The 140,587-nt window shown below is 31.3% G+C and overlaps 18 protein-coding genes across 27 annotated transcripts; 8 read left to right on the top strand and 10 right to left on the bottom strand.

The window, feature by feature from the left end:
• Positions 1–4,096: 4,096 nt before the first annotated feature.
• On the top strand, positions 4,097–7,879 carry LOC114192586. Of its 3 annotated transcripts, none has more exons than XM_028082350.1 (5): positions 4,097–4,434; positions 4,737–4,922; positions 5,887–6,033; positions 6,631–6,842; positions 6,981–7,879. In XM_028082350.1, the coding sequence occupies exons 1-5, from the start codon at positions 4,416–4,418 to the stop codon at positions 7,740–7,742; spliced, it is 1,326 nt and encodes a 441-aa protein (XP_027938151.1). In that variant the 5' UTR covers positions 4,097–4,415; the 3' UTR covers positions 7,743–7,879. The 3 variants fall into 3 exon arrangements, with proteins under 3 accessions (XP_027938151.1, XP_027938152.1, XP_027938154.1); XM_028082351.1 differs by having other exon boundaries at positions 4,099–4,278; XM_028082353.1 differs by lacking the exon at positions 4,097–4,434 and adding an exon at positions 4,446–4,568.
• Positions 7,880–9,721: 1,842 nt separating this feature from the next.
• Positions 9,722–12,468, top strand: LOC114192367 (pre-mRNA-splicing factor syf2). 3 transcript variants are annotated; one of them, XM_028082068.1, is made up of 6 exons: positions 9,722–9,929; positions 10,146–10,295; positions 10,548–10,762; positions 10,845–11,085; positions 11,646–11,782; positions 11,876–12,468. In XM_028082068.1, exons 2-6 carry the CDS (start codon positions 10,172–10,174, stop codon positions 12,101–12,103), a joined length of 945 nt encoding a protein of 314 aa, XP_027937869.1. In that variant the 5' UTR covers positions 9,722–9,929; positions 10,146–10,171; the 3' UTR covers positions 12,104–12,468. The 3 variants fall into 3 exon arrangements, with proteins under 3 accessions (XP_027937869.1, XP_027937871.1, XP_027937870.1); XM_028082070.1 differs by having other exon boundaries at positions 9,749–9,929; positions 10,101–10,295; XM_028082069.1 differs by lacking the exon at positions 9,722–9,929 and adding an exon at positions 9,934–10,021.
• A 1,079-nt stretch (positions 12,469–13,547) lies between these two features.
• On the bottom strand, positions 13,548–16,819 carry LOC114190526 (glycerate dehydrogenase). The gene is made up of 13 exons (XM_028079450.1): positions 16,602–16,819; positions 16,389–16,472; positions 16,102–16,242; positions 15,659–15,780; positions 15,413–15,494; positions 15,085–15,157; positions 14,915–15,006; positions 14,746–14,820; positions 14,540–14,647; positions 14,373–14,450; positions 14,221–14,265; positions 14,010–14,124; positions 13,548–13,832 (listed from the first exon to the last, which is right to left on the bottom strand). Exons 1-13 carry the CDS (start codon positions 16,722–16,724, stop codon positions 13,810–13,812), a joined length of 1,161 nt encoding a protein of 386 aa, XP_027935251.1. The 5' UTR covers positions 16,725–16,819; the 3' UTR covers positions 13,548–13,809.
• Positions 16,820–17,231: 412 nt separating this feature from the next.
• LOC114192742 (B3 domain-containing transcription factor VRN1-like) lies at positions 17,232–19,204 on the bottom strand. Its single transcript, XM_028082540.1, has 6 exons — positions 19,091–19,204; positions 18,465–18,972; positions 18,202–18,365; positions 17,815–18,085; positions 17,631–17,713; positions 17,232–17,549 (listed from the first exon to the last, which is right to left on the bottom strand). Exons 1-6 carry the CDS (start codon positions 19,163–19,165, stop codon positions 17,316–17,318), a joined length of 1,335 nt encoding a protein of 444 aa, XP_027938341.1. The 5' UTR covers positions 19,166–19,204; the 3' UTR covers positions 17,232–17,315.
• An 801-nt stretch (positions 19,205–20,005) lies between these two features.
• LOC114191442 (B3 domain-containing transcription factor VRN1-like) lies at positions 20,006–22,144 on the bottom strand. Its single transcript, XM_028080613.1, has 6 exons — positions 22,070–22,144; positions 21,346–21,853; positions 21,076–21,239; positions 20,718–20,985; positions 20,520–20,611; positions 20,006–20,430 (listed from the first exon to the last, which is right to left on the bottom strand). The coding sequence occupies exons 1-6, from the start codon at positions 22,142–22,144 to the stop codon at positions 20,176–20,178; spliced, it is 1,362 nt and encodes a 453-aa protein (XP_027936414.1). The 3' UTR covers positions 20,006–20,175.
• A 1,518-nt stretch (positions 22,145–23,662) lies between these two features.
• Positions 23,663–24,926, bottom strand: LOC114191441 (B3 domain-containing transcription factor VRN1-like). The gene is made up of 3 exons (XM_028080612.1): positions 24,512–24,926; positions 24,139–24,278; positions 23,663–24,044 (listed from the first exon to the last, which is right to left on the bottom strand). Exons 1-3 carry the CDS (start codon positions 24,924–24,926, stop codon positions 23,787–23,789), a joined length of 813 nt encoding a protein of 270 aa, XP_027936413.1. The 3' UTR covers positions 23,663–23,786.
• A 2,036-nt stretch (positions 24,927–26,962) lies between these two features.
• Positions 26,963–29,269, bottom strand: LOC114191440 (B3 domain-containing transcription factor VRN1-like). Its single transcript, XM_028080611.1, has 7 exons — positions 29,195–29,269; positions 28,614–29,055; positions 28,331–28,503; positions 27,654–27,930; positions 27,459–27,557; positions 27,293–27,366; positions 26,963–27,211 (listed from the first exon to the last, which is right to left on the bottom strand). The coding sequence occupies exons 1-7, from the start codon at positions 29,267–29,269 to the stop codon at positions 26,963–26,965; spliced, it is 1,389 nt and encodes a 462-aa protein (XP_027936412.1).
• A 4,653-nt stretch (positions 29,270–33,922) lies between these two features.
• LOC114190673 (lysine-specific demethylase JMJ25-like) lies at positions 33,923–40,512 on the top strand. 2 transcript variants are annotated; one of them, XM_028079650.1, is made up of 13 exons: positions 33,923–34,136; positions 34,248–34,360; positions 34,811–34,910; positions 34,996–35,134; positions 35,363–35,426; positions 35,514–36,240; positions 37,150–37,479; positions 37,918–38,391; positions 38,717–38,789; positions 38,866–38,951; positions 39,267–39,374; positions 40,096–40,155; positions 40,309–40,512. In XM_028079650.1, the coding sequence occupies exons 1-13, from the start codon at positions 33,936–33,938 to the stop codon at positions 40,312–40,314; spliced, it is 2,481 nt and encodes an 826-aa protein (XP_027935451.1). In that variant the 5' UTR covers positions 33,923–33,935; the 3' UTR covers positions 40,315–40,512. The 2 variants fall into 2 exon arrangements, with proteins under 2 accessions (XP_027935451.1, XP_027935449.1); XM_028079648.1 differs by having other exon boundaries at positions 39,255–39,374.
• A 1,541-nt stretch (positions 40,513–42,053) lies between these two features.
• LOC114192686 (B3 domain-containing transcription factor VRN1-like) lies at positions 42,054–43,368 on the bottom strand. The gene is made up of 4 exons (XM_028082468.1): positions 43,239–43,368; positions 42,756–43,095; positions 42,524–42,666; positions 42,054–42,440 (listed from the first exon to the last, which is right to left on the bottom strand). The coding sequence occupies exons 1-4, from the start codon at positions 43,311–43,313 to the stop codon at positions 42,201–42,203; spliced, it is 798 nt and encodes a 265-aa protein (XP_027938269.1). The 5' UTR covers positions 43,314–43,368; the 3' UTR covers positions 42,054–42,200.
• A 2,961-nt stretch (positions 43,369–46,329) lies between these two features.
• LOC114189826 (NADH dehydrogenase [ubiquinone] 1 beta subcomplex subunit 7) lies at positions 46,330–48,979 on the top strand. The gene is made up of 2 exons (XM_028078525.1): positions 46,330–46,730; positions 48,776–48,979. Exon 1 carries the CDS (start codon positions 46,411–46,413, stop codon positions 46,705–46,707), a length of 297 nt encoding a protein of 98 aa, XP_027934326.1. The 5' UTR covers positions 46,330–46,410; the 3' UTR covers positions 46,708–46,730; positions 48,776–48,979.
• A 14,032-nt stretch (positions 48,980–63,011) lies between these two features.
• LOC114190254 lies at positions 63,012–66,750 on the top strand. The gene is made up of 6 exons (XM_028079065.1): positions 63,012–63,745; positions 63,825–63,901; positions 64,030–64,066; positions 64,593–64,749; positions 64,977–65,223; positions 66,393–66,750. Exons 1-6 carry the CDS (start codon positions 63,619–63,621, stop codon positions 66,687–66,689), a joined length of 942 nt encoding a protein of 313 aa, XP_027934866.1. The 5' UTR covers positions 63,012–63,618; the 3' UTR covers positions 66,690–66,750.
• Positions 66,751–70,129: 3,379 nt separating this feature from the next.
• Positions 70,130–74,757, bottom strand: LOC114192553. The gene is made up of 7 exons (XM_028082306.1): positions 74,431–74,757; positions 74,301–74,347; positions 74,028–74,172; positions 73,742–73,925; positions 71,715–71,844; positions 70,903–71,073; positions 70,130–70,789 (listed from the first exon to the last, which is right to left on the bottom strand). The coding sequence occupies exons 1-7, from the start codon at positions 74,582–74,584 to the stop codon at positions 70,631–70,633; spliced, it is 990 nt and encodes a 329-aa protein (XP_027938107.1). The 5' UTR covers positions 74,585–74,757; the 3' UTR covers positions 70,130–70,630.
• Positions 74,758–76,073: 1,316 nt separating this feature from the next.
• On the bottom strand, positions 76,074–78,882 carry LOC114190055 (mitochondrial pyruvate carrier 1-like). Of its 3 annotated transcripts, none has more exons than XM_028078811.1 (5): positions 78,736–78,882; positions 77,395–77,505; positions 77,222–77,276; positions 76,991–77,126; positions 76,074–76,441 (listed from the first exon to the last, which is right to left on the bottom strand). In XM_028078811.1, exons 2-5 carry the CDS (start codon positions 77,485–77,487, stop codon positions 76,402–76,404), a joined length of 324 nt encoding a protein of 107 aa, XP_027934612.1. In that variant the 5' UTR covers positions 77,488–77,505; positions 78,736–78,882; the 3' UTR covers positions 76,074–76,401. The 3 variants fall into 3 exon arrangements, with proteins under 3 accessions (XP_027934612.1, XP_027934614.1, XP_027934613.1); XM_028078813.1 differs by having other exon boundaries at positions 77,395–77,706; positions 78,736–78,853; XM_028078812.1 differs by having other exon boundaries at positions 77,395–77,502; positions 78,736–78,853.
• A 5,209-nt stretch (positions 78,883–84,091) lies between these two features.
• Positions 84,092–86,417, top strand: LOC114191050. Its single transcript, XM_028080204.1, has 6 exons — positions 84,092–84,600; positions 84,716–84,764; positions 84,897–84,948; positions 85,277–85,443; positions 85,583–85,696; positions 86,104–86,417. Exons 1-6 carry the CDS (start codon positions 84,245–84,247, stop codon positions 86,260–86,262), a joined length of 897 nt encoding a protein of 298 aa, XP_027936005.1. The 5' UTR covers positions 84,092–84,244; the 3' UTR covers positions 86,263–86,417.
• A 2,163-nt stretch (positions 86,418–88,580) lies between these two features.
• Positions 88,581–106,961, bottom strand: LOC114190271 (protein transport protein Sec24-like At4g32640). 2 transcript variants are annotated; one of them, XM_028079084.1, is made up of 25 exons: positions 106,757–106,961; positions 105,680–106,592; positions 104,822–105,055; positions 104,556–104,630; positions 103,931–104,029; positions 102,140–102,251; positions 100,893–101,020; positions 99,843–99,962; positions 98,915–98,995; positions 98,360–98,437; positions 98,170–98,262; positions 97,032–97,086; positions 96,338–96,414; positions 95,958–96,029; positions 95,749–95,832; positions 94,900–95,019; positions 94,749–94,817; positions 92,169–92,246; positions 91,902–92,040; positions 91,532–91,696; positions 90,916–91,061; positions 90,410–90,592; positions 90,077–90,165; positions 89,930–89,961; positions 88,581–89,026 (listed from the first exon to the last, which is right to left on the bottom strand). In XM_028079084.1, the coding sequence occupies exons 2-25, from the start codon at positions 106,490–106,492 to the stop codon at positions 88,917–88,919; spliced, it is 3,252 nt and encodes a 1,083-aa protein (XP_027934885.1). In that variant the 5' UTR covers positions 106,493–106,592; positions 106,757–106,961; the 3' UTR covers positions 88,581–88,916. The 2 variants fall into 2 exon arrangements, with proteins under 2 accessions (XP_027934885.1, XP_027934886.1); XM_028079085.1 differs by having other exon boundaries at positions 90,410–90,589.
• Positions 106,962–114,696: 7,735 nt separating this feature from the next.
• LOC114190044 (uncharacterized protein At4g15970-like) lies at positions 114,697–117,837 on the top strand. The gene is made up of 4 exons (XM_028078798.1): positions 114,697–115,171; positions 115,829–116,194; positions 116,900–117,381; positions 117,492–117,837. Exons 1-4 carry the CDS (start codon positions 114,977–114,979, stop codon positions 117,541–117,543), a joined length of 1,095 nt encoding a protein of 364 aa, XP_027934599.1. The 5' UTR covers positions 114,697–114,976; the 3' UTR covers positions 117,544–117,837.
• A 1,699-nt stretch (positions 117,838–119,536) lies between these two features.
• Positions 119,537–129,229, bottom strand: LOC114191608 (protein ACCUMULATION AND REPLICATION OF CHLOROPLASTS 3). Of its 2 annotated transcripts, none has more exons than XM_028080892.1 (16): positions 128,775–129,229; positions 127,740–127,798; positions 127,367–127,431; positions 126,856–126,990; positions 126,505–126,553; positions 125,802–125,914; positions 125,650–125,721; positions 125,385–125,495; positions 124,939–125,120; positions 123,547–123,822; positions 123,374–123,450; positions 122,886–123,280; positions 121,558–121,662; positions 121,287–121,424; positions 120,686–120,852; positions 119,537–119,857 (listed from the first exon to the last, which is right to left on the bottom strand). In XM_028080892.1, exons 1-16 carry the CDS (start codon positions 129,095–129,097, stop codon positions 119,800–119,802), a joined length of 2,325 nt encoding a protein of 774 aa, XP_027936693.1. In that variant the 5' UTR covers positions 129,098–129,229; the 3' UTR covers positions 119,537–119,799. The 2 variants fall into 2 exon arrangements, with proteins under 2 accessions (XP_027936693.1, XP_027936694.1); XM_028080893.1 differs by having other exon boundaries at positions 122,886–123,271.
• A 4,634-nt stretch (positions 129,230–133,863) lies between these two features.
• On the top strand, positions 133,864–135,518 carry LOC114190438 (soyasapogenol B glucuronide galactosyltransferase-like). The gene has a single exon (XM_028079323.1). It carries the CDS (start codon positions 133,912–133,914, stop codon positions 135,421–135,423), a length of 1,512 nt encoding a protein of 503 aa, XP_027935124.1. The 5' UTR covers positions 133,864–133,911; the 3' UTR covers positions 135,424–135,518.
• The last annotated feature ends 5,069 nt before the right edge of the window (positions 135,519–140,587 follow it).

Genomic DNA, 140,587 nt, shown 5'->3' with positions numbered 1-140,587 from the left:
CCAGTGAAACCCCTCCTTATAAAACCTAACACTTTGTTATATATGTATAAAAGCATTGATTGATTATTTCATTTTAACGATAACACACATCTTACCCTTAATAAACAACTTTTGAAGAACAAACTAATAAATTAACCTAAGAAAAAAAAAATGATTCTTGTGCATACATTTGTAATTAGGGGCAGCTCATGCAGGCCAATGAACAAGGATGAAACGCACTGTGATTGGTTACAAAAGAGAATATGTCACTTCACTGCCTTACAAATTGCTGCAATAAATAAATTTATAATAATTGAGTGGTTTGGGTTAGGAATATTTTTATATATATAAAAATAAGTGAATGGGGTCTCAGACATGGGGAAAACCCACAAATAAGTATTTTAATAAACCATTATATATCTCCATGCAATTTTAAAACATGTTCTAAAATGTGACATTTTAAACAACGCTGATGAAGATGGGAAACACAAAAAGTGGTATCTTAAGTAGGTCGAAAACGATGAAACTACTTGTTCATGCAAATTAATGTTTTTTTTTTTTTGTTACAAATTTCTTTAAAATAAGTTTTCATCATTATTATTAGAAATATAGGATCAAGGTTATCCATTGTAATGGGTAGGTGGCATATTAATGTTGAATGACTTTTGATATCAAAGGACACAAAATAGAGAGATGAAAGTGATGGTTTAACTATGTTGATGGTTTTTCTAGAGATTGTGCATCAACAACAAGACTCAAATGAGTGGTTAATGTACAATTTTGCAACTTTTTTTTTTCTTTTTTCTAAATTGAATGGTTATAGATGATGCTCCTAATTGGAGTTGCGTTTGGTATTCATCATAGCAAATAACTCTTTTAATTCGAACTATGTATTGTCAAAGACAATCTCCCTAATTTATCAAAATTAGTTTTTTAAGGAATATGAAGAATCTCAAAAATCTAACTTGTATCATCCTAACAAAAGAATTTGTCCTTATACACATTAGAATTTGAACCTTCAACTACTTAATTTAAAAAACTTGAGTTTTTTCCTTTTTTTTTCACGATTATGAAAACCAAAAACATATAGTAAATTGCAATAATATAATATTTTATTATAATGAAAAAAATAATATTTAGAGAATATATTTCTGAACTCGATTACTAAATTAATAAGAACAATGAAGAAATGTAACAAAGTTTAAAATTTAGACTATCAAAAGTCACAAATTCGGTCCGCATTAATGGGAGAAGGAAAGGAAAATTTGAGTAACTTGATGTTGTTAACAACCTCGATTTGGAAATTTTTTTCCACTCATATTTTCTCAATATTTTAAAAGTATATAGTCCTTTTATTTTAACTATAATTTAGCATGGGTAATTTTATTTCATTATTAATAAATTTAAAACATATAAATATAGATTAAAATCAAAAGATATTTTTATTTTTTAAATGTTGGGGTTGAATAAAGAAATTTCATGTACCTAGACACACGTACGACAGAATTTGTGATGTTAGGTGTGTTTGGTTAAACAGAATAGAGGAGAGAGATGTAAAAGAAAAATATTTTGCGTGATTGGTTGGATAATAAAATTTTATACTATTTTTTGCTCGTTTTTCTTGAGTCTATTTGTTTTATTAAATAAACTAAATTACATAAATTTAAATTTTTTGTTTTAAATTTAACATTGAAAATTATTTATTTTATCTATTTTTCTCATCTCAACTTATTCTAAGTCTAGTTAGTTTCTTTATCTATTATTTTCTCAAAACCAAAACACAGCCTCAGTGAGATCACTCTGTTAATAACTTTTGGGTTAAATATGTTTTTGGTCCCTCAAGTTTCAGCGAAATTTGAAATTAGTCCCTCATCAAAAATTTTGACCAATTTAGTCCTTCATCTTTAAAAATGTGTGAATTTAGTTCTTTTAACCGAATTTTGTTAAGTTTATTTAACGTTTCAAACGCATTTCATGATAGTATTTGACTTATTTACACTGTTTGACACATTTTTACTTAAATGTTAACTCAAATATTATCATAAAATGCGTTTAAAATGTCAAATAAACTTAATAAAATTTGGTAAGAAGAACTAAATCCACGTATTTTTAAAGATGAAATGACTAAATTGGTATAAAATTTTGAAGAGGGACTAATTCCAAAATTCACTGAAACTTGAGGGACCAAAATCATATTTAACCCATAACTTTTTTACATTATATCCACAAGAGAAACACTCCTCTAAATAGCTTAATAATATATAAATGTCAATAATTGCATATGTATATACATAGATATATTTAAAAGTAGTGAAATAATGAAATGAATTAAAAATTAAAAAAATATTATACAATTAACCAAAAGTGTAAGAAGGAGCATGTGAATGGGTTCGGGGGTTGGTGGTAGCATCACTCACACACAACAACAAAAGCCGGTGAAGGTGAGGTCAGAGATAATTAACTTTTTCTTCAGTATTTTTATATTTTTATAGAGAATTTTATTGAAAGCGATAAATTCTATTTTAAAAAAATATTTTACAATATCTTTTTATGTATTATAGTGCTTGTAGATAGAAACATTTTAAGACATTCATGGTAAATATTTTTATTATATTAAAAATTAATAAAAAAATCAGTGTAAGATTACTTCTGTAATAATGTCTCGGGTTTTTATGTAATTATGGAATAAGTGCCAGCTTTCTCAAAAAACATCACATGCTAAATTAAACTTATTTTAAAATTGTCAAATAGCTTCTGATTTGATTTTAATATTACCGAACGAGAATAGTTTTAATTTTAAAATTTTGAAAACATAATATATTTTATAAAAGATAATTCTTTTGATGTCAAAAATGTATGCGCCATCATTGAATAAATTAAAAAGTTAAAAAGGTATTACATAATATAAATGAATATTTAAGTATAAATAATATATAATTATTTTAATTTAATTGATAATCTCAAATTGGATTACTGAAAATATAATTAGGTTAAAATGTTGAAGTTCTGTGGTCACTGATGGCAGGCAGCAAAACCTGACCTGAGGAAGTTATCTTCTGCAGGGACCCACACAGTTCCTCGAGAACAACAATCAAAGTAATGAATACGTAACCGAAAAATTTATTCCTTGATATTTATTTTTTATCGAGAACATTAACTAGAGTGATGAATGCCTAATTTTTATTAGCAAAATGCCAACTTTACTAATTAGATATAATCAATTTTGTAACAGTTATTTATTAATTGTAATATTAAATAAATTATAAATTTAATAATTATTTATTTTATTTTATTTTATTTAAAAGATAAAAGATTCATAAATATTACACATTTGATAATTTATTTAATAAAAAAATTTAAATAATAAAATAATTATATTTTAATATTATTAAAATTTAAAATGTAATTAAACATAAATATGCTAATTATTTTTATTTTTATCTTTTATTAAAAAATTATATTTTATTTTCTGTTAATTTAATTTTTTATGTTTATTTATATTTTATGTTTTTAATAATATTAAAATAGAATTATTTAATTATTTTTTAATTTCTTTTACGTAAAATAAATAAATAAATAATTATAATGATATAATATTTATTTATGAATAATTTTATCCTTAAATAAAATGTATTAATATTTATTAAAGTTAGAATTTATTTAATATTAATTAATTATAAATTTTATAAAATTCAAAATTTATTAATTACACCTTTTTATTTAAGAACACTTTTTATTTAACTGGTAATATAAAAGTTGGAAAAATTGGGGATAATAAGAAATAATAATAATAATTTAAAATTTTCATTTAAAGACGGGAGGAGAAAAATGATTAAATAAAGAAAAGAATTACAAGAAATTGCAAAGCAGCATACACTTGCAATAAATTAATAATTAATTAAAAAGAAGATCTGTGATTAAAGAGGTGCAATTGGTCGATGACAACTCAAAGAGAAGTAAACGTTTTCACACGTACGAAGCGGCACAACACGTGAGTTTCTAGATGTTTGACAAATTTTCAAAGGCTTGTTTTCTTCTCTGTCATGCCACCTTTCAAATCGAAAGTGGTTTCGCATTTGCATGCTTTCGTCCTCATCTATTCTCTCTGCTTTTTTTTTTTTATTATTTTTATGCTGCTATGGTCAAAGACTTTCAAAAGGTTCTGTAATTCTAATGTCACCCCTGCATAGTCAAAAAACCAACGCTTCCCCCATAGACATTTCTCTCTCATTCCTCGCTTCCTCGATGAAACTACACACAAAAAAGTGATAACCAGACACTTCTACATTTGGAATTCGGGTAAGGTTCCACCTACCCCTTCAACTTTCCAACAACGCTGTCTCTGTCTTTCGTTGCTACTTTTCTGCCTTGTCAATCTCTTATCTATCCCTCGGTTTTTCTCCTTATTCGCCTCTCTGTTTTTTTGTTTCTCTTTCATGGGTGTCTCCTTCTGCTGTACGTGGTGCTTCCCTCCCGTTCCTTCTCTTGCACTCTTTAATTTCCATAGATAAACTTCTTCACCTGCAAATGCTTTGAGTTAAAAAAGGGCTGCATGCATTAAAGAAAAAAGACAACCTTTAAAAACATATGTGGGTCGGGTCTAGTTCTGTTTTCCTTTTTTGTTTCGTCTATGATGAGATCTTTTAGATATATTGTTTGTGTTTTGCAAAGATTTGCACTATTTACTAGGATTTTAATGGGACATGTTTTTGCATCAGTTGTGGTTAATTGAGTTTTTTGTTGACTGGATGGAACAGTCACAGTAGGATCGGTTGATACGAAAGGTGAGGCAGGGGAGACTCAGAAAGAGATGGCTCACAACGGAAGAGTTATACAAAATTGTGTTTATGCTCCTAATCCCTACCATGAATGCACCGAGGCTTGCTTGCAAAGGATCAAGGAAACCAAGCCTGGCAAGTTAATTAAGAACAAAAAGAGTTCTGGTCAGTTCTTTTTCTGTTTCCTCAACTTTTATCATTAACTGCTATCACTAATATATCAGTGTATTTCGGCATCAGTTTTTAGTTATAAATTACACGAAGTTGTGGATTTTGGCTTGTGGCATTCTTTGCTAAAAATCACTTCTTTTGTCCTATAGAGTGAACTGTTTAATTGGGATGATGTCCCTTTTTACTCACCTATAAAAGAAGAATCCTGATTCTGGCCAAGGTTTTAAATTTGTAGTCCCCATCATGTTTTTTCACCTCATGTCGCGTCTTTGGCGATGTAGGGTGAAGAAAATGAGAAGAAAGAGTGAGATTTTTCTTGTTTTTGGCTTAGTATCCTTTATCATTTGGTAGAACACACATCCTTGATCGTAGGATGATTATGCCTGTAGACTAAGGACTCTCAACCACTATTTGGTGTCTGATCTGAGATGTGGTTCATCCAAGACATTGTGTGGATTGTGGCCTTTAACACTGGAAATTGGAGGCAGATGTGCCTGCAATTGCGATAGTGATGTAGTCTTAGTGAGTTAAGTTTGCGCCAATAATTGCGATCAATGACCAGTTTTTCAAACCTTGTTCCCTGCATTTAGTTTCCTGTTCATTCATACATTCAGCAACTCAAAACTGTCTGATTCTCATGTTTTTTTTTCAACAAAACAGACTTAGAACAAGCTTTCATAAGTTCAATTGTCCCATCTTCATCCAACTGTTAATAATGCAATGAATGCCTGAAAATTTGACTGCTTTGAATCCTACTAACTGCTTTCTGCTATATGTTCCTGTTCTGTATGTCTGTTTTCTTGCGCCCTTTATGGACATTTCTCATTTTTTTCTGAAGCTGTTTTGACTTGTTTATATATATACATAAACTTTCTTTGAAACTTTATACTGAGCCCGCAAAAATTAAAAAAAGAAAATTTAACACTTGTAAGATCTGTCTTTTTTCTTTTTTCCACAGATTATCGCAGAAGTGTTACAGATGGTGAACTTGGCAAAAAGATGAATGAAGGAAAACGCAGGCCCTCCTCAGGTTGCCCTAAAGCATCTAATCCATACCATGTCTGTGATGACAACTGCCAGAAAAGAATGTCTGGGGCTGATCCAGGTTTCCCTCCATTTCTCATCCGCCATTTAAAGATTTCTGTGATATAAATTCGGTGAAAATTTTCTAATTTTAATCCATTTAATAGCTTGTAAGTTGTGTCTTGTGTTGAATTTCTGCACTCAGAGAATTGTAATGCAAGATTTCTCCATTCATTCATCTGATTTAATCTTCTTTCAGAAAAGAACTGTCACATGCACACACACACCCCTTATGAAAAGACTAGTGTCATTACAGATTTCACTGTCATTACTGATGTCTACAATTTAAACATTACACAGTCCATTATTGTATAAACCTGCACCATATGTGTAATTGGTTTTGTATAGTTCAGAAATACATAGTTAATGGCATTCATACTATAGGATAATATAGACATTGATTATATATTATAATATGAATGGACCACACGCTTCAGGCCACCATGATATTATTTATCTATGATTCAACTTTGAATGGTGGTTAAGAAAACCAGTAGCAGATTTGTTTGACCAGTCAAATATGTTACTTGGAGGTGATAAACAGATCATTGGTATACCTAAGATCTTCCACTGTCAATATGTTTCTTATTGCTATTCTGAGTATTGTTTTAAATTGCAGGTACCATGTCATTGAACTTTGACAGGAAAAAGAAGGTTGGTTCCAAGCCAGAACTCCCCGTTCTTGACAGCATTCCACCCTCAAAGATTGGTGCTATTTATCTCTCTGATGCTTCATCGCCATTATCAAGTTATTCTGAGCAGACAAAGGGGGAGTCAAAAAGAAACGAGCTAATACCTGTTTCTGGAGAAATACATGTCCTTGATGTCATGGTAGAGGCTTTTTTTTCTCCTTTTTTGGTCAAACCTCACATTTTCTTCAGTCAAAAGTTCTGTTTATATTATGGTCTAATGCAAGCAAACCAAACAAGCATTTAGTTGACTTTTCTCTTGTCCTTGTTTCTTTGAAAGCCTACCAACAACAAGGTCCAACCAAAGCAGAATGGGGACAAAAATGCTTCACCAAAAGTTGTTCCAATCACCTCTGTCTATGACATGGGAGGTCTCACCAAACCAGATGGTGGGTCCATGAAGTTTTGCTTCTCTGGTGCTCTCCATGACAATGACGACAGCGATGACGGCGAGGAGACCGAGTCAGTGGTTTCCGAGGCGCGTGTCCCCGTCGGAAAATACCATGTGAAAGAAAGCTTTGCTCCAATTCTGAAATCCATCTTTGAAAAGTATGGTGATATAGGAGCAAGTTGCCACTTGGAATCAGTTGTGATGCGATCATATTATGTGGAGTGTGTGTGCTTTGTGGTCCAAGAGCTACAATCTACAGCAGTAATGGACTTGACAAAGTCTAAAATCAAGGAATTGTTGGCCATTATTAAGGATGTAGAATCTGCACAGCTTCGTGTGGCTTGGTTGCGCAGCATAGTTGATGAAATTGCTGACAGCATTGAACTGATCGATGAGCACCAGGTAGCAGAAATGGCAAAGGCTAACTCTGATCGTGAAGTGGAAACACTGAACAAAGAGCTAGAATCAAGCCTTGAAAGTTTGGCTCAGAAAGAAGAAGAGGTAAGGGATATGAAAACAAGGATTGAAGAGATCAGAAAGCGATTAAGCGAGCTTGAACTCAGGTCTTCTGATTTGGACAAGAACATCATGTTACTGAGGTCCAAGGTTGATAATTTAGATAGCAAATCGTTGCTAGATGAACTAGTGTAATGAAATTTCTCTTTCAAATTTCGTCCTCAGAGTTATGATATTGCTTAAATTGTAGAATATGGAACTGAATAAACGCATGACGTACGTATATTTTTAAGCCAGGGAAGGTTTGATATGATTACGTATTGCACCCACACATGCACATTTTTAAACTGTACTTTCATTTATTTTTACTTATATTTAAATATCCCAACAACATTGGGTTGAAAATGTAGTCATAACCGACTAATTCGAGACTTTTTATGTTATTTCCTTGGAAAATGTATACTTTTTTTTTTCTATTATTCACATGATAAAATGTTGTCGGTGTTTCACACTATACTTTTATGTTTGGTTGGTGAGACTGAATGCCTGAAAGTCTTTTGAAATTGGAAAAATCTACGTGTTTATTTTGAAGTGAATAACGGAGAAAAAAAGTTATGTTTATTTATATGTTCGCAGTTGAAAACAAAAATATGAATGGCTCTTAAAAAGGACAGAGAATAACTTTGGTCGATACGCAAACAAAGTATGATAATGGTTCGGCTAGGTTGTTGCATTCAGGAAAAAACAAAACCAAGTCGCTGATGAGTTTTTCTATTTTCACTGTTCTTTTTTGTAGCACTTTACTTTGTTTTTTGTTTTTGTGTTTTTGTTTATGTAATATAAACTTTTCAATAAAATACAAAAGATTCTTTTGAGAAATTTTGGACTAGATATCCCGACACTTTTCAATCAACTTCTGAGAAGTGTTTTAGGAATGTGTAAATGTGTCTGAAATTTATTTTTGTTGAATGCATAAGAAATTAAATTTACTTCGGTGACAGATTTAATGAATGTCAAGTGAGGAATGTAAACTCAACGGTAAACGAAAATATATGACAAAATTGAATAAAAATATGACATATCTCTAAATTTTGTTAAAATTAGTTATATTTTTTGTATCTGATAGGTTAGTTTGCTGAATTTATTTTATATCTACATTTCTTCTTTGTTTTATATGTTCTCTCTGATTTAATTCTTTTTTATTATTACTTAGTTAATTCTCTGAATTTTTTTAATATTTTCTTGAATAAATAATTCCAGATAGAAGATTATCAAATATAAATTATTTGCTACTTAACAATATTTGATTTAAAGTAAGTTTTCTTTTATTTTAAAATATCTCTATCTTTAATATCTCGTTCTATTTGTGAGTATTCCAACATTATACTTGTTTTGTCCATTGAGATTTTGGTAACTATTTTCATTAACTTTGTGGTGTTTCTTAAAGTCTAAAGTTTTTTTTTTAAACGTTTGGTATGCTTCTAATCCTATTTTCCTATTGTTTGAGAAACAAATAAGTATAAGGTAAAAGAAATCATTTTGAATTATACTTTTTATGTAACTTTCTGGTGTAATTATATCTAATATACAAAAAAAAATTATATATATATATATATATATATATATATATATATATATATAACTAAATTTCCTTATAATGGGATAGAAATTAAAAATAAGTTTAAATCAATTTTTATATACGTTTAGTTTTTTTTTTTTGGTTTTCAAAATTAATCTATTATTGTGATCCACTCCCAAAAATAAATTTTAATCTCTAATTATAAATATTATCGCTGATATGTTATTTTCACAAAATATTAAGAACAATGTTTAATTAAAAGAGTTTTAAACATTGTTAAGGTAAAACGAATTGGTAGCACCCTTTTAAATGATATATTATATTGAACTAACGTTATTTAATTATGAAAATTTTGAAAAATTAAATATTAAAATTTAATAAGAACTAAAATTGTATATTTATGAAATTATAAAAATAAAATGGTTTTAAACTTAAAAAAGAATATAAGTAAAGAAAAAAATGAATAGTTTTGATAGTATAATATTTTTATTTGTTATTAAAAAATAAATTAAAAAGAGAGAGGCAATTTTTAAGGAGTCAGATCAAGAATAATAGCTAGGAATCTAAATAAAATCACGAATAATAGCTAAGAATCTAAATAAAATCAGGAATAATAGCAAAATCCCATGGAGCACTGCATTAGAGAATAACACAAACCCTAATCCCAAAAAGTTTAGAAGAAAAGGAAAAATAGATAACATACCATCACTTGGGTGCGGGATTGAATTGCCACCAATAAATCTTCAAATCCGAATCCCATTCCCAACTCTTTTTCTTCTTATTGTTCTTCTTCTGTCGTTAAGGTTCGTATTCTCTTCTCTTTCGTTTAATGTTTTACTGCGAAGTGCGTACCCAACATTAAGCAACAACAGATTCCTCTATTTCGATTTCACCTGTAATTTATGTTCTTTCAATTCCAATTTCTGTTTTCGCTACTTGTTGCTTTCAATTTTTGAAATAAGAGGTTTCATTAGGGTTTTGACGCCAACGTGTTTGCTTGCTATGCGGTAACGCAACAGATCAGAGGATAAATACTCTGCGCGACATGTCCGGGGAACGAGCAGTGCATCCCGATTGCCGGAATGCCGGTAACCCTTTTCATGAATGCAGTGATTACTGTTTTAGAGTAATAGCTGAAGCCAAAATTAGGTCGCAACCAAGACAATCTGGTTAGTTTCTCTCTACTAGTTGTATAGTTATCTATTGATTTCATTATGTTTACATCTAAATTCCATCTTAGACGTTTGTTATTCCGTAAGTGGTCACTGTCTAAGTAAGTTGATAACTAAGATTACAGAACTTCTGTTAAATTATCTTGGTTTTTTCTTTCGTAACTAAAAAATTGCTGTATTTTTTGGTTATATGATGCTAGTGCTAAGTTTAACTATCCATATTTACATATCGTTTTCTATGTCTATCAGAAGTTGGACAAGCTAGTGGGGGAAGTGACTCTAAGCAAGACATCCCAGATGAGTCACACGCGGATGAGGAAATACATGATGACAGACCCAATTTTGAAGAAAACTCTGACAGTGATCCTGACCAGCCGGCTGAACAGGAAGCAGAACAAATAGAGATTGACTACACAAAACTTTCGGGGAGACAGAAAAAGTGGATGGAATTGAGAGCCAAAATGGTAAACTGGTGAAAAATCCCTTGTTTATAAGAATTTATTTATTTCAAGAAAACCTTAGATTGTTGTTCTGTTTTCCTTGAAGCAAGAAGCAAAAAAACGTAATCAAATTGAAATAGCTGCTGAAAAAAAGAGGATGGAAGCGCCAACCGAGTCTAGGGGTGTTTCAAAACAGAAATGGCTTGAGGATAGGAAGAAAAAGATTGGAAAACTTCTTGATGCAAATGGACTGGATATGACAAACGCATATATGCTTGACACACAGGAAGCAGCAGAAGTAAAATACAAGAAATGGGAGAAGGATCCTGCTCCATTCGGATGGGATGGTATGTTCTGTACAATCAGTATGTTATTTTTGTGGCTGGCATGTGTATAAATGCAGATTGTTGTACTATTCTATTAGTGTGTAAGCTCCAATGCAGTTCCAAAAAAATTCAGATTTTCAAACCTGAGTTTTAAAGCTCATTTCTTGGTTGTCAACTTAAGAGTATGATGTCTTTTCCTTAAAAAATAATCCTAGATTGAGTAAAGATTTTTGCATGTTTAGATTTACAATTTTTAAGAAATGAGCTATTTCTAAAATCCCAGTGAGGAAGGGCTCGATTGTTTTTGTTATTCTATTGTTAAAAAGTTCTAAGAGTACTTTTTAGACAGAAAAGCTCAGAGCAAAAATTTTCTAGATATTTTTTTAACCATACAATGGTGTCATTGATTGAAATGGTGATTGAATATTTACATTCTCGTTATTTGAGATCTAAGGAGAGTTTTATCTTACGAGAAATAGATGCCTTATTATCTCTGTGTGTAATTGATTGAAAAATTATCCCAGGGAACTTTCATATTGTAGAGAGTAGTGATTGAATCTAATAATATTCTATTTTATCAGTATTCAATCAGAAGTCATTATACAATGCATACAAAAAGCGGACAAAGAATGTTGAAGTCGATGTAGAAGAATATAATAGAATGAAAGAGGCTGATCCGGAGTTCTACCGAGATGCTTCTAGTCTCCAGTACGGAAAGGTATACTACCAAAACATTGATATATTTTTTCAATCTATGCATTCCATTACCATTAATTTTTGTTGTGACTAGCGGTCTTTCCTTTCATTTTAGGCACCAAAAATCTCAGAGGATAAGGTTGACAGGATGGTACAGGAGCTCAAGGATAGGGAAGAGAAGCGCAAGTCATTTAGCAGGAGAAGACGGTTTCACGAAGAGAAGGATATCGACTCAATCAATGACCGTAATGAGCATTTCAACAAGAAGATTGAGCGAGCCTTTGGTAAATACACGCTGGAGATTAAAAATAATCTTGAGCGAGGAACTGCATTGCCTGACTAAGGTTATGTGGTGAAATCAAAAGGTTCTGATACTGAAATGCACTTTTTTAGAGTGCCTTTTGATCATGTAATATTATAGTCTAATACTATGCAACGCAACTTCAAGTAGTGCATGCTTGCTTGGGACACCTGGGTTCCTCGCAGTGACACCCTTCCCAACATTACATAAATATGCTGTTTCTAAGGAGAGTTTATACCTCCCCACGTATATTTCAGCCTCAGTGTTTGTTTGGGGTTAGGTATCTTCATCATTTCCTTTGGGATCGTGATATGCATTTTGATGTTTGGATTGAAGGAAAGATTTGAATGAGATGGATTGGAAATCATCACATAATGAAATTTTATCTGTATGGCTTACTTAGCTTATGATGGAATTTTGTGAACTTAAAAGAAATACTGATCTACTTTCTAATAAAAACAAGTATTTATCTACCCTCCAACGTTGGATTTATAAGATGGAATTGGATTTCTTTTTTCATTGAATTCATGTTACTCATTTATCTTTCTTTAACTTGTAGCCTCACGGTGGAAGCTAAATATAGACTCTGTTCTTTACACCTAAATTACTATAGCCACCAAATCCATTTCAGTGAAACTCCCAGACTGAACATGATGACGCATCATTCTAAAACTGAATCATACTATATAACTTTTAGGATTTTGATGTTGTTTTTGAAATGAAGTGATTTATATTTTTGTAATCAGCTTATCCAGTTATGCAAAAAATTAGTCCCTTGAGATTTAGTTTATCTGTAAATTAGTCGCTTACACCCATTATGGATGCTATAAACCAGTCGTTTGTTCTTTCAAAAGAAATTGTTACCATTTTACCATTTAGTTTCAGAGGCAAATTAAGTGATAGATTCAATTTTCATCATTCTGGTGATTTCCCTTGAGTATTGCAATGTCTTAAAGAATCTGCTGCACAGAATAAAATTACTCGAATAAAACTCTTCCGAAACATTTCACCGGATACCCTGACACCGACGAAAGAACTTTAATTTCACTGGGGCTACTTTAACTATTTTAATTCAAATGTGATATTTTGACAACTAAATTTTAATAATTTTATTTTAATTTAACAGTAATATTTTGACAACTAAATTTTAATAATTTCTTTTATAATTAAAGATAATATCTCTTAAATAATTTTAGAATATAAAAAAATGAAAAAAATAGAAACATATCAAGTTAATGACACCTCAAGTTGTAAAATAAAATTTTAGTTGTTAAAAATCATTTTTCATTTCAATTTAGTAAAAACGTTTGAAAAGAAAAATCCCATTTTTTATAATTTGTAAGATAACCCTTTGATCAATCAGCCACTGAAATTTTAACAAAAATCATAAATAGACCAGATGCGAGTTATGTTTCACTTTTGAGAATTATGTCGAAACTTCGAGAAAGAGAAGATTCAGGCAAGTTGGTGTTAAGATAAAAACATATTCAAACATGCCAGAACTCTCTCCTGTCTTCTTCTAAAGAAAACAAGCTGAATCCTCAGGTATAAGTTCATTTTATGTTTAATTAATGTTTCAAATGCTACAAACCCATGATGCTGTTATTAAGGTGACAGTCTTTGTATTCACACTGCCATCAGCACTCTACATACACAAAAAGTAAAGACTAACGACAGAGCCCAACTCAACACACAGAAATTGGTCATTTTTGCAATTGTAGGCCCTTGTAGGATTGAACCATGACTGTTTATAGCTTTGAACTTGGCAAACCTGCAGATAGAAGGACCACATGCAAGTTCAATTAGAAGGACCTACCACCTATTTGAATAAAGTTTTCAGTCAATATTTATGAACAGAGTTTATTTGTTATCTTTTCTAAAATCTAACAATAACTTTGCATAAAACTAGTTTTCACTTGAACTAACAAAGTGAACAAGATTTTATTACCCAGAGCTTTTGCATTCACAATGCTTGGGATTGCAGCTGGTGGCTGGGCATTCTCATTGAGGAATGGTTCCACCCTATTGGGATCAAACCATACTGGGTACCCTTTAATCTTACCCTGCACATTTTATAATTAAGGAATAGAATCAGTTTTACAAGACACTTAGAATTTTCATTTACCATAGAAATAAGACCAACATGAAGAAACATGTACCAGCACGTTTAGAGCTGCTAGTGTAGCCATTCCCTCACGGGTCCACTGCAAGAAAACATATACATGAAATAATTGAAAGTGAGTCAACCACAAAAGACTTATTTAACCCGAAAATTCTTTAGCATTAAGTGTTAGCATTTATAACTTATTACCTTGGAGGCAGATGCAATGTGGGGTACCACAATGGCATTCTTCAACTCTGCAAGCCCAGGTTTCATGTAGGGCTCGTCCTAATAAAAGTTTCAATTTCAGAGACTTAAAGATGGTTTTATTGCAATATGGAATCCAATTATTCAGAGATCAAAGAAGGGTCAATTACCTCAAACACATCAAGTCCTACTCGAAACAGTGGATTCTCTTTTAAATGCTCCACTAGTGCAGCTTCATCAATGACAGGCCCTCTACTGCAATTTATAAGAATTGCTTCCTGTAACAAGTGCATCATCATTAGAAAAATGCAATTTGCATCACTTTATTTCTGTAAATAAATGAGAGCAAAAATATGTTACTTAAATATTTAATCACCTTCTTCATCTTAGCAAGTCTTTCCTTGTTGACCAGATGATAAGTGGTTTTATCCAACACAGGATGAAGACTAATCTGTAGAAGCACACATGATAAAACATATCAGTTGGAATAATCAAATGTAACAAGTTACTGCAAATACATTAAACTTCCTAAATCAAATTCGTACTATATCCGCCTCCTGGAGGACCTCATCCATGGATGATGCCCTTTTCCATGTCACTGGGGTTTCACCATTTGCTTTCAAGAATGCACCATAAGCTGCAATAGGTAAAAAATAACTATTGGTTCACAATTCATAGTGATTTGGTTTACAGATAGGACTTGGTAGAAACATGCCTGTGACAAACTTTTCTAGTCGTGTGGACTGGTAGAGATCAAAGTAGATTAGGTTCATCTTGAATCCTTCAACCTGGTGCAGATGAAAGGAACTTTGTTGTCATCACCAAAGCATAGACACTATATGGATAACATAACATTATTTATCATGAAATTAACTCAGAGTCACTAACATCAGCAAACTATATAATGCACTTTCTTGCAGATCACCTCTAAACAGATTAATACGTTACAGCCAAAATGATCTTTCAAAATTTTGACATAAGAGAAGATTCAAGTAAAGAAACCAATATGTCAGTCATTATATTGAAACATATTGAAAATTTACCATCATTCTTGCATAAGCGGATCCAATACGACCAGCTCCAATTACACCAACAGTTTGTCCCTTGAGCAAGTTTCCAACAAATCTGTCACAGAAACAAGGCAAGAGCAGTTTATTGCAGCTTTCTGAAGAGTGTGTTTCTTGCAATTCAGTGCATGAAAACTGACAAAGAACTGTGGTAATAATTTTCAAGGTATTCAACATAATCTTGACACAGAAAAGAAATGTGTAAAAAAATATTTTTCATACAAATGAGGAAGCCATCCATCATATAGTCCTGCCCTCATGAATTCATCTGCCTCAACTATCCTTCTAGCAGCTGCCAAAGACAGCGATGCTGCCAACTCTGCTGTTGTCTCAGTGAGCACACCCTACAAATAAAATCAAGTTGTTTTGAAAAATTTAAGTGCACAAGTTATTTTAGTTACAACTTACAAGAAAAGCTCAATTAATTCTACATTCTATTTTCCTTTTTCAACAAGTCCTCATAATTCCAAACTATGCCTAAAATCACTTCAGCATCACACATGAACTCGCATGTTAGTAATCTTGCAGAACCCTTCATATTCCAATAAAACCAAAAAATCCTCAATCCAGAAATACTAACTCCAAATTTCACCAAAATTAAAATACACATTCAATATATAATGTAACAGTAATATCAAAAAGAGGGAAGAAAAGAGATAGCTCACAGGAGTGTTTCCAACAGCAACACCATACTTGTTTGCAGCATCAACATTCACATTGTTATAACCAACAGCCATGTTACTGAAAGCTTTTCCTCCAGCTCTGCTCAAAGCAGAGAACAACTCTTCTCCCCAGTCTTCAGTCAACTGCAAAGAAACTCCATCACACACCCACCAAGCCAAAACCAAGAAAAATTCACACCAGAACTAAAATCATATTTTCCTTTTATAAAACAAACCAATACAACATCAATTAGCAGTGTGATGCTCCAATATATATTCATCACTATTACCTGTCCTATAACTCCATCGCACTTATCACCTATCAAAGCAATGATGTCTTCAACTGACAGTATCGTTTTCTTCTCAGTACATATCTGGATAGCACGTTCAAGACAAACAATGAATCAAAATTTTAACCATACACTAAACTGTGACATGCTTAGAAGGTGTATGAACAAAAGCAAGGAGCATAGTATAAAAAGAAACATAGGAAGTTTGATTACTTCAAGGCGACAATCATTCTGAATGAGAAGATTAATCCAACGTGTTCCAGGCATTGATTTTGTGCTGATAACTCTGTATTTTCCATTTGGATTCCATACCTCAATGGACACTGGCTTGGCCATGAAGGCAAGAGTGTGAAGTGGCTATGGATAGTGGAAGTTGAGGTTGTAATAATTTCATTTGGTGTTTGCTTATAATGCTAGACACCGGTGATCCAGTGTGCAACAGTGCAGCATAGTAATTTATCTTTGACCAATAAAATTGGTTCATGGACAAGACTTTGACATGCAAGTCCTTAACAACTTTGAGATAACGTGAACATGAAAGAGAATAGGATGAGGCTATGGTTCCAGTGTCTTTGGGCCTCTCGTTAGGATAATGTCCCCTCTATTTTCTTAAAGACAAAAATAACCTTATGTTTGTGGCTCATATCATGGTTACTAAAGTTCTTGTTCTCTATCCTTTGTTCTTCAAAAATTTTCCATATATATTAATAAATTTCATTTTATTACCAAATAATGACAAAGAATCTTATTTTTCCTGTAAATCAGATGTAAATTGCAAATAAAAAATTACGGAAAAGCATACAACAAATAACAAAAAATACACCAGTTAAATAAGTTGTCCATAATGTCAAATTCATTAAAAAACATACATTAAACTGGATAGGTTTCAAAAGTAACATAGAGAGAAACAAACATCATTGACAAACATCACTCGATGCATGTTACAATGGTAACTTGAAACACAATCTTCTTCTTATCGATCAACTTGAAGCGACAAATATCTCCAGGCTTCAATTCACATCCTCTGATAAAAACACACCAACCACATGAAAATCTACAGCGAGAATCTATCTTCACCTTCCATGTTCTCTCCCCAACTTGCAGGGTCACTTCATTTGAATGAAGAATATCATGATCTTCGAAGAAAATCCTTGGAAGATTCTGCATAATGCACAGTGAATCTAATCAGTCGCATGACAGAAAAAGTTTGCATTTCTAAGATTCGATTCTAATTAATCCTACCACAGTATGTAAATCCGTAGGTTTGATGCAGACACTGAAGGAATTCTCTAACTCCCTCTCTTTGCATTCAGGAATTGAATGATCTAAAACAGCAACAAAAAACAGATCACAAGGGGAAGTAAATGAAGAAACACAGCATGTTACAGTTGTAACTAGTAAGCACTATTTCAGAAATGTCAATAACCTGAAAACTTAGGAGAACTTGATTCTTCTGTGTCTCTAAAAATTATAACTTTGAATGAAAGTCCCGGTTTCTTGATTTTCTCAAAAACACATACATCCCTTAGTTTCAAGTTATTATCTTTTACAAAACTCTTCCACCCAGTAGTAAGATTTATTTGGTTACTGCTATTATTCCGAGAAAAATAAACACACCAAGGTCCGCTTTCAGAAGTCCAAAGAGTAACAAGGTGCTCATTTTCTTCATCTACTGTTATGAAACTACGCGGCATCGCCTGTGTCAAATTAAAAATAAATAACACATTATATAAACGAATATTACAGCACAACACATCAGAATTAGAAATGTATTACTATACATATGATTTGATTGTTTATGAGAGAAGGGTACCATAATATTTCTTTCAACATATGATCGCTGCATTTCACGAATGAAAACGGGATTCACAGAGTGGAAAGATTGAGCTCTCTCCATAGCAGAGCCACTTCTAGTTGAAAAAGCCCTTTTCTTTGAGTTTGAAGACTTCATGCAGACAGAGGCTTTTCTTTTTCTACCTGTTGAAAAGTTAGAGTGAAACGAAAAGAACAAAGGGTGACAGTATCTTCAAGATTTTCAAAAAGAACAGAAAAGAAAACAAAGATCCAACATTTCACCTCTTTTATGGAATTTTGTACCAAGAAAACCATTTGCATGTTGCTCATTTAACTCATCCTTGATCCTTCGAGATAGAGCACTTCCATTTGCAACATCTTCAGAGATATTACGTTGGTTTCTACGGTTGGTTTTCACCTTCTTGGAGAAATGAGAACGTGGTAAAAAAGATTTCGTCTTCTTGAAGTGGCGTGAAGAATTACCATTACCATTACCATTAAGATTCTCTGCATGATCTAAAGTTGCTTCCTTTAAAGGGTACATAATTTCCAAGCCAGTTGGGTGAAGTATCACCACCTCAAACTGAGAATTACCCACATATTTGAACATCAAGAGATTATCTTCATCCAAAGAATAAAATTCTGCAAATTTCTTCCATTTTTCAATTAACCAAACGTCAGCACCAACTTTCTTCCACTTCACTTCCCATTCACCACCTTTGGGAAGAAGAAGATGCAGTGGATTTGATATATCTTCCCAATATTTACTCACAAAACTCCGAGGTATTCTCTGTCATCAAATATTCAAGAGTCAACAACGTTAAAAAGAACAATAAGTCACTCCTTCAAAATCTTGACTAAGGTACGTGAAAATTGAAAGACTTTAAAAAGAATGAATAAACAGTTACCAGATCCCCGTTTCGAAGTGTGTCTGCATCAATTTTCTTGAAGAAGTGAATGGCACGGTCATCACCAGAAGACATTGTTCAAGAATGAACTAGGATTTGGACCAAAGTATCACCTTTCATATGTTACAAAGTTCAGGGTGTCTTATAAATTATATTTATAGAGCAATAAATGCATGTAACTGTTTCCTCTTTGCAAATTCCTTGGTAAGGCAAATGCCAGTGAGTACTCACCTATTCTTAATTTCTTACTCTTAATTAATTCACCATTGACTATATTTACACCCTTGGATCAAACTACTTTTGTGTAAATGTTCATAATAAACAATTATAAAGTAAAAACGTTAATATTATATATATTTATAAGTTATGAACCAGTTTGTTGCATTCATTGAGAAATTTAAATTTTTTTCTGAACTATTTTTTTTTTGTTTTTTAATTATGTACTATTTCTTATTGTACATATTTTTAAAAGATTAGATAGCAAATATAACGTATTTACCGGATTTTAAATTGCTATATCTACATTTGATAGGTGCAATAAATTTATCGTAATCAAACCATTTATTATGACTACTAAATTTTGATAAATTTTTTTATAATATAAAGTGTCATTTTTTAAATATTTTTAAAATATAAAAAATGAAAAAATAAAAAATTATTTAAAAAATATAATAGTAAAAAAATGATTTTCCTATTTTGAAACAAAAGAGTTTTAAATTTTTTACTATTGATGAATTTTGATCACGTCATCAAAACATGTGAAACTTAAAACATGGGGACTGATACTATCTTAAGTTTACAGAGGAACAGTAACATCTGAACTTTCCAACACACGAAATTATAACATCTGAATTGAAATGCAAAATATTATATATTAACCATAACATAACTGTGATAAGAACTCATATGTGACGAATACATTAATCTAAAAAGACACATACCTTAACCTAGACACCTAGATAGGTTTCAAAAGTAATCCTAAATTCTGAATCCAAATTCCACACAAAACACATACATTCACCTAAGTAAGATAGGTTTCAAAAGTAACATGGAGAGAGAGAAACAAACATCATCAATCACAAACATCAGTCGATGCATGTTTCAATGGTAACTTTAAACACAATATTCTTCTCATCAATCAACTCAAATCGACAAAGATCTCCAACCTCCAATTTGCATCCTCTAATAAAATCACACCAACCCTTCGTCAATCTCCAATGAGAATCTAGCTTCACTTTCCATGATATCTTCCCAACTTCCAGGGTCACTGTCACTTCTTTTTCTTCTTCCGCTGAATAATTACTAATACCATGATTTTCGAAGAAACTCCTTCCAACACTCTGCATAATCCACACTCAACCTAATCAGTCACATCACACAAAACATCTTTGCATTTCTCAAAAAACACTCTTCTAAATAATAACCCTACCAAATACTTCCAATCCTTAGGTTCCATGCACACACTGAACTGATTCAACAACACCCTCTCGTTCCTCTCGTTGCGTTTAGGAATTGTATCATCTAAAACAATAAACACAAATCAGAAGGTGAAGAAACATAGCATGTTATTACATAGCATGTTATTACAGTTATAACTAGTAAGCACTGTTTAAGAAATACCAATAACCTGAAAACTTTGGAGGACTTGATTCTTCTCTGTCTCTAAAAATTGAAACTTGGAATGAAATTCCCGGTTTCTTAATTTTCTCAAAAACACATACATCCCCTAGTCCCAAGTTATTATCCTTTACAAAATCCAGCCATCCAGAAGTAAGATTTATTTGGTTGTTGCATTTATTCCGATAAAAATCAACACCCCAGCCTTTGTTTCCGGTCCAAAGAGTGACACAGTCATGCACATCTTCATCTTCTGTTATGAAACCATTCGGTATCAACTGTTTTAAAATGAAAATAAATGAATATTATAGCAGAATAATAAATTCATTATTATACATATGATTTGATTGCTTATGAGAGAAGGGTACCATAATATTTCTTTTAATATATGATCGCTGCATTTCACGAATGAAGAAGGGATTCACAGAGTGGAAACATTCAGCTCTCTCCATAGCAGAGCCACTTCTAGTTGAAAAACCCCTTTTCTTAGAGTTTGAAGACTTCGTGCAGAAAGAGGTTTTTCTTTTTGTACCTGTTCAAGAATTAGAGTGAAAAAACGAAAAGAACAAAGGTGACTGACAGTATCTTCAAGATTATGAAACAGAACAGAAAAAATAAATAAAGATCCAACATTTCACCTCTTTTTTGGAATTTTGTACTATGAAAACCATTTCCATGTTGTTCATCTAACTCCTCTTTGATGCTTCGAGATCGAGCACTTCTATTTGCAACATGTTCAGAGATATTAGGTTGGTTCCTAAGGTTGGGTTTCACCTTCTTGGAAAAACAAGAACGTGGTAAAGAAGATTTTGCCGTCTTGAAGTGGCGTGAAGAATTACCATTACCATTACCATTACGATTCTCTGCATGATCTAAAGTTGCTTCCTTTAAAGGGTACATAATTTCCAAGCCAGTTGGGTGAAATATCACCACCTCAAACCGAGACATACCCACATATTTGAACATCAAGAGATTATCTTCATCCAAAGAGTAAAATTCTGCAAATTTCTTCCAGTTATCAATTAACCAAATGTCAGCACCAACTTTTCTCCACTTCACTTCCCATTCACCACTTTTGGGAAGAAGAAGATGCAGTGGATTTGATATATCTTCCCAATATTTACTCACAAAGCTACGAGGTATTCTCTGTGATGAAATATTCAACAGAGTCAACAATATTAGCATAATAGTAAATGGAAAATAAGAGACACCCCTTCAAAATCTTGATTAAGTTACTTGATAAATGGAAGATTTTGATAATGTACGAATAAAGACATGAACACACGTGAAATAACTGTATCAGTAAGACTATTTTACTGCAACTAAACATGTTCAAAAAGGTGTATAAGTACAGTTAGTTACCAGATCACCGTTTCGAAGTGTGTCTTCGTCAATTTTCTTGAAGAAGTGAATGACACTGTCATCACCAGAAGACATTGTTCAAGAATGAACTACGATTTGGACCATTCAAAGTATCAACTTTCGTATGTTACAAAGTTCAGGTTGTCTTGTAAATTATGATTTATAGAACAATAAATGCATATGACTGTTCATTTTTGCAAGTTCCTTAACAATGATTCCTTGGAAAGGCAAAAGACAGTGCGTGCTCTTACGTATTCTTGTTCTCAATTCACCATTGACTATATTTACACCCTTGGATCAAACTACTTTTGTGTATCTGTTCATGATAAGAACTATTAAGTAATCTTTCTGAAAAATTATTCTTGTATACTGTCATTATCAACTTTCTAATATGTATGATTACATGCACCTCACTCTTAATTACTTAATTCGGATACCGATGCAAACAAATCCACGCTCTCTTTTGGATAGGCAATGTTCTAGTTTAATTGTTTATTTAATTTAAAAATATTTTTTTTCCATTTAACTTTTTGTACAATGCATTGATTTTTTTATCTATAAATATTAAAAAGGAAATTTAGTGTTACTACCCACCACTTGATAATCTGTTATTAGAGAATGTTGATTATGAAAAAAATTATTTTTGTGTTTATGAAAAGGGGAAAAGATTAAAGAGTAAAATAAAAGATTTAAAGTGTGTGTAAAAATGTAGTAATATCAAACTAAAAGTATCCAAATATTAGTTTTCGTGGGCGGAGATGTTTAATAGTTATATACATCTTAAAATGGAAATTAAAGATAATTTAAGTACATTTTTTTAATAGTTTGTAAAACCTTGTAAAATTAAATTATGAAAAAAAATTGAATTCTTTAATCTACAAGATTTTAAATGTCTAACTAATCCTATCAATATTGTCTGAGATTAAAACAATATTTTTCATATTGTATCAATTTAGTGTCTCAGCAAGCTATAGAATGAAAAAGGGTGATGCCAACTTCACTCCACTTTTGCAATGAAATCAGTATAAAAATATATACAATCAAACTTTTTTCATTAGTAAAATGTTATGATTAAATGTTAAATATACATCACATTACAAAAATAAGTTAATTCTAAAACAAATATTTCTTCAATAACCTATATGTATATAGAACTTAAGCAGATCAATTTTAATTTATATATTTAATTGTTTACGGTTTTTAACTTAAAGAAAATATCACTTATAAACTCAATGGCCGATTCAGATTATTTCAAATTTTCCAATCAGTTTGAAATTTTCTATTTAAATTTAAATGAAGATAACTTTATTTTAATGCTAATATAATATTATTTACTTTTCGTAATAAAAGTAATGAAAATTTTATAAAAGTATGAAATTATGTTAAAATTTCAATTATTATTTAAAATCATAATTTTACGAATATCATTAACAAATAAATTTAAATTATTTCCAAATTTATAAACTGGTTTCAATATATATAATTGTATTTGAAAATATTTTAAATGCAATTAAAAAAATTTAAATAACAGCAACCATATAAATCACCTAGCTATATTTCAATAAAAGAAGCAAATTTAAGTCTCATATCAGTTTGTCATGGTTAACATAATAACAGTAACCCTGTTTAAGTGACTAATAGTTGGTAACACCCCATTACAAAATTACCTTGCTTCTTTACTGCATTTTCCTTCACATTCCTCACCAAGACCACGCCTTCATCCAGAAAAAAATTGGTGGTCCCTTTTGAAAATATGAACTTTGAAAACACAATTATTGCTAATCAATTCAAATATGCAAACATCTCCCGATTGCAATCCAGACTCAGTCATAAACAAGTGAAAGCCAGCACCAAAACTATGATGATTAAAACATTTGTTAGTAACTAACAAATTTACTGTCCAACTTTTTTCCCCAAGCAGCAGCACCGCACACTTCACCTTCTTCTCAATCAGGCCTTTCAAATCTGGTATGCACTGCATAATATATATTTTTATTGCAAGAGTTTCAATGTAAACCAGAAGCAGAACTAAATCAACATATATGTGTTTCATGTTTAACTTTACTTACCAGCCGATAGTCTACCGCGTGAGAAGGTTTTATGAGAACAGTGAAAAAGGGATTGTATGAGACGAAATTGCGTGCTACTTCTTGTGCTCTACCTTGCATAGGACGGTTCAAAGATGAAGTTCTTTGAAGATACTTCTCACCTGTGTATTGGAAATCGTTCAAGTATGAATCAAAATTCTATATTAATACAATAGATAAGTTAAAGATCATATAAAATGAAAGACACTGGTCCTATTGTCTTAAGCTTTTTGGATAAAAGTGATATCAAATGGGTCAGATGTGTAATATAAACCTAACAATGTGGAATGCAATTCAAAGCCTGAACCAGTCAAAAAATGTAAAGATAAGAATCAAACAAACAATGAATCCTTACCCCATATTTGTTCAGCCTTCTGATGTGGCCCTTCATCCAAAGTCAGGTTGTGCTGCTCCTTAGTTTGAACATGGTTGTCATTTTCATGACCAGTGACACAGGGGTACTCTATTTCTACTCCACTTTGGTCCATTATTCTTACATGAACCTTAGAAGTACCATCATATCTGAAGCAAACAAAACATCCTTGGTCTAGGGAGAAGTGTTCCGCAAATTCTTTCCAACCTTTTTCCAGCCAAATCTCACCGTTGTCTTTTGCCCTATTCACTTCCCATTCAGATCCATCTGGAAGCTTCATAAACAAGGGATTTGGCAAGCCACCTCCGTACTTGGTAGTGAATTTGTTGGGTATTTTCTGCAAAATAGAAATGCTGGTTAGTGTGTAATAATTGTCATCAATCCCTATTACTTGCATGTATCTGTATCAATTCCCAAATTAATTATACTTGACATATCATACACATATATGGATAAGCCAGAAGAATACTTACAAGCCTTTGAAGATTGGTTTTAAGAATAACTTTGAAGAAGTAGATTGGCAAGGTAGCATCCATCTCGGTGCACTGAGAAGCCATGCATATATAAGCTAATAAAACGAAAATTATAGTGAGCCAGACTATACTTTATTCACTTAAATTTCTAACTTTCAACAGAGTCAACAAGATTAGCATAACATTGAGCGAGAAAAGAAAATAAGAGTCACCCCTTCAAAATCAACTATGGACTAGAATTTGGTCCGTGCAAAGTACCAACTTTCAAACGTTAAAAGGTTTAATAAGATGACTTATGAATCATGATTTATAGAACACTAAAAATATCAAGACGTAATCTCACCATTTCATCGCGCTTTAGAGGATGTTTAACATCGACCCACGAATCAGGAACCAAAACCAAGAATGCTTATTACAATAGCTTTTAAAAGCAAAGATGGAGAAATCTTACCTTGTGGATAAACTTGCAACCCTCGAAGAAAATCACCCTTCTTCTTCCTCCTGGGCGCTGTTTGTGTCTCTATTTTTTTTTCTTCTCACGCTCCTCTCTTCTCTTTCACACTCTTTATTTTTTTCTTGTTTCTCACACCATCTTCTCCTTTGTCCTCTGCCAACGCTGCTTCATTCTCTGAATCACTGCAACCGGTGCTGCACGGTGCGCTGTACAAACCCATAGCAGCCGGTGCAGATGAGTCACCCTTTCTTGCATGGAAAAGGAAAATTGAAAAACTGACACATAAAAGTTGCACTACTTATTTTCACTTATTTTCCTTTTTGTCTTTTTCTTTATCTTTATATTTTTAAGACCATTCAAAGCGTAGATAATCTGAAACTTTGTTTGGTAATTATTTTTTTCATTTTATCAAATTAAACAAAAAGAAATGTTTTATTGTATCAAATTAATGCATGTGTTTTTTTATATATATATTTATTATTTTATTGTATCAAGTTTATTTTATTTTATTATTATTTTAAAATTATTATCTAAAAGAAATTGAAGATGGACTGATGACCTCCCATTACACTAAAATGATTTTTTCAAAATATTTAATTCTACACCTACCCGTGGCTCTTCCATTATTTTAAAGTAACGTACTATTTACTAAATTTGTTACCAGCATGGTTTTTCATTATTTTTTATCATTTTTAGTTTCAGATTTCTTTATGATGTACTATTTCTGTTCTTCGTTATTTCAAAATATTTTAATAAATTTATTAATAATTATTGTAAATAAATATTTCAAGTCTTTAGACTTCAAATCATTATATAATTTTAAAAAAAAAGTATGATGAACGCTTTTTCTTCCATCAATAAAGTCAATAACTCTTTTGTGTATTATAATGCAATAAAAAACATGAATTACTTTAGAATGATAAATGATATATGAGTAGATAAATGATTATTATTATTACTTTTATGTAAAATAAATAATTATTGAATTACTTTAGAATGTATAATTATTGAAAATTCAAAGTAATACAAAATTATTAAACTAAATTAAAATGTTGTAAAACTAAATTTTACATATATTCGTAATAATTAACCTGTATAATTATTCAAAAAAATTTCACTATACTAAAATTGAATGAACTAAACCGAAGTATTTCGAATCACTTTCTAATCCAACAAGGTTAGCATTCATCTTACAAGAAGGTTATTTATGAATTTATTTACCTAAAAAGTAGCATGTGTTGGTAATTGCAACTAATAAGCATTATTCGGGAAAATATCAACTAATTTTCTAGAAATATTCCTCGTCAGAAGCATTTTTTTTCTTTCTAATTGCAAATAATAATAAAAAATACAAGTAAACAAAACAAAAAGAACAAATTTACTTACGACCAACATTCACAACAAATGTTTGCATGAGGTTGAACATCAGATTTGAACACAAAAAGTATATAGAAATGGTTGAACATGAAATTTGAAGACACTTGTCCCCCTAATAATTACGACAATTCAATCTACGCATGTTGCAACTCTAACTTGGAAAATAAACCTGTCCTCATCAACCAGCTCAAAATTACAGACATCACCTTCATTCAACTTGCATTGACCCATAAAGTAAGACCAACCAAAACATAATTTATGGTATTTTTGTCTTGGATCATGTTCTAGCCTCACAGCAAATGTTCTCTTCCCAACTTTCAGCATCACCTTAGCTGCATCACCCATGTTATGATTTCTGATGAATTGCTCTGGTATGCACTGTTCCACAGAAAAATAAAGTGAATTTAGTTAGTCATACATTACATATGCAACAACACATCATAGTTTAATTAATCCTACCACATCATTCGGTTTCACAAAGAGGGAAAAATGATTCCCTGATATTTCATTGTCGCATCTACGGAATTTAGAATCTAACAAAAACAAAGGCAAATATCATCAGAGAAACATGTCTAGAACCAAAAAAAAGAAACAAACAAAAATGTAAAAATAGTAACATTCATACCATAAAAGACATTGTTATTACTTGGGTGCTTCTTTGGAGTTCCATCACTGCCTCCATCAGCAGAAGTGTTTTGAAGTCGTGTTTGTTTGCTACCATTTGCTGCATCATCATTATGCAAAGGTTATTCATAAAAAAGGAATTGAAAAAGCATTTTGAATATTCAAACGTGTGTAGTAGGATTTGTGATTGAATTACCCGGAAAGTTGGAAGGACCAGATTCTTGTGTATCACGGAAAATAATAACCCTAAATGAGATGATTTCTGGCTTCTTAATTCTCTCAAAAACACACACATTCCCTGTTTTCAAGTTATTGTCCTTTACAAAATTGGCCCAACCAGAAACAAGCTTCACTCGTCTAAGGTCCTTACTCAGACAGAAGTTCATATCCCAACTTTGTTCTTCAGAAATCGAAAGACTAACTCTGTTATTTCCCTTTCGAGGCTCCTCTGTTATGAAATTGACCGGCATATTCTGTCATAATAAGGGAATGTTCAGTTCCTATTTCATCATGTGTTACCCGAATATAGACATGGGTACGGACACGACACAGACACGAAAATACGGTCAAATTGAAAAAATATAGGATACGGAACACTGCATTTATATACATGTTAAGTTTGAAACTGTCAATTAACACAAAAATAAATATAATTTATCTATCTAATATCCAATATGTAAAAAGTAGTGATAATATAAGATTTGATCCTTATTTTAATTGTCAAAATCATGTTAAAAATAAAAAATATATCTTTCAAATTAGACATAATATCGTGTTATGTTGGTGTCCGATACGTATCGGGAGACACCATCTATGAGGCGTGTCGAAACATCTTATATATAAATAAATTGATTGTCTAATGAGATGATGTACCAAGAAATTACTACAAATGTATGATCTATGCATTTCACGAATGAAGTAGGGATTCTCAGAATGGAAAGAGTTAGCTCTCTCCAAAGCAGTGCCACTTTCAGTATCTTCTGACAACTCCTTTTTTCTAATAGTATTAGCCTTAGATCTTGAACATCTCATTTTACTTCTTCTACCTGTCAACAAATCAATGTCACTCAAAACAAAAAGGTTAGAATACATTCAGAGACTTTCAAATTGAATAACAAAAGAGAAAGAAAAAAAAAAAAAAACAACAACACCCCACCTGTTTTATCAACATTGTCACCTGAAAATTTCTTTAACCCAACATCTTGTGTTGGATAACTATGAGGTTCCTTTCTCGGGTTGGTTTTCACCTTCTTAGAAGGAGAAGATGGTGAATGAAATTTTGCTCTCTTACGCCGAGCAAAACGATTACCATTATCTGCACCCTCCAAAGGTCCTTCCATCGAAGGATACACTATCTCCAACCCACCTTGATCAAGTATTACAACCTTAAACTCTGATTTTCCCACATATCTGAACACCAGAACATGCTCCTCGTCCAAACAAAACGACTCCGCAAATTTCTTCCATTTATCGATTAACCAAACGTCAGCATCAATCTTTTTCCAATTCACTTCCCATTTGGTGCGGTTCGGAAGCAAAAGGAACATTGGATTTGATATTTCTTCCCAATATTTATTCACAAAGCTCCGAGGTATCCTCTGTCGTAAACTTATCGTCAATAAAGTGAATTATGATCACAGATTAATAGGAAAACTGAAACCACTGTTTCAGATACTTCATTCCAAGAAAAAAAAAAATGGTATGAACACGATTCAAAAGATGACTAAAAATGATTACCAGTTCCCCATTTCTAAGGGTGTATTCTTGGATTCTCTTGAAGAAGTGGACGTGACTGTCATGGTCACAAGTCATTGTTTAAGGAATAAACCAGAGTTGGGTTCCTAAATTGCTTCAGCTCCTGTGCTGATCTTTCAAGTTCAGAACCAAGAAACAATTTTTCCTATAAATACTCATTTATCATGGCACAATTAATGTTTACTATGCAACTTTTCAACTTCTCTGGTTGAATCTCACAGCTTGATCATGCAAGATTGTATGATATGATGGTAAATTTAACAAGAGTTTTGTAAAATAAGAATCTTCACATCTATTATGTATCTTATATAAGATCTTTCGTCTTCTAAGTAATTTTGATAAGTAATTTCTTTTTGACTGTTTTATAAAGAGTACTTTTATATAAAACGAATTAAAATAATTATTATATTTATACGATGAATTATTTTATTCTAATTAATAATTAAAACTTAAATTATAACTGTTAATAATTTAAATTATAATTATATTACATAATCTTGAAGTAATATAATATCCAGAGAGACTCTTCTTTGTTTTATCCTACTGTTTTTTCTTGTATAGTCTCTTGAACTAATTTTTGAAAGCATATAATTAATATATTAATAGCTGTTCTAAGTAAATGTTTGGTTAAATTATACTTTTAATTCTCATTTTCGTAGTAAAATTTGAATTTAGTTCCTCAATTGTTTTTTATCTCAATCTGGTCCCTATTTTGAAAAATTTGATCTAATTAAGTCATTTCCGTTAGTGGTGTAATAACGGTGTTAAATGGGCTGCCACGTGTCAGCTTCTGGATTTTTTGAATTTTTTGAATTTTTTTTTAATTTTTTAATTTTTAATTTTTATTAATTTTTTAAAAAAATTTAAAAATATTAAAATTTTGCCACATGTCAAGCTAACATCGTGCCACGTGGCAGTGACAATGTCACGTGTGACTATTTGGGAGGTGTCATCTTCTCATTCTCAATTTGGTCCCTGTATTTTAATTTGTCTCAATTTAGTCCCAATTTTTGTAAAAATTGTACAATTTTGTCCCTCTCCAAATTGAAACCAAATTTAATTTCTATATAAATATGCACAAATATTTCTATCAAAATTAATATTTCAAGTAAATATTTTTAACAAGATTAAGTTTATTTTAATTAAAATTTTACATTAAACTTTATTTAAAATTGTTTTAAAGTTGTTAATAAAAAATAATCCTAATAAAAAATTCATAAATTATATTGATATTTTATTACATTATACTTTAATATTGTTTTTTATTTGATTTATATTTTAAATAATTGCATATTTTTAAAAAGTGTAAAATTCATTAATTTTTATACAAATGTTTTAGTTAGAATAAAAATAACAATTATATAATTTAAGAAAAATTAATTAGTTTATGTAACAATAAAAAAAAATTAAAATCTGAAAACAATTTTAAATAAAATTTAAATAAACTTATTAAAAATATATAATAAAAATATCAATTTGAATAAAAAAATCAAATTTAATAAAAATATTTGTATAACATTTTATAATTTTTGTTTCAATTTGGAGGAGACGAAATTTCATAATTTTTACAAAAATTGGGACTAAATTGAAACAAAAAATAAAATACAGGGACCAAATTGAGTATGAGAAGATGACATCTCCCAAATAGTGACACGTGGCACTGTCACTGCCACGTGGCAAGATGTCAGCTTGACATGTGACAAAATTTTAATTTTTTTAATTTTTTTTAAAAAATTAATAAAAAATATGAAAAAATATAAAAAAATAAAAATCTAGAAGTTGACACGTGGCGTCCCATTTAACACCGTTACTCTATTACTAACGGAAAGAATTTGGTTGTGTCAAATTTTCCAAAATAAAAATCAAATTGAGATAAAAAACAATTGATGGGCCAAATTCAAATTTTACTAAAAAATGGAAACTAAAAATATAATTTATTGATCATATATTTTCTTTTTTGATAAATCATGATTTAAAGCAAATGTAATTACTTGTTGTGAGGTAAGTATACTGGAATACACAGAGTCAGAACTGTTGTTGAATCTTTATGACTGTCATCATAACTGATTCTTGATATTGCTTATTTATTGTTTCCCAATGCACTCAGAAAGTGATGATGAAACGGAGAAACTAATGTTGACATGCATCATCATAAGATATTTTCCGCTCAAAATTTCTTGGAGAAGCAAAATAGTATACAAGTCTCCAAAAATAAAAAGTGGATAAGGTTTCACGTATGATATACAGTAACATACGACATATATGGATGTAAAATACTTTAAAATATTTTATCAATATTTATATTTTTTAAGAATTTATCATGCATCTTTTAATATTATCATATCACATATAATTCGTATAATATTTTGAAAATAAATATATCTGACATATTATATTTATATACCTATATCATAGATTTTCACCCCTTATAAATCTTGCGTTATCCTATTTTCCGGCAATAAAATCTTTATTTATTAAATGTGAAAACATTTTAATTCATGAATGAAGGTAATGAAAAAACACATCTATTATCAAATTCCGTTTACTTTTCGGATTAATGGTGAACTATAGATGATAATACGGATAAGTTCGGCCTACATTTAGTCCACACGATATAGGTCAGTCTATTTTATTTTGTATTTTTAACTGCGGACTACAAAATTTGGTTCGTCTTGTATAAATATGAACTCACATTATTCTTTTTTTAATTCTTATAATAAAAGTTTTAATGTTTAAAAATTTGGTAAACTTTAAAAAATTCACAAAAATTATAAGTAAAGATTTTGGAAAGTTAGATGATAAATTGATAATTCAACAATTTTATCATATTAATATTTGTACTTTGACATATAAGATATATTCTTCGAATCTTAGCATATTAAAAATACATAATACTTGTATTTTTCAATCATACAAAAAATTAAAACATTAATGCAAGAGTTAACAAAAAAAGTGACTGATATACACAAATGTAATTTTTTTTTATGTAGGTCAATCCGCACAGATCTTAAACCAGCCCGTACATGATATAGACTCGAACCACTGCAAACCTGCGGGTTCATTGTCCTGACTCGTCCCAAATTACTTTTACGGGCCAGGCCATCCTGAGGGGTCAGACATCACCCCTACTCAATTTCTCTTCCACCAGAATACAAAATTTTAAATAAAAATATCCAACTCTTATATTTTGTATCTAGACATGTTCAATGTTAAACAAATGTTTTAAATATTTTTATACTTTATAAAGTGTATGTCATGCAGTTATATCCAACCCACTTTTTAAAATACATTAAATTAAGTTAAACGTTTCAGTTCTATGTTATTTTTTATTTTGTAAAATTTAATTTTGAATTAACATTTTAAATTTTTTTTATGTTCAATTCAATAAAATATCATAAAATGTGCACTATAAAAGCATTTTAATATGTTAATTTAAATTTTCTTAATTTTTAATTTAACTCTACATTTTATAATATGTTAATTTAAATTTTCTTAATTTTTAATTTAACTCTACATTTTAAATTGAGGATCCTTTTTGTTTTTTAGACTTTTTTTTTCATTAATTGTATTAATTTAATATTTTTTTTTCTCGTGACAATCACTTGATACAAAATATATTAGAAATACGATTATTTCACTTGTTAGGATTTTCTTTTGCAACATTTAATTGAAAATATAAGAAGAATGTTTCCGAGTTCTAATAACTTTGGGCTAGATATTAAACATTAGAAATGATTATGTAGTATTGAATCAATTACTTTTTTTCATTTTAACTTTTATACCCCCATCTCTTATTATTTGGCACTCTACTCTTTTATACATATATAACTTTTATCGAAAATAATAACAAAATGTAAAAAAATCAATTTTTTTTATGTGATGGTACAATTGTTCACATAGTCTAACACCCTTTTTGATAGAATGGAGGCTGAAATTTGACGGAGTTGCAAGAAGAAACACCCACACTACAAATAAAATAAATGAAACTAATGTTATGATCTTTTGGAAAAATTTAATGAAAGAAATTTCATAATTCCAAGTGCACAAATTATTTTAGTTACAAGAAAAGCTCAATTAATTCTGCATTCTAATACATAATACATAGAACTATTTCTCGTGAAGAAGTTATACAACATTATCAAGTTTGAATTAAACATTTTATTTTCTTGTATTCTTTCTTCTTTTACATTAAATCCGATATTATTCAAATAACATTCTTACAGGTCAAATGTTCAAAACAAAATTAAACATAAACATTTTTCGGTTTGAGATCCGTGTCCAGCCAAACAGGGACGATCCTAAAGCACTTACAAATACAGAATTAATGCACCCAGAGACTCTAACTTAAAAAGGAATTCTTTTTATCAATCACCTCAAAGTGACAGACACGGTCACGACTTAAATAGTAAACAAACACAGTGTAGTCGCTCAGACCGAATATTGTTCAGTTGCAGTTGCAGGATTTGTTCCTTCTCCATCACGGAAAATATGAAAATGTAAATCCACTGAAATTAATTTTCCCATTAATCAGTTGATTAATCTGGGTACTGTCCTTTCGTGCATGTGTGTATGAACCGAAATAGAATGCAGACGGTCACGGCCAGATAGATAGGGTTCACAACTCGCTTTGGTTCAACCTTTGTCACTGTCATCATCAGTGATTCTTGATACTGGTTCTTCATTGTTTGCCAATACACTAAAAAAATTTGACACCTTTTACTTCATGGGGCGCAAAAGGAACAGGCCACAAGCGAATACAGTCACCACTCAGCAAAATACTCAATCTTTGGGTTTTAATGCTAAGAAGGAAAACATGGGCAGGAAGATGTCAGAGGGAAGTTTGTTAAAGAAGGGTTGTCAAGATGTTAGCCACATTGTAAGGGATGAGTTAGGTGGTTCTTCTTCTGTCAAGAAGAATAGGAAGGTGAGATTATTTATTATTCAATATCAAAAAGTATAGTATGGATGCTTATTTGAGTTTGACTTTCCATATAAACATGATTCCGCTTATGTGGTTGTGTTTCTGTTTCTCAAGTACATTGAAATATCCTGCATGTGCCATCAATGTCAAAGAAATGATAAAGGCAGAGTTGTGAGGTGCACAAAATGTAGGAGGAAAAGATATTGCTTACCCTGTATACGAAATTGGTATAACTTCGTCTCTCTTTCAAAAATTTTTGTTCTTTCTGTTTCAATTGTAATGTCGTGACATTTTATAACATGCATTGTTTGGTTGGATAAGATCTATACAAGGTTTATTTCTGCGCATTGACAGCTACCAAATCGGTGTTACTGACATATTCTTTGTGCTGTAAGAGTATTGGAAAGATCTGAAGTGGCAAGTCCATGTATATGAATGACATGTCTGGTTGATTACCCATATGCTTAATACTTTCTATGGGGAATTTCTAGAAGTTGTTTACCCATATGTTTAATATGCTACTATTTATTTCTTATGCGAGGAGGGGAAGTCTTAATTGATAGAAACATTTCCCAGACCAATTCCTGGAAAAAGTTATTACAATATTTCGTAGTTTTGGCTTTCAATGATGATAACTTGACAACTGTTAATCCTTGAATTGTTTTCTGTGTCTTCAGGTATCCTCATTTGAAAGAGGAGGACATTGCTGAAGCATGTCCCATGTGCCGTGGTAATTGCAACTGCAAAGCATGCTTGAGGTCCGATGTACTTATCAAAGTTAGGTCTTTACCCTTTCAGGATAGGGTTTTCTTCTGATTTTCAGAATTCAGCATTTAAAATGTAATCATTTCATTTGCTGTAGGAAATGAAGATAAAAACAAAAACCAACGAAGATGAGAAGGTCGAATTCTCTATGTATTTGCTGCATGTACTTCTTCCGTATTTAAGATTGATGGATGAAGAACAAATGATTGAGAATGAGACAGAAGCTAAGATACAGGGTATTTTTCCATTAGAAGTGTTGATTTAGGTTACTAATGTGTGAACCAAAGTTTCTAGGCAAACAAATCCATGCTGAAGAAAAGATTTGATCGATGCATGTTTGTTTCAACACATTATGCTACACACAACTAAACCATCGTTTTGAATGCCATGAAGCCACATATCTCTTTGCAATAAAGTTCCATTTATTTGCAGTATATAATTTGCTATTCGGATGTGCACTACAGGGATCTCAGTCTCTGAGCTTAGAGTAGTACAGACAATTTATTTTATGGATGAGCGTCAATATTGGTTGGAATCTTTCATACATCTTACTGTCTTTTTTCCCAATTATCTTTGTATCTTTATTTGTTAACTTAACTTAACACAATCTTGCAGTGACAACTGTAAAACGTCAATATTTGATTACCACAGAAGCTGCACAAAATGCTCTTTTGAACTATGTCTCATCTGTTGCCGTGAGCTTCGTAGTGGGCAGCTTGTAGGTGGTGCAGATCCAATTATGTTGGAGTTTTCTAGTAAAGGTCGTGGTTACTTGCATGGTGAAAAGGTAGATGGAAGCGTAAACCAAACCGAATCAAATGATGTTGCTAAGCCTGTGGTTCGCAAATGGTCAAGATCTGGATGGCATGCAGAAAGTAATGGTAGAATTCCTTGTCCAAAAGTCGGTGATGAATGTAACCATGGATTTCTTGAACTGAGAAGCGTATTAGGTCAACATTTTATTACTGATTTATTGTGTAAAGCAAATGCACTAGCACAAACATTCGAGCTTGGGACCCCTGACAACTTCTGTATGTGTTCAAGGCTTGATAGAAACACAGATGTTAGATATCATGATACGAGGAAGGCTGCTTCTCGTTCAGATTCCGGTGACAACTATTTGTACTGTCCTAGGGCTGCACAACCACAGGACGAGGATTTATGGCATTTTCAGTGGCATTGGGAAAAGGGGGAGCCTGTCATTGTTAGCCATGTGGTTGATTGTGCATCTGGCTTAAGCTGGGAACCACTTGTCATGTGGCGGGCATTCCGTCAGTTGTCTAATACCAGGCGTGAACAACATTTGAATGTGAAGGCAATTGATTGCTTAGATTTGTGTGAGGTTTGTTTACTTTCTCAATCTTAAACTTTGTTCACCAGAGTGTTTTTTTCTCAAAGTTCGATATTCATTCCCATGAAGCCTATGTTTAAATTATTTAATATTGGAACTTATTTTACCTGGAACCACTACGCTTCAAATGTCCAATAAAGAATACTTCAGTTGTAGCAAATTTATGTTAAATTTCCTGAATTTGGTAACTCCACCCTTTCCTGGATGTTGTGTTGTTTCAGTTTGTCAATTGTTGACTTCCATGAACTTGTTTGAGCTAAGTGTCCAAGAAATATTTTGGTGGATAGTTCCAGTAAAAACACAAATTGTTGATGTTCTGCTGGCTGGGTCATAAAGAGATACCGGTTAAAGGTTGAATGTTGGTCATTAGAACACACATTAGGGTGGTAATTGGAAATCGTTTTGGTTAGTGTAGTTAATATATCAGTCACATTCTTTTAATACTTGTTCTTGCTGTATGCTGTCTCTCCCAACATTTTCTAGAAATGTGGGTGTTGTGTGGGCTTCTATCATCATATTATCCTTCTTCTTTGTCCGAGCTTTAACTACCTATCATATGCCTTAGAAATTTAAATCAATTTCTTGTCTGTTGGTCCATGCCCCCATTTTTTGTTTTCTTTGCCTAAGAAACCCTTTCCTGTTGTCTGTGCACCATGTTTTTCTATTATGATTGTGAGCTTCTTAACCCTTGCCACAACATGTAGCCGATGCTGTGTAAAATGTATTTTAATTCTCTTGCACTTTTCAAATTGTATTGATTTTGTTCTGTAATCAGACTAGAGTAAGCCACATCTGCTTTATCTTCCTGATTCTGTAGTTCTTTACTGCTTTTACTTGACATGTCTGCTAATCTCTTGCTGCTGACTTTTGCATCTTTTTGAGTTGTTGGTTAAAATTCAGGTTGAAATTAACATCCACCAATTCTTTACTGGGTATACAAAAGCTCGTGGGGATTGGCTTGATTGGCCTAAGATATTGAAGTTAAAAGACTGGCCATCTTCTTGTTTATTTGAGGAACGATTACCTCGACATTGTGCTGAGTTCATATGCTCCTTGCCATTCAAAGAATATACCAATCCTCTTGGTGGTTTTCTTAACCTAGCTGTAAAATTACCTCTAAAGTGTCTGAGGCCAGACTTGGGGCCAAAGACATACATTGCTTATGGATTTCCTCAGGAGCTTGGACGAGGTGACTCTGTGACTAAGCTCCACTATGATATATGCGATGCAGTATGCTCTATTTCCTTTTCTCCTTCCTCATCTGTTCTTTTAAAGGATTTATTCTAAATTATTTGAAGATTTTATGGTGTTAGTTTCCAACAGAGTTTCCTGTTTGAAGGTGCATAGTTTGTAGGAAGTGTTTGGTTTCTTGAAGAACAGAATCAGCAGATTGCTGTTTCAATTAACATCATGACTTTTCTGTTCTGTGCATTGTCTTCACTCATAGTTAATCAGTACATTTTTATATTTGGAAGAACATGAGATAAAACAGTGCATTCGAATCAGACATAAAGCTGTAATTTATGTACACTTCTTTTTGCAGAGCTTTTCCTGATCAAATATTTGTCAGTGTTTTGTATTTATTGCTGTGTGTTCTGGATTGCATACACATCAATGATAAAATTAAGAGTATTGTCTTTTTCCTTTTAATAATTTTGGTTGTTCTAGGTATATGTGTTGGCTCATATAGCTGAAGTTCAATGGGAACCGAAGCATCTTACTGCCATTGAGAAGCTGAAACAAAAGCACTTTGAGCAAGACAAAAGGGAGCTACTGAGTGATGATCAGGATGGAGAAACTAATGTTGACACGCATTATAATATATCTTCTGCCCTAAATTCCTTGGAGAAGCAAAATAGTGTCCAAGTCTTGGAAAACAAAAGTGGATGTTGTGATGAGAAAGAAGCTGATCAGTTTCATCAACCCTCTGCTGGTAGTGAGGATGGTCTTTCGTGCGGATCAGAGCTCAACGAGGTTGACAGAGCAAATATGAAGGGAGAAAGTGATCTGTCTTTTGCAGGGGATGGTTCAGAAGGTGCACTGTGGGATATTTTTCGGAGGCAGGACGTGCCTAAATTGGAGGAATATCTCAGAAAGCATTTCAGAGAGTTTAGGCATATCAATTGCCGTCCTTTAAAGCAGGTAAATTAGCTGTGGAAATTACTTTTCAGCCTAAGTCATTAGTAAAGCTTGGTTCCTACCAAAAAGATTTAGTGGTTACATTACATTGGTAATATTTGGAGGTTTTCACCCTAATAACTTTGGCATTCTCTCATTTTCCTGCAATAAAATTTTCATTTTCATCAAATACATATCATTACAGATTGATTGAAGGGTGGATGTGAATTTTGAAGTGTTTGGCAGACAATACTTGTTGTATATGGATAATGCATCAGCTGAGAGTACCTTACTAACTCATTAGACTTTACTTTTTTTCTTAAACGGGTCATATCCTTCGGTAATGAAGGTTATTCACCCCATCCATGACCAGACCTTCTATTTGACTGTGGAGCATAAGAGGAAGCTTAAGGAGGAGTATGGTTAGTAACACATTTTGATTGGGGGTAGAGTTTGAGTTGTGCCTCTCCAAATTCACAGTAATGTATTTTCTTGTAGGAATTGAGCCCTGGACATTCATTCAGAAGCTAGGAGATGCTGTTTTCATTCCAGCTGGTTGTCCTTACCAACTCAGAAATCTGAAGGTAAAATGAACATACAGGGTAAATTTGTTTAATCTTCATTGTAGGTATCAAGGTTGTTAAATTCAAGAGTTTACCCTAAGTCTTGGACGATGTGTGAATAAAAATTTCAATTTCAGCAAATAAAAAATGTGAACGTTGTCAAGTGAAACTGTTGATACATCAAAGTTTGGTTGCTTTATTTTATGGTTTCTCTTAAACTAGTCTCCTCCCGATCTGCCAGATTACTTTTTGCGGTTTCTAAGCTTTCTTTAAAGTAATACTTAACTGTTCTGTGTAAATCTATGATATTTCTTCCTTTTGCAGTCATGTATTCAGGTTGCTCTGGATTTTGTTTCTCCTGAAAATGTTGGTGAGTGCTTTCGTTTGTCGGATGAAATTCGTACACTTCCCGTAAACCATGTGTCTGCTGAGGACAAATTGGAGGTATGCCACCTATTTGTATTGATTTGTTTCGTCTATTTATTTTCTTCATGTTTTGAGATATAACATCTCTTTTTTTTGTTAGTCTTTGATAGGTTAAGTGGGAAATAGAAAGTTATGTTCTCTCTCTATATGGTTTGTTAGCTACAGTACATATGCAATAATTTTTTATAGACTTGAAGGAGGATGTTGTTAGTTCACAACATTAGCAAAGTTATCAAACTCGAGACTATGTAAACTCTGGAATTCTCTTGACTAAAAGTGTTTACTTATATAAAAAAAGAAGTTAAAAGCTATAAATAACAGAACAATCATTCAGCAATTCTGAAATGTCATATTTTGATGCTCATTCATCTATCTTAAAGACGGGTTCTAATGTCTTAGAATTTAAGTATCCCAAAGCCTATTTCTAGGCAAAACAACACAAAATAGTGTTGTTTTCGGGTTAAAAAAACCATATGAACTCACCAACTAATTGGGTTCACAACAATCCCACCGACTCTACTCCAAAAATGAGATTGCGTGTGATTTAGTTTGGGTACGAGGTATGGGATTGTAAACTTAGGATATGATTTCATTTCATACAATCTTGAAATGTAGGTATAGGTCTGATCTAATCTTAAAATAAGTTTCTAAGAGAAGATTTGAATCCCATTTATATACTTCATTTTAGTCATGTTAAAATTTGTGTAAGTTTTCTCCTTGATTACTGCTTTTGAAACAGGTGAAAAAGATGACACTATATGCCATGCAAGATGTCATAACAACATTGGAGAAGGCAAAGGTTAGTAACTGCAAACTTCAGGCCCTTTGAAATGGATTGTATCAGAGTACATTGTTAGATTATTTCTTGTATACTGTGTTCATTCTGATTGTGTTTTTTAGCCCTTGATTCAATAATCATTCATGAAATCGATTATTACTATTCAATTTACAGGTCTGAAGCAAATATTCATTGAGGTGTTTTTAGGTTGGGTTTCTATGCATGTTCATGACTGTAAGAAAGGTTCCATATTGTGTTTTTTCAACCACACATGAAAAGGGTTTTTTTGGTGAACATTATACGACTTGTAAACCCAGTCTACCTTTTGAAATTCTGAATGCTCAAGCAATGGAATTTTTAGGGTTACAACTTCATGCATCAAGAGAAATCTATATTATCTTTCACTCTGGCATGAATCTTTTTCAGATGTTCTGTTCCGATTACCAAATTAACCAAATGCTGCTATAGTAAATCAGATGCCACAATAGAATTATTAATGATACATACTTTTCCTAATTCAAAATGGGGTCGATACTCAACTAATAAAAAATTTTATCAGCCGTAATTTAAGTGTAAGATAGAGAGATCAGAAGGAAAAAAAAGAAAGATGAATGAAGGGCTAACCTTGGATCTTTGCAGCGGATTCCGATCTACCATTTTTTTTCTTTGTGCTATGATCGTTTTTTTTTTTACAGGTGACATATTTTTTTAAATATTTGTATTATATTTGACTATTTATATTTATAAGTTAATAATATATGTGAATTAATTAAGTAATATTTGAACTATACAGTTAATAAAATGTCTAAATTAATTAACTTAAGAGAAAATAATAAGAGCAATATGAGAAAATTTTATATAAAATTAATTAATAATTATATTTTTTTCAAAATTAGTTTATAATTATATTGTAAAAGATAAAATAAAAATAAAAATTATAATATATATATATATATATATATATATATATATGTATAAGTATAGATTATACCTGATTTCATTTTTAATCTGTGGTATTATTTTTTATACAATTGTATTTTCAATGGAAAAAAATATCAAACTACAAGTGTGAATACATTTTAATCCGTGAATAAAGATAATTAGAAAAGAAATTTTATCAATTATGAAATTCTTTTCACTTCTGGAACCGGAACTAGTGTGTGTACAAGATTTTATATTTAGACATGGTTAATTTTAAAGCAACGTGTTAGACATTTTTATACTTCATATACTATACGTTTTTAAATTAGATTAAATTAAATTTAGACATTGCACTTTTACTGTATATTTTTAATTTTCTAAAAATTTAACTTATAATTAAAACTTTAAATTTTATTAAATTTAAAATATTTACTATGCACGGATATATTACATTTTGGAGATGATTATTAAAACTGTCTTCTAATGATTTTATATATAAGGTTGTTATATCTATTTGTTTAAATTGGCACTTATTTTATATCTATTTTATATATACATTTAAATTTAAAATTTTTGATAAATAACTTTATGACTTTATTTAAAAAATAATCACATAAAATCATATAATAATTATTTTTAATTCATTCACTTGTCAATTAATAAATATATCTTTATCTTGATTTATTTAATACAATAATAGACAAAAAAAATCTTTTACACTCACCAATATAAATAACATCAAATAACAAATTTTTCAATAACATATCTTATATCTCTGTACTTTTACCATTACTACGAATCGTAATATTTAATATTATAATTATATCTAATGTTATATATCGTAATATCACTCATAAAATTTTATAAATATACATTTCCTCCATCAAGCTCTCAATATTAAGTGTTTAGTGTATATATGCTTCCAATGTTACATACTTTATTTACTTCAGTTTAAAATATTGCATTAATCAAAGCCGGTGTGAATAATAACAGGCAATTTTATAAAATTATACCCAGTTTCATAACATCCAACAAAAAGTAGAACAAACATGCTAAATTTTCCAAAATGCTGAGTGTCCCATTCTAATGGAAAGTGACCTTTTTCCTAAATTGCCAAAAGCACAAAAGCAGAAAAATAAGGAGGATTAACTCTGCCTTTTGAAGATGTGAACTTTGAAAACATGATCATTTCTGGAGATGAGTTCAAAGATACAAACATCTCCACCTTCCAAACCATTCTCCCCTGCAAACGTTCTCCAACCTAATCCCATGCGTATACGGTCAGAAGAATAACGCACCAACTTCAAACTCCATGATTTTCCTCCAACTTCCACCGTAACATACTTCTTCCCCTTATCAATGTAACCCTTCAAATTTGGAAGATTCTGCACAACACAATAGTACAAACAATAAATACAGTAAATAACAAACACCTTCAAAAGTATGATTGAATTCATTTCAACCCTACCAGCCTGTGCTCTGTGAGATTATAATGCCTTATCAAAACAGTGAAAAATGGATTGCAGGAGATGAACTTCTTTGCCAATTCCCTTGCTCTAGCGTCCCTTGGCCAATTCAATGATAAATTTCCTTCACTAACCTCATCATCATCTTCATGTCAACAGTACAAAAACAAAGATAGCATCAGAGAGAGACTTAACCATGTATCGATAAACTATCAAAGTAAAAAAGGTTAATACATTTAACGATCTGGTTCTGGTCAGAATCAGGCTCTTCTTCTTCTTCATCGTCACTATGGTCAGGGCTTTCACGTTGCTCAGAAGTGTGAGGAGAAGGATCGTGGAAACTCTGATGAAGTATGAGTACATCAATCTTAGAAGTTCCATCAAACGTAAAGAAAACAAAGTGACCGTGATCCAGGGAATAGTTTTCAACAAACTCCTTCCAACCCTTCTCGAACCAGATCTCACCGTTCTGTTCGGTCCAGTGCACTTTCCATTCAGTGTCATCTGGTGGCCGGAGAAACACCGGATTCCACAACATCCCTCCGTATATGTTTGTAAACTTGTCGGGAATTTTCTGACAAAAAACTTTGGTTAATTAATAAGTGATTTTACCTATCAAACATCAAATATAATGCATCTATATCTACATGTAAGTTCAATGCAATGAATGAGACGTGCAAATATGAAAAGGTAAAGATTGAAAGTGGGAATGTTTACAATCCTTTGAAGATTTGATTTGAGAATGGCCTTGAAGAAACGTATGGGCAGAACCATGGGAGGATGAGTTGCCATTGATGTTTTGATTAAGCTGCAGTTGTTGCTCCCACTTTTCGCTGCACTTTCTGGTGTACAGGTGCTAGAAAATGCTTTTTGTAAATGATGAGTGTATTTTAGATATATCTATAATATTAATATTAAAATAAAATGTATCTAGTTATCCAAAGGGTAAAAGATGTTTTTTTTTTTTCATAATTTTTCTTTTGTAGTAAATTTTAAAATTAATTTATTTTAAAACTTTAAGGGTTAAATATGTTTTCGTCCCTTAACTTTCAGTAAATTTTGGAATTAGTCCACTTTGAAACTTTGAACTAATTTAGTCTTTCATCTTTTGAAATACGTGGATTTAGTCCTTTTAATCAAATTTTGTTAAGTTTAATTGACATTTCAAGCGCGTTTCACAATAGTATTTGACTTAACATTAAAGCAAAAATGTGTCAAACAGTATAAACAACTCAAATACAATCCTAAAATGCATACGAAATATCAAATAAACCTAACAAAATTTGATTAAAAGAACTAAATCCACGTATTCTAAAAGATGAAGGACTAAATTGGTCCAAAATTTCAAAATGGACTAATTCCAAAATTCATTAAAAGTTAAGGGACCAAAAACATATTTAACCCAAACTTTAAATATAATTAGCTTTTTATTTTTAAAAATATATAAATTTAATTATTTTAATTTGTAAAATTTATTTAATATATTAATTTTAAAATTATATTTGAGTTATTTATATTATTTGACATATTTTAATTTTAAATTAAATAATATTTGAAATATTAAATAAAATTAATTTACATATTTTAAAAAGATAAAATATTAAATTAATATAAAATTTTAAAATAAACTAATTTTAAATATGTTTTGTAATTCAAATGTTTATTATTAAAAAACTTGTTTATCGGGCAGAGCATGCATCATATATGTCCCTCTTTCCCAGATTTTTACAACAAGTGAATGGATATGACTGAGGACGCGTGCTGTCACAAACAAACAACAGTAAATGCAGGTACGGGTTCTCAGGTTCTTTTAACGTTGTAATTATCAACTTTTGTGGTTTTTTTGTTCTGACTAATTAGGATTTTAACTTTTTCACAAAATTATTAAAATAGATAAAGTTTAAAAATTTCACATTTTTATGTAAGTTGTACAATCATAATATTGGTTTTAAAGTAAAAGATATATTAATCTGACATGACTTTTTATGTGAAAGAAAAAGTTTTCAGCAGAAGACTTTGGTAATAATTAGTTATTATATTTTTAATTTAAATTGAAATTGTGTTATTATAATACAATTTAAACTCAAATTAGATTAAGTTATGTTATCTTGATAAAACTTTAATTTAAATTTAAATTAAATAATTAAAATAGTCAAATTTATATTTAATTTACATAATTTATTTTACACAAAAAATGACTTAAAATCAACATTTTGATAAATCTAAAATTATGTCATATATATACACAATTTTTATAATAAAATAATGCTATATAAACATAAGTTATATATTAAGTATAAATTTTTTAAACTTTACCTGTATTAATAATTTTACCAACTAACTACAATAAAATAGTAAAAAATAAACTAAACATGAATATCATCTGCACCTTTTTTGCCAAAATCTCTCTTCATTCTACGTTGTCATTATCAACAGTTAGATTAGAATATATAGATTTTGTATTCTGAATAATCATGTCATCTGCATCTTTTCTGTGAAAATCTGAAGCATTGTTTAGTCACAATCAATGACTAAATTGGGACCAAAGCATGCTCCACTGGTATCATGTGTAGATGCAGTTGTCAGAACTAGGTTAAAACAGTGCAATGTGAGGTATTTTCATGGTTTTTGCAATGTTCCATCTTTTAAGTAGATTGTTTGTTACTTCCTCTTTTTGCAAATAATATAATATAATTGAAAAATGTATTTAATTTAATGAGAAGAATTTAATTATAAATATACATGATATTATATTAGTAAACGATAATATTATAATATTTTTAAATTAATATATAAAATAAAATTATATTTATTAAAAATGAAATGAAATATAAAAAAGATGAAAGAATAATTGTTATAGATAAAAAAGGTAAGGGTCGAGCATTTCAGATTTCGGATTGGACATTTCACTTTGCGCACCCCATTATTACCCTCCTCCACCTGTTTTTCGTTTTTTACTTTTTTCATATTTGTTGCTGGGCCATTTCACTTCCAGCGGTCTCATCTTTACTCTCTCTACTTTAGGTTTTTGTTTTAAGATTGGGCCGTTTTTAGTTTTCCCTCACTGTCATGGGATCCTTCTTCCTGCACTCCCATAGTTTATTCATGAAATTCCATAGGTCACTTCCATTTATATTACGATTCTACAATTGGAATATAATTAATATTGTAGATTAATTATTCAAATTTGCATTTTGAGATATACAATTCAAAACATAATTTTATATTACATATTACACAATTCAAGATGTAATTTGCATTATGCATTGTTTTTCACATTTTTATTTACAATCCTTCATTTTTGTCTCGTTCTTTTTCATCTTCTTTGCATCCTTTCATTTTCACACTTGCATCACTTTTTTTATATTATGGGCTTAACTGTTTTGTTTTTTTCTTTGCGCTCCCTAATTTTACTAGCATTCCAAATATTTTTTTAAAAAAAAGTATTAAAAATAAAATATAAATAATAACAATAAAAAGTATAAAAACATAGAAATTACAAAAATTATCTTTCTGCATTTCTTTTTAACTGTTTATATGATTTTTTGTTCCTATAATCATTAATAAACGAATAATTGTGTGGTGAATCCTTGTTTATTTTTATGGTTCATGCATCTACTCAATAAATATATATATATAACATTATTAGTGTATTAAAAATGTTAAATTTAGTTCAATTAAACAAGGCAAACAATTAAAAATATCATGAGACGCATGTAATACTTTGATTAGCATCATACTGTAATGATGAAATTTTTTTGTTAATAATTTTCCATTATAAAATAAAAAAGAAATTTAGATTTGAACAAAGGGTATATAGAAGCATGTAATGTAACCCTGGAGAGGGAGGAAATTGAGACAGAGAGAAGAGTGTGTGGAAGAAAGAACGATGGAAGTTGAAGGATCGTCGAAGAAGATGATAGCGACGCAGGAGGAGATGGTGGAGGCTAGGGTTCCCTTGGCATATCGGGATCAGTGCGCCCATTTGCTCATCCCTCTCAACAAGTGCAGGCAAGCGGAGTTTTATCTCCCATGGAAGTGCGAGAACGAGCGTCACTCCTACGAAAAGTGCGAGTACGAGCTCGTCATGGAGAGAATGCTTCAGATGCAGAAGATCCGCGAAGAACAACAAAAGGCCAACGCCAAACAACCGTTAATCCTCGTCCCCAAACCCGCCAATGCCTGATTCCTTTTCCTTTACCTCTCGCTGTAAGTTTTTCAATTCTTTTCCTCTGCGCTTTTCTCTTATCGTCAATTCTCTCGCCACATCGCTGATCGCTCTCTAGGATTAATGGATTCGCGGTTCTTGATTCTTCGCCGGTGCCCGATTCACGTTCTTGTACTTTACTAATTAGAATTGTTAGGGCTGGTATTCAATTTGCCCCTATGTTAAGGGATTAATCCCTTTCCACGGTCTATGATAGAGTTCTTATGATTATACAACTATGTTATTAATTTCTGTACTGATTATGTTGTGGCTGAAAAAATAACTCTTGATACTGCACCATGTTGCAAATGTGGTTACCCTTTTAAGAACGGTACAGAATACTGATAGTGTGGCGGTACTATGCAGTTTATAGTTGAACCTAATACTGGCTGATGGGGACTAGGTTTAGGACTGAGGATTGCCACCTTAGGCTTTGTATTGATAGTACTAGTATGGTTAATTTGGCTGGCATTGTGTGTTGTAATCAAAATATTATTCTGTTTTTGTTTCGACAGTAAATATAAGTATTCGAGAGTTTGTAAGATACACAAGATATACTTGTTGAAATTAATATAAATAAATCTGCGAAAGAGTATACTTAAACATTAAGTGTAATAGGAACCTATTATGTTATTAACTCTGGCTTCCTGGTAACTCTTTTCCAGTTTTTCTGTATATTGGACAAAATTAGTTTGAATTTTTTAAACTACTTTAAATTTAGTTTTGATTTTAAATCGGAATTTGAATTCCTTGTCAAGCTCACAGTGAGTAGTGGATGATGTGCCGATGACATTTTGGTTGTGGCCATGTAGAGGATGACGAGCTAACGCCACCCTGGCCAATGCTAACTAAACAATGTCTTGAGCGAATGATGATGTATTAAGATGGTCATTGATTTTGGATTTTTTTTAAATCCAACGTAATATCCCAATTAGTTGAATTTGATTTAAAGTCCATCCATTAAAATGGATTCAAAATGGTTTGTTTTGGTGTGGTTATGGATTGATTTGGATTCTTTGCACCCTTTTTCTTGTGGGTTTTGATTCTGTGAACACGGACTTTCTCGTGTTTCTTTAGACACGACATGGAAGCGGTGTTCGCCACAAGGACATGACCACTCAATTTCATAATGTGCCCTCTGCAAATTACTCTGCTTTATCATCCCTTCTCTTTTTCCTTCCCAGTTTCGTTGTGTGAACCATGAGTGTCTAAGTATAGTTGTGGAAGTTGGAGATGCTGATGAAAATGCAGGGTGCTGGCGCGAGGCCAAACGGAAGGAGTGGGATCCGGTCATAGTATTACAGACCGGCATGCTGACAAGGATTGAATGCAACTTTTAACTTTTCTTTTCAAACGGAGAAAAACTCTTTTTAAAACTTTGTCTTTTCACCCTTAGTATTTTTTGAATGTCTTTCAGATACAAAAATTCTATATTAACATTATTTTCACACATTTAGGAAGAAAAGAAAGAGAAATGTGAAATAAGGACCGAAGGAAAAAAAATTGTATGCAAAATTAAAAAAGAAAAAAGTATGGTGAACAAATTAAGCTTAATTTTTGTCATGTATACACAAACACACACTGTTTACCATGTTTTATGTTTTTTTAGTTTGTTATGTCGTGCCCGAATCCGTGTAACAGCTTCGTGAAAAGAAATAAAACGAACAATAAATAAATGATTTGCCGCTAGATTTATGATTAGGTGAGTTTTGCATACAGCTGAATCTGTAATTCTGTTGGATGTGTGGTGATATTTACATTATGCTCTTCTGGTTAGACTCTGGTTTGCCGAGTGGTAATGATCAATGATATAAAACTGTTGTACATTATTATACGTAAATAACGGGTATTTTTTTCCTTGCAGAGGAGCACTATCTATATGCTTATAAGTCTATCTTTGTAGAATTCCACTCTCATATCCTTTACATAATCTGTTGATCTTCTTAACCTCTCCCTGCACCCTACACACGCGAACACACAAAAATCTCTATTTACTTTATGCAGTTTCTAACTATCTTTTGGTTCATGTGTTTTTAACTTTTGACAGGAACCATTGCTTGGGACAGATGTTATTTCATGTTTTGCTATTGTATGGATCAAAGTTACCTTGGAATGTTTGTCCAAAGACTACTTCAGAGTTTTTATACTTTTTTAGCTATTTCTTCTGTCACGGACCCATGTTTCTGCTTGGAAGGAATAAAATTTATTGTTAACATTTCATAGACATATCAACTGACTGGTTTCCTACGCATACATCTTGTCCATGCCCTTGATCATTTTCAATAGCTTACTATTTTTACATATTTGGTTGCGAGATTCAGATGTGATTCTAAACACCTGCCCAGTGATCTAATCTAACGATGTAATTAGACATTTGAATGAGGTTTGAAGTAACACTGTCAACATGAATTTTGAGGCGGTACCAGATCCAAGGATGTAATATAGAATTCTGAAAAGACCATGATTTACTATATTAAGGAATAGAAGGAGTTTTAAGTTGCAAATTCAGAAATCCTGGGGAATTAACAGTACAATTTGATGACAGAAGTCTACAGAAATGTCTGACTGTATCGTAAGTTAGAGGAGTATTATGGTTTTTGAGTTTTTCATCCTGATATAAGGCTTGACTTTATAGCCTTATATACGAAGCTTCAGTAGAGCTGTTTCTGGATGGCTAATAGGAATGATACTTTTCTAACCTGATCAGTTGAATTCGTCCTGATTGGGAAAAAAGGAGTATAATATTTGTCAAAAAGAATTCTAAACTATGTTTATCTTCACTTCTGTAACCATGGTTTATCAGAAACATTATTTTCAATTGAATTAATATGTTTACCCCGTAACAATATCTTGGCCATGTTACCTTGATAGAAACTTTACAAACGTACTTGTACTTTTTAAAACCCCTATAGCAAAAGAAATTATAATTCACCTATAAAACATGAGTTTCTTTTAAAATTTATAAGAAAACAGTAGCAAATGAATTGTGTTCCAGGACTTTGAGTTTAAGTGGGGTCAAACGACCTTTGTTAAGCCAAGTGTGGTGTTGCGCCCAGCAGCTTTAGTTAAAGGAATGGCAGCACTGCTGTTCCATATGTCAATTATTTGTATTGGCTCACAAATTGTGTACAATTTTAGTAACTTTTATGCAACCTTTTAGGCACAACAGGTGCCGACTTAAAGGAACCATGGGCCTTTACACAGTTGGCTACCATCTTGGGCTTGGACCATCTTTTGGCAGTCTTTTCCAAATACACTTTTGTGTGGAAAAAAATATGAAAATTTGACATTTTTGCAAAGGTGGAATTAACTTAGGCAAGTTAACATGTAGAAACTTTATTATATAATTTTTCTAAAGTTTTTCTTTTTAATTTGTGCGTAAATTAATTCAATGTTATCAAGAAGTCAAATTTGTTTCCCATTTTTCTTTTTTCTAGAGACTTTTTTAAAAGAATCATGCTAACAGACCCTTAGTTACAACATATCTAGAACAGAAAGTAAATAAAAAGGTATTAACTATTTGATGAATTAAAATACATGACTAAAATATATTTTTATCTCTTTAAAATACTTAGAGCTCGGTCTTGGTTCTTTTAAAAAGTTGTCTATTTTTCAATCTTTCAAAATTTGAAATTTTCATACTCTAAGCGGTCGAATAATATACATAATTTTTAAATTTTCATACTCTAAATAGTATACAGAGAAACGGAGAGAGAGAGAGAGAGAGAGAAAATGATAAAATAGTGCTTAGAAAAATACCTTTCAAAATTAGAGGAACTATAAGAAAAAAAAAAAAAGAGGTAAACTGGAATTTAGATATTTTCGTAAAAGTGCTTTTGTAAAAAAAAATATTGTTAAATTTTTGTTCACTTGTGTCTTAAAGCTAGCCAGATCAAGTGGAATGTATGCCGTGATGGACCAACCTACTTGGAGCGAGTGTGGGCAATTACACATCCTATATTCCAAAATTGTACGAAAATAAGCCAAAAAAGTTTATCAGTGTATCCTAAATTCATACATTATCTTATTATCGAGTGAGAGAGTCGTATATCAATATAAAACGTGTAGATTCTAATATTATATTGCAATGTTATTTAGGGTAAAAAATATGCTTCCATATAAAATTTCCAAAATATTAAATATTACTTTAAAAAAACTAGTATTATTTTAATCTCTATTAACTTTATATATATCTTTTAGGGTTCTCTAAACTTTAAATATTTTATGTAGACTTCTCTAAATTTCTTTAAATATTTTATGTAGAGTTCTCTAAATTTAAACTTGTTTTTATTCTTTATTATAAACGAAAAAACATATGAATAATGGTTTTAAGTGTTAGTTAGATAACGAACAGAGTTATTTTTAATTATAAATTTATATTAGGAGTGTTTGCGAATTGGATTCAGTTGTATAGAATTTTGACAAATTTATTATCCAAGTGCATGTTTAGTTTCATGTTGAAGACACTTAGAATTGATTTTGATAATCAAAATCATGTTTATAATTTGTTTGGATGGATTTTAAAATCAATTTTAAGATGATAAATTCATATTCATACTAAAGCAACTATTTCTAACTTCTCTATCAATTCAAATTAACTTGAATTTTTTTTTCAACCAACGCTAAAAAATATTGGGTGAAATTGGGTTTCCGTATTTTTTTTATGTTAGATTCAATTCAATTTAATCCACTTTAGAGAAAACTAGATTGAGTGGTTAAGATTTTAAAAAGTTTTCTCTTTGTATTAAAAATTATAAATCTCAAGTAACATACTAATTACAAAATAGTACAATATTTATAAAAGTATAATTCAAAATATTTAATATGTAAAATCATAATAAATTTGTTCAAATTAATTTAATACATAAAATAAACATAATACAATTTGTCTATAACACAGATATTAATAAGAATGGATCTTGGATCATTTATACTAAACTCATCGCTTAATTCATATAAGAGTACGTTAGTTTGAATTAGAACCAATTCTAAATAAAACTCAGTTAGGTAATTGGTTGTTCAATTTAATCAGCACCTTCAATTTTTATCAATTTTTTTATCTTTATCATTGAAAAAACTTACAAGACATGTTTTTGAATTGTTTCAAGGGAAGATTACTTGGAAAAATCAATATAACAAAACTTGATTCCAATCCACACACAAGAACTTGACACCCTCTTTAAACTAAAATCTTAAGACGATGTATTTATGAGTTTTATTTTTATATAGTATTTAATTTTTTATCATTTTTACTCAATGTAAAATTTAAACTCACTTATTTTTAACAAAATTGTAAAAGGATAAAAAGTAATTTGAATTTTCATTGACATCTAGTACATTTGAAATTTTCTCAAGCACAAAATGCACTATTCCTTATTATTTATCATTTATTAAATAAATTTTCTCATGGCCTCGTGTGTTGGGTACGCTACTGAATATATGGAACGTAAAGGTGAATAAAGTGAATAGAAAATTAGGAGTTTTAAAATTGATGCTCTCGTGTCAAGGGAATGAATAATGATTGAACAAAAGGTACCTACCACTTTGACTTTACATTCTCAAGGCATTGAATTTGGATTAGGTTAAAAACAAAACTTTGAATTTAATCAATTCATTGTCGTGTGCCTTTTAAGCAAAAACACCTTCTCCCATCCATACTTTGACATCTTGTGCACACCCTCATTAATCCAAAAAGTCAGAATTTTTATTTTATTTTATTTTTATACATGTTTAATGTCTTTCCCTTTTTGGTAGCTACTTAGTAATAAAATTGAGAATTTTTCAAAAAAAAAAACCGAAATGAAATTAAAGAAGCAAAATGGTGAAGCTTATAAGATGCGATGCATGCATGCATGAGTGTGACATACATATGCAACACTTGATTCAATTATGGGTACGTTGGATGGTATTTTTTTATTTTGTATTTTTTACTTTGGTGTTTGGTAGAATTAATAATGCAGTGAGCATTTAAAAAAAAAAAGGTGATATAGTAGATATAGTAAGTGTGATTTGACGTAAAAGGAGTGTGTATATATATAATGTGATTTTAAGATTATTCCTTACAATGTGAAGGCACATACCAAAGTGACAGGTGACAATTGCATGCAATAATTGTAATTAGCAAGTCAAAAATATTAGCTATAGCATGCAGTTTAGGACCAATATAATCTATATTCTTCATTAATTATTATTATTATTAATAAGACGATAATGAAGAGAATGAGACAGAGAGAAATAAGTCAATGGAAACACTTTATTGGGTAAAATAAAGTAATAGAAAATACACATTCTTGCTCTATCCAGGGAATATATGATGACTAATGGAGATTTTTGTTTTTGTTTAATCCTTCAAGATACAGAATTAGGTTTTCTTTTGTTTTCAAAGTTTATAATATGCACGTAATTCACTGTACAAACTTGTAATATATATAATTCATTATAACCTAATCATATGCGCTTCGTGTCATGCATTTATTTTGGTAAGTGTCTTCTAATCTTTATATTTTATTCATTTACTTTTCGTATTAAAAATGAAAAACTGTTCATTTATTTAGTCTGCATCAAATCACCATCATGCTACACTATACCTTTTCCTGTGTTCTTAAGTCATGCTGACGCTTATTGTGTGTCTAAATGACCAACAATTTTCGATATTGCTGCCTCTGTGTTAATGTTAACCTTTTTTAATAATGTTTGTTTCTTTTAATTCTCGAACTATGATAAGTTTTAATTTTTTTTTCATTTTGTATAAATATATTTCTTCGAAGAGAATATTATTTAAGACACAGAGAAACGGTGGGTATGAATATAGCTATCTTAATATACATGCAGACCTTAGTTAATTATCAGACTAAAATTTGCAGCAAGCTCCTATTTTGATTCTATGTAGCAGCACTATAGAGGAAATAAGTTCAGTCACTTTCCTCTTGGATCCTCATCCAGTATTAATTATTTGAATTGTGGGTCCCTTCCATAATACAAAATTTTAATAACTAATGAATGATTTTGTTTACAATACAATATCAGTCATTTATAATGTATAGGACTCGAGCTTCTTCCTGTTTTAAATGTAAAATTGAATTTTCTAAACCGTAACAACAAAAAATAAAACATTCAGAATAATATCTGTTGATCGAGTCGAAAAAAAAAAACTTACAGGAAAAGACCACCTTAAAATTGTATAAGATATATATTCATTACAACAAAAATTACTTTAGACAATGATATAAAACTGTGATCAAAATTATAAAAATTGTGGTCTAAATATTAGATTACAGTTTTTTATATGTGGTGTAGGTGAGTGTAGCTATAGATAATAGGGAGTGATTTTTAGTATAACAATACTTTTAAAATCGTTGCTTAAAACTCTCATAATAGACAACAATTTTTTCATGTTGATTTTAGATCTCACTAGAGCACATTTTTACTAATTTTATCCACATAATTTAAAGCAACAATTATATAATCATGGACTTTCATGATATTTATATAACATTTATGAAAATGTTGTTTATTATATATTCAGACAACATTTATTTAGCCGTTGTCTAATTTAGTATGATCTAAACTAGAAAATGTTATAGTGATGTTAGTACATAACGATATTAACAATATGTAACACATAATTTTTATCATGAAAATTATACTATAATTTTTATTTTTTGACTTCCGTCATTCACTTTGTGACGTGACTTAGTATGAATCATTGATTTTTTTTTTTAATATAATACATTAATCAACGGTAAACCACATCAATAAATAAAGATGAAAGTGAAAAAAATAAAAGTCATGTACTAATTTTTGGCATGAAAATATATTTACAGCATGTAATGTTTTTGGGAAGTAATGTTTGACTAGGTAGGGGAAGTATTGCAGAAAAGTGTGGACAGTATAGTGAAATGAGAGAAACGTCTAATTTACTCTTCAATAATGGAGTTCAAAATAGAAGTGTTTTGTCGCATGTAATTGTGTGTAATGGTCCCTTATATATTTCTTTATGAAACACTTTGTCAAAACAAGTGGGCAAAGAAAAGCATGGGGTAAAAACAATTTGTGTTTTGGCAGAAAGGGTCTAGAACCACAATTAATTGTCAAACAATGTTTTATATAGTACCGTGGTGCCTTGATTTAAGTGTTGGTTTGAGACGAAAAAAGAGTGTTAAGGTTTGTTAGGTTTCCTTGAATGAAGGAAGGAATTGTGTTTGTTGTGTGTTATGTGTTATGTTATGGATGGATTCACGATCCTTTATTGACAATTTGGTTTTCATGGCAAAGAATGTCAAACCGAATTTGGGGTGTAGCAGGTTGTGCATTGTGGAACAACAACACGTGCGTCACTTCGCTTTTTCTGTGCTAAAAAAAACTTCATTGACTTGTGCCGTTTCAGTGGCAGCAATTGGGTTGATGAGTGGGTTAAAAGAAAGTGATTAGGTGCAAAATTCTAGACACCACACACTTTGAAAATTTCTACCATCCAAATCCAAATCCAAACAAACTTTATAATTGCTCCTTCAGTGACTCTTCGCCACTCTTCTACACTTTATAATTACTTTCTACGTACAATTACTTTAATGATTTACGTGCGCGTATAAAATTATTTTTTTGTGCGTGTGGGTTTACCAAACCAAATAAAATAAGATAGCCAATGAATAAAGATTTATGATATCAAAATTATGGAACTTAACGTGAGAAAAGATAATTAAAAATTTAATGAAGGTAGAGAGTCGTTGAATAAAAATAAATGTATAAGTAGGAAGATTTATAAATTTACTGTTTTAAGTAGTAATATCTTTGAAATGATATGTAATTGGTGATGGCAAAATATTCAGTTTGACTTGTTTTGCCTCGATCCATTACTGATTCATTGAAGACCCACTAAACTGAGTTAGTCTGTCTAAGTTGGTTTTTAACCATTAATTTAAATATCAGATAAAATATCAATAAGACATAAGTTCAACTCACATATCAAAAATTGACACTACATCTAACCTAAAATCTTAAGTCAATGAGTTTATGGATCTTCATCCTTATATAGTGTTATATTCTCTCATTCCTATCCAATGTGAGACTTAAACTCACACTCAAATTCTTAACAAAAACACAATATTTAAACAATTCTAAAGTTGTTAAATTTTATATAACTTCATAAGCCTATAACAAATTTAGAATATTATACCTTAACACAAGAAAAAAAAAAATACATTAGCGATTATAGTTTAATCAATTTACAAGTACCTATAAATTATTTTATAAGTTAATTTTAAACATTTAAGTCATAAAACATCTCTAATTATTTTTTAAATTGCAAAAAACAAGACATTGTCATCAAACTAACAAGAAAAATTGAAATACCAACTGAGTTACTTAAAAACAAAGACTATAGTAAGGTATCAACCGGACTATTAGACTCTTTGTATATTTAGTGTAATTAAAACCTTGACCGTTTAGATTCTGATCTTTGTGACAATTATCATGAATAACAATATATAAGTTGAAATTATTATTTAAAAAGCAGGTCAAACCAATTTCGAATGATGGATTTTCTTCTATTTTTTTCTTTAAATTCTAAAATTATGGACACATATGATCCATTTAATAGTTATTCTTGTCTAATTTATAAATTTCCAATTTACAGATAACTAACAAATTTAAACCTCAACCAAAGTTCACATATTATGAGTGACTCATGCCATGACCATGAGAGGAGTTTCAACGTCAAATAAATTAACCACTTGTATATATTGGGTGTAAATGATAACATTAATTATCTCACAACTTTACTCGACATTAATCAATAATAATTTAAATTGAAATTTAGAACAATATTAAATTCTTTTACTTAGTTTTCTTGAATTACAAAGAAACTTCAATCTGAAAAGGAAGATGAGTGGGAACATCAAAGAAAATTGTAAATCACTTCAGTGGTGTAAATCCTAATTATAGAACCATAAAAAAAATAGAACTTAAAACTCAAAACTTCCCCCACACAGAACAATAATAATTGAAAATCCTAATTATACAGCACTAAAAAAATATAACTTAAACCTTAATATTTCTCCCACATAAAAAAAAAAAAAACTTCGAACCTTTTTTTACTAGCTTACAAGTCAATTTCCACAGAGAAACAAAAAGAAATGGTGACAGGGTCTTGAAGAATTTAGAAAAATAATAGAGATTGTGTTTATATTTGAGTCACCATTTTTATCTTACTAGTGATACCTTTTTTCTTACTTTCTGACGAGAAAAGTAAAAAAACTTAAACCTATTAACTATCCATTTCACCTCATTTTGTTAAGCTCACATTCTTCCACGAGTATCAATAATTACAGTCACAATGGTGTGTACATATATAGTTTTGAATGATAATAATTATTCTAATCGTATAATTTTAAATATTTTTCTTTTTACATATTAAATTTTTAGTGCTAACAAAAAGGTCTCATTTACACTTTATTATAATTATTAGGAAGGAATCACCACATGATGTTTTAAATAGCTAATGTGGATTTTATTCTGTTACATTGCTTCTCTTCTTTCTTTTTCTTTTTCTTTTCTTTTTTATATTTTTGGTTCAATCCAAATGTCTTAAAAATATTTTCAAATCAGTATTTTATTTGATTGTTGTTAAGAATATATATTTTTCAGAAAATAGTAATTTTTTATTCTTATAATAACTCAGATGTTATTTTATGTTATGTTAGTATATTTTATTGAAGAAGTTTTACAAGGCCTATATCTTTATCTCATCAATACGATTTTATTTGAAAAATGTTACAATTTATTAAAATAAAATCTATCTAATTCTGTTACACTTTCATTACATCAATATTCATAATTTAAAAAATAGTAGATATTGTAATAAATGATATAACTAGTGACGGAGGAGAATTATGAGTTTGTGTTGTTTTAGATTAATAAGAACGTAATTATTTCATACAGACATGTAAGATAAAAGTGATAATGTAAGAAAAAATCATTTATTTTACCTTGTAATCCGTAAAGAATAAACACTAATATCATCGCATTAAAATTATACTCGGTTTAAATATATTACTTATAGTTCCAAATTTTTTTTATCAATTTTCCCATTAGACACATGTAAATTGTAATCTGAATAGAATACTTTTTCATTAATTTGAAATTGCAATGATATACTATAACTATAAACTAAGATTTCTGTAACTATGTTATAGTTTTCTAATCTTCTATCAAGAGGAGAATAAATAAGAGAGAAGGTGATTTTTTTATAAGTTTGAAGTAAAAAATAAAATAATAATAGAAAGTAACGAGATGAGGAGAAAGATAAACAACACTAGGCCTCACACTTGTTTGAATGAAAATTACATGTCTAAGAATTAATATTTTTTTTTTATATTTTCATTTGTGCTATTATCGATAGTGATGATTAATGAAAATAATATTTAATTTTGGTTGTACGTGTGGTTGTAATATAGTATTTATTAAAATTTGGATTATATGAAGAAAGAAAGGGAATAGAGTTGGCACATGTGCCGAGGCACATTACCGTTTGCCTGCTCACGCCAAAGGTTACCGGCGGCCTCGAGGCCACCCCCTTGAGGCCCTGTTGTTTTCCACTCCACACTCCACATATTTTCAAATGAATCCTCGTAATTAATGAAATTTATTTGCGATCGATCCCTGTAATTTGATAAATTAAATTTGTTTGGTTGGTGAAATGGAAGCAAAATAGAGAAGAAAAGAAGAGTGTTATCTTATCTTGGACAGTGAGAGGGAAAGAGAGAGAGAGAGAGTAAGAAGAAATTAAATGGTGTTTGGAGTGTTCCATAACCCATCATTCCATTTTCGCAGGAATTTGCAGCATTCTCTTCCTTTAGCTTCTGCCATTTCCATCATTATAAGAGTTCTGACAGAGTCAGAGAGAGTTTCTTAATTCTCTCTCTCTCTCTCAATCTGCACTTTCTGCCATCTTTTAGAACAATTCCTTCTGATTAGCTGAGAATGCCATTTTGTTTCTTTCCTTTCCTCTCTTATTATGCTCACCTGCTCCCTCTCTGCCCCAATTAAATATCACATTCAAATCCTTTACTTCTTCAAATTCTCCCTCCAACTTTTTCTTTTTTAAAAAAATTCTAAATCTTACAATCAATTCATTCATTCTAAATTATCTTATTTTTAAATAATATAATTTTTTTAACACATTTTCTCATAAATTTAAATACTTTTTTAGTTTTCATTTTCGTAGTGTTTATTGCAGATGATCTTCATTTTGACAAAATGTTTAAGATAATCCTCATTTTTATCGAATGTTTAAAATGGTCATCATTTTCGCAATTTGTGTTTTATTTGGTCATTTTCTGTAACGTCGTTTAAATCATTAACGGAGCATTGTACATGTAACACGGTTTGTAGTAGGGTGTCTTACGTATATTGTGTAGGTGTGGTAATTAAAGTTAATTTTTCAATTAAGAGGAAATTTTGCAATTAAGAAAATTTCTTCATATTCGTCTTTCTTAAGTTCGTCGGATTTGCAGAGGAAACAACTAATACTTGTCATTTCATCATTGGATCGCAGTTGCGCTCTTTATTCAATTTTCCATATTGGACTTTAAAATATTACACACAATAACACGTGAATCCTAATACTAATTATTGCAGCCTTTTCTCAGCAACCTTCAGTGACTCCTCCAAATCATTAATTTGCCTAATTTGTGTCATGATGATAACATCCATTTCATCAACCTCTCTAATTAGTTAAACATTAATTTAAAATCTAATAATATTAAATAGTTAAAATTTGTATAATTAATATTAAAAATCAATTTAAATTTTTAACTTACAAATCAATCATAATATTTTTATTAATATTACAGATTATGTATGATAGTACTCATTTTTATTTATAGTTTATAAAATGATATATAATATAATTAATGCAGTGATTATTTATTTTTGTTCTCTAAATTAATCATTATTTAATAATTTTCTTTTAGTAAGATATCAAGTAAGTTATTGATTTTGAGCTGATAGGTTATTTTACTTTCTAAATATATTATGGTTTGAAAGTTACCAAATTTGCATTAAAATCTTGATTTTAGGAGTTTGAAATAAATTAGAACAAATGTTTTGATATGTTTAAATAGAGGTGTCATGTGTATATGTTTTTTAATGTGTATGTATAATCTATCTACTTAAAATATTTATTATCAAAAGATTATTGAAATATATTATAAGACATATTATCGGCCCATAACAAAATAATAAAAAATATGACATTTATTATTTAGTTACTTTTATTTATTATTAACTGGCAAACATTCCCATGACATTCTTAGTTTTTGAACTTGAACTATTTATTTCAATGAAACATGTTATAATAGTTAACAAATTTATGAATATATAACTAACAAACACTCACTAAAATACAAAAACATGTATAAAATGGAATTTTGTTTTTTCAGACCAACTAATAGGACCTACCATACAATGACCTCACGAGACCTAAGGAGGGGTCAAGTTATATTAATCCAACTCAATATTTAACTAAATTTCAGTACGATCCAAATATTATTACTTATTTTGACCTTGATTCTGAAGATTAATTGAATTTTACTTAAAATTATAATTATTTGTATGCTTTATTATATTTTTTATTCAAAGGTGAGGTGTGAAAAAAGAAAACGTAAAAGGAGTCCAAACTTATTGAGTTTAATACATTTTTTTTATAGTTCACGTTTATATGTTTGTAAAATAGTTATATATATATATATATATATATATATATATATATATATATATTCTAAATATCTAAAAATCATTCATATATATTTTTTATTTTTCATAATTATAAAATTTTAAAACTATGAGTCTTATCCGATGATATAAAACATAACTATTTCACGAGCTTTTAATTCGAATTATATATAGTTCAAATATTCAAACATTTATTTATTTAGTCAGTGATGTTTTAATTTTATATATTTAGACAACTTTAACACAATAATCATGGAATTGAATTTATTAAGCTTAATTTGTTATTTTTCATAAGAATGGTTGGTTAAGGTTTGTTTCACACATCTTAATAAATATCATTTTAAAATAATTTGTTGAAATAATTTTAATAAAAATAATTAAAGATGGCAATTTTTTTTTATTAATTTAGTAAAAGATTAATCAATTTATTATCTTATTTCTTGTGCCTATATATTATCTTAATTTAGTGTTTACCAAATTAAACATGAATTTTAAGTTTTTGATATTAATTTTTAATTCAATTAGGTAATAGAATATGTTTTAAAAATATAAGATATATAGTCATTATTTTAGTAAAACTTTTATAAAATAAATATTTGTTTATAATGAGAGGAGTTATAAATATAATTTAATATACTCTTATTTTTATCAATGTTATTATATATAATTTATTTTTTTATGAACAATAACAAAAGATAATAGAATTTCCCAAACCATATAAAAAAAAGAAAAAGAAAGAAAAACGAAAAAAAAATCCAAAAAAACATCTCGTAGATGTCTTCCCGGTAAAAACCGTAAAAGAAAAAATTACTTTATTAATGCGTTGATAAAATGTATTAAAATTTATAATAATATATTAATAAAATTTGAATAATGATATTGATTGACCAGTAATAAGGATGATTGACTATTTTTTAACATATATAATTAAACGAGTCTGGTGTTTAAAAAATGAACCAATTTGTAATAAAAAGTTAATTAGTTCTCTAAAATGTATAATTTTTATTCTAAATAAAATAAATTCAGTATAACATTGTAATATTATTTTCAGTGGTGAAATTTAGAAGGTTTATCGAGAGATCTTGACCTCAATTTTTGTTTATATATCTAGTATATAAATATATTTTTTAATTTTAATATATATTTGACACTACTAAAATAAGTATGCATCTACTTTGACATTCCAAAATATTTTATAAACATCCATCATGTTCAATAACTAGTTGAACAAAAAAAAAATGATTATTTCACTCAGGTTTCTTTCCAGAGAGTTCTCTTTCTTGAAAAATAGAGTAAACATGAAATAAATTGTTTGAATATTGTAAAATTTAATAAGTTTTATAAGTTTTGATAATAAGAGTTGTAAATGAATTATTATAATATTATTGCAAATGATAGAATATAAATATTGAGAATATATAGTAAAGAGAGTTGATTGATTGATTTTGATGGCACATCCCAGCTGTGTAGATTGACAATAGTTCAGAGTTGAAATTCCACATACGGAATTCATCACGTTGACGTAAAGATCCTTCCAACGATCCCAGCCGTTGATTTACGATGGGGTGATTTCGAGGTGCCACCATCTGATTTATTTTGGTGTCTACTTGGGATGCCAAATTTCGTACGCATCTCATCACTGTGCTGCTTTGCCTTTTTTTGTAATTATTTGTTTTATGTTATCTTTCTCATTTGTTCCACTCACCTTAATCACTTCATATAAATCTTAATGTGTCTTTCTTTGACTTCGTTTTTTTCTCTCTTATTTTTTCTTGACATGAAAGATATTCCCTAGGACCTTAACCGAAATGTCTAGTCAATAATTCATAAGTCCTTCTTCAAATTTAGGTGTTCAGATATTCTTCATATAATTTTCTATATTTTTAACTAATTAAAAACACATTTTCAATTTTTATTTTTATTTTTATTTCCTCTGACTCTTCTTCCTCCCAACCACGTGGAGCCTTAAAAAAACATGCTTTGATGTGGAAAAACAGACACATTTTATTTTTCATGTCAAAACAACAGTTAACAAAACCATAACATGCTTATATTCACCTCAGAAAAATATGTAAAAAGTTCTCATGCAGTTGTTTAGAGTTTGAAATAAAATGGATAAATGGTGAAGTTGACAATTTCATGGCAGAAGAGGGTGAAAAAGTAGAATAAATATGAAAAAAAGTGTTATAATAATAATAATATTGGTGTACTATTTCCCATGCACGTCCAAATGGCATTACAGACAGTTTATTGCTTGGCACAGAGGTAACCTAAGTTTAGATTAGGGCTAGAAAGAGAGTGGAGCCTACAAAAAGGGTAAAATGGTCTTTGAAGGAATAGAACAAGGGCAGATCTGTGAAGTTGTGTTGTGCAATAATGATCTTGCATTCACACAATGTTGATTCACAGAAAGGATAGTATAATAGGTATAATAGTAATAATAATAACTAAAAAGAAGAAAAGTATTTTCATGGGGTCTTACACAGTGATGATGACGACGTTGGCGTATGTAGCAGTGGTCATATTCTAATGAGTAAGTCTTTGTAGAGAGAGAAAAAAGTGGTGTGAGAGAGAGAAAGAGAGAAGCAAAGGTCAAAGAGAAGCAGTTGAGTAATTGTAACACCGTGGATAGTACCCATTATATTGGCAATTGCATAGGTGTAATCATTTCGTGGAAGGTCAGTGCAAACAAGATCAGAAGCCTCCTCGTGATTTTTTATCTGAGAAAAAGTGTGTTGAGTTTTCTGCTTTTTGGGGATTTCAGTTTTGAGTTCGTAGTAGTTTCTGTTTCCTTTATTTATTTTTTAGTTTATTTGATTGCTCCTTGGCAACTTAAAGGTACAGCAACCACCGTATATATCAGGTATTATCAGTGTATGTGTGTGTGACTCCTAAGGAATTTGCAGAGCTCTTACACATGTCTTCTTCGTCTTTTCATTTTCTCTCGTGATATTCCTCCTCTCTCTCTCTCTTTTGCCCCCTCTGCTTTCTGTTTGCGTGGGGAGCAAAAAGCTCATTCTTTTCTCTCTCTCTCTCTGATATATAACACTGAGAGAGAGGTCCAAAGAAACTACACTTCTTGTTGTGGGCAAGGAAGAAACACAAGAAAGTGAACCTCTTTTTTACTCGACCAAGGTTTTACATAAGATCAAACTCAACATGGGTAGTTGTGGAAGAGAAGGAGCTGTGAGACAATATATAAGGTCAAAGGTTCCTCGTTTAAGGTGGACTCCCGAGCTGCACCGTTGCTTTGTTCACGCCATTGATAGCCTTGGAGGCCATCAAAGTAAGTGGAGTTCTTTTTTATTTTTTACTTCTCATGTTTTTGTATTTTCAAATTACTAATTTTTTGATTATCTTTTCAGAGGCTACTCCTAAGCTCGTTCTTCAGCTCATGGATGTTAAAGGGCTCACAATTTCACACGTCAAGAGTCATCTCCAGGTTAGGAACGTTGGAACAGCATGGTTTTCTGACCAGTCAAAATAATTTTGGCGATGCATGGTTATGTTTCATTTTCGGTGTTGTTTATTGATTTATTGATGTTGGGTTTCTCTCTTTGCACAAACCAGATGTACAGAAGCATGAGGGGCGACTTGGGGAGACAAGGTACTGAACATTCTTTATTTCAAAGCACATGAACAAGGATAGAGTCTTAATCTTTGTATGTAGTAGTTGTTGTTCCTTATGACGATCATGGTTCCTCAACAATATATTTCTGTCGCGTATCCATGCCATAATACGTGGGGAACTATAGACCATGCTTTGTGCATTGAATGCTGATTGTTGTTTCTTCTCTTGGTACATATTTGAAGTTAAGAAACATAACCTATGAACTCGCACTTATACACAAGTTGGGAAATTTGAAACTGAGTTGCACATTTATTAATCTCTTCTTTACCATAACAGTGTAGGGAGAAGAAGGAGTCAATGTCCTTTTAAATCTTCCTCTAATGGCATTTTGATGAAATCCATGACTTTATATATATATTTTTTCTGCATTCTTCATACATACACAACAAAGGTGGTTCGTTGCTGGCATGTGTTGAAAGCACAAGGCATTAATTGCTAACATGAAAGAAATGTTATGATTTTTTTGATAATGTGTTGGTAACTTGGTACGTGTATTTGTCAGGTAGGACACACTCCCAACATAGGAACCAATCTTTTGAGGAGCACGATGATGGGTGTGTTGATGAAGTGAATGATGTTTGCGTTGAGTACTCATGTTCGAAACCCATGGGAATAGAATCTGATTCCTTCTTCGGCCACGGCAATCTCCCTCCAAAAAGGTCAGCATATGTAGCTTTATTCATCTCTTTTCTCAGCTGAAATAATTTCAGACTTTTCAAACGTCAAAAAAAAGTGTTTGTGTGTGTGTGTGGGAGAGAAGCAAAAGAAGCAAAAAGAAGCAAAAGAGAGAGTGGTGTTACGCTTGCCTTGATCTTTTGCTTTTCTGAGGCAACTTTTACTTTTTTGCTTCTTTTAAAATTCCTTTTCGTTTGGATTCTATACTCAGAGCAAGAATCGAGACGAGGAGTTCCATCTCAGAGAGTCTGCAATGCAGCCAAAGATTATGTGATGCAGTTCCAAATCCGTACTGTTTTTATGATTATCTGCAGAAGCCCATGGCTGAGCACAAGGGAATAAAGGAGTTCTGTAAGGCTTCAACATGGCAGACACAAACCCATTCCTCTCTGTTACCACATTTTCCCAACCTCACTTCATTCCAATGTCCTATCCAACAACAATCAGATTTTCTCCAGGTTTATTTCTCTTATCTCTTCTTTTTCTGTGTTATTATGTTATATGCTTTTAATTTATATTATTTTAGGGTTGCACTGTCATATATATATATATATATATATATATATATATAATACATGGTTAATTGGAGTTTTACTTCCATAATTATAGTCTGCATTAAATGCTGATAAACTTTAACAGATAGCTGTGAAACCTAAAGGAATGCAAGAAAGTTTTGTTCTTGAATTTTATTCCTTGTTGGGATGCCGAGATGACCAATCCAAAGGGTGGAAGCACTCCACTTTTGTGCAGTGTGATCTTACGTTTGGTCTGTCAAATATGCACAGCTTTTGGGATCACGTTGTGTGTTAAATGGGAAACCGTTGGTTAATTTCTCAGCTGCCTGTGCCTTTTCTTTCTCTGTCTTTTATAGAAAAATATATTATTAAACTAATACCTTTGTTCTGAGCTTCAAACCAGACGCTTTTTTTTGCAGAAACTGGTGTGATTATTAAATATTTTGCGACGTTAAAAGCTGTATTTTAGTTTTGATTTTGTTGTTTATTATTATTAGTGTTGGAAATGAAGTGTGGGTAAAAATAAGAAAACGTGAAGTGTTGTTGAACACAGAGGTACACACATTACTTTATGTAACATTTAATCGGGTTGTGGAGTGGTTAGATTGTTTTTGGTCCCCTTTTGTACGAAATTGAGATTGTGGTGGGAATAGAGGAGAGGGTGCTTGTGATTGTCCAAAATTTATCATAGGCTGCAATGTGGCCGAAAGGGTCATCATGGCTTCTAATTTATATTCTGAGTTTTTTCACATTCAGTGGTCCTCCCAAATTATTGAAATTCTGACTTTGCAAATGGAAATTTTATCTATGCCCTTTATTGCATCCATACGGATACTTCTTTTGAAGGTAGAGACCCCACTAGTAGGACTTAACCTCAACTTCTTTCCTCTCCATAAAATCCAAAACTTATAATTGCTCTCTCTCTGGATCAGAACAAAGATAAAGACATCAATGTATCTACTTTTGTTTGATTATACAAACCATAAAAAAATGTTTTTTAGGGTTTCAGTCGATTCAAATTTAAAACTTTTTCAATGAATGAAATGAAAGTAAGTTTCTTCTTCTGTTGTAGGAAGTGAGATTTCTGAGACAGTGTGTTGTGGTGTTTATAGGTGACAACATTAAATGAAGGAAAGAGGAGTGGAAAAGGAATTAATGTAGATGTGAAGACTGAGACAGGTGAGGCAGAAGTTGAGGATGTAGGAGCGTATGAATTGTCATTGTCGCTTACATTGCAAAATCCTTCACCTCAGAGAAGTAATGGTTCATGTTCAGGCAGTGAGATCAGTGAGACAATCTCATCATACCCTGCTGCAGGGTTTAGCAACTACAAGGACTGCACTACTTCTTCATCCAATCTGAAAGAAACAATTAATTTGGACCTTTCTTTAGCCCTATGTGGCAATTGATTTCTTCCACTATTGTAAAATCAATCTATTATAGGCATAATCTACTCTACTTTTTTTTTTTTCTTTTTCATTCTCTTCACTAACAATTTTGTTCTTTTTCTACCATCCTCACTCAGTACCTTTCCAATCTGCATGCTAATTTATTTCAATCCATTTCTTGAGTTTTCTATATTAATCCACACATGCTGTCACCTCACAAACATACTATATTCTAATATTAATATGCTTTCTTTTTCCTTTATAATTTTGATATCAGAAAATTTGTAGAAAGATCAATTCTCATGAGTTTTTTTTTTTATTTTTTGAGAATAGAGTATAAAACATAAAAAAATGTGAAGAGTTTTGATCATGACAATTGTTTAAATTTTTATTAATATATATATATATATATATATATATATAATGTAACTCATGATTCACAAAATTTCACCACTTGGTGGGGTTTTAGTTGAATAACCAGTGCATAACATGAGTATCTGTATAAGAAAAATTGGGACTAAAGTATTGCAACTATTGGCTACTAAAATTTAACATTGCAAAGGTTGGATTCTAATGAGTTATACAATTGTCTTTATATGTTGTAATGTATACTTAAAATAACTGTAAAGATTAATACCAACAGAAACAAGCTTTTTTCTTATTTGTATTTTTCTATGTATACAAATGAGTTTTAACAGTAAAATATTAAATTTTTTTGGGAAATTATGTATTATTTTTCTAGTTAGAGGAATTCTATGATTATATATTTGATATTTGAATTTAGATTTGATATAGTATAAATGATATATATCAAATAAATAAATAAAAACTTATTTACAGGTGTTATTCCATTTCATAACATTTAATTTTTGAAATTAGAAATAATAAGATAAAATATGTCATAACAGTATTGAACGATTTTGAAATTTGATTAAATTAATTGCATAGCCGTTCTAAGTAAAATCTATCCCATCAATTCCTTCTTAATATCTATAAGTTAATAATACAGTCATTATGTAAATTAGATGAATATTAAAATATATGAAAGAGATAAAATAATTTTAAAAAACATTTAAAGCAAGATAAAAACAATGAATTTGAAGACTCAAAATATAAAGTAAAATTCTGGATTTATGTAATTTTCACATGGAAACAAAAATCTTGAAGTCATCCATAATAATTTAGTTAATAGTGTGAAAGAATAATTAAAAACAAAATTCCATACAAATATTTTATAAGACAAAACACGTATTATTTTAGCTTAATAGTATTTTTAGTTCCGATATTTACACTTACTTTTTTCTTTATTTATTTTTTACTCAATGTTGACTCTATATATTTTTTTAAAATTTAATATGACACATTCCCTCAGATAAACATTAATGATGAACCAATATATACTAATATAATCACATACTCTTTTTATGCCATAATTCTTTAATCCTAAGAGAAAAATATGGAAAGGACAACTTTTATCTAAAGAAAAAATTACACTTAACTCCTTTTAAGAATTACGTTAAGTAAAAAATAAATAAAGAAAAAGCATTAAATCATTAGACCAAACATGCTATTAAGCCTATTATTCTTTATGATATTTTTCTTTTACAAGGTAAATATAATATTTGGAAGCCATATTTAAAGTATGAATAATATATTATAAGAAGAAAATCGAAAATCTTATGAAGCAATCACACTGGTCCATTTATGTTGAAATAAAAGTATATATTAATTGTTAGACAGATACTTTATCTAAACTTTGAAGAGTTGTTTAACGTAAGAGAATTGTCCTAGGTCCACATAGCCATGGTCTTTTATTCACATGTTTACTATGATTTGGTTTTGTGGGAAATCATTCTTGATGAATAGTGTTGTGCCCTTTCCGCCAGTGAAAATATTTAATTCTCTGAGATAAAGGTAGAGAGCTACATGGCAACATAGTTAAATTCTTTTGCTCTATCTCCATAATTCTACTGTTATTTTGATAATTAACTGCATCTCTGTCTGAAACTGACATTTTGATGTCAGGTCAAAAGTCTGAAACAAAATGGGTAAAAATGTTAATTACTAGCTGTAGCTAATAAAAATGTGTAGTTGGGAGTTTCTCACACCAGCTACATGTAGGGTTAGAAATCAACTGAGTGCTCAGTTCCATTTGTAAGGTATAGTTCAGTTTAATATGATTTTGGTTTTTACTTTTTTTTTATTTGTTTTATCTGTATATTTATCTCATGTAAAAATAAAGTTAACTATATGTATTTAATATATCCAACAGAAGCATGTGTAATTCAAATTCACTTCTTTCATTCAAGGAGTTAAATTTTCAACCATCTCATTCATAAATAAAAACGAAAAAAATAAATCATGAATCATCAAATGAAGCTTCAAATAATCTGGAATTACTTGAATTCATTAAGTTGTAGGTACTAGGTACCGGTATCGCACAGATTTGAAGTAATGAACATCGTAGAAAAATGTGGTTTGGTTGTGAAATAGCATAATTTGGTTGGATAAGGGTGGCTGGGATTTTGACTAAAAGTACCATTTTTGGTTGTTTGTTCCATAATGGTATGGTTTGGGAGAAATTGAAAGGGTGAGAAACTTCATAAATGAAAAGAAGAAGCTATTTTGTTTAGGAATCTGACAAGAAGCTGCTAGAGAGGATCTAACTTATAGACTTGTCATGTTTCATTGCACATCCCTTTATGTTAATGATAAATAATGAGATTATACGCACTGGTTGGTAGTTAGCTTTCATTTAATGACAGCTTAAAATGTAATTATTCTTTTTTTCATGAAAACACGCAAAAGAAAAATACGCACTAGTGGGTGTACTGAAATCGAATTCTTATCATGAAATGTGTAATAACTTTGTTAGCTTTTAACATGATGCCCTTTAAACACTTTTTAGTTAGTTAACCATATAAAATAATTCTGATGATCATAACCATTGAATCCACAAATGAGAGATTGGATATTTTGAATTGAGGTGTAAGTTATGTATGATAAATAAGTTATGATAACAAAATAGGATCTGACATTAAAAGTTCAAATTTTCTAAATTCCACTTTAGCTTATATAAAAAGTTTAGGTGTTATAAACATGTATATAGATTGATTACACTTAAGTAACAGTAATGAGAAAAGTAATTCTATATAAAGAATTGATAAAAACAAAACAAAACGTAGAATATATTGATAGAAATTATCACCCTCCTTTCCATAATTCAGTTTAATGTAATGAAAAGACTACTAACATATATACAGTCATGGATGTTCAAATTAAAATATTTTGTCCTAAAAATTCATATAAACCTCTTCACTTGTTGAATAAGCCAATTCTACAACTTAATTTACCACTATCTACTGAACGATTCGCTCTTGGATTCACGTAGAATAAGGTTAGAGCTAGAATACATCATTTACATTCTTGACAAGACATTTTTAATGAGTACGAAAACGATCTGCACGAAACGGAAATAGCAATACTCTTCATAAAAGCAACCATTAAAATGAAAACATCCATCATACAAATGGTACAGTTCCAACTAATCCACAGTCTTTTGTCATAAAAAAACATCTCAATTTAATGCAGTACTTTCCATACAAAGAATGCAAGGGTTCTATATAAAACATCAGAAACCAGAGAGTATACGAAGAAATGTAGCGGATAAAGCTGGGCATGTACGAAGGTCGCATTCAACTTGATTTCACAGATCACATTTAATATTGAGATACTAAGATATATTAAGCTCAACAAAAAAGGAACGAGTGGAGAAAAAGTGGGTGACTACAGGTTTTACTTGTGGAGAGTCAGAAAGGTAGGCTAGTTCTTATTTGTAGCTGGTTTTTTTCCATTTCCATTTGCAGGGTCATACGAAATCCAATAGATATAGCTTCTAGGATGTGTAACCTGACAAAGCAACATTGTCCACGGAGGCTAAAGTAAACGATTAACAAGAGTGTTCATGGAGCTACAGAGCCTTCCTTAGTATTGGAAGTCAAGGGTTTGATGCATAGTCGAGGCTTTGTACTAACAAGGTTGCTGGGGAGGACAGAGACAGCGACTATTCTGGATCCATTGGGTATTCCAGAAAGGGGTAGCAACTCAACAAGCACAGAGAGCTGCAATGCCAGTGCTAATCAATGCTGAGAGTATGCATAAATGTAGATACCAACTGCATAAAGGAAAATACCAACAGCTATAAATAGTTCAAGGCAAATAGTACGTCTTTTACCTCTGGAGACCTGAGATCCACTACTGAATCTTCCACAACATGATTGACTGCAGACGCCACCACACCAAAACATTTATTACGGTCCAGCAAACTAAATGCTTTAGAATCCTTTGAATTTTCCTTCGCAGATGTAGTTTCTTCAATTCCTCTTCGGTTGAACCCAACAGCAAACTGCAATGGCAGTTTATAATTGTTTTCATGTGAGATTAATGGCAGTTTGTAATTGTTTTCATGTGAGATTGATAAGTAACGTAACGTACATCAGATCCAAGGAATGAAATTTACCAAAATATAATTTAACTGAAAATCTCAACATGAATATCTACTACTCCACTAATTCATAAAGAAATTCTTGTCCAAAACTTATTTAGACTAATATTTGTTTCAAGAAATCAATTCATTTACAAATCATACCGTGTTCATATTTCATCATTTGTAAAATCCAAACATGCTTTTGATTATATTTATGTATAATGTAATAAATATGTTTTTTCTATAGAAAGTTGAGAAAGCTGCAGAATGTGCAAGTCTTGGTTGACAATCAAATCAAAATCTTGGCTCTGGCTTCAGTTGTCAATGACACATCACCGGTAAGGATGTTTAGAAGCTACATGCACAAAAATATTCGTCCACCATCTGAGATCAGGTTTATTGATATTCAAATTTTAATTAAAATCTGGATTCTTCTTTCGTGGACAATGACAACAATGCAGGGAGGGGATCATGTATATCTCAATTGATGAAAATGGCAAGCAATGTAGCTTATGAATAGCATGGCTGATTTTCAGTTAAAAGACAATATTGGATTGGACCTTCAGAGGTCGTTGTAGTTTGTCCTGTTTAGCAGCTACAAAATTTTTAACAAGCATTGATACTACTTCTTGTAGTTCTTTTTCGTTTAAACTGCAGGTAGCCTGGATAGGGAAAATGCGATGGCACCAACTGCAGAAGAAAATATGTTCACTGTCAGATAAAAAAGGAAGGTACAGAAGTCAGAGAGAAGGGCTTTTATAGTATACATCCACAAGCCTACATATGTCCACTCAATAAGTATGAAATAAAAAGAGAGAATACAGGTAGAATTTGCATGTCCATATCTGCAATCAATCAACATATCAGCCATTCTAAAGCTAAATCTACGGTTGTTAGAACTTGAAAGTTCAATAAACAGAAACAAACAGAAAATTAGGAGATGGCAGCCAAACAGCTGAGAAAACAAAAATGGATGAATTTAGAATAATTTACAAATAACAAAGAATTGTACTATTCTTAAAGTTGAAGTTATAGTTCAAATCTAACAAATTTATAGGCTACTAGTTTGCTTTTGCAAAACCTAAACCCGCGTATAGCAAATAGGAGGGACAGTTTTCCGGAGAGAGGAATATTATTCAGATCTGTCTAGAAAAAGTTTTATAGGGAAAGGGGATTATATTGTTTTCTTTCGGATACGAACCTTGGTAGAACCACAACATAAAAACTAGTCATTGTAATTGAGCAGTTTGGGGCCTTGTAAACCCCAAATAACAATCCCATATTTCCAATATGAAACTCAAGTCTAATACCTTACAATTAGATTCCACCATCAGATCAAGTTTCAAAGGCCTTTGCATCCGCATGAGCCATCTGTGCACGATCCCTTTGATCAGTCACGAGTCAGAAAGTTCTATTACAAACTGATAAGAACAAAATTTTAGGAGTGGCTTAAGGATTCCAGCCCCAACCTTCACCTCATCCAACTATGCACGTGGGATTCCAGCCAGCACGGTTTCCCTCCACAGCAACCATGCTACCCTCACCAAAGCAAAACTCCTCAGCCAAGTTCACCTCCTCAACAACTTCCCTTTCCCCCACTCCACTATATATACCCACATCCCATTAACCCACATGTTGTCACCTACTGTTCCATATCGCCCTCCACCACTATGCACCACAGACACATACTTGCTAATATCCATTCCCCCAACCCCTTCAACCAAATATCTCCACAGATTAAAAATTCCTCATATCCCAGTTTTTGTTCCCTTCCTCGTCAGTCTGGCTCTCCATTCATTCAAACGGAGAATCTCAGTCAACACCTTACATATGCTATTTTTTCTTCATTTCACTCATAGCTTTGAAACTGGAAATGGAACAAGCAAGTGAGGCAACACAATATTACAGCACTTAAGCAAGGGGCCTGTCTAAGGATTACAGGTCAAATGCATCTATCAAGCCGCATTAAGTCTCTACCAAACACAGCCTCACCTAGTGCCTAAGCCAGCAGAAAAAGCTTCAAGATTCCTTTACACGTATGTAAAATATCAATTTATTTCCTTTTCCTTAATCAAAATAGCAAACATGAAAAAGAATGAATAAAGGATGCACAACTAAAGAATAGCCTATATTGAAACTCATGCCAGGAAATTCTTAAAAAGCAAGAAAGTTGCATAGGATGGTTGAGTTGAAGCTGGAGATGTTTTTCCCCCTTATATTCCTATGTAATGTATAAACCAAACTAAACAGATCACCAGCAGGAATTCTTATTTGGAAGAACTCCAAGAAAGCCAACCCATAAGAGTAGGAGCTAGAGGAACAGGGGAGCAAAAACCGGTAGGTCAGATTCACAAATGGTCGATTGGTTACCAAGTTCTGCAACTTCATTACCACTTTCCTATCAATCAGGTCCCTCTTGGACCAACATCCCTGGCTTGAAATTTCAAAGTTCCCCCATCTTTCCCTTTGATAGCAAGGCAATGGGGGACAGAACAAGTTTACACTAAGCTAGCATCATTGCCATGCTAAAACACTAAACAAACAAAAACATTTAACTAGTAACACAAAAATAAGCCAATTTACTTACGCCAACAAACTTCCATTCCCAGATTCCAAAGCTTGGATGATATTTGAGACAATATTAACAGTGTCAGGTTGTGTGTGACTGGGAAAGGTAAGGAGAAGCAACCCATTCCTTGTGAGCTTAACCAAAGAAAGATCAGTTACACCATCTCTGTCTGGTCCTGCTTTAACAGCACTTGAAAGTTTACCTGCCACCAGAAACAATGACCGTGGCTGGCTGTTTAAGAAAACCCTATCAAACAACATTCATCTCCCAAAACTGCAAAAAAGGAAGTAAATAAACTGAATACCATCTCCAGAGTCAGCAGTAGCAGACTCAGTTTCCTTGGTATCCAAACATTCCTCACCAGCATCATCAGTGCACAGCTTCCGTCTCTTGGAAATACAACTCTCATTAGGGTTGTTTGAAGAGTCAAAATGACCCGGCTCGACGAACTGTAAGAAACAATTATATATGGGTAATGAGAGAGACCGTAAAGAAGCCATTTTCACTAATTTTCACAAAATAAAGGAATGGTTATGTTATGAGGTTGTTTTCAGGAAGAAAGAGAAGTAAAAGTGACCTTACGAAGGATGGCGATTGCTTCTTTTGTTGCGCTCTTCTCTCGCTCTGCAAAGAGAAATAGAAAATGACTCAAATGAAAAGGAAAAGGGAATGGATGAGAAAAGAAGAGAGAGGAAAAGTAACTGAACTGAGAGTGCAAGTGATGAGAAATCCAGAGTGGGAGTTACGAAGAAGAGAAGAGGGAGCGTTGTAGTCGAAACGAGGGAGGTTGATAACCGCCGCATGCTGCTCCCATGGACTCATCGTCTCTTTCTCCACTCCTTCGCTCTTCTCTTCCGCCATTCCCTCTCTCTCTTTCTCTCTTTCTCTCTTCCAAAACCCCCCTTTTTTTTTTATTGATAAGGAAAAGTGTTCATGCCTTCTCTGATCAATCACAAACCCTTCTGCGCAAATTCTATTTTTCTTCTCAAATTCGAATACTTTCTTGGCTGGAAAGAGATCACAAAAACAAAAATTCTCAGAATTGAATGTATGTACTCCAAAGGTAACAAACTTTTTTTTTTTTTTAATTTTTCATTTGATTTTACCAAACATTTTTCCTGAAGTCCCTATTTCTATAAATATTAGGAGAAATTCATATATCAATTTTTAAAAATATTAGGAGAAAAATAATTTTAAAAATAAAAATATTCAATATACCAAAATTTAATTTGTATTAATAAAATTTAAGAATGCATATTTGCATCTATCCTATTTTTATTTTATCAAACATAGCTAAAAAATATTTAACCGTACGTGTAAAAGTAAAAAAAAAAATGTGTGCAAGATATCTATTTAATATACAACCAATTAAAAATATGAATTTTAGCCTTTTTCAAAGTATTTTAAAAAAAAATTAATGCATCTATAATTTAAAGAATTTTCAAAACTTTCTTTCGACAAAAAGATGGCGTATATAATAAAGTTATTAACTTTTATAGAAATAAGAATTATCTAAAAATTATAATATAAATTAAAATGCTTAAAAACTGACACGCGTTAATACTAAAATTTAATTAAAATATACTAATACTAATAATTTAAATTTAAATTGTTATTTACCTTTAAATTGTCATGCAACTAAAATTTAGTTTATAATTTGACAACGACAATGGGCTTTTAGAGTGAACACAAAAACAAGAAAATAAGCAAGACGAGGATGTTGGAGCCATGACAGTGTCCTTTTTTTGAGGTGAAGTTTTAGATGCCATTTCAAAAGAAACAATCACCATCCCTTACTACAACTGCAACAAAGTATCACTATAAAATTGCCTACTTTTCCTTTCTTCTCTCAATTCTCTCACTTCTTTGACACCCGATTTTCTAACTCCAACAACTAAACCAAAATTTTCATATTTATCAGATGAAGCGACAATATTTTCTTGCTAAACCTGAATACGAATTTAAACCGATTCAAAATATCATTATCCAATATTTTAATATATTTCTTTTCTTTATGGTTTAATTTTTCCAATCAACATTTTATGGTTATAATGACTGAAGGTCGCAAAAACATCTTAATAATATAAAAATTGAAGGTCCCACTTAAGATGCAGAATCTAAATTTCATGTCTAACCGTGTCTTATAAAACCTAAATCGTAACTTATGACACTTTCTTTAAGTATGCTAAGGAAAAAACATGTAACTATTGTATAGGTTTAATTTTTTTTCTAATACAAGAAAACATAAGAAAAAAATCAAACAAATTTCTTTATAAATTAAAATTAATTAATAAAAATTCTTATATTGATTTATTCAATGTTAATTTATAAATTAAACTTAATTTTTATGTATGAAATTATTATTTTTATCTCAATAACATCAACAAAAGAACTAGTCACAATACAATCCTCAACGCTCAACTTCAAGTTTGTAATTGAAATGAATTTCAGAAATAGACAAATCTTTGTTATGCTTTAAAATTAAACATTCATGGGTCAGTTAATATGTTAGACATATAAAACCCACCCATACGCCCTCAAATACGCTCAACTCGGCCAGAATCCTTAGCAGTTTCCACAAGGCCCTCGTTACCACCACCGATCACTTATTCATACGTCGACAAGTTCAAATGCAAAATCTTTTAAATCACTACACCGAGGAAAGTGTCATCATCATGTTACTGAGCTGAAGTTTCCTCCTTCTCAGCAGACAAATTCCTTAAAAAGAAAATGCAAACTTTATCAGCAAACCGTATATCCAGCACTCCATTGAGTTAAGATAAATATATGATAATGCATAAAAGACCTGTTCAAATATTACAGAGAAAGAGATTTTCTTAATCACACTCTTTTCACATTAGCATTAGATGAAATTTATGTGAATCCCACTAAAATACTTGAGCTCTATTTAATATGGAATACTGGAAAGTATTTCTAGGTGCTCACATTATTCAAGTAGAAATTGAAGTCGTGATAAATCATAATATATCAAGAGCATCGTCATTTTCAAATAAGTATGGCAATTAATTAGGCCTAATTTCTTAGTAGGGCTTGTTAATTGAAGAAGCTTTTTCAAACACCAAACCCAAAGAGCCTGGTGACGATCTATAAAGATAAAGGTAGTTTTAGGTAAAACTAATTTATATAAAAAAGAGGAATGCATAACAAATACAAGTTAAAATAGCATTTGTAATTGCAGAGGGCAGCAAATAATAGAATGGAATATAAGCATAGTAATTTAGTTTCGCTAATATCCAAGCTGCTTACCCCTCTGCCCTTGCCCATCGAGAGAATTGATAAAGTTGAACAGTCTCATTTGAGGCATGGCAAGCAAAAAGTAGATAGTTGCGTGGCTGTACCATCCATGCAAATCTCATGAACAATGCTGAATAGATACACATTGCTGCAGCATTAACAACAAACAATAAATGCAATAAGCAACCGAGTGGGAAAGGGAAAAGGTTTCAACATTTTGTGGGACAGAGATGATAGATAAACCTCCTGTCATGTTGCCAGAGATCATTTCTGGAGGTTTCTTCATGTCAGCCAATCCCTTTAAACAAAGATTAGTTTACAATTCAAAGATTAAGACCAATGTGTTACAAATAACTAGTCGAGTGAATAAATTAACTTCAACAATATAAACATATGATCATATGAGTGAAACTCACAGCTGCCACAAATCCCCAGTTGGCAACAGGTCCCCAAAAGTGAGTAGTTTTGGGACCCATTGGACTGTTCCAAAATGCTCTGAAGGAAGCCATTAAATACTGGTGCTACTTCTGATTTACCATTAGAAATTGTAAGATTGCTTCAACACAATAGAAATATAATAACGATGTATGTAAAGTGCAAATATTTATTTAATATTAAAACCCGCCAAGGTAAGATGTGAAAGTAAGGTGGTTTCTCAGAAAAAGACTCATGACCATGAGCCCTCCTTCTTCTTATTCAATAACATCCCATGGCATGATACAGTTATTCTACTCACAGGAAAGAAGAAACAAAGGTCAGCAATCACCACTACATCAGGGACTACAGTGTAACATAGTTCTATGAGACCTCTAAGTCTGTTATTGATGAGTTGTTTATATACTGGTTGGACAAACTTTTTCATAACCTCCTGTCATCTTATAAAAAATAACATAAGATGAAAAAAATGAATTGAATTTCATCCAGTAGAGATAGTTTATGTATAACTTAAACTTAGTTTTTGATCATGCTTTCTTCTCCTGAAAGGGGAATCCAAACATGACAATAATTTAGTAATAACCCCCAAAAAATTATGTACTACACTTTCAATCATTTGATCAGTTTTAGATTTTAACGGTTCCTCTAACCAAACAAAGTCATAAACCCTGATCACAACAAATTCACTAAACGATAACCACTGAGAGGGTATGCAGAAACTCCCTCTACATGATTCTTCTCTGTAAAGAGCAAAGTAAAGGTATGGCTATGAAGATCTTATCAAACATTCGTCAATCCAAAAGCATGATTTCTTCTCTTCTCTTCTCCTCTCCTTTAATTTATTTACTTCCCGTTTTAGTGTGCAATGACTACTGTACAAACGGGCAACACACCACTCACATGATACTGTTGCAATCGCCTCCATTAAAAAATTAAATAAATAAAAAAATATAGGAGCAGTTGTCTACATTCAGGCAATCAATAAAATGATGAAAACCGATAATGTTGTATAATAATAATAAAAAGGGATTCAATTAGGTCAAATTAGTAAGTGTAGTTTATAGAATGAATTCGAACAAATATGCTAAAGAATGAATGAGACGGAGAGAATTAGGAAGCTGAGATATATCAAGAACTGGAATTAAAGATAGAAGGAGAGAGAATCGCTGCCGCTGTTGATTGTGGTAGAGAATGTTGTATGTTGTATTATCATAAAAAGGATTAAATTAGGTCAAATTAGTATGAGTAGTTTTATAGAATGAATTTGAAAAACTATGCGCCAGAATGAATGAAATGGAGAGAATCAGGAAGATGAGATATACCAAGAACTGAAGAAATGAGAATCGCCGGTTGAATGCAGAAGAGAAGGACAGCGCCGGAGAGTCAAATCTGAAGGAAGGGTTGGTAACGACCTTTTATTGCTTTTGATTTAACAAACGTCAACGTCATCACTATATTGCGTTTCACCATTTACGGAAGTGGAAATGATACATGTATATTACATTTTTTTTACACAGAATAAAATAGAAAAAGTAAATATATTAAATTTTTTAAGTGTTAAATAAGTGTAGAAAAATTAATATATATAGCATTTTTTTTCTTTTGTAAAAAACTAAATGTATTCTTTTGAATGTATACAAATGAAATTAACTGAAAATATATATTAATGAGACATGTTATATTTAGATTTAGATATGATTTTAGTAAGGTTAATCAGTTTTTGTTTTATTCTTTGTAATTTTATTTTTAAAGTAATCTTAAATTTATGATATGATCTAAAGGACGAGAGTGATTTTGGAGTTTTCTATAATTTTTAATATGTGTTTGTAAGACCATGAAATATTGTATTTGGAATAATATGAAGGATAAAAAAATTGACTTAAATTCATAAAAATATAGTATATAATGTTATTTTTTATATATTGATAAAGATGACCCAAAAAATTTTACATATTTTTTAAAAGATAAAATTATGTCGAAGATTGGATTTTCTCAAAATAATAATATTTCATATAATTTTACATTTTTTTAAGGATAAGATTGTACTGAATTTTTAGAAATAAAACAATAATAAAGCCTGAAATCCTCAAATGAACGATATCTACACCTAATAAAATGGTTTAGTGTAATAATTTCATTCTTGAATATCTCAAAGTTTTATATTTTCTGAATTTACTTAATCATTCTAACTATTTTATTTTAATTTTTTCCACGTACATTAGATCAATATTTATTTGTCATGACTAGTATATTTTATTAAAATGATGATTAATTTTAATAAATGAAATATTTATTATGTTAGGTTGTGATTAAAAAATCTGTTTTAATTTGTTCGATGTTAACTTGTATATAGGTCATTCTTTACATTCAGTTGTACATTGTTCACCATTAGTGTGATTAGACATTTTCACTTTGTCTAAATAAAAATCTTCTCAGAGCAACTTTCTTTTAGTGGTGCCTCTCTGTTCCAACAACTGGTATCCAGAGCAAAGGTTCGAGGATGGGACCTAGTGCGTTTTCAATAAATCTCCCTGTTCTTGATGGAAAGAATTGGAGCAGATGGTGTGTGCAAATGAAGGCCATTTTTGGATCTCAAGATGTGGCAGAGATAGTCGAAGATGGATTTCCAGCCCTAAGTAAATCTCCAACAAATGAACAGAAGGTTGCCTAAAAAGAAAACAAGAAGAAAGATTGTAGAGCAACCGTCTTGATTCATCAGTGTGTTGATGAACCACACTTCGAGAAGATTGTAGGGGCTGCAACTTCAAAAGAAGCTTGGGAGATTTTGGAGCAATGATATGAAGGGGCCGAGAAATTGAAGAAGGTTAGGTTACAAACTTTGCGTCGTCAATACGAATTGATGCAAATGGAGAGCAACGAGAAAATAGCAGAGTACTTTAATCGGGTTATCACTCGTACGAATGCAATGAAGGGTTGCGGAAAGAAAATGAAGGATCGGTCTATTGTTGAGAAAATCTTGAGGACTCTCAATCCAAGATTCGATCACATTGTGGTCACGATTGAAGAGACAAAGAAAATTGAAGAGATGAAAGTCAAAGAACTTCAACGCTACTTAGAGGCACATGAACAAAGATTATTGGAGAGAGAGTCAGAGAAGCCCAATGACAATCAAGTTTTGTTGGCTCAAACATCAAAGAAAACCGGAAACAATTCTAGAGATGGTTTCCGAGGTCGAGGTCGCGGGAGAAACTCCAGAGGTGGATATGGAAGAGGTGGTCAGAATCAAGATCAAGAAAAAGGTAACGATGATCATTCTAATAACAGGCAGCAAAGTTCCAATGGTTGGCGAGGAGGAAAGAGAAAGACCGATAGAAAGAGAATAAAGTGTTTCGATTGTAATTGAATTGGTCACTTTTCAACGGAATGTAAAGCAGCACCGAACAATTCCGATTATGAGGATAATCAGTCAAAGACAGACTATCAAGCGCATATGGCGAAGGAGGAGAGTAGTGAGGCATCAGAAGAACCTGTGATCTTGATGATGGTCACCCAACCAGAGAGGTCGAGTGATGAAATCTGGTATATTGATTCGGGTTGTTCGAATCACATGACTGGCCATCGTGAGTGGCTAGTCGATCTTGATGAAAGGAAGAAAAGTATTGTGAGGTTTGCAAACAACAGGGTCATACAAGCCGAAGGTGCAGGAAATGTAGTTGTGACGAAGCAAGATGGTAAACAAGCCATCATTTCTGATGTCTTATACGTGCCTGGGATGAAAAGCAATTTGATCAGCATGGGTCAATTGTTAGAGAAAGGATATTCTGTGAGAACAGTTGACAATCTTCTTGAGGTTTGTGACGCAGCAAAGAAGACTGTGATTAAAGTGCCATTAGCCAGGAACAAAACATTTAAGGTTAGCCTGAACAACCTTGATACCCAATGCTTTTCCGCTGCGGTATATACTGATGAATTCTGGTTGTGGCACCTAAGAATGGGGCATTTAAATTTCAGAGACTTAAGTCGAATGCGTTTTGAAAAATTGGTGAGTGGTCTTCCATTGATCAAGACTCCTGTAAAGGTTTGTGAAAATTTTTGGATTAGTAAGCAGTCCAGAACCTCATTTAGTAATTTCACTACATCAAGAAGCAGTGAAATACTACAGGTTGTGTATAGTGATGTATGTGGACCATTTGAAGTCCCTCATTGGGAGGAAATAAGTATTTTCTGCTATTGGTTGATGACTTCAGCAGAAAAATGTGGATATACCTGTTGAAAGCTAAGAGTAAGGTGTATAAAATCTTTAAAGAATTTAACGTGTTAGTTGAGAAGCAGTCTGGTAAGGTTGTGAAGGTGTTACGGACTGATGGTGGTGGGGAGTTTGTTTCAGGCGAAATGGAAAGCTTCTGTAAAGAACAGGGAATTATACATGAAGTAGTGGCCCCATACACCCCACAACATAATGGAGTGGCAGAAAGAAGGAACCGCACTATTCTAAACATGGTAAGAAGCATGATTAAGTAGAAGAATTTACCACACATCTTTTGGGGAGAGGCTGCCATGACTGCAGTGTACATGTTGAATCGCTGCCCCACCAAAAGGCTTAATTCAATGGTTCCAGAAGAGGCTTGGACTGGTGTCAAACCATCTGTCAAAAATCTAAAGGTCTTTGGCTCATTGTGTTACAAACACAAACCAGTTTAGAGGAGAAGAAAACTAAATGATAAAGGAGAACCAAAGATATTCGTAGGATATAATTCTATTGGTTCTTATAAGTTGTACAATCCCAAAGAAAGAAAAGTATGTTTTAGCCGAGATGTTCATTTTGAAGAGTCCAGATCTTGGTATGAAGTGGTTTCCACGACGTCTGCAGAAGTGGAATTTAACTGGGAAGAAGATAGTCCTACTAAGACTAACACCCAGTGCATAGAAGGAAAATCAAGTGACAGTCCAACAAGACAAAGAAGTTTCCCTCAAGCCTTCAAGATTATCAGATGTATCCTGACAATTCGATTACTAACGATGGCAATCTGGTCCAACACCTGGCACTGATGGCCAATTCTGAACCAGTAAGTCTTGATGAAGCTATATCAAGTGAAGTGTGGAGAATTGCCATGGAGGATGAAATAAAGAGCATTGAAAAAAAATCAGACCTGGGAGATGGTAAATCTGCCAAGAGACAAGGTACCCATTGAGGTAAAGTGGGTGTTCAAAACTAAACTCAAGCCAGATGGATCAGTTGCAAAGTACAAAGCAAGATTAGTGGCAAAGGGCTTTATGCAAAGAAAGGGAATTGATTTTTCAGAAGTGTTTGCTCCAGTAGCCAGACTGGAGACCATTCGAATGATTGTGGCTCTAGCTAGTTGGAAGAATTGGAGTCTGTGGCAGTTGGATGTCAAGTTCGCTTTCCTAAATGGAACGATGAAGAAGTGTTCATTACTCAACCTCCTGGATTTGTGAGTAAGGGCAATGAACATAAGGTGTTAAGATTAAGAAAGGCTTTGTATGGCCTAAGACAGGCACCGAGAGCGTGGAACAAAAGGATTGACAATTTCCTTCATAGAGTTGGTTTCCTGAAGTGCACCACGAAGTATGGAGTGTATGTCAAGTCTTTAAATGTTACAGAGACAGTGCTAATATGTTTGTATGTGGATGATCTATTAGTTATTGGAAGTAGTTCATTATGCATAGATCAATTGAAAGAAGATCTGAAAAGAGAATTTGAAATGACTGATTTGGGTGCCTTATCATATTTTCTAGGACTGGAGTTTGCTTATGATAGGAGAGGAATTATCATGCATCAGAGAAAGTATATCTTGTAAGTGTTAAAGAAGTTCAACATGATAGATTGTAATCCAGCAGCAACACCTGCGGAGCTTAGCTTGAAACTTATACAAGATGAAACTAAAGTCTCGGTGGATGAAACTCTATATAGGCAGATGATTGGAAGCCTACGATACATATGCCATAGCAGACCCGAGATCACCTACAGCGTTGGAATTGTAAGTAGATTTCTAAGCAACCCTAAACAATCATACCTGGTTGCAGCTAAACGCATTCTGAGATATCTTAAAGGCACCCTAGGATATGGTCTTATTTTTCTTCATCAAAGCAAAGAAGGTGATCACCTACAACTGCTAGCTTATTCGGACTCTGACTGGAGTGGTGATGCAACTGACAGAAAAAGCACCTCAGGACAAGTTTTCCTGCTGTCTGGATCTCCAATATCTTGGAGTTCAAAGAAGCAAACGGTGGTCGCCCTCTCCACTTGTGAAGCAGAATACATTGCTGCATGTTCTGCAGCTTGCCAGGCACTATGGCTCACGACTTTACTCAAAGAATTGAAGATGTTTAATGATGACACTGTAGAATTACTGGTGGATAGCAAATCAACTATTGATCTAGCCAAAAACCCAGTGTCTCACGGAAGAAGCAAGCATATCGACACTAAATACCATTTTTTGCGAGATCAAGTTAACAGGGGAAGCATCAAATTGAAGCATTGCAGAACTGAACTTCAATTAGATGATGTCATGACTAAAGCTTTGAAGTACGAGAGGTTCAATGAAATGAGAACATCCCTGAATGTTCTTGATTTCCATTTGTAAAAATTTTTTAATCAGAAAAGGGTGTTAGGTTGTGATTAAAATATCTGTTTTAGTTTGGTCGGTACTAACTTGTATATAAGTCATTATTTACGTTCAATTGTACATTGCTCACCATCGGGATTAGACATTTTCACTCTGTCTATTTAAAAATCTTCTTAGACATTTTCTTTTGGTGGTGCTTCTCTGTTCCAACACATTCATAGGCCTGAAAAACCACTTCCATTGAAGCACAGCTTCATCAAGTGTTACCATTTTCACAAGACACATGACCCACCAAGTGGTAAGGCCCCTAAGACAGTGGCCATGGCTCCACCACCACCGCACTTGTGTCACCCTTCCCCTCCTCCTCCATCACCACCACCACCACCACCTTCTTTCTCCTCCACTACCTCACACCACCACATCTAAAACACCGCCAATCTCTCACCGCTTCTCCTTTGCCATGCTCGCTTCGTCTCGTCCTAAACTTCGAACACTCAACTCTCCACTACCAACCACCTCTGACGCGGATCTCGAGGCCAAGAAGAGCCGGAACGAGCTGAAGCGAGAAGCCAAGCGCGCTGTCAAGTGGGGGATGGACTTGGCTTCCTTCTCCGCTCCACAAATCAAACGCATCCTTAGGTTTTCGGTCACTTTTTTCATTTTCCATTATTCCCTCTTCCTTTTCCTCAATGCCCGCTTCGCAAAGTTCCCACCTTTGCTGAAAAACCGTGTGCTTTATGTTGGGTTGTTGCAGGGTCGCTTCCTTGGACCAAGTTGTGTTCGAAGCTGTTATGCTCGTTAAGGTGCCTTTTTCTTTTCTTTTGTACCATATTCATGACAATGGGAATATCTTATGTATTTACTTGACAGGTCGTATAATAGTTATTGTAGATTAGTCTATTGTTGAAGAGAAGGTGTTTGTTGTTTTGCCACAGAGACTGGGACCTGATGTCCGTGAAGGAAGGCGGAGGCAGTTCAATTATATTGGTAATTAATTGCTTCCAGAGCATTTCAATTCTATTTGGTTCAATGCATTATGCATTTACGATGATGATAACAAACATTAAAACCATGATTGAGCATCATATCATATATTTTTTTTGGATAACATATGTGTTGTTTCTGCCCTTTCCATTTTGTTTTGCATCAGTATGAATCGATTTTTTCATGTTGGTTACTTTGTTAACGTACCATTTGCCGCCAATTGGGGTAGATTAGATTACTGTTGCTAATTGATATATATGTGGTAAGTTGATTTGACATTATGTATATCCTGCAGTGCAGATTCATGTTCTTCATACATAAATTGTCTCAGGGAAATTGCTACGGGATGTGGATCCTGAGTTAATGGATCGATTAGTTAAAGCGACAAAAGATTCAGATTACAAAGAGTTGCAAGCTTTAACTGGCTTAGGGTCTGATGACCCAGAAGATGATGATGAAGATGGCTTGGTTGAATCTGAATCAGAGGAGAACCAGGAGGTATGCATTCAACATTCATACTTGAACTCACTCTCTCACATTAGCGTGTTGTTTGCTAAATCTGTGTGTTGTATTTACTTATGATGTAATAATTATTATTTCCTTGAGGTGTATTCTTATTCTTGGAGCATTTTTTCAGGAATCCAATTGGCACGATGAACAGGTGACAAGGTGGTTTGATGGTCTGATCAGTAAGGACATTGAAATCACCAATGAAATTTATTCAGTCCAAGGAGTTGAATTTGATCGTCAGGTAAGACTCTTTGCTAAATCGAAAAGTGTAAATCTGTGTACTTGTTGTGCTTTCAAATTCTGATCAATTGTGACTCATACATTATCTTAACATGATATGGGAATTATTTTCTAGAGCTTATTTCAAATGAATCCAAATTCTCTACTGAGTTTTTGGTGTTGTCTTTTGCTATTATCCTAAAAATACAATATGTTGTTACTTTAAATATTTTTTAATATATTTTACATTTTCAAAATCAGTGACTATTAAGGTATTTTGAAAACACATTAGAAGAACAACACAAAAAATAACAACAGTGAGTCCAAATTATATTATATATTATGTACAAAAATTGTCATAGAGACCCCTTCCAAAAACAATCTTTCTGCTGTGATATTTATTGGCTATAAGTATAATATGTTAAACAGGAGTTGCGAAAGCTTGTGCGAAGAGTGCACATTACTCAAGAAATGAAGGCTGAAAATGAAGAAGAGGAGAAAAAAATAGAAACAGCAACAGTTGGTGCTAAGAAGGCTCTTACTCGTTTCCTTCGTGGCCTTACAAAGAGAATCCCTTATGAATACTAATACGTCAATTAATCAGTGTTATTTGAAGTTGCCATGTCTTAGCTTTAAGAATTTACCAAGAATTACATTGCATGTCTTAGCTTTAAGAATTTACCAAGAATTACATTGCGTTGGTGTGATTACATGCTGTGGAAAATCTTATATTCTTTTTTTAAGCTGACTAGCACTTAATATTTTGAACTCTTTTCCGTAAATTATTACTTTTATTGTCCAACTGAAGTTTTTAAGGCTCAAAGATTTTGGAACTCGGGGAGTCATTAAGCATTAGAAAATATTTGTATTAACTATTCGAAAATTAACAAAAAAAAATAGTTTTATTTGTAATATAACAACTTCTCCAAAAGAAAAGAACAATAATTTTACATAGTTAGATTTCACGCTTTTATGAGAATAATCGTGGAGAAGTTTGTTAAATAATCTTTGTTATGGCTTTCGAGTTCCAGACCAAATAACAAAATCTAATTTAAGTAAAAGAATATAAGTCCTTAAGTTTTACAGTTGTCCTTTTATATAAAATCTCCAAAGTTCTCCATCATTTCTAAGCCAAAAAATATAACAACTACAAAAAAAAATAATAACTATAAGATACAATATTGTGTAAAAGGTTAATAAAATAAAGATTTAATTATATTTTGAGGATCTTATAAATTTGAAAATTTTTATTTGATTCTATAATAGTTTTTTGCGCTTCATTGAATTTTTGATATTTTTACAAAATTTAATTGAATCTGTAAAGTTAAATGTTTTGGTTAAGTTTGTAATGGGACCATCATCTTAGCTTATCACTCTCCTTATATGCTGTCGGATACTATTTTATTAAAAGAGACTGTGATGAGAAAATTCTTTCTAAATATTTATTAAATTCAACGAAAATCATTTTTAAACTTAATTAAAATTATAGATTTTAAAATAAAAAATATAAATTATTAAATTATTAAATATATAATTATAAAATTATGAAATTACAAAAAATCAAAATTATAAAATTTATAATTTTATAGTTTTATAATCATATAATTTTATAATTTTATATTTTATAATTTTGTAATTATGAAATTATATATATTTTTATAATTTTGTAATTTGTAATTTTGTATTTCATAATTTTATAGTTACATTTTATATTTTTGTAATTTTCTATTTTATTTTATTTTCTTATTTTTAGTTTTATAATTGACTGTGTTTTTACTTGTTATTATATATGCATGACTGACTAAATTTTTTTGTGTATCTCTACTCTAATACATATTTGCTCAAATTTGTCTTTTAGTATAGTATTATTTGTGAAGTTCCTCCTTTCTGTTTTACCTCCTAATCATAATGTTAATAGAGTGTTCAAAATGAATTTATAAAGAGCAAAAGAAGAAGAAAGACCAAAGATTTTGGTCCTATATTTTATTCATTTTGACTTGAGATGATCTTATGGTAAAACAATGAAATCAATTGATACTCTTCTTTTAGAAGAAGCTAATAATAATGAGATGAACTCTCTTAAAGCAAATAAAACTTGGATTTTAACTTATCTTCCTCTTGTTTGTAGAAGTATTAAATGTAAATGGTTTTTAAGGAAAAATTAACTATGAATCTAAAGATAATTTTAAGATAAGACTTGTTATTATTGATTGTTCATTGATACATATTCACTTCAAAAGTTGCTGCTGTTTGAGTTTTAATTGCACTTGTGTTTTTAATTTAAAAATCCATCATAGGGAGGTTAAAACAATTTTTTTAATCATAGATTTAATTGATGAAACATATATATGAATGGACTTTATATATGATTTAAAACAAACACCAAACCCTGAATAATTTGATCAATTGCTCAAATTGACATTATAATTACAAATTTAGAAGAACTTATATGTAAAATTATATGATTTAAAACAAACACCAAAATCCTAACAAATTTTATCAATTACTCAAATTAACATTTTAAAAACAAGTTCGATATTCTGTCTTTTCCTTATTTCCCTCTTAGACATATGTTATTCTCATAACTTTTAAGGTTAATAAAGAAACGAACATTTCAAAATGTTGAAAAAACCATGTGTCTACTACTATCTACCAGCATTCTATTCAGCGCAGTCTGTGGAATTCAAATGTTAATAAAACAATTACATCTTATAGAATTTAAACAAGATCTATTGTCATTCTCCAACCAATAAATCTATGCTATGCGTTTCAATTTATTATAAAACAACTTTTGTTCTTGCTCAATTTTTCATTTTAATTTCATACTTTTCAAGTATAGATTTAACTGTCTAGCACTGAATCTAAAATGAATGTCAATCGATATTTTCATACAAGCTGCGAAGGAATTATTGTCCTTAGTCTACTACTCCTGTCCTCTCAATTTATTAAAAATGATGACACAATCAATATTTGACATTAAAACACAATTGGCCATAAAATTTGATATGTCGGGTAACAGTAGAACCCAAAAAAATAAAAAACTTCTCAGATAATCCAACTATCACCATCATTATCTTATACAATGTACATCAACAAAACTTGACAAAATGTGTCGCATGGTTTTCCTCTGACAAACTCAAGACATTTGAATGCGCAGAAATACGCAGAATCTCACCTATACTCGGGGCTTGCTCTATCTTTTAGGTCTAAAAGCTTGCAAAAATGAAGCTGCCATATACTCTTTATGATGTCATTTTATTTTGAATTTGCCTATGAACATGGATAAGAAACTCTACATAGGAGAAGCCACCTGCGCTCTTGTCTTCTATCATATATGAGAAGAATAACATTCCTGACGAATAGTACATAACATACATTAAGTTAAAAAATCAAGAACAATGTAGACCACCACAACAATTGTCTACAGATTTCTTTCTTCTATTTGAATACTTCCCTAGTCTAAGCCTAGCAAACCAACAACAAAACTTAGCAAGCAATGCAGCATCTTTTAGGATTTCCTGACAAAAATATTCTTTTATGAATTTAGCAGACAAGTTGTAAATTTACTCAACATTATTGATACACAAACTTTATATCTTTTGAACTTGAAGATAATATTCTTAGCTAAATGGTGTTTTATAAAAAATATCGGCTTTGCTCGTCTGACTTAAGCAATCCCAATAACATGCAATAATACTAGAAAAGAGAGATCATGAATTCAATCAACATATTCTACCGCCAAAATTACAAATACCACTCCATGACAAACCAATCCAGAAAAGTTTCACGTAGTAGAGCATCATCCTTGGAATTTGCCAAGAGAAATCAACCATTGAGCATGTATAAAAATAAGAAAGAATGTTTGGGGACAAAGTTTATAAAAGATGGTGAAGTAAAATGCTCAGTTGAAATGAGAAAAGAAAAGCTGAGTATTTCTTTTAAAGAAACAAGTTTGCTCAAGTGGACACCCGTGAATTTTGAACATTGGGTACTGGAAGCAATGCTTTCCAAGAAAATATAGAGCACGGGCTCAAGAAGCAAATATTGCCAAAAAGAATAGGCAACATGGTTGAAGACAATGTAATCGAAAACTTTGAAGACATTAAAAAAAAAATGAAGCACTGCAAACAGAATTGGCAAATAAATCTACGTGGTCTTATGTGCAAAATTAACTTCCATATGTTATGCTAATAGCTAAAATCCAGTATGCATTGAGCAATCAGGTTTACACAATCATTCTATCTAATGCACTGACCTGATGGATCCCCTTTCCTGCAGAGCTTTAGCCTGTACAGATATAGAAAGTATTAAAAACATACATTTTTATTTAGTCATCAAATCACACGGAAATTTATTTGAATAGGTCGGAAATAAGCAATAATTCCCAAAACAAATAGCTTACCGGAGGTAGGAACATCTTTGCCGCCGTATCTCATTTACCACTTCATTTAACCTCTTCGATAATGGATTGTCATATTGCTGCAATACAAACTGATAAAACATAATTGTTAACTTAGAATAGCAGGGTCTGAAATAAAAAGCTCATTAAAGCAACATGATTAAACCAACTTTCTTTCAGCATACTAGAAGGTGTCATTATAGACTATTATCCATCAGGTATGATTTAAGGATGATATGAAGTTTCCTTGAAAACACCCACTGCTAGGGATAGAATTTGACAATATGCTTGTTAGACAGACACCAGGAGGGAAAGACAAGAAAGCAAGCAAATTACCAGAGTAGTGACTTCGTCAATTGTAGCAACGCCAAACAGTTTCCTCACAATGTCATGATTCACAGAGTCTCCAACATATATCAAACAATCATGACCATTCTCAAGAAGATATATTCCATCATCACTAATGTGTTCACTAGAAAGAGGAAGAAAGGCAGGAATAACAGAATCTTCATCTTCCTGCTATTTATAAAAAATCTATCAGTGCCTCAACAAGTAATATAAATATAAGGTCTAGGTTAACAGGCATTGGTACAAAACATATAACGAATTCGTCAAAAACATGTCACCCTCTTCAACACTTACAATACTATGGTAACAAATTTTCATACAAGTTAAATGGCTTGCACCACATTCCTATTTTCAAAAATAAAAACTTAATAACATTTTCAAAATTCATTACATTATTATGTTCTGATTAAATAATTGCTAATATGTAATATTGCACCATATTGCTAATATCATGATTTTTTTATATATTCTTTTGACATGATTTATCAATATACCTTTGATTCAAGATCATGGATAGCCACCATCCTAGGATACACAAGTGGTATTGCCAATGGAACAGAGATAGAGGACACATAATTTATCCAAAATGACCGTTCATCTATTTTCCCCTCCGTTCTCAACCCTGTACTCTTAGTTAATGCTGAAAAAGAAATGAACAATGGAATTAGCACCCACTTATAGGGGCCTTCTTAGAAGACCATATGTCAAAGTTTCAAGTTCATTCATTAATCTGGCCATTGACAAATCAAGCGAGAGTATATCAGCTTTGACAGTAATCATCAATTCACTAAAACAAGATACTACCTTCAAAACAGAAGGACCATCATAAAGAAAATATTGCTCAAGTCAATGACCAGAGTATTATTATACAATAAAATATTCTAGAAATGCAGTATTATCCCAATTTTGGTCACACTTGTTAGTGACATATAAATGCAGGAGTGGAAACGTAAAAACATACAAATATAAATAAAAAGAAAATTGGTTAAAGATTATCTGTTAAGTAAAAGGTAGAATGCAGCATATGAATAAACTGTTACAAATAATATCTTCAGTTCCACAGCGCTGCTCATCAGAAAAATTCTGCAATGCATGAAAATTCATACATACCAAGTGTGTACAGGGGCAAAAGCTTCAGTGCCTCAGGGAGAATAAGTTGTCCAGATGAGGACACCGTTGCACAAAATTTACGGTATGAAAATAGTGCATTGATGCAAAGGTTTGTCACTTGTTCCCGAACAAGTGGGAGTGGCTTTGAAGGAATCTCATTAGCAGCTGCATGAAAAAAATAGTTAAAACTCCACCCAAAAATTATACCTGTAAACACTATCTACAATAAAACAGGATGATACACCATGGAATCATTTACAATATATAAAGCCAACAAAATTCAGCAGAGCTGTTAACAACAGTCTGGCAAAAAGAATAGTCATGAACAGAATAATCGTAAGGTAAATGCATAATCACGAAAGATGTATACCCTGTTTTAAGAAACAGCAAAATTGAGTGTCCAAATCAGCTGCACGGAACAGATTACTGAGCATACTAGTGACAGGAAGAGATAAGGTCACCACACGTATTCTTCTTTGGCCGTATAGAGTTGTGTAAAGAAGGGCACACTGAAGAATTGAAGAGAATATATAATCAGAACAACAGTAGAATATTTTCACAGTGACACAATTTTCCAAGTAGGGTGACTGCACATAAACCCCTTGGAATAAAGTTGAGCAGTAAACTTTCCTAGTACCTGAAAAGCACATTCTGATCCATCCTGTAACTTATCGTCATGTTTCAAAGTTACCATGAAATTTTTGTCACAGTCAATCTGCACAAAAGAACAATTAGGACACAGGTTAAGCATTTCAAAGTATTTTAATTAATTCTACTTTTGGTCAACAAAGAAAAACTGGCATGGTAAGTCATAAACATGACAGACAGCATACCAAATGGGCAAGTCTTGTTTACAGTTTAGAAAGCATTTACTCTGGTATTAAATAATTTAAATGCTATTTTGTAGAGATTAAAAGTTAATTAATATTTTTAGTATCAGAAAAATAACTTTTTAAAAAAATAAGTTCTTGGCAAGTGAGTTTATGCCTAATTCAATCTCGCAAAACAGGTGAGGATTGCATCCTACTTGTATGTTATAATTCAGCCTTATTCTTACTTGATATGGGATCTCTAACATACTTCCTCACACCGACAAATGAATATCTAGAGCATGGGATTAGATATTTGTGGGTAGTCTAATAGAAGCCTGATAACGATGGCCCAAAAGCCCCAAGGAACTTGACTAGGATAGACTCTAAATAGCTATGATACCATCTAATGAAGTGGGTTTATGCCTAACTCAATCTTATAAAATTAATTTATAAGATTAAAATTGCACCCCCACTTACAAATTATAGTCTTGCCCTATTTCCAGTCCCCAGTCAATGTGGTATCTTCAATATAAGTAATTGATTTTATGAGAAACAGTTATATATAGCTTTTGACTATAATCAAACTTCCAATTCTTTTCAGTTTCTAATTATTTTGGAAAGTTGAAACAAAACGCACGAGAAACCAAAAAATGTGATCCAATAAAGTGTTTCTTCGGTGAAAAAAATCTTAAATAAACTAGCCCTATAAGTAATTCATGGAAAATTGATCCAGCAATACCACCATCCCCACATCTTTTCTATGTTGATAGATGTAAAATTTAGTAAGTTGATAGATGGCATCCACTCAAACAAGTCAGTTCAGTAAAATAGAACGGAAATATAACAAAATTAGCCCCCAGTTTAACCCACAACTATAAAAAAGTACATAAAATTAATGTCTCCAGCACTTCAATTCTTTAGTACGTAAAAGATTTTGATAAACCAGTTAATAATCAACGATGATGGCTTTCCAAATCCTAAAGACAACTAAACAGATATCTTCAAATTAACTTCCTTCCCTTGGCCCTCAATTTTGTACAATCTTTTGGAATGGAAAAAATGTGTGGTAGGTAGAATTTTCAAGCATTGCTATCGATGGGAAACAGAAATGGATGAAACTAACTGCACTAATTATTAGTGACAGGAAAGTCTTGAGTAGAGATCTGAAATAGAAATTAATGTTTCTGATGATATGTGTTCAAACCTCAAGTTTGCTAAGATAACATTGCTTAATAGTCAATTATTTAAGATATTCTCTGCTTTTGGAACTCGGTAGCTCTGTCATGATTTTACTATTAAAAGAAGCTTCCATAGGTTAAGGGAAGACGGTGTATATGAATAGCCCTAGACTCTTAAACAATGTTAAACATTTGACCATACCGGAACATAAGCCCAAAGTCAAGGATTAGGGGAATAAGTGTTTGCTTTTGATGCTCTTTTTATTAGGCATTGGCTCCATCACAGTTTCGTTCTTAAAAGGTGCATTAGTAGGTTAAGGGAGGAAGGTATATATATAAATAGGCATTGGCTTCAACTACTAAGTGATGCGAACATTTGGGTGTACCGGAGCAGTATCTATAATGCTACACTATATCTATATTTCATTCCATATAATCATATAAATAAGTAACAAAATAAAAAATAAATAATAAAAAAAAACAGAAGCATCATATCAATAGACGTTAGTAATTTTTTCACAACAAACTTGCGCATATTTTCATCAGTTTTGAAAACAAACTCATTTCAGAAGACTGGCTATGGACCAGAAAGCTCCAATACCATATTGAAAACAACTTACGATAAAAAAACTCCAATGATCATTCTGAGATTCGTACAAGTTATGAACTTTTGTTTACAGCAACAATACAAGACTACAAAAGCTCTTCTAAAATACTAATAAGCTACAGAAATGTAATAAACTACTCTTACAGAATGAAACATACAATGATGGATGTCACCAACTAACTAACTAATTATCTCATAAAAGGAGGGATAAGGTGAATTAGACATGGAGGTTGCTGTTTTCAGTTACATATCCATAATTTATGGACAATCCAAAAATATTAACTAAATCTGAAACAGCACAAGTCTAGTTGGTGATAATATTGATTACATCTATCCAGAATGCAGCAAGCTTAAACAATTATGGAACACTTCTACACAACAAATTCTAATAGTTTTGTTTAAAAGAGGACTAATCCTAGCAGTTTAAACATTTTAATCATATCTGAACTATGATTTGGCATATATGAACAAGTTACATTACACAATTAAAACTGCCAACAGATCTAAATATCTTTAATCATTAATGTGTTAATACACAAACAATGATAAAGTAAAGATATGCCCAATGTCTATACACACATGCATATAATTATATCTGGAATCTTGAAAATTATACAAACCCCAGGTAAGTCAACATCAGTTGGGATGCGTTTACAGAAGTTGCCATAGTATTCCTGCACTTGGATACCCTGACAAAAGAACAAATATGAAAATTGTGGAACCTATTTGTTGAATGAAAAGGTACCAAAGAAAGTGAAACAAACAGACTACCTGACTGCACCTCACACGCATTACAGCCTCAAAACCTTGTGGCCTAGTGATGTTCCATCTAAGATCATTGTAAAGTTTCGCAGTATCAGAAAGAGCTGAGAAGGGATAATAGTAATAGACCTGGAAAAAAGTGAGAAGTTACTTTTTAGTAAACAAAACAAATTATTGAAAAATGATGGAATGTGTTGAAAGGATTAATAACAAACAAGTCACGTGTTGGGTACATGTATGAGTATTCCTATTTATAATGAAGATACAATAATAATGAACCAAATCAATATCTAATAATGGGAAATATTTCGTAAGATATTTCTCTATCAAAATGTATCATATCTCCCTATTTAATGTAACCAAATCATATTTTTAGCATAATCAACTCATGTCCCTAATAGAATGAACGTAATAAATGTTGATGAAGAATAAAACACACTATATTCCACTTTTGACTTGTGAACAATCATAGAATCCTCATCGAAGATGGTATCATTAGAAAACCCTTTAGGATTACACGTAATGTTTCCTCTTTCATTGAAAAAACTACTTATTACATACTTCTGATATGATTTTCAATTATTTTCCCCTTGAACTACATTTCCTTCATTAAGAATTTCCAGAAAGTGGTTAATAGTGTCTCTAGCATACGTAAAAAGGGAGATTTATTGGTGAAGCCTGGGCAACTTGTATCATTTGTAGTAGTAGAAATATAATAAAATAATTGATTTTTCCATCGTTACAACAAAACATCTGATCAATATAAAAAATAGCAGTGATCAGAGCTTCAACTCATTTAGCATCAAAAGCAATAACACATCAATAATTTCAACAAGAGGCATAAAAATTCACATATACCTGTCCACCGGTAGTCCGCGGGATGACAGATATGGAAGCAATGTCTACATAAGTCTGAGTAGTCACAAACACATCAACACAAACCTGCAGCATAACAAAATAATTATACTTAACTAATCCATAACAAGCTGACCAACAAACAAGCACGCAAAAATCATCCAGTCATAAAAGTAATCCCTGAATCACATGAAAAAGCAATCAATATCAACCTGATACTCAGCAAATTCAACTGCTAGTTCCTTGAACGTTTTATCTGCAGGTTGAAGTAATTTATGGGCTTCCTGAAATTGAACAGATAAAACAATATCAAGATGAATCATGGAACAGATGTTATGCAAATGAATACTTTTACATTTTTTCTATTATAAATTAAAACATCAAACGCTGCATCTATGAAAATCGGTATCCTTTCCATTTTCATCACTAGATATAGAATTGGACTTTCAAACGCGTGGAATTTATCCCATTCCATGTCATCACTTATCAAGCTAGTGCTTATACCAAGTAAATGACAAAAATAACATAATCATATATTTTATATTATACAGGACAAAATCCAACAATTCAACAACCAAATTGAGACAGATACCTTTTCACCTGCAGAGATGTTTGTTCTACCTTCAGCCTCCCGTGCAGAGAGCGCACCAATGCCAATAGATGGCAAGACTGGAGCCAGCAAACAAAAAGCGTGAAAAACATCGAACATACTCAATAATGAGTCAGACAAAAAAAGAAACATACAACCTCATACAAAGTAGATACGGAAGAAATGGACTAAGATAAAAACAACATGATGACCACAAAACAAACAAAATATTACAGGATTAGAGAAAGATAACAACATACAAATGAAGATCTAGCCACAGAAGACAAACAAAAATATTCTAACACTACTATAAGTACTGTTTCAAGATGTGTTAATAAAATTTAAAGGCCAGAGCGTTTATTGGCAACTTGTTGTTTACTAAAAACTTCTTTCATGCTGAATTGACAAAACATATTAATTATTTTATTTATTAAATTTTTGTAATTAAATTGTGACATTGGTAAAACTTTTTTAAGATATTTTTCTTTTATTTTAACCATAATGAGCATTTCAGAATATTCGTAATTTCTAATTCAGATCCTGAATTTTACTTAATTCATGTCCCAGAAAGAGAAAAAAGAATTGGTCACATAACAAATGTGGCAGATGCATACTTTCAAGCAAGAAATTTGGTATAACATGAACTATATAATATGAAGGTCAGTCACTTAATATATATACAAGCTGAGAAACTCACCTGACTGGAAAACCAACAACTTTCCTCCCGTGTCCTTCATTGCGAGGAAAGCTGCCTAAAAGAAAAAATAAAATAAAAGTATAAGCATTGACATGTATTTATATTCACATTTTGATATATCTAGCTTTGATAGAAGGACCAGTTCTTGTTAGAAAACATTTGGTTACTAAAGCACACGTCAAAGGAAATAGAGAACTAAATCAATGAATAGTATGTAAAGGGCAGAAGAGAGATGTGGGTTTTCGGCTGTAACAACATTGTCCAAATGGCAAGGTGAATGGGAAATAGAAAGCAAGGAGAAATTGACGAGGGGGAAGGATGAATGGGAGAGACAGAATCACTCACGGAGTGATTGCTTTTGCCCATGGGGCAGGGCAGGGAGGAAGTCGAGGGATTGAAACCATTTTTGTTTCTGATCTTGTTTTACTTCTGTTTCTAAGGGATAACAGAGGACTACCTCAGCTATATAACAATTCCATTCTGCATATTTTCCTAAATAAACTGAACAGACTGGCATTTACAAGTGAAAAACTACATCAGAAGAAAAGGATAAGTGTAGCAAAAAAAGTAATTTGCTTGGAAGAATAAAGGAAAAACAAAGTAGTTAGTTTTGAAAGTTAAAACAGTTACTTAGCTGAGGGATTAGCTATCCAACTAGAGAAAAGGGAAGGGTAGGGGGACCATTCGAGGAAATGTATTTTAAGAGATCCACGCCAGGTCTCAATTAGGAAAGAGAAACCCTTTGTGAGGAGAAAATTCGTAGGAGATATCTCTTTATTTTGCATTCACCTCAATCAAACAATAGCAATTTTTTTTTTTACTCTGTTTCTTTACTCAAAATGAAACTCAAGCAAAACAAAATAAAATAACAAACCCCTTCAACTTCTGTAGCATATTACATAACGATACCCTATGAAACTTAAAATATTCTACATCATAAAGACATCCAACATACACTAGGAAATGAGAGCGGGTGTAGATAAAACCTCAGAAATGCAGCAAGTTAAGAAGTTAGACAGTTTAGTCATGGTTGCTCCTTAATTACCCTTCTCTTCTTTCGAGGATTAATCATATCTTGACAACCATCTCAGCAAATAACAAATAAAGATAATTATAAGTTTAAAGCAAAATGCAATACCTTGATAGCTGCACCAAAGGCTGATTCAGAGGTTCTATTATTTTGGAACATGGTAGGAATGCTTTCCAGAAGTAATTGTAAGTGTTCACGGCACTAAATGCAAAAGAAGCAAACAAGTTAAATACTGCCAAGTGAATACTTTCTCCAAGGATAATTGCCAAAATTCAAGGAGGAAATATTTGAATCTAACCTCAGATAGTGGAACAATTACGTCAGTTTGTAAGGGAGTATAAACATCTTGCACATCAGGAACGATGAGCATCAGTGGCTACAAATTTTGAATTCCAAAATCAGCCCGAGAATCAATTACTTAAAATTGGAAAATGCAAAAAGCTTGTTATCTAAACTATTACAGTTAGTTAGAACTGTAAATAGTATATTTATCTAACAGTTCTCAAAGGAATATTTTTTAAGATATAATGAACACAACTGTCACAAATTCAAAACATCAATACAAACAAATAAGAATAGATAACCCATGCTTTAACCGCTAAGAAACAAAAAAATCTGATGTAAAAAACCAAGCATTGCTCAGTTTTCCAGACACCAGTTAACTGTAGTATATAAATTATCTATCATGGGGGCTTTTATAACAAAAAAAAAATCCATCTTTCATTTTACATAACATTATGTATTTCTAAAGAACATACAAATTTAAACTACATGAAAACATGGACTTACAACTAAATCTTGCAAATTAAATAAAAAAATCAGAATATGTTTAAATTGTGTACTTGATTGATACCTGCTGCAATGCACGTTTCAAGTTGTAGAAATGAATTGTTGAGTCAAAAGTTGCAACTCCCACAAATGTACGAGGACCCTCCTACAGCAATATAACCAACAAATTTAGTATGAAGTATGTGTCCAGATATATTAGGGTGTCAATGTAGTCCAACAAGTTTGTGTGCGTGTAATTGTTTTTAAAACTCGAGGAATGAATGCATCTGTAATGTACAAAGTAATAATGTAACATTTTTAAAACAAATGGGAGGTTTGTGTAGAATTTTAAAAAATTTAGGGAGTCTGAAATCCAAGAAAACCTTACAGAATGTTCGTATAATCTACTGAAGAAGAAAACCAAACCTTCCTAATAGGAATTCTGTCAGATACTGACCACAAACAGGACAATGGTTTACCAAAAGGAGTTTGAAAACAACTAAAAAGCCCTAAACAAGCCACACATTTTTCAAAATTATTATCATTTCAATATTCCTTATCTCCCCAAGTCTCCTGTTGTCTTTCTTGGGTGTAAAATATTGAATCCGTTAAAGTGGACATCAGCTAAGTATGATACCAATGTGAAATATGTTAAAGCCGCTCAGGTTCATTGGATGAGAAAGGATAAAAAAAAGATCTGATGCACACACTTCTCCCTTGTAAGGACTTAATAGTGGGAAATTGCATTTTAATATTTCCCATCCAGTTCAAACAATTCATCAATTTTATTTCATTACTTGTTTCAGAGGTTTCATTATTTGTTTTCGAGGCAGGTGGAGAAAGGAGGGAAGAATCTTAAAGGTTTATCTTTTCTATATTTTGAAGTACCAATTCAAACAGTGCATAATGAAGCAACGAGTTTCAGTCCATTGAAACAAAAAAAAATGGAAAATATTAAGCATCATACAAACTGTCTTTTATAAATTATTAAGTTGCCAAAACTTAGAACTCACAGGAAGGTCTGAAATAACTTGACTTATTGCACTGCAAGCTGCAGCTGTTGCACCAGTTTGAACAGCATTCATGGATACATCAATGAGAAAGAAGTACACTGCAGGCATTGGCTCACGAACCTACAGAAAACAGTGACTCACACCAGTGATAACAGACACTAAATGAAGAAACAAGAATAAAAGAAAAATAGGTCTTGTGCCAGGCAGAAGCATAAACTGCTTAGTTTATTATTAGCTTATACCCATGAATAAACTAAGCCAACCATATACAACTACACATAATCAATCCACTACACAAAAAATCATAGAAACGTGACTAAAATAGCAGCAAACAGACGTGTATAATACACGCAGCAATAGCATAAAATGTAATTAAGAATGAAGAACACAATTGTTGCAGACGGTGATTTCCTATACATTACAAAAGTACAACTGCTCAAGAATTATTTGGTTTAGACATTTAGTAAGCTGCTACCTGTTCACTTCATAATTTCAGACTAGAAACATTTTTAATAAATTGAAATGCTGAAATAAAATAACTTCATCTGGTGGGATAAATCTCTTGTTATTTGGTAGTAGAAATAATAAATTAATTTTAATGTTGGGCTTTGGTTTATTTAGATGATATTGGGTCTAGTTTACATATTTAGGTCTCACTTATTGGTTATATGAGTGGTTGGCACGTTCAAATCCCACAAGAGCAACAATTTGTCCTCTAGCCTGAGAAAATTCAGGAACTTTTATTGGAAAAAACTAGAGGAATATCTTGCGAAAAGAGACTCAATTACCTTTTTACCTCTTAAGTAATTAATCTTATTATGAACTATTCCAGTAATCTTTTTTGATGAAATGAGAGCATCCAATGACCCTGCTATCAACTTTTAGGCAGTCATAATTGCTACCTTACCATCAATTTAGCAACCATTAAAACTTCACTTATGCATCCAACTGATGCTGATTTCATTCAAGGTTAGTTTCTTTTCTTACAACTTGTATATTTTACCAAAATTCATCATCTATATAGCCAGGTATATTTACAAACAAACTAACCATGAATTCTTTTGTCGCAACAAATTCAACTGTTCCCCTACACAGCTCAGGCCTTTCATCAGCATCTCTACGCCGACCATCTGGACCTAAATTGCAGTGGTAGTCCCGTGGAGTTTCATCACTAAATCCTGGAACAGAAATATTAACAATAAGATGTTTGATAATGCCACAAATTGACAAAAAAGTAAAATCTTAATGAATAGTCCCATCACAGAAAAGCTAAAATTATGAGAAAATAATGAGGCCTTAGATGTAATCCACTGAATTTTTTTAAGTAAAAGGCTGAACAGAGGTACTGTCCATATTTATGGCACATTGTAGGACCACGTGCAACAGGACTTTTACCCTGATATGTCATGTCTACTTGACCGGAATCTGTTCTTACATGTTCTTCTGCTGTCCCTTTATGGAATTTTTCATCCTTTTTGGTGAGTGATGGATCTTGAGAACTTTGAATAAACAAACAATATATGCTATTATTTGATGACACTTCATTGGCTCATCAGGTGGTTTTAAATAAGATTAGCCAATTAATTTCTAAATGGAGTAAGGCACAGAATCTTCTTGAAGGGCTTTCCTTGACAGATATGAAGAGGAATAAAGCAGCTTTGCTCCATTAATCTAGCACTTTCTTCTTTACCTTGAAGAATTTCTCGTATCAAAATTTTAAAAAAAATGATAGTCTACATAAGCTACACACCAGGCTTAAACTGTGTTTATCACATTTTTGGGAGAACAACTTAATTAAGCGCTGCTTGTTGAGCTAGTTTTTATAATTTAAGTGCTGCAGTATAACTTGCTACTTTTACTGAAGAGGGAATAAAGTTAAATTGTATTCAAGTTGTAAAAAAAATGTTAAGTATCCTAGAGAACTTACTAAAATAAGCAAAAGAGAAGCTTACTGATTTACAATAAGCTATTTTCATAAGTTTCTCCAAACACCATAGAAGCGTTGTTTCATAACATAAGCCTATATAAGTTTTTTGAAACATGCCCTTAAAACTAAGCATTAAATAACTAGTGCATCAAAAGCATAAACTTGTGATACAAATAACAATATCCACCAACCACTAAATCATCGATTAACTTCTCTTTACCAGCCAATAACAAGAAATTCCCATTTCTCCTCTAATCACTCCAAGGGGAAGTAACATAAGAAATTATATCAACGTGTCATTTGCAGTTTACATAGTTTGACAACAAAAAACAGAAGGATGAGAAATTGATAGCAGATATAAAATACTAACCACACAAATTGCATATGAAACGCCTTCCCTGATCAATGAATTTCATGAAGGGATTTATGTAAGCCTTGCAACGAGAGCAACGAACAGGACCACTCTCTCCAAAATCAACAACCTAAAGTAGTATGCATTCAGCCAAAAGATTTACTGAGAAAATAAATACACAAATTCTTTATTGGGGGCAATATTTTAGAATTAAAAAAGAGTGAATTTAGTGAATACGATAACATAGTTTACATTCACCACAACAGCTGTACAAAAAAAAAAAAGAGATTTGGTAATTATGGGCTCAACAACAGTCACTAATCTTATTAGTGTAAAGTTTAAGCAATTGAAGATGCTTATCAAAACTCGTCAAACTTTTTTTTCAGCATTCCCCACTGGCAAATATATTAGAAAACAGAAAATTACACTATGAAAAAACAAAGAAAACCAAAATGATGTTAGTTCATAATTGAATCCTTAATGTGGAAATTGTTTAGGGAAATTTGTTCAAAGATTGTCCAGTTAAACAAGTTTGTTTGATAGTTCATGGTAGTCTACTCTTTGATGATCATCTAGTGAAAGTCCTATGATACACCAAAGGAATGAAAGGTGTCTTGTCTAGTAAAAAGATTTTCCTCTACCCATTTGGTAGACAACATCTCGTCTATTGGTTAAGAGTGTCTCATCTAGCAGCCTGATGGGAGTGTGTCTTGTATGCTCTTGTGGTGGAAGATCATCTTGCAAGCCATCAACATTGACAACTGTGTAGTGCATCTAATGTGTTTCCACCAGTCCAAGTGTGAAACACACATTTCACGTGTCACAGATTTTGTTGAGTGATACCTAGCATGATCCTAGAAGAGTTTGGCATATTCCCATAGCATATATAGATACCCTTTTTTTAATAAAAATCTCATGCTAGGCATCACTATGATCCTTGGCATCTCAGCTAGACTGACATCCCAAGGACATCTATCATTTGTCAACACATAAAAATACCATTAAAAACAAAAAGAAAGATACAAAGAACTCATGGGGGGACCCAACCAAAATCCATGAACAAAAAACAGGCCAGCTATTAAGCTATACACTAGCTAAGCAGCCCTATATATAGATACCTTGTGTAAAGCATGACGATGGGTTGTTGTTAGAGAATTATAACATTAATTACATTGTGAGAATTCACAATATTGAGAAAGTAGCAATTGAGTTGTTACTTAGCTAATTGCTTTCTCCTCTAAGTAGTTGCTAACAAACAATTTAAATTATCCTTAGTAACGGATATGTAGTTGTTAGACAATGAGTCTATGAGCATGTCGTCTGCTCAAGCAAGGAGAAGACCTAATGGTTAGTCACCATAAAGGAGGATTGTAATGTAACATTGAGTACGTTGTGAGTGATAATTAATTATATCATAGTTGACTTGTAATCACTAAAGTTCTTATTAAAATTTGTGTGAGGAAAATCTTGTTTTTAGTGAATTGCTCTTGGATGTAGATTAGAATTATTAATACTCTAATTGAACTATGTTAATTATTGGGTGTCTAATTCACTCCTTCTTGTTCCTCCATTTTGTTTGTCGTTTCTTGTGGTGTTTGAGGTGGACGTTTCTAGTTTCCAATGAACTTGTGCTATAGTTCCACAACACTTAAAATAAATGCAAATTTTCCCCAAACAAATACACCATAAATAACCAGTTGGCCATTAAACATTTGAGAAAGATGAATTAACCTAACTTCAAAAAGAATACAAACTAATGCAAAAAACATCTACGACTAGCACACTTCAAAAGAAATAAAAAATCAGTACTTGAATAGGCTCCTCAGATGGGTGTGGAAGGGCCAGGGGTTGGACTAGCATAGCCAATTGCATTCCTGATGTTGCCAAAAGATCAGCAGTGAAAGGAACCTAATTCATTTAAAAGAAGAACAAAGCAAACAAAAGAAAATCAATACAAATTACAGGTATCCCTAAATTTTCAGATTAAAGTAATGAACCTCAGTAAATTACTGTTAAGACCAAAATTCACTTCAAGTAAAAGATATTTCTTTAAAAGAGAAGAACACCTCAATAGAATCAGGCATCTTCTTAGGGAAAACATATTGATAAAACTCTTCAAAAACCAAATCATAAATTACACCAGAAGTAAAAAGACTTTTGCGCAGCCACAAATACAACTCTGTACAATCAAGGAATAAAAAAGGAGGGTGTCTTGGTGCATGATTGCATGAGGCTGCCACCTAGTGGGAGTGTATGGAAAACAGACATACACATCCTATTCCCGGCAAGTGGGAGTCATTTTCCAATAATTGAACACCACTGCACCAAGGCTCATCCTCTATAAAACAATAAAATACAGATACGAAGCCAAGAAATCATAACATTTCTCATGACCTTACTTAAGATTAATAACATTGCAGACATTAGACATCACCTGATTGATTGTGCACTTCATGTAACGTGGACTGCAATTCCCTGTATCTCTTACAATGAAATCACTTGTTGCAGGCTGGACAAAAAAAGGTAGTGCAAGGTAAATGACTTTCCAGAATAATGGGAAAAAGGTAATTTATAATATTAAAGACCAAGAACATCATTTGTACTTAGTAAGCCTCAACTTCAACATACAGTCATTTCTCTCTATCTCTAGTTTGTTGAAAAGAAGAAAAAACCATAGATCAGTAATTTTCAAATGACTACCGGAGGAATGGTTGCCTGGTTGCCTTGACGAGTTTCATGCAAAATCACAGAGGAGCCAGGAGTAGGTCTTGGAATTTGATTGGGATCAATTTTGGAAGGCCCTGCCATAGGGGCTCCAGTTTGACCAACAGCAGGTGATATGGTAGTAGTCATAGATTGATTTGGCAATGGTGGTGGCATGCCAAACATCCGAGGAGGCTGTGAAGGACCAGGAACAGGAGGAGGTGGTGCTACCTACATAATTCCAATAATCAGAATCCATACAATTTTTCAAAAGATGGATAAATGCACATAGGACATATTAAGGATTATCATAAATCTATTTAAAGGCTTGTATTTTTAAGACATTATACCAAACTCATGTGAGACACAAATGAGAAGAGTTGTATAACACAGCATAAAGAACATATCATATCGTGTCAGTTTTAAACAAAGACCAGAGGCAACAGTATTACAAAGATGATACATACCAAAACAATTTAAAAGAAAACAGTTAAGATACCATTACTTACTAGATCCATCGAACCTAACTATAAGAAATACCTGAGCTATTTTGACAAATTAACTATAGAGAAGCTCTTATCTGAAAAAAAAAAAATATTTCGAACAAAAAACCTCGTGCTCATTTTCCTGTTATGCACAAGACAGAGAAACTTAGAAGGTCCATTATTTTGTAATCTGCTTATGCTAAAGACCACGTAGTCGCCAAAATCCTTTTTCCTTTAGAAAGGCAGAAAAAGACTGCTCCATGTAGTATTGATACAATAATAGGTTACATTTTTTTATCAATTCATCCTGCAAATATTGTGGGTAAAAAACATTCAAATACAATAAAGTTCAAATGTATAGGAAAGCTACCTGCTGGGATTGCATCTGCCAAGAAGGGGCTCCAAAAGGTGAACTTGGAGGCTGCATTATTCCTTGAGATGCCATGGGATAGGGGGGTTGGGGACCAGCTGGCCCTGGAGGAGCTCTCATAGTTGGAGGAGGTCCAACCGGAGGTTGTGTCACACCGGCAGCAGGAAAGCGTTGGGGACCTGCCAAAGCCCCAGCAGAAAATACAGGCGGCCCATTATTCATGAAATTACCCGATGCACTGGTAGGGACTACAGCCGGGGGAGCACTCATTGGCGGTGAAGAAAAAGGACCCGGAATAGGACGAGCACCAGGAGTCGCTTGAGGTGGCACTAGCGGACGGATTTGTGGAGAACCACCAGGAGGAGGAACCCCAGAAACAGGCGCAACACCACTAACCGCCGGTGGAAGGGAACCAGGAGGGGGTCTTGACACAAAAGATGGAGGTTGACCAGGAGGTGGCCCAGTGGGCCTTCCCGGAGCAACATTTGGTGGAAATGCAGGCAATGGTTGCCCAGTAGGAGGCCCTGCAGGCCTCACCATTGCTCCAGGAGGTGGACCAGGTCGTGAAAATGGCGGTGAGGAACCAGGGAACCCCGGTGAAGAGGCCGAAGAAGGAAAAGGTGGTGGTTGACCAAATGGGGGAGGTCTGGAAACAGGATTCGAGGTCATGGGAGGCCGATTAAGATTCAAATTGTGCATATTATCAGCGAGTGCATCAGGAGTGCCCCTAATGTTAGGGACGTAATTAGGGGGAGGTGGCTGTGGTGTGTTACTGCCGGGTCTAGGTGCCCCTGGAGGCACAGGAGCAGCCATTACTGAATCAAATGAAATCAAATCCAAACTCAATTTCCAACAATCCTCGCTCTGCTTCGCCGGATTATCAAAATAGTACCGTAAAAACAAAGATCCAAATCTACAAGGATTACAGATTCAAGAATCATTGAATTATTCAAGAAAATTCGGAAAGAAAAAAAAAACGAGATTAATAGCACGAGCGTGAATCGAGAAATCGATACGGCAATAGAAATGATCGAACAAGAATGCAGATTACGATGAGGTAAAGAAATACGGAAAAACCTGGTGCGAGATCGGTCGAATTGGAAAAAATTGGGACCAGAAAGATCAGAAAGAACTTAGATCGGAGAAGGGGGGTTTTAGAGAGTGGTTAAATGGTGCGTAAAAATAACTTATTATATCACTGCCTATTTAATTTGTTTTCGGTCATAATGTGTAACTGTTTAAGGGCCATTTGGTCCGGGTATTATCATTTCCCATTGCCAAACCTGCGCAATGCTTTTATCGCCTAGTACCAATGGTCCAAATGGGTTCTTTAGGTTTTCTAAATATTCAACAAATATGTAAAAAAAAAGAAAAAAAAAAAAAATATATATATATATATATATATATATTCCCTGAATTCTTGAATTTATATTTAAATTAACTATATTCTTGGACACTGATAAAAAAATTGCATTATTTAATCAAATTTAGGTTAAGTTGATTAAGATATAATTGATTTTGGGGCTAATAATATAATGATTATTTTTTAAAATAAGCAAAAGTTTTTTTTTTATTCTTGACCATCATAAAAATCAATTTTCTGAAACAAAATTATTTAAGAAAAAAACTAATGTAAACCATTTTTCACTATTTAAAAACAATCATTCGTAAGACTCTACTTATCCCTTCATCAAGTCAAATCAATTCAAAATAAAGTTTTCGGACATTTGGGAAGTTTATGGATGTGAGACTGTTTTTTTTTTAGGATAAATGGTTGTAAGAGGGAAAGAAGAGTTAAAATTATAAGTTAAATTGAGTATAAAATTAAAAGATTAATTATTTGGCTATTTATTTGCAAAGTTAATTATCTCTCTAAACACTTTTCTTTTTATATATTTTTTTTAAATTTCATAAGATAATAACCATCTTTTCTCTACCAGATAGTATCAACAAAACAATAATAATAAAGTAAAGTTCAATTATGATTAATAAGAACAAATATTTATAATAAGTTCATTTTTGTTTACAATTTTCATGTGTATAATATTTCTAAAGTTTATGTGCATAGTTTAAATTTTCACAAGTTTATAATTTGAGAAGATGATTTTTTTTTATCAAAATAAACATTTGATTTTTATTTTTTTTTTGTCTTTTTCTTGGTCATAAAAGCTTTTATTAATATTTCATATTCTTTCATATCTTAGGATAAGTGACTAATATACGATAAGTGACTCTCACGTAAGTGTAGTTAATTAAGTTAAATTTATTTTGTTGTATTGTGAGCAAATGTTTTATTGAGTTGAATTTAAGTGGGTTAAATATGTTTTTTGTCTATTAATTTTTAGTAAATTTTGAAATTTTTCCATTTTAAAACTTTAAATTAATTTAGTCTTTCATCTTTCAAAATATGTGGATTAATTTTGTTAATCAAATTTTGTTGAGTTTATTTGACATGTCGAACATGTTTCATAATATTTGAATTACTTATACTATTTGACATATTTTTACTTTAATGTTAAATTAAATACTATTACGAAACACATTTGACGTATCAAATAAACTCAACAAAATCTGATTAAAATGACTAAATCCACATATTTTGAAAGATAAAGGATTAAATTTGTCCAAAATTTTGAAATGTACTAATTATAAAATTCACTAAAAGTTAACGATTAAAAAAATATTTAACCCAATTTAAATTCATTCATTGGATCATACGGATTTTTAGTGAAAAATACAAAGTTGGGTTGTTGAAAATAAATAATGGTGGTATTGAAATATATTTGTATCAAGGGACATTAGGGTTTGAGAATAAATGGGTTCGCACTCGCAGACATTAGAGTGTAAAATGTGTTGATTTGGATGTTTAAGATATATCGAGAATGCTATAGTTGTTTAAAAGGACTTTTAGATGACTTTGAATAATTACTACAAAACTTTAATTTTCTTCGTATTTTGTTTCAAGCGAACAAATATATTCGTCTATAAATGTATTAATTATCATATCATGAAAAAATATCCCTTGATATTAATGTTTGAATGATTACATTGTCAAAAATACTTTATTTGTAATGAGTATTAACTTATAAATTTATTTTAAAAACATTTTTTTATGCAGGTGTAATTAATGACTTTTTATCATACATAAATTTAAATAAATTCATTCTGGTGTTACAATGGAAAAACCATATTCATTTCCTTTTAATCCATGATTGTTTCATTTGAGATGATAATGAGTTGCATACAATTTACAAATTAATAAAACTTGACTCAACCAAATATATATTTTTTGAAACTTTATAATGAAAATAAAATGTTTGAAATGAAAATACAGATTTAAATAGATTAATGTTTCAAACTTTTAAAATTATTTTACTGCAATATTTTGATATCATAGTCGTCATTGATATGTCAAGATAAGTGCTACGTTTTTTTTTCCAATACTAACTAGTTAATAAATATTTTACATTTAAAAATTTATCATTTTAATTTTAAATTTATATCAATAGATTGGTTATGGATTATAGTAAACGAATATGTATTGAAATTAAATGAAATATATAAAAATAAAAAAAACTAATAGTTAGAATAACGAGATGTATTAAAAATAAGGTGTAACGGAAGTGATATTTTAATTTTTCAATTTATTATATTAAAAGCAGAATTGAATGACAGTTATACCGTTTTAGATAAAAATAAATTATTTATTAATAGATTTATATAAAAATGATATTAATGACATTAAATGGTACATTAATATTTGTCTAACTTTGGTCTCTTAAATGGACAGGGATAAGTACAAAAGTGTTTTTATAACTTTGTTCAGAAATATTTGTAATTTTATAAAACAAGTATTTAAAGAGAACATTAACACATTTGCCTATTTGAAAAAAAAAACGTGTAAAATCTTATTAAAAATAAATAAATATTTTTCATAAAATGAAAATTAGTTGTGCATCTCAAATTCCAAAAAACATAAATAAATTTTGGTTCATATAAAATAAAAAATATACTTTTATTTAACTTATAATACAAGGGGAAAGAGAGAGAGGAGAGAAAGGAAAGTGAATGAGAGAGAGAGAAACCAAAGTCTAAATTAATGGATTATTTTTATTCATTGAAAATAACTACATTCATACTAAACATATATCAACTTAATATTTCATTACACATTATGATCTATAATCCATCGATACTTTAAAGTGGGTGGGTTATGTATCCGTGTGTTTGACACTGTGTGATATTTTGTGATATTACTAAATGAAGTATCTAATATATAAAATAGTAATATTTTTATCATGACAATAATTTATAAATTTTTATTCTGACAATGTTTAAAAAATATGATTTTAATTTAAATTTACACAATAATAATTAAATACTTATCATGTTTTTAATAATATTTGTATATTTATCTATCTTACGTATATGTACATGTATCATATTCGTGCACCATATATTATGATTAATCAATAATATGAACAATATCCATTGCTAACACTCAAGCCCGAATCATCCTTATACATAACAATAATAAATTTTGATTAACATTCAAACTTTGTCTACCTTACACACCTCTCACAAGAGATTTTGACTTACAACTAACTTAATTTGGTGAGACATCTACATAATTTTTTTGAAGTCTCAAAATCAATTCATTTGTTTATAAAATATTTCCTCTCTTGTTCTGCAAGCATACAATCTTGTTCAACAAAACAAAGTTAGAAGTTTTTTAAACTTGGCTTCATCCAACGAGCATCTTTACTCATTCAAGAAGACATTTTTGAATGTAAACTCACTCAGTGATCACTTGAATTGTGCAACGATCACTTAGACTCGTCCAACAATCATCTCCTTTGAACCTTTTGGATTTTTATATCTCGAATTTCACTTAACAAGGGTACCAACTCTTCCAATAAAGTACTAAAGCTTAATGCACCCATAAACCCAACCATCATGAACTATTTGAGTTGTATTAAAATGATTTTTGTTTACCAGTATACTTATTCAATAATCTAAACCCAGGAAATCTTGTTTACAAGACTCGGGTAACAAATTATGATTTTTATAAGTCAAATTTCGTTCGGTAACTTATTAAAATGTTAATGAATTTGCACTAGTTCAAAAATTCAACAAATATATTAAATAAAATAATTGGTATGTCTTGAACAATTATGCTCTTCTTTTTATGCTAATAATGGTATAATTGGTTAAAAATGGCTAAGCAGATAAATTCTGATTGATAAATATTCACACAATCGTGTCATAAATATGATATTTATCAAAATTCAATATTAACTCAATTATACAAATCCATTCAACATACTACATTTTTACAACAAAACTAGTGATCATATCATCTTTAATACCAAGATAAGTAATTAAAGTACTGGTAGAAAACAACTTACCTGGATTAATTTCCAAAATCTGCATACATCTTATCTTAGCATCCCTAAACTATTTTTTAAAATCTACCACTAAGTGGCAGAGTTTAAAAGGCTTATAATTACAAAATCTGTATACATTTGTTTTGCATCCAAAATATTTTATAAAGATGGTGAGTCATGATTTAAAAAAAAAGAAAACTGTTGGTTAGAATCTCATACAAAAATGTAAGAAAAAGAAAAAGAATTTTAGAAAAATTACAATCTTTATTAAATTAGACTGGACTATTTTTTTTCCGATTTATTAAATTTATATTTTAATAATAAAATATTTAAGCTCTAAACCACTTCCAATATTAAGTATTTCCAAGTAGTTACATCATGAAAAAACATTAATAACAAATTTCTATTTACATTAATAACATTAACAAAAGATTTAAAGACAAAAAGAAAAAAAACATAACTACCTCTCCCTCCCCTTCCTCTTTCTATATTTTCATTAATATTACATAAGTGACATCCCAATTTAAATAGAGTAATCTACTAAAATTAAGCATCACATAATTATAATGTAAAAGAGCACATATCATGAAGCATACATGCACTGACTATTACAGTTATCCCAGTTATCCATAGTATATTTGGAATGAAAGCTTAGGCACACCACACTTGCCATAAAAGGACACAAGGGTACTATTGTTTTACAAAATATTGCTCACAGAGCAACGAATTTAAATAAACAAGAGTTCTTCAAAAAGTGGTTCAACAGTGAGCCATAACCCAGACCATGGGGACCACTCTACACAGCAGCATCTTCACCATCCTGAGTTCTACCAAGGGTTTCCACATATGCTCACACCAATAAATTAGTGATCATTGCAAAAGAGAGAGCAAAGCAAGGAACAGACAAAAATGAAAGGGTGAGCTAGAGTAAAATATTGTAACATGTTATCAAGCAACCAAATGATAAACATGTTATAATCAAACAAAGCAGTAGGCACCCAAATCATGTGAAAGCAAACAATTGCAAGACTCTATGACTTAATATCCGGATCATACTCTTGATATAGAATTTAAAGGAAGTATGCACCTGTTCTGGTTTCTAAACTCTGCAAAGTTTAGACGCAAGGGGTTATTACCCAACCACACACAAGGTTAATCCTCTAATGTCTTAGGCTCAATACATCCCAAGACTAGGACCTCCTGTCACTCTCACCACATAAATCATTCTGCTCTATGTGAGCGTGAATGATTATTAAAGTTCAGGATACCTTCCTTTATCTAGACATCTCCTATATCAAGGTATACACTAACTACCATTACCAAGAGTTTCCCTTGAAACTCTTTTACCAATAAATTTCCACATGCCATCTCAAGAATTCAATTTTCATGCCATTCCACCAACCACAAAACAAGTCATGCTTTCCATACCAACATTTTCATTATCAATCTCATTAAAGCATACAAACAGACATGATCATCTATATTGAGTAAGGGAAAATTAAAGAAAACCATCATAAAACAAACAACAGTCAACACAGCGTCTCCTACCTGAGTTTCATAGGAATGACTAAAAAAAACATGTATTATCATTGAAAATCTGACATTTGTTTTGAACTTACAAATATATAAATAGTTTTAATAATATTTGACAGTAGCATATAAAAGTAAAACCCATTGTTAAACTTGCATGTGAAAGACTTTGAACAAATTATGTTAAATTGGTAATTGGTAATTAATACATTAAAAAAAACATTTTTCTTTTATAATAATGAGAATAAAAATTAATGTCATTTATTCTTATACAAGAATCAAAGATATTGGTATTCTAAAATGTAACAAAATGATTAAAATTTCATCAGAAAACTAAAAGAATATTTATTATTTATTATATATATTTTTTTTGTTTGACCTTTACTAGGAGAGGAAAGACATTACTAATTATGAGATGAAGGAAAAAGTAACCGGTCTAAAAATCAATACATGTAGGGATTCATGATATCACTTGCAACAAAATAATGTCTTTTACAACAATGTATTCTGTTCTCATTAAACTGGTTTACTCTGGTGAAAATAGTTACATATATAATAATTTAAAAAATTATTTAACCAAAATATAATTTACCCAGAAGGGAATACTCCTCACATTTATACTTTTATCTAGATTTTTTATTTTTACAAAACATAAAATGTACTCGATGCAATATGAAAATTGTCAAGGGACATGCCATTTTTAATGTAAGCATCAACACCTTAAATTATTTTCTACAAATCCTGCACAGGGGAAATTTTCAATAAAAGAATAATTTAAACAAGATATCAATCCACAAATGTTTAAAAAAAAAACAATTTTACTTGGTTCATACTTCAACATAAACCCAAGTCTTCAGAGATTGAGACCAAAGGCAAACTATTTTTATGAATAAAATCTCAACAAATAAATAAAAGTATCTAATGTCAATGATTCAATGCGGGCAACAATCAACATCTAAAATTTCAACCAAAGAAACTATGTACAGAAAATGACATATCCTTAAAAGGATAAATATTAAATACAATCAGACACTATACCAATAAAAGTACAGAAATGATGCACCTTGTCCAGCAACAGTTAAATTACAAGGTGCTTCCTGTCACATAAATCTGATACCTATATAGAAATCATAATAAATTTAAAAAAACATAAACTTTAGCTTCCCTTACCTCGAATGGAGCTAAACGTTCTTAAAGGACTCTTGGTGGAAGAGAACCAGTACCAAGAACAACTTAATGAGCTGAAAACAAACACACGAGCACAAAAAAAAACTCAGATTTGATAGAGATTAAGGTAGGACCAGAACTTAGGAGCTGAAAACAAAAGGAAACAAGGGAAGGAATCAACTTATGTGGTAGAAAGAGGTTTCAACTATGGAAATCAAGGAATTTGTTCAAGCTCTAGCAGAGCTTTCTGCTTCAGCACAAGAGACACAGAGAGGACTATTTTCTGTAAAAGTGGCAGAATAAAGGGTAAGTGACTGTGAGGGGGTCTTGGGGTCCAATGTGGGTTGAATTTGGACCCTTAAATGGCTAGGCCCAATCCCTCTTTAGGACAAAGTTTAAAATAGAAAAAAAAGGGGTCTTACAACATCAACAACAATTTATGTCCTATAATATATTTTTTCACTGTTGTAATAAATGATAATATATAATAATTATTAATTTTTATAATAATCACGTTAATAGTAATTCGAAGGGATTCACAATGTAATATTTTTATACTAGAAATATGTAAACTTATACTCTTCAATCAAAATTACCGTTAATTATACTATAAAAAAAGTTGTAATTCAAGTGATTTTTTCTCTAAAAATTAGTGAATAGTAATCATTTGAGACTTTGTTAATAACACATTTATAATACTTTTATCTTACCTAAAATATCAGAGGTGATGATAAGTAAGATTGAAAAATTTAATGAATATCTCCATTTTATTCATTTCATAAGTTTTTAGAAAAAATAAAATAAATATAGTATACATTTTAAAGTGTCTGAGATTTATCATGTTAAAAAATTTTAATAACAAAAGAAATTGAAAAAAAAAAAAAATAGGATGTTTTTCTTGTTGACTAACTGCAAGTAATTGAGAAGGTGCAATGCCAGGTGTGAGTGCAATGGGCACACTGGACACAGTAACACCAAAATGCTTCGGCATTGCGTTTCTAACAGAATCACTTCGAATCTTGAGCTTTTCAACTCGAACACACAATCTTCATTCAATCCACACACTTCTTCACACCTCGATTTTTGAATTTCTGATCTCTCTCATCATCTTTTCACACAAACGCTATCATGACCTCTCACGCGCCGCCAGAGGACACGTTTTTCCTCCGCCAGAGCGACGCGTCGCTTAGCCGCTGGTGATCTCTCCGCCGACATGCTTCGGCAGACCAAAGTCCGCAACCTACGGCGCGCCGTCGCCGCCTTGTTCTTCTTCGCCACCGTTTCCCTCTCTTGCTTGGTGCTCTTTGGAGACGTTAGTTCTCGTAGATTATTCTCCACCTTCCCTTACGCTTATTCCCTCTCAGGCCTTCCTAGCATTTTTCCATCGGTGTACAGCGATCCCCTTGCGGTCAGTTCTGTTGCTTGCTTCGTTCTGTTCTCTCGCATTGTGCATTGCTTTTCATTTCCTGCTACTCGTTGCTGCGTATTCCGTCACTTCGCTGTTTTTCGCCTGCTTAATTAGTTAAGTAATGCATTGTCTCATTACCTATATTTATTTAACAATTAATGCACTGCCTTGTGTTTTTACCGTGTTATATCACCAATTGAAATGCCATTGGAGCTGTAATTTCTTTCCAGAGTTGAATAGTCTGGATGTGTTTGTTTTAGGAAGTGTATTTTATGCATATCATCGAGAGACAGACATGAATTTGGGGAATTAATTGTGGTAGTGTCAATTGTACTGGTGTTTTTCAGTGGACATTGAGTGTCAAATTTCTTTAATCGATATATGCGCAACTTTCAGATATTCTCAACTTTAGTTGACTGGAACTAGGTTTATGAACTATTAATTTAGTTGATTAGATCATTAGAAATACTTGTAATAGCTGGTGATTTCCCAATGTAAAATTATTGTAGCGTCTGTTGTTGATATGAATATACTTTAGTCATTCTCTGGTCTTATGAATAAAGTTATTCAAATGTGAATATTTATAAACACTAAATCCATTTGTTTTATCTAGTTTCATAAGCATAAGCATAATCTTCATCATTGACTCTCGAGCAGACTAGCAATGAATATCCACTCGAAAAGGTCCTGAATGACGCTGCTATGAAAGACAGAACTGTAATCTTGACGACGTTAAATGCAGCATGGGCAGCTCCAAATTCAATCATTGATCTTTTCCTTGAGAGCTTTAGAATAGGTGATCGTACCCGTTCCTTTTTAAATCATCTGGTAATCATTGCATTGGACCAAAAGGCCTTTGCACGCTGTCAGGTTATACATATTCATTGCTTTTGTCTTGTTAGTGAAGAAACCGACTTTCGTGAAGAGGCGTACTTTATGACTCCTCGCTACTTAATGATGATGTGGAGAAGGATTGATTTCCTACGTTCTGTTCTTGAGATGGGATACAATTTTGTGTTCACAGTAAGTTATTTTTTCCATCACTAATAATACCTCTTGCAGCTCACAAGGACTAACTTGTGTGAACATTAAAGTGGTTTTAGTTTTAGTGGCCATGGAAACATTCTAAAAGTTGTGGAATTTATTGCTTTTGTGATTGATTTTCTTATGATATAGTGCGTGATGGGAAAAACTGTCTGTCGTGTGAGTGAGGGAATGGGTTACTTGTATTTTGACTTTGTATACTTGGCTAATTTATTGAGTATTTTACAAACAAATACTATTGATTGTAGCAATGCATGTGGGCTTTATCTATTTGGCATGATTTAGAATTATTCTATTTTGGGTTTTGTTTGATAAGGAAAAGTAAAATGTGGTTGTGGTTAATGTAATATTCTGATCAAATCTTGAGGAAAATATGATTCCTTGGTTATTTTTGTAGAACTGTATGTTGAGCTAAACTTCTGCCTCTAACTTCATTTTCGGAATTTTATTTGAACTGAAATTGGCAACTGATAGGAACTAGCGTATCAGTGCATAGTGTCATAACAGCAAAGTTTAGGCTATACATTTTTTGTTGATGCTCTTATGTATCTTCCTACACTGAATTTTCTTTTTGCAAAAGGGGAAGATATGAAAAGGACAAGACTTCAGAAAAATCTATAGAAGAAGCTAGATAAATTTCAGAAGTATCTTAATTAGATACTTACTTTGGTGTTCCTGTCCCAGGATGCCGATGTCATGTGGTTTAGGAACCCATTTCCACACTTTCACGTTGATGCAGACTTCCAGATAGCGTGCGATCATTTCACTGGTAGATTTGATGATGTAAAGAACAGACCCAACGGAGGGTTCAACTTTGTAAAGTCCAATAATAGATCAATAGAGTTTTATAAATTCTGGTACTCTTCACGAGAAACCTATCCTGGATACCATGATCAAGATGTCCTTAACTTCATCAAGGTTCATCCTTTCATTACTTATACTGGACTGAAGATGAGGTTTTTGGATACATCTAATTTTGGTGGTCTTTGTGAACCAAGTAGAGATTTAAACCATGTTTGTACCATGCATGCAAACTGTTGTTTTGGTTTGGATAGCAAGCTTCACGATCTCAGAATAATGCTTCAGGATTGGAAACATTATTTATCTTTACCTCCAAGTTTGAAGAAGTTGTCGGTTGTTTCCTGGAGGGTTCCTCAAAAATGCAGGTTGGCCGTTTACTCAAGCCTTTCTATAATTTAACTTTGTTTTTCCTTACCATTGTGAAACAACTCTTTTTGACTTATCATTTTATTAATGGGGTGAAATTTCACCTCAGCCTTGATTCTCTCAGGCACCATGATGCACCAAAAAGGAGTCCTGAAGAATAAAGTATTCATTCCATACATTTCTGACTTAAATGTGGAAGTTCAACTGTGAACTCGGATGAAGGTTTGAATTAGGAAAATCAACTTTGCTAAACTAACATTTGATGGAAGAATTCTTCCAAGTAAAAGTACATTGGGCAATGTGTAAGATGTAATAAGCTGTTTAATTCGTTGATTTTTTGTGTTTTCCTAGAGCAAATTTTCTAGCACTATGGTACTGGAACTATTTTCTTATCCTCAACAGTCAACATCTATGTCTTCGTCTTTTCCCTCAATAAATAAATTCAGAAACATAAACCCAACAGGTCTTAACTAGTTTAGAAATTGAAGCAAGAATAACAAACTAGTTAAATTGAAAGGGCTGTAGATGAATTGTTTGAAAGCTACTTTCTGCCTTTAACCATGGCCCTGCTTCCGTTTCTTTGCCCTCTATTGCACAATTACTAATTTTGTTCATAGTGAGTTGCAAGTCTCGATGGTTTTGATAAAATTGAATGCCCTTAAATTCGTAGCTCTTCGGAGGGATGGTATGCAGACAGCGTCAGATAACCCTAATTATGCTTTCCGGAGAAATGTCTACGGATGAAGATGCTTCGGAACGAAGTTCGTATTTCTCTCTCTTTCTCTAGTAATCTTCTCATTCCCTTTTCATCATATCTTTTATATTATTTACTCTACTTTTTTTTTTTTTACTTTTTCAATCTATGTATACAATAATTTCTAAATAAAACTTTGTAGAAAGAATAACATGTTCAGAAAATAAAATAACTTCAAATATTCAATCACAATGTTGTATATATTCCCATAATATAGATTAGAATACATGTAGTCAATTAAATACTTTAAATATCATCATCTCTCCTTCTGAATTTGTATTTCCCACACTTTTCTTGTAATTAGAAAAAAAGAAAAAAACGTCCATCTAAAACTCATTACTAAAAATTATTGATAAAAAATTCGTCCAGAAAGACATTATTTTTAATATATCATTTTTTCATAATTTTCTTTTGAAAATCCAAACTAAATCGAAGTCGAACATTTTTAATGTTGCAGCTTTTATTTAAAATCGTTTTATGGCTCAATAAACTACTTCCAAACCAATTTTAAACTCAATTTCAGTTCAATATATTTTAATTAGGTTTTGTAGTTAAAAATGTTTCATATGAATTTCAAAGAAATTATTCAAATGTCGTTTGCAGACAGTCCAAAAACATGAAACGACCAAATTATCCACACACAGATATTTGTAAACTTTGTTATATACGCACAAATATTGTATCTTTTCTTAAAAATATTATTTTAGAATTCTCATGCAATTATAGAACAAACTTTCCTAAGTAGTTTAAAATTAATTCTGAAGTGAATTTTTCAAAAATATGTTAAATTATTTCTGGAATAGTCCTTAAATTTCTGGAATATGTTAAATTAATGCTAGAATGATTATACTACACAATATCTTTGAGATTTGCTAAAGGTATTATATATATATATAAGATTGGTAAAATTTTGGCAATTTGGTTATCGAGGAAAAAATGAAAATTAAACTTTTTTTCTTCATAAAACTCATTCCGTAATAATAAAACCATTTGAAGATACTTGGTAATGGCCTTTTCTATTTGAATTCTTTAATTTTAAGATTATAATTCAATTTTATAAACTAGTGTTTGGACAAAAATAAAAATTCTAGAATTTATGCACGTAATCACTTATAAGAGAAAGAAAAAGACTTAATATTGGAAAAGTAGGGCAAGAATTTTAAATATCTTATTTCTGTCTTCTCTTCGTATTCTATTCTTAATTTTAATTTTTATCTGAATAGCTTTGTAAAAGTGAATCCAATTTAGTCAATCTCCCAACTCAAAAAATGGTTTAATGGGATATCAGATGACAGATACAAACGGATCAGATAAGCTTGTTTACAGTAAATTACAATACAAGATTTTTAAATATATGGTACACAGAAGATTCAAGTATATGATGTTTTATATGCTAAAACTAATACGAAAAACAATTGATTTTGTTTTATATATCTACTAAAAGTTATAGTTGGATTCCGAAATACTTTTAAAACCCGAGATATGGATACTAGCATGTTCTACAAGAATAGGTGGAAAAAGAAGCCAGAGGGTAGATTGGCCACGTGGGAAAATAAAGACAATAATACAACACAAAAAGAGATAAACAAAACATTAAAAATCGAGACAAGACTAAAATGCACAGTAATTACAAAATTTTGGATACCGCATTCGTCCACGTCGCTCATCTGTCCAAATGCTTGCTATCTACACGAACACCATGATCCCAAATTTCAGTGTACCTGTTCATATGCCAGTTACGCACACAAGTCAATTTGGTGACGAACAATCATACTGGCAGGAAGGTGTACATGAACTGTGTCCATTTACAAGTAATGAAAAGGTGGAAAATTTAAAAATTCTGTCGTTTCAAATAAGCAAAGATGAAAGCCTACACAAGTTTGTGATATTGCACTGCAAGACTTCTGTTCTGCCTCTATATGATTGAACTTCTATTGTTAATATACAAGGACAGGCACAACCAAACACTTTGCTGCCACGTGGGATCGGGTACAACGCTTACATGACTAATATTTTATCGTAAATCACGTGTCTACTATAGTTTTCTACAATACATGACTAATATAGTTTTCTCAGCTTCTGTCTACCGTATCATATTTTCTACAATAGCGCTACCCCAAACTTTTGCCTAATGCACTTATGAAATGCAACATTCACATTTCTGCAAGAATTTTTTTTCTTGACTTCTTATCATTGAATAAACAGTTCCCAATAAAGAGAATTATAAAACTATATATTTTTATCAATAAAAAAATTAATAAGACAAATGTTTTAACTTGTTATCAAATTGAAGCTTAGGTCCATTGATTGTAAGCCGCACAAACACACCGTGGCTTAGTTGCTTTTGTTAATTTATATCTTTATGAAGGCCATTTGTTATCAAATTGAAGCTCAGGTCCATTGAACATTTATATTCCCTCTTAATGTCATGATCATGTATATGATCATATCGGGCAGAACCTTCATATTTGAGAAGCATATGTTAACAATTTAAATTGGTAGGACTACCGAAACTTTATTATAACTGAAAGAGAGACCAACCAACCAACCTTGTCCCATTCGCATTAATACAGAGAAACTGGCCATGTCGCCATCCATCTTTGAAATTGCCAAAGAAGGCATCGCCGGACTTTGTGTAGAATCGTCCCTCGCCATTAGCTTTTCCCTTCCAAAAGTTCGCAAACCACCGATCACCAGTGTGAAAATAAAACCAACCCTGCTTAATCAATACAGCAATTACGATGAATCTTATCTAATACACTGTCAAAGATTATTGTGCAATCCATTATGCAATTACGATGCTGCACTTTCCAAATTTATTTATTGATTATATGAAACAAGAATCCACAATTACCATCTCATTTCGAAAATTGGTGTACAAGATCAATGCAACCATTGCTAGTAATTGGATACATATACAGACAAGAAACAATTTCCTTTAGTTACAGGATGTATAACTATTGCTAAAATTTATATTAGCTTTAAGAGATCCTAAGACAACCTATGTATACAGACTAACCTGGCACAAACACAGACAAGACGCTATGGTAGCAGAATCCAACATATATATTACAAAACAAATTACTTTTTGTCGTACTTTTGGCTTTGACAATTATATCTAAAAAATCAACTTAAAAAAAGGGTACAAACCTTGCCATGAATGACATCATCTCTCCATAATCCTTGAAACATATCTCCGTTTTTGAAATAGAATGTACCCGGACCTGATCTCTTACCATACCGCCATAAGCCATCATATATGCTCCCATCTCTGAGAACAAGGCGCCCCTGGTTGTAAATTTTTATTTAACATAGTTGGTTATCTTCAGCATTGAGTTGTGTAGGCCAAAGAAAAAAGGAAGAGAAAAAACATATTTTCCGAGCCTAGTGTGCTTGTTATTATAGACTATTACGAATTTACCTTTCCTTCAGGTAGACCTCCTTGGCATCGTCCCTTGTATCTTCCTCCCCTATATTGCATTTCCACCACTGGACTCCACTTTTTTGACAAATCACGTTCCGCCTCCTGTACAAAAATATTAAGATCAATCTAGAATCAACATGTATGAATTAAGATTGCAATAAACTATGACGAGTAAATAGTATTTTAGTCTTAAAAAAAATTCAAATTTTGGTTTTTATCCCTGCATTTTTAAAGCATTGGTTTTACTTCCTAAATTTTTTTCAATACCCAAACTTAGTTAACCTTTAAAAATAAGTTTGAATATTTTCTAAAGATACAGGAACGATAACTATTGGTAATAAAAATGGGAGACAAAAACCAAAATATGGAAACTTTTCAGGAACTAAAAGCACCGACCTATTAGAGTATGGCAAGTCAAAAATTTAAATTTAGAAGTAATGAAGTAATAACTGTTATATAGCTGTTGATCATGAATAAAATTTCACAAATTTCACTCAAACAAATTACGTAATAAAGTATGGCACGTCAAAAATTTAAATTTAGAAGTAATGAAGTAATAACTGTTATATAGCTGTTGATCATGAATAAATTTTCACAAATTTCACTCAAACAAAGTACGTATTACTTATTCATTAAAGAACACTATGACCTCATAAAAAGGTTGAATTTGCCTTGCGCTTGAAAAGCAACAGAGGTATTAGTGTCCTGAGGTCATTTCTTTGGAAAGTTATATTGTCATGCAAAATTGGAAATTCAGTTGTATGCCCACATCTGTAAGAGCTTGAACCGGAGAAACTACAATCAACAAATTTGATAATATCCATAAAATTTGAAGTTCACCACTGAACTAATTACTAAAGCCAAATTTGTGTAACTTGCAAAACGCATATTTAAGCAAAGCTGCAAAAGTTTCAAATGTGTATTTTCATATTTCTGCAAATAGGAAGCTGGGGTCAAACTTGAGCTCATATTCATATACTAATCGAGCTTAATTTGGAGATAGTGAGGCTACACATTTTATCCCTGTTTCTATTATTATATTATTAGTAATAAAGAACTTTACTAAAAGGAAAGAACTGCAAAAGACAACTAATTTTCTAGCACATGACAACAATTAATGGTAAATCTAAAAGAAGATAGTTGTATAGAAAATATCTCAAAAAAACCACATACAAAGCTACTAGAGTAGAAAATGACTAATCGATGCACATCTAATTTAGGAGACATTTCCCTTGAATACGCCTAGTATCAAAATATTCCTCAATTTCTCTTCAGTAATAAATAAATGAAAATATATCATAAATAAATGTGATACTCATTATTACCAACATAGACGCCGCACGAACAGATAGTACTCCATGTGTCTTTGATTTATTAGCATTCTTTCCTTTCAAAAGCGAAGATGCAAATTCCATAACTGCTTCCAAGCTAGCATCAGTCGCTGCACTCCAAGGAGACGTACCTTCATTTAATGATTGTGCTTTTACAACATTATCAGTATCAGGCTCATGCTGTTTTGTCAAAAATGAGATTTCTAGTCTCTCTTTCAACTCTTCTGAAGGCCTCACACCAACAGGAAGGTGGAAGATGCTTAGGTTATCAACAATTGGTGTAGCATCAGCAGCTTTTTCCTGGGCCCATTTCTTTGCCACCTCAAATCCGGGACCTAAATTCCAGTTCTCAAGTTGCTCCCTTTGAAAAGCAGAGTCACCTAGTGCAACTTGGTTTGAAATTTAATAGACAACTCAAAACAAATTACCAGACAAATGTTAAGTCAACTGAAACATTAATTCAATTCTGTCTCAAAAATTACCTCCTTCAGTAATAGAGTCATAAAGGATGTTATAGTTGGAAGAGGTGTCAAATAAATCTTCACTTTTTCCTGAATCCCTAATATAGTTCAAAAGCAAAAATGAAAAACTGTGTAACATTAGGAAACATTGCTGAAAAAGACTATGAGGAACAGGTGAGGAAGTCAGAGAAAACCTTGAAGCAGGCAACTTCGAGTTGTTGCTCATTGTTGGCTCCAACTCCACACAGTTTTTATCAAGATTGCTATCTACACCATCTAACGCGATCTGATTTGTCCTCTCATCGACATCATCAGAACTCATCATTTCTGGTGGAAATACTTCAGTCCGTTTCTCAGTGCCAACTTGTTGCTGACTATGTCTTCCCCAAAAGCTAAAAATAAGAGGAAAATGCATGGCAAGTCTGGATAGTATACCACCATTCTGGGAAGATCGTTGCACATTTAAACATCTAATTAAATGACAAGAGAAATCTATCAGAAACTGTGTAGGGAATAAGGAAAAAATAAAAAGATTAAAGAAAGTTATCAGCATGGTGTAATCATGTGCCCTAGAAAAACTCAGTTCATTTTCTTTTTCACATATTTCTGTCCTAAAAAAACTATGGAGATATTTGGCCAAATATAGCCCAGTATTTTATTCGCAAATAATTTGATGAAAAACCACTGTTTAATTATGTAGGATTTCCACCTGTTTTCCAAGGTCTAACACCTATTTTGTAATTGAATCCTAATCTTTCCAATTCAAATTGAACGAAATTCAGCCTTCATTTTGAAATGAACACCACTAGTTGTTTCTCAAGTCATGTGATATGAAGTTTCACTAATGTTGTGTTTGGTAGAGAGAAAAGAAGCAAGTTAGATGAAAAAATAAGTTGGTAGAGTGGAAACAGATGAAAAAAATAGCAGAGGTTAAATGTTTGGTTGAAGAAAAATAGAGAAGAGATTAATACAAAAATAAGTGAGAAATAATATGGTAGACCCCATTATTTTATGAAATTATTTCTCCTCTCTTCCGCTTCCAACAAACATACTAAATTACTTTGAACCCCTTTCATCCTTCTCCATTTTCTCAACCAAACAGGGAGTAAGATAGAAAAGAAACATTACAAAACATACAATATCCCACTGCTTGCCCAAATGACACAAAGCTGACATGATACACACCCCAAAAAAACTTCAAGTTTGACACTCAGTGCTTAACAAGACATGCATAAACAATGTGCCCCATTGATGGCAGTTCATTGCACCAAAACTAGCATTAAGCAAGCAAACCTTCTTTTAAGCTCTCATATTGATGCAAAGAATAAATAATAGAATCCTCTCTTAAAATTTCAAGAGTCAGATGTAGATAAATCATGCTCAATTTCAACTCAGCAACAACATTAAATATAAGGAAGCAATGAACTTTAATGTATAGATGTAAAAACACACTAATAAGTCCTAACTCTGAAAAAAGAAGTTTACCAACATGCGTTCATATTCATATCTTCAAGAAATGTATTTACCTAACTTGCCTTCCTTTTTGTCTTGATAAATTTCTTCTTTATCACAAAAATGAAACTTACCCGAGTGTAAGCACTGTCGTTATGAGTAGGTTGGGCTCAACCGTAGGGTCATGTATTGCTGATATTATAATATCTTTTGTGTAATTTGTTGTTTGACGGAATGTACGTAGAAAGATTTCTATATCACTATCACTGATGGGTCCTGAACTGGCAAGAGTGCATATAACTATGCTATTTGGATCCTGAACAAAATAGTAATTATAATAAGCTTATACAGTAAAGGAAAAAGAACCAGAACTCAACGAAAAGAGTGATAGCTAAAAATGTCCAAAATAAATTTTAAAAAAAGGCAGTACAATAACAAATGGCAGAGAGGGGTCAGTCGGTCATTCTAAAAATGGATTTAGCAACAATGGCCCTTAAATAAATGTATTTTGAAAAATTGTGATCCGTCAACAAATAAAAAATACTTATCACGCATGAATATGGAAAAAATTGATTGATACCTTCAAACGAGCACCCAGGAAAGGACTATCAAATATAGACTGCAAAATTGAAGCTTTTATGTTAGCAGCGGCTCCAAATCCAATCCCTGCTTCTTTATAGGATTCCAACATCTGTACACAACAGCATCAATTTTATAATGAAGGGTGTGAAAGAAAATGGAAACATTATTCAAATGCGGTCCTGTTTAAAGAAAAATATAAACAACGCTATCAAGTTATGTAAAGAAGGGTCTGAAACTATCAGGGAAAAATCATAGAAACCTACTTTATTAATTTCTGAAGGGCTGGCCTCTTTCATCCCACCATGCAATCTGTCTATAATTTTTCTGTGCATCTCCTGCAAAATTTTCAATCTGTAACCACAACATAGTTTTATACAAACAAATAGCAGAAAGTATACTATAAAACTAAACTTACAGACTTCAGAACAGAGACAGCCTTAATAGCAAGCAAAACTGCATCATTAGCAGTCTTCATGGCGTCATCTAGTGTCAACAAGTCTTTCTCAAGCAGTGCATCAATATCAATTTCTGTATCATAAATCAACAACTAAGCAGAATTTTGTAGCTTTTGTAGGCCTATTGATGTTTGAATTAAAAGTAAATTATACTACATTACTTTCCAAAAGGGTAAAGACAGCTATCAATTAGTTAAAAAGAATGTATGTTAAACAGTATAAAGGGGAAAATAGTGATTCTATTTCTACTTTTCCGAGATCAATTATTTACAGGTGGGAAAGGGAATAAATAGGGAAGCCCCAGAAAAAGCTTAAGTAGGAGAGAACCTTTGCACTTATTGATCAATTCTTGCCAACAGTACAAGACAGTATCACCTTTATTGAGAATAGAATTCAATTTTTCATTTACGCTTGGTACCAGTTTAACACAGAGACAGCTTCTATAACATATTCCTCCTTGGACATACATCAGACTTGACATAGGAAGAAATTGATGGCTTTTTAGTGACATTTACACGTTAGGATTGTAATAAGTAAATACTCTTTCCAGAAAAATAAAAATTCTCCTTTAATTATTAGCTCTAATTGGAAAAAATTAATGAGCCAGATAAGAAGTTCGTCAGAATCAAATTTTAACAAGCAAACATATGAAGTATAGCTCACCAATAAGTAAGTTTGTGTTATCCTTAAGTTTCTGTATCAAGGCCTTCACCTGCGAATTTTATGGCACAAATAAAGTATTAAACAGACTACATGATCTAAAGATGATTTAACCGTAAAACATATTATTAGTCAAGGAATCTCAAGTAATCATAAAGTGAAGAATAAATAATGACCAATAACCTTAACTGGAATTTTCTCAGGTAATCGTATTCAATAAGATGCTATGGCCACAGAAATATTCATCATATTAGAGGTGGAAAAGTTTAAACGGTACGTGAAAGAATGTTTTGTAGTTGTGATTTCTTACATCAATTACAGTAAAAAAACATGTAATTGAAAGAGTCAAGATACCTCGTTTTGGCGTCTAAGCCCTTCAAATCTAAATGGCTTCAAAACTATAGCCACTGTTAATCCATTCCTGGACCTTACAGTTTCAAAAATATCAGCTGCAACAGTGTGGCACAAGCCATATCCTGCACTGGCCACCTAAAGAGAGGGGAAGAGAAGGATAAAGGTACACGCATCAAACTACTATAATGAATGCTAGCAAGAGTCATACATCTTATGATTTGATTTTTGCATAAAATAAGTAACATTGACGGAATATAATGTTAACTCATGCCAGTCAGCTGTAAACTATCTACAACACATAATTACAGAATTTCATTTGATCAAGTAAGCATATCTCTCTATGATGATAAATAATGAATTTAAGAATCTCAGTTGACTACTGCATGCTTCACAAAATCATCAGGTGAAAGGGATACAGCACACCACATCACCTGGACACCCATAGATGCATATTACTACTACTGAAACAGAGGTTTTACTACAAGATTTTGAAGGTAAGGAATGTACAAACAAGAACAATAGTCTGTGAGCATGACTTCAAAAATTCGGGAGCTTTGACAATTCTTGGATGAGGTTCTGCAATAGATAGCCCAAAAATTAGTAGATTTTAATCACAGAGATTGATGAGAGATATGTATGAAAATTTAAATTGAAATCCACAAACAACACAAGGCACTTTACCCCCTTTTTCCTTCAATTTTTTCTTTTCATCAAAAGCTAAGTTTCATTTTTGGTTCTGAATTGTATATAATAAAGAATTAATCAAGAAGAATGTTGCGATTAAACATTTTCTCCCAAAATACGCCTGCATTTCTATATTAAGGTAGACAGAATATAATTATAGGATAAAAAATAATCACAGTCATATTAAATCAAACGAAAACCTTCTTCAATTGATCTTTGTTGTAACTGCACTTCTTCTGATTCTGTCATAAGGATACTCCTGCAGAAGATTCCTTTCTTAAAACAAATTCAAAATGCAAAAAACAACAAATATAAATCAATTCCAGAAGAATTTAAATCGTTTTATCCGGAATGTAAGAAGTGATTTAGTAAATCCATAAGTCATTTCCAGTGTACTCTGAAATATGTTTTTAAAATACCACAAACTTTACGAACCCTTGTAGATTATTTTACTTTCTTAAGAATGTGGATTTAAGCCTAATTCAATATTATAAAATCAATTTGTAAAGAAAGGTTTGCACTAACTTATATACTATAATTTTGACCTTATTTCTAGTCAACCTACATTTTTCAACACCCCTCACGCTACTAGGAACCAAACGCTTAACTTTAGCTGTGACACATACACTCTTTAAGTACATAATGTTCTGTTCTAACTATTAGCTATAGTGTTTGATCTAGTGGTAATTGTAACATGGTCACCTCACCTCTACCTCAGGTCCTCTACCACCATAGGAAGTATCACTCCCAAAGGCACGCATAGAACAATAACAAAATTTCACAACCTCTCATCACACGATGCTTGCTAAAAATCATTACAAGCTTTTACGATCCAACAGTAACAACACACTGATTTATAATCGTTTGGCATTATAGAAACCTACAAATAATTTGTATCAAACGCAAATAATTTTAATTACTTTTCTCTTTCCCAAACAAGCCTCCCGATGTAGATAAGGTTTATCGCTTATTCAACTCTCCCTTAGGTTTTTAAAGCAAGAATAAAAGAAGCAGCAAACACAGCCATGCAGGCACGAAAACACTTGAATCTCCAATTAAGGAATATCCTGAAGTCCCCTACACTAATCCGCACCAAAAATTAATCGAAAAACATCACGAGTTCAAGCAAAACAAAGTATTCACAGTATTCACACGCAAACGACAACAGTTTCAAATTAACAATTCCGAAATTAAAATATAAAACGCGAAAACATCGAAAGAAAGTAGACAGTTACCAAAACCGCGGCAAAGGCAACTGAAACGGCGTGCTCAAACATAAATCAAAAATAGCGTCCTTCCTAGAACCAATGCCTATGACTTCGACGAAATCAGGTTTCGTTTCTCCGTTTTCGGTTCCAGCGTAACCGTTCGACGAGGAACCTTTGTTCTCCGAACACATCTTGATCCGAACAAACTGTTTTGGCTCGGGAATCCAACAGAAGCCATAATCGCAGCGACGGAGAGGAAAAGAGCAGCGGCTGCATAGTTGATTAGAAGAAAATTGGATTAAGGAAGCATTAGACACTGCTTTGAAGGTGGAGAAGGCAGAAAGCTCCATCTACTGTAGGGGAAATTGTAGGTGAAAGCGTGACACAGTAGATAAGGCTTCCATCAGTGAATCATACCGTCTCCCGCTACAAATCAGGAAGAGACTGGAGTGTACTTAGGAAAAGTTTGGTGGTATTATGACAAGGATTGCGAAAGTGATTATCCGCCTACATAAAATTATAAATATATAAAAAATTATATTTCAAATTCTTTTTTCATCATTTTACTTTTATAAAAAATATATTTATGTTAGCACCTTACATTAACTCACACTATTGTTTTATTGAACATAAAACTTCATATCACTTAACACCTACAAACAATTAAACAAAACAACAAACAAACTAACAGCCATGTTATTCACACAAAAAAAAAATCAATAATAAGAACCTAATTAAAAATATAAAATTTTTGAACAGCCAATTAATAAAAAATACTAATAATTACTTTATTGAAAGTACCAAATTTAGAAGATACCTAAAAATAAATTAGGTCATGATCAAATTAAAGCTTGAACTCTTAAAAACTAATTTAATTGTGTTTTTATTTGTGCTAGTTTAGATATATTATAATAATTCGCATACCAAAAATTCTCGTGATAGACTAATTTAGAATGGATGAAAAATAATAAAAGATGATTTACGAGGATTAAGAGTATTTGAATTACACTATTTGCTTTATTTATATGAAAGAATTGTGTAAAAGTTGTTTATATAGAACTATCATCCAAATATAATTGTAAGAAGTGTAGAATATCTGAATAATTTGTTATAGAACTAAATCGGTAGCCACGAATATGATTGATGTATTCCCCAATTAAATGTTTGCTTTTAGATATCAATGAAGCAGTCAAGCTTATATATTCTTTTAATTGAAAAAAAAAATATCATAATTTTTATTGTCTATACATACATAGTTACGGAATATGATTTAAAAAACTTAAGGCATTAAACAAATATTTGACAAAAGAATTCCATACAAAAGATGTTCAACCTTTGAAATATTTTATTAAAACCAAAGTCTCAAAATTACAATCAAATATTTTTCTCTTATATATTTAATTTATTAAAAGGAAGATGGTATATGTAAACACAAATCCTCCTCTGTCAGAATATATATGTAATAATCCAGAATAATTAAAAACATGTTTTGTTATTTTCTTTAAGTAAATAGTAAGATGTACCTACTTTTGTTATTTATAGTATATTTTAATTGATAAATAATATATCAAAGAGCTTGTTAGTATATTCTTTTATAAAAATAAAAGAATCAATAGTACTCATAGTTAATAGGAAAAAAAAATTATTCATTAATTTTGTTCCTTAATGTTATAGGGACTATTTATCCATTTCATATATAATTAGTCTCAGTTTCAAATTTGACCAATTAGTTATGTTAACGTTTTCTGGTCAATTTTTTATTTCCAAGATTTGAACATGAGGATTTAATATGGAATTTCCAAATTCGATTATATTTCAACAAAAGCTTACAAGTAATTTGTGATTAGAAGTATCAACAATAATAAGTGACCTTCAAGGGTGCATTTCTCACTGCAAGTAATTTCAATCTCCATCTCATAGTGGTATAATGACTTGTTTGTCCTAATATTCTTCACTTTATCTTTTTGTTTTATTTTTTTTCTTCGTTCTTAATTTCATTATTTGCAATGGTTATAAGTGTGTACTTTTTAAAATATTTTATCAAAATCAATAAATCTTTATTATTGAAAAACACATTTGGAATTGTTCAAATCGACTGGAAAATAATTCATGAAAAAATTTTATATTTTAAAATAAAATATATTGATGATTAGCATTCTAAATTATATAGTCCAAATTGTATCTAGATTACACAATCCTTGCATGAAAGTTACCCAAAGGTAAAAATCACATACTGAACTTATAATTTTAAAATTTTCAGGGGTGCAAGTTGATATTATTGGAGTGTAAAAAAAATGCCTTGTTTAAAATATCCGAGCCCAATATCCTTATTACGAACAGGTTTCTTAACCCAATACCCTTATTACGACAGGTTTCTCATAGTTCGTTGGGATAGTTGAAAGCAAGGCCCAATTGATGATTTTCATTTAGTTTGTTCATCAAACTCAAACACATTTTTAGTTTTTATAAACTTAGTAATTTTGATTTAAAAAAGTATTATTTAAATTTAAAAATTTAAAATTTCTTCTTTATTATCAGACTTTATAATTATTTATTTATTTTTGTGTTTGACGGAATGTCAGACAGTCATCATAAATAATAACATTTGTCAATGTTTATGTCACAATATATTAATACGGGACAACTCTAACAAATTTATAAACTTCATTGTATTTATCAGCCTTAAATAAACTTAAAAATAATATTTCATTTTTTTCGAAGTTAAAACACACATTATTTAATAGGGACAAAACCTAATATTTATCCATTTTGAAGGATTGAACCATAATTTTAAATTTTATGGAAGGTGTTTTAGAAATTGAAAGGAAAGGGTAAAAGGTGGAGAATACTATACAGGGTAATAGGAAGAAAATTTCCAGATATAAAATGTTGTGTTCGTGCAATTACATCATTCATGATCCCATCATTCAACTTGTGATACTATTATTAACATGATTTATTTCACTGTATTTTATATATTTATGTACATTCAACATTTTCACTCACATCGTTTAGCATTTAAGATCAATAATAATTCAAACATTATTTATTTTCTCAACCTTAAAGATATATTTTCAGAACAAAATCATAATATCTCGACAAAATTGAAATCAAAATTTAATTATGAAAATTGAATATGTAAAGTTTAAGTTCTAGAAAGTTTATAAACTCTTTTCAAGACGTCATATAAAACTTCTATGTATGCGATAAATAATTTTAGTGAACTTTTTAGTCTTTTAGTGTCTATACATGAAATGTATATCGTTACATAAATAGGTTGTATATCTGAATTTGGTGTGGATTATAGAATTAATTCTTTCAATGAAGTTTATTAACACTAGTTGAATTATATTAATTATTGTGTGTGATCTTTTTATTTTTTTATTGTTGCTTACCTTTTACTTGCTATAGTTGCAAACTTTTGTATCATCAATATTCTCTATTTCTATTTGCGTAGTACAGCTTTTCTTAGTTTGTATATTTTAGTACGTTTAAAACAATGTTTCATTTTGACATAGAAAATGGCGGTGTTTAGACGGCCATGGATGGATGCTAGTGTGATTTCAGTGGAATCCATAAAGAGACAACTATTCCAGACAAACATGCCTTCACCTTCTCCGTATAGCCGCCCAGCGCCTGTAAAATAAAAAACAAATGCAAAAAATATTATATCCATTTATCTGAAAAAGACATTTTTTTTAATACTATATACTCAAACATTATCATCTCCTGATTGAATATTTAAAATTACTAATTTTGACGGGCCTTGTTTTTTATTTAATAATTTAGTTCTGTAATTTAAAAAAGAAACTACACGGAATTAATATTTTAATAAATTTAAATCGTTTTTAATATAGTTTTAAAAGAAATTATCAAAGATAGATTAATCTATGACGTGTTGTAGTTGAAAAATAAAAGGATTATCTGGCATAGTGTTAGTATATAATTCACACATGTTTGCCACCTGTCACTGGGGGGTGAGGTTGGATGGGTTGCATAGAGAACTATGGTCGTTGACTTTTCTTCTTGGTTTTAACTTTTAGGAATTAAACGCAGATGTCTAAGCTAATTTATAATATATTTATTATTTCTACGTATTTATCATGTTCTAAATATTCTAATATATTATTTTTCATTTATTAGTACCTTTCAATTTTTCTGACCTTTTTAACTCCGATAATGGGTATATGTTTTAGAATGAAAAGAAAAACCCGGATATGTAAATGATAAATGTCAATAACAAATATACAAGTATTATAAATAATACGGAACTAAAAAATAGAAAAATATTTAAAACCGAGAGATATGTATCTTTTTATAATCTTTATTTTCATTCAAAAAATGAATCTATATGTGGTATAATTATAATTAAGAAAAATATATTAAAAAAATGTAAACTATGGCGCTAACAAAATTTATATTGGCGATCAGTGACAATACCAGATTTCGTCTTTTATTTTATATAAGTAATACTTTTAGAAACTTTTCAAAGTTTATTGATATTATTAACTGATTTAAAATCTTCATTTATATTTTGTAAGACTAAACACACCATTATTAATATTAGTATTCTGATTTCCTTTAGAGTTAAATATAAGAGAAATTCTTTTTGTTTAACAGACTTAAATACATGAATAGGTTCCAATTAATTCAGTATAAAAGGCAACCTAAATCAAATCAATGTTTACACTTAGCTTTGAATCGAGTTTTTCAGTTTTCTTTTAGAATGAAAAACAAAATTTGATTTTTAATTTTTAATTTTTAAAATATTTTTTAATAAATTTTTTTAGTAGAACATATCTTCTGTTTTTTTTGTTGTATAATCGCTGGTATCTTTATAATTTATAATTTTTCTATATTTATAGAAAAATTATACAATGTTATATAATTAAAAATCAAAACGTAAATTTATAATTAATCATGACAAGTATAAATGTATTAAAAAAATACCGTGAATCGTAAAATAACAATTTAAAAACACATTTATGTATTTTTTAAATGTTAATTAACTTTATGCATTCTCTAACTTTGGTAAGAAAAAAACAATTAAACTATAAGGCACCAAGTCAAGATATGTGGTAATTGGTGAAATGAATTTAGTTTCCATATATAAATAAACCTTGATCATATAACAAGGTTAGACTAAGAATCATTCTTGATCTTGATGATCATGGAGTCTTTTGGTGTCGAAGGTGAGTATGAAAAGCTAAAGGCAATTTTTCTGCCTTTTATAACGCCGAGCCACCTCGTACCCGTCGTAGACATAGCCAGGATCTTCGCCATGCATGGCGTGGATGTCACTATAATTACCACACCAGGAAACGCCGCCGTTTTTCAAAGCTCCATCGACCGTGACGCCAGCCGCGGTCGCTCCATTCAAACCCACCTTGTCCAGTTGCCGCACGTGCCAGGTTTACCAGAAGGAGTGGAAACCATCAACGCAACCACGTCCAAAGACATAGCAAGCAAACTCTTCGAAGCACTCAACAAAACAATCCAAACTCAATTCCAACAACTCTTACATCAGTACAAACCCGATTTTTTCGTCTCCGACATGTTCTACACTTGGAGTGTCGATGCTGCTGCTGAGTTTGGAATTCCGAGGCTGATATACGTCGGTGGAACTTACTTTGCTCACTGTGCCATGGACTCTCTCGAACGGTTCGAGCCTCACAAAAAGGTAGAGTCCGATGACGAGAGCTTTTTGATTCCTGGGTTGCCCTACAACTTGGAGATGACACGTTCGCAGATACCGGAACGGTTCAAGAAACCCGATGACACCTTCTCGTACTTAATGAAGATAGTTAAGGAATCGGAGAAGAGGAGTCACGGATCACTGTTCAAAAGCTTTTATGCGTTTGAAGGAGCTTACGAGGAGCTCTACAGGACAATCATGGGGACCAAGAGTTGGAACGTGGGACCCATTTCGTCATGGGTGAACCAAGATGCTGCAGATAAGGGTTCAAGGGGACATGGGAAAGAGGTGGAAGAAGGAAAAGGGAAAGAAGGTTGGCTTGCATGGCTTAATTCAAAGAAAAAGGGCTCTGTGGTGTATGTGTGTTTTGGGAGCATGAACAACTTCTCTGGCACACAGATTAGGGAAATAGCTCACGGGCTTGAAGATTGTGGGCATGATTTCATGTGGGTGGTGAGAAAAATTGATGAAGACGAAAGTAGAGCTGTAGTGGAGGAGTTTGAGAAGAGGGTGGAAGCAAGCGAGAAGGGTTATCTGATATGGGGTTGGGCCCCACAGCTTCTGATTCTGGAACATCCTGCGGTGGGAGGTGTGGTGACTCATTGTGGGATGAACACAGTTATTGAAACTGTGGATGCGGGTTTGCCGATGGTGACGTGGCCTCTTTTTGCCGAACAGTTTTTCAATGAAAGGTTGGTGGTGGATGTGCTGAAGATCGCAGTGCCGGTTGGAGCAAAGGAATGGAAAACTTGGGGTGAGTTTGGGAATGAGGTTGTTGGGAGGGAGAAGATTGCAAAGGCTATTGGTTTGTTGATGGGTGGAGGAGAAGAGTATGAAGAAGTGAGAAGGAGAGTGAAAGCGCTGAGCGAGGAGGCAAAGAAAGCAATCCAGATTGGTGGCTCCTCTTATAACAGTTTGAAAGATGTAATTCAAGAGATGAAATTGCTAAAACTTGAAAAGCTCAAGAAGCCTGTTGCTTAGGGAGAATTCATTTTTCTTTCTTATAATCAGGTTACGACCCTCCTTTTAATTCTCAAATAATTTAAAATATGAATATTTAGTCCATCTTTATTCCACATTCAACTCCTTATTAATGTTGTGCATTCAGACATGTTTCATTTGTTCCCTTACAGCATACACATATTATATTATCATTGCAGATCAAAATCACAATTATAAACAGAAAGATAAATTAATATAATAATGATTGCAATAAAAGAAATTACCAATATCAACTTATGGAAACATGCCAAACTATAACACGAACATGTTCAGACGTTTAAAAGCACTAAAAAGATATATTCCCGCACGTGTAGTCACAATCAAACATGAGTGTTGTTGTACAATTAGCATAGTTAACTATGAAAAAATATTGGTGATAATTGTGCGCCGATCAAAATAATAGTTTTGGTCCCCTGTGTTGGGTTTCTAGGAGAGGGAAATAGAAAAGGATTAAATGAAAAAACAAATCCTATTCATCCATGCCAGAGAACACCAGTGCATGAACTCTTATAAGTAGAGTTATCAAAGTAGGTAAAAATCTATACCTCAATATGATTTAAAACTTAACACGAGATCGAGTGGAATTGGGTTAATTTTTTTTTTTATAAATTTCTTTATGAATTAATTTTTGTCCTAATCCATAAAAAAATTGATTTATCTAGATTGAATTCGTGATAAGTTGGATTGGTTTACCAACTCACTTGTAAATAAATGATTACACAATTTTTTTGTATTTGAGTTGGATTGAACTATCATTTACTATCCAATATATTGGGTTGACAAATACAAACCTAATATTTTTGTGATTGTGGTTTGTATTTGGGGTTAAACATGATTTTAGATTGTATTAAAATTTATTTAGATTTTAATCATAATTATAATTAATTTTTTTGGGACCAAAGAAAATAAAAATTATTATTTTTAGTTAAGTAAGTTAGTGAATCAACTGGTTTAATCCATTAACTCTCGATATTAAGTTAGACAGAGATTGACCTATTTTGACACCTCTACTATCCTAATTTACATCATTAAAATTAAAATTATATACACTGAACCATATAGATTTTAATTTACAATTATACTAATTTAATGAAAATGTTGTTGTCTTAAAAGAAAAGTAAATATAAAATCCTATGTGTCCTTATCATAACTAAATGATAATGGATTTGTTTATATTATTATAAAGTTGATGATTATAAAATTTAAAAATAAAATTTTAATAATTATATAATATTTGAATGTTATTATTATTCACGTATTAAAATCAAATATAAAATTAATTATTATTTATATTAATTTAATAAAAATATTATATTATTTTAGTCAATATGTAAAAAATGTAAAATAAATATTCCAGTATAAAAGTGCATCATTTTTCCTTGCAAAATACACGTCTTCTCAGTTCAATTTCAATCTCCTTTGCCAATTATGACAAATTTTCTGTCACTGTCAAAATTGACAACTTTCATAAAAGGATAAATATCAAACTGTGGCCACGTGTTTGTGAATTTAACTTCAGAAAATGAAATTTTAATTCATTTTCTATTATTTTTAATTTATTATTTTAATTATTATTAGATTATTTATTTTAATTTTTTTAGTAATATAATTTGATGATTTAACGATGATTGAAATAATAATTTAGAAGTAAGTAAAAAAGATTGAGTTAAGGTATTATTGACCTTTAACTTCTATGCATTGTTATTATAATTATTATTTGATTCTACTCCGTACACCCATAAATTTTTTCACGCACTTCCTCAAATTTTCAAATTTATAATTTTTCCTCTGAAATTATGACTTCGGGAATATATGTTTGGGCAACATTCAGGTATTTTCAGAATAAGATTTCTGAAATGAAATTATTTTCCTAAACATGATTTTGAAACAGAATTTTCAGGGTGATAAGATGTATTATGGAATTTATTTTTCAAAATAAAATTTTCAAAACACATATTCTGAAATAAATTTTTCTAAATATTCCAAGATAAAATATGTTTTGAAAGTTTTAGATTGAACTTTCCCAATACATGAATTATATTTTAAAAAGAACTTTCTAAAATAAGTTTTTTTCGTATTTTCTCTTCTTCTTTTTTCTTTTCCTATGCAACAGTGATGATGATGAAAGCAATAACATTAGCAACAGAGATGGTAAAGGATTCTTAAGTTTTTTACTTATTATGGCAATGCACTTAGTAATTAGGGGTTACAGAAAGTAATAGACCTCTATAGGCCGACTTAGTCGTGCATTTCTCCAATGCACTCCAACATCTTGTTAGATATGTATCATGTCTTTACCTAATGAGTATATAAAGAATCTTGTTATGAACAACACAAATTTATTTATTTTAGTATATTTCGTATTAATTTTATTTAATAATAATAGTAAATTCTTATTATATCCATTATTTGTTTTATATTATTATTATTATTAATTATATTTCAGTAGTGACATTGATCATTCATATCTAACGGTAGTAACTAAACACCGTTTATCTGTGTGGTATTGAACTCGCTTAGTATTGTGATAGATATTTTTAGTGAAATCAAGTTTATTTAAATTTATATTTTTTATTAAATTTTATTTATTTTGTTTTAAATATTTAAATATTAATAATTTATAGACAAATGGTAAAATTGTTTTAAAATAAGTTTTAAAATGTTTCATTTAAATTTATAAAGTTGTTATTTTAGTCTAACTCTGACATTTATTTTAAAATTATTGATGTATAAATATTTAAAACAAATTTTAATGCAAAATACAAATTTAAATAAACTTAATTTGATTAAAACTATCTATCATAATACAAATATCAATATAATATTTATATTAAAGTTAAATTTGACCTAATCTAGAAAAGATAAAATAAATCCAATTTAAAAAAAATAAATTGAAACAAAATTGAAACAAAAGAATAAATATATGAATTAAATTAAAATTTTTCATATCAACAATAATATTTGATAGAATTATAACATGTGACAAATATTATTATTTTTAAATTAAAATATAAAAAACCTTGAACAAACATATAATAAAAACTTAATTTGACATATGACAATTTTTCTAATTAAAAAAATAAAAAATAAAAAATAAAAAAATCACGAAATAATACATGATACCATATTTATATTATTAGTTATGCACTTAAAGATTTAATTAAAATCACTTAAAATTTGAAAATCCAGATTTCTAAAGAGACGATCCAAAGATTTTAACTTATATTATAAAAGAAATACAAACAAACCTAAAATAATTAGAACTCGTTGTCAGTACATACAAGACATTTCTTCACACTTTTGAAACACTAGCTGCAACTTCATAGCTACAGACATTATCAAAATATTAATGAATGAAAGACAAGGAAGCAAAAAAAATAATCTGCATTATTTGATGACGAAAAGAAACCTCGATCTTCGTTCAAGTGTGAAAAAACAAAATATTTAATGTCAGAGCTCTAGTTTTATGCACATAAAAACAACTTTCGAGGTCGACATTAATAAGAATGACACTAATTTTTTTTTTTAAATTAAATACTAAAAGAACAATAAAAATAAACACGCCAATAACAATTACGTAGCATAACAAAAACTTCCACTTGTTAATAGAAATCCATCAAAAAGATTTTACAAAAACTATAATATCCCAATGCGCAATAAAATAAACTTTGTTAGTAAATACTTAATTACAGATATACAAATTATTATAGTTAAAACTTATTTGAGGATAGAAATTTTGGTTAGTTGTTCTGACAATGCTTCCATGAATTAACATAATATGATTTATTGTTTTTATATAAATCTCCCACCATACGGGAGTGAAATTTTCAAAGAGAAACAATTTTAACTTTAAATTTGTTTGAATCAATTAATTTTTAAGATATTATTATTTCTGTGATGATTGTTGCTGTTAATTAAGTGTAGGATGACAAACTAATTTGTTGGGAGCATTATTTCTAGGTATCTCAATTTTGACAAAAAATATTGTGTTAATTAAATATGACTAATACTTGAAATTTTTATATTGGAGTAAACTCTGGTTAAGTACTACAAACTCCATAAAATTTTGATACACTTTCTATCTTTTCCAATTTTTTTCTATTTTTTATTATTTTTAAAAATTTTAATTAGATAGGCTTTCTCTATTTTTTATTTTACTCTAGGGGAAGTGAAACACTCTCCTCCTGGATTGAGTCGATTTTACATAACACAAATATAATTTATGGTTTTGAAGTATTATTTTTGTTTGGAAGGGGAAACGATTACAACAATTTAACTCTAATTTAGTCAAGTTTGTTGAAAATCTCACGTCAACTAGAAATGAAACTAATTCATAATATATAAATAGGGTATAAATTTCATCTTATAAGTTAGTTATGTGGAATTGATTTAGGTTCAAAACTCAGTTTTAACATAGTGTTAAAGCTTATTCTAACGAACTTTTCACCATATATAAGTGGGGTGTGGTGTGCAAACCTCACTTTACAAACCAGTTTTGTGATCTTGATGATGAAATTATAATTGACACCTATTCTCAAACAAGCAATATTTAAAAGTTACAAAAATATTTAATTATAGCTAACTTATATATTATAATTGACACCTATTCTCAAACAAGCAATATTTAAAAGTTACAAAAATATTTAATTACAACTAACTTACATATTTATAAATTATTTACTTTAAAATATTCCATAATTCATAACATGTTAATATTTACACACATATTCCTTTTACAACTCTCTTTCTCGTGCATTTTTTCTTTTAAAAAAAGGAACATTATATTTTAATAAAATTTTATTAATAAACTTTTTACAATGTACACATGAGAGTGCCTCAATAGATAAAAGAAATATTTGATGTAATTTGAAAAGAGAAGAAAAATGTTTGGTGTGTGCTGAAAAGTATATTTTGTCAAACTTTGTAAATTTTTTTTGTCAGTATTATAGTCTTAAAGAAAATAAAGTAGTGTTAGAATTGTACTTTAAATCTATTTAATTCTCATAAAATCGATTTGTAAGGTGAGATTTGTACCTTCCATTTATATATTATGAAATTGTCTTATTCCTAATTGACATGAGACTTTCAACGATTAACTCGTTACTTTTCCATCTCGTCAACCGTGTAATTTCTTTAAATCTAT

Source organism: Vigna unguiculata, chromosome 7 (assembly GCF_004118075.2).
Source record: "Vigna unguiculata cultivar IT97K-499-35 chromosome 7, ASM411807v1, whole genome shotgun sequence".
In the NCBI taxonomy this organism is placed as follows: domain Eukaryota; kingdom Viridiplantae; phylum Streptophyta; class Magnoliopsida; order Fabales; family Fabaceae; genus Vigna; species Vigna unguiculata.
Note: the sequence above shows the minus strand (reverse complement) of the source record. Positions and strands in the feature narration are given on the sequence as shown.

Excerpts from the sequence above, each read along its gene's own strand:
- LOC114191440 (XM_028080611.1), bottom strand. The coding sequence starts at position 29,269 with ATGACTTGTGACCATGACAGTCACGTCCACTTCTTCAAGAGAATCCAA. Across the intron at positions 28,504-28,613 it reads TGACAATGTTGATAAAACAG|GTAGAAGAAGTAAAATGAGA; the intron begins GTGGGGTGTTGT and ends ATTTGTTGACAG. Across the intron at positions 27,558-27,653 it reads TGGTCCTTCCAACTTTCCGG|CAAATGGTAGCAAACAAACA; the intron begins GTAATTCAATCA and ends ATGATGATGCAG.
- LOC114191608 (XM_028080892.1), bottom strand. The coding sequence starts at position 129,097 with ATGGAGCTTTCTGCCTTCTCCACCTTCAAAGCAGTGTCTAATGCTTCC. Across the intron at positions 125,722-125,801 it reads CTGTCTCTGTTCTGAAGTCT|GAGATGCACAGAAAAATTAT; the intron begins GTAAGTTTAGTT and ends AAAATTTTGCAG. Across the intron at positions 123,281-123,373 it reads TGACTCTATTACTGAAGGAG|TTGCACTAGGTGACTCTGCT; the intron begins GTAATTTTTGAG and ends TTTCAAACCAAG.
- LOC114191050 (XM_028080204.1), top strand. The coding sequence starts at position 84,245 with ATGACCCACCAAGTGGTAAGGCCCCTAAGACAGTGGCCATGGCTCCAC. Across the intron at positions 84,949-85,276 it reads GAGGCAGTTCAATTATATTG|GGAAATTGCTACGGGATGTG; the intron begins GTAATTAATTGC and ends AAATTGTCTCAG. Across the intron at positions 85,697-86,103 it reads GAGTTGAATTTGATCGTCAG|GAGTTGCGAAAGCTTGTGCG; the intron begins GTAAGACTCTTT and ends TATGTTAAACAG.
- LOC114190271 (XM_028079084.1), bottom strand. The coding sequence starts at position 106,492 with ATGGCTGCTCCTGTGCCTCCAGGGGCACCTAGACCCGGCAGTAACACA. Across the intron at positions 98,996-99,842 it reads AAGTTATTTCAGACCTTCCT|GAGGGTCCTCGTACATTTGT; the intron begins GTGAGTTCTAAG and ends ATATTGCTGTAG. Across the intron at positions 89,027-89,929 it reads CAGGAAAGGGGATCCATCAG|GAATGTTATTCTTCTCATAT; the intron begins GTCAGTGCATTA and ends ACTATTCGTCAG.
- LOC114192367 (XM_028082068.1), top strand. The coding sequence starts at position 10,172 with ATGTCCGGGGAACGAGCAGTGCATCCCGATTGCCGGAATGCCGGTAAC. Across the intron at positions 10,296-10,547 it reads GTCGCAACCAAGACAATCTG|AAGTTGGACAAGCTAGTGGG; the intron begins GTTAGTTTCTCT and ends TATGTCTATCAG. Across the intron at positions 10,763-10,844 it reads TGGAATTGAGAGCCAAAATG|CAAGAAGCAAAAAAACGTAA; the intron begins GTAAACTGGTGA and ends TTTTCCTTGAAG.
- LOC114190673 (XM_028079648.1), top strand. The coding sequence starts at position 33,936 with ATGGGGCGCAAAAGGAACAGGCCACAAGCGAATACAGTCACCACTCAG. Across the intron at positions 34,911-34,995 it reads GGTCCGATGTACTTATCAAA|GAAATGAAGATAAAAACAAA; the intron begins GTTAGGTCTTTA and ends CATTTGCTGTAG. Across the intron at positions 37,480-37,917 it reads ACTATGATATATGCGATGCA|GTATATGTGTTGGCTCATAT; the intron begins GTATGCTCTATT and ends TGGTTGTTCTAG.
- LOC114192686 (XM_028082468.1), bottom strand. The coding sequence starts at position 43,313 with ATGGCAACTCATCCTCCCATGGTTCTGCCCATACGTTTCTTCAAGGCC. Across the intron at positions 43,096-43,238 it reads AATCAAATCTTCAAAGGATT|AAAATTCCCGACAAGTTTAC; the intron begins GTAAACATTCCC and ends GTTTTTTGTCAG. Across the intron at positions 42,667-42,755 it reads CCAGAACCAGATCGTTAAAT|ATGATGATGAGGTTAGTGAA; the intron begins GTATTAACCTTT and ends GTTGACATGAAG.
- LOC114190055 (XM_028078811.1), bottom strand. The coding sequence starts at position 77,487 with ATGGCTTCCTTCAGAGCATTTTGGAACAGTCCAATGGGTCCCAAAACT. Across the intron at positions 77,277-77,394 it reads ACTGGGGATTTGTGGCAGCT|GGATTGGCTGACATGAAGAA; the intron begins GTGAGTTTCACT and ends CTTTGTTTAAAG. Across the intron at positions 77,127-77,221 it reads CTCTGGCAACATGACAGGAG|CAATGTGTATCTATTCAGCA; the intron begins GTTTATCTATCA and ends TTAATGCTGCAG.
- LOC114190254 (XM_028079065.1), top strand. The coding sequence starts at position 63,619 with ATGGGTAGTTGTGGAAGAGAAGGAGCTGTGAGACAATATATAAGGTCA. Across the intron at positions 64,067-64,592 it reads GGGCGACTTGGGGAGACAAG|GTAGGACACACTCCCAACAT; the intron begins GTACTGAACATT and ends TGTATTTGTCAG. Across the intron at positions 65,224-66,392 it reads AACAATCAGATTTTCTCCAG|GTGACAACATTAAATGAAGG; the intron begins GTTTATTTCTCT and ends TGGTGTTTATAG.
- LOC114190526 (XM_028079450.1), bottom strand. The coding sequence starts at position 16,724 with ATGGCCAAGCCAGTGTCCATTGAGGTATGGAATCCAAATGGAAAATAC. Across the intron at positions 15,495-15,658 it reads GATGGATGGCTTCCTCATTT|ATTTGTTGGAAACTTGCTCA; the intron begins GTATGAAAAATA and ends TTTCTGTGACAG. Across the intron at positions 15,158-15,412 it reads CCGCTTATGCAAGAATGATG|GTTGAAGGATTCAAGATGAA; the intron begins GTAAATTTTCAA and ends CATCTGCACCAG.
- LOC114192553 (XM_028082306.1), bottom strand. The coding sequence starts at position 74,584 with ATGGCGGAAGAGAAGAGCGAAGGAGTGGAGAAAGAGACGATGAGTCCA. Across the intron at positions 74,348-74,430 it reads TCTCATCACTTGCACTCTCA|AGCGAGAGAAGAGCGCAACA; the intron begins GTTCAGTTACTT and ends TTCTCTTTGCAG. Across the intron at positions 71,845-73,741 it reads GGGAATGGAAGTTTGTTGGC|TTGGTGCCATCGCATTTTCC; the intron begins GTAAGTAAATTG and ends TTTCTTCTGCAG.
- LOC114192586 (XM_028082350.1), top strand. Across the intron at positions 4,923-5,886 it reads TAAGAACAAAAAGAGTTCTG|ATTATCGCAGAAGTGTTACA; the intron begins GTCAGTTCTTTT and ends TTTTTTCCACAG. Across the intron at positions 6,034-6,630 it reads AATGTCTGGGGCTGATCCAG|GTACCATGTCATTGAACTTT; the intron begins GTTTCCCTCCAT and ends TTTAAATTGCAG.
- LOC114190438 (XM_028079323.1), top strand. The coding sequence starts at position 133,912 with ATGATCATGGAGTCTTTTGGTGTCGAAGGTGAGTATGAAAAGCTAAAG.
- LOC114190044 (XM_028078798.1), top strand. The coding sequence starts at position 114,977 with ATGCTTCGGCAGACCAAAGTCCGCAACCTACGGCGCGCCGTCGCCGCC. Across the intron at positions 116,195-116,899 it reads GATACAATTTTGTGTTCACA|GATGCCGATGTCATGTGGTT; the intron begins GTAAGTTATTTT and ends TTCCTGTCCCAG. Across the intron at positions 117,382-117,491 it reads AGGGTTCCTCAAAAATGCAG|CCTTGATTCTCTCAGGCACC; the intron begins GTTGGCCGTTTA and ends ATTTCACCTCAG.
- LOC114189826 (XM_028078525.1), top strand. The coding sequence starts at position 46,411 with ATGGAAGTTGAAGGATCGTCGAAGAAGATGATAGCGACGCAGGAGGAG.
- LOC114191442 (XM_028080613.1), bottom strand. The coding sequence starts at position 22,144 with ATGTCTTCTGGTGATGACAGTGTCATTCACTTCTTCAAGAAAATTGAC. Across the intron at positions 21,240-21,345 it reads TACAAAATTCCAAAAAAGAG|GTACAAAAAGAAAAACCTCT; the intron begins GTGAAATGTTGG and ends ATTCTTGAACAG. Across the intron at positions 20,986-21,075 it reads ATATTAAAAGAAATATTATG|TTGATACCGAATGGTTTCAT; the intron begins GTACCCTTCTCT and ends ATTTTAAAACAG.
- LOC114192742 (XM_028082540.1), bottom strand. The coding sequence starts at position 19,165 with ATGTCTTCTGGTGATGACCGTGCCATTCACTTCTTCAAGAAAATTGAT. Across the intron at positions 18,086-18,201 it reads ATGTTGAAAGAAATATTATG|GCGATGCCGCGTAGTTTCAT; the intron begins GTACCCTTCTCT and ends AATTTGACACAG. Across the intron at positions 17,550-17,630 it reads CTACGGATTTACATACTGTG|AATCTTCCAAGGATTTTCTT; the intron begins GTAGGATTAATT and ends TGCATTATGCAG.
- LOC114191441 (XM_028080612.1), bottom strand. The coding sequence starts at position 24,926 with ATGCAAGTAATAGGGATTGATGACAATTATTACACACTAACCAGCATT. Across the intron at positions 24,279-24,511 it reads GAAGGCTGAACAAATATGGG|GTGAGAAGTATCTTCAAAGA; the intron begins GTAAGGATTCAT and ends TCCAATACACAG. Across the intron at positions 24,045-24,138 it reads ACGCGGTAGACTATCGGCTG|TGCATACCAGATTTGAAAGG; the intron begins GTAAGTAAAGTT and ends TATATTATGCAG.